This window comes from Leptodactylus fuscus, chromosome 6 (genome assembly GCF_031893055.1).
Source record: "Leptodactylus fuscus isolate aLepFus1 chromosome 6, aLepFus1.hap2, whole genome shotgun sequence".
Classification (NCBI taxonomy): domain Eukaryota; kingdom Metazoa; phylum Chordata; class Amphibia; order Anura; family Leptodactylidae; genus Leptodactylus; species Leptodactylus fuscus.
Genome location: NC_134270.1, coordinates 137,274,500 through 137,418,678, shown reverse-complemented (window position 1 = coordinate 137,418,678; position 144,179 = coordinate 137,274,500). Strand labels below are relative to the sequence as shown.

Below are 144,179 nucleotides of genomic sequence, written 5' to 3'. Positions count from 1 at the left end.
GGGGATGGGCGGTGAAGCCCTGATACACACTGGCACTGGCACTAAAGGAGCCTTAGGTCTCAGACTTGTACATCTTAGGCTGTGTTCACACTGCTCAGATAGGCTACTGATTTCATATTTGTAGGTGGAAAATTTACAATACCAGCAAAGTGGCTGAGATTGTATTAGCTGTAATCCACACTCTGCAGAAATGGGTTGAAATCTTCTGTGGAAAGATAGCACCCGTTAGAGGTACGTTTACATTAGGCAGAATATTTTGCAATTAATCTGCATGTAGATTTCTCGTGGATTTGCTACAACAACAATTCACTGAAATCCGTTCAAAGGGTGAAATTTGCGGTAAAAATTTGCAGCATAAATTGACATATTGCTAATTTAGGACCCATGCGCCCTGAAATTCTGCAATGTATATTAGCTACATTTCCCAGGCTGAATGTGGTGCAGAGATGGGGACTCCTTGCATCATAGTGAGCTATGATCCGAGGGTCCCTGCATTGCCATAGCACTGCTGTCCCGTACTGTGGACATGCCGGGACCCCCACAGATAAGTATGATGCAAGGAATAACTCGGCCAATGGCCATACTGGATTTTCTGACCCATATTCACCAGTGTTTAGGAGTCCCAAAAATCCAAACCAAGGTTCAGTTTATATTGCAGAATTTTTCTACCATGTGCAGATAAGATTTTTTAAATTAAATTTGTAACTTGTTTTTTCTACTTGTTGATTTTTTTTTTTAAAAAAAACTTTTTTTAATTTGTACAATTTTGACAAGAATTTTTTTTTTCATGTTCACCTATAGGGAATCTCATAAGGAAATGCCACCAAACACGCACTGTTTCTACTATGCTTTGCATTTCCTTATTCACTTACAGCTACCACTTGGTTGCAACATTTTTTGGGGGGAAAAAAAGGAAGAATCAATTAAAATATCTAGAAATGTTTTTTTTGTAACCAAATTTTATAGAGTTGCCTGTAATTAAAAAAAAAAGAATAGATAAACTTTATGATTGACTTTCATAAAATCTGGAAAGTCTCAACAGCTCCATATTGTGATGGCGTCTTGTTTATATCGGGCAATTAACAAAAATGTTATGTACTGTGAGTTAAAAATTGAACTTGTTTGTGTACCCATTGACTCCCATGTATGTTGGGAGTCAATGGGTAACAAAGCAAACTAACATAACAGAAGATAGCGTCAGTCATGTTGTTTACACTAGTGTCAAAGGGAATGGATATAAACTCAGTCTGTGTCCGTTTTCTGCCACCGTTGGGGCACATGCGGATTTATATACCGCTGGAAAGCCGACAGTGCTCTGAATTCAGCGCACTGTCTACTTTCACGATCTGGCCCCGGGTACAGAGCTATCGGTGCCGGCATTGTAGCTCTTCACCATCAGAAGGGCGTTCCTGACAGTCTGTCTGGTACGTCCTTCTTCTCAGCAGCGCCTATAGCCCTGTACTGTGAGAGCGGGGACGAACACCTACCTCCCCTCCTGATAATACTCGTCTATGGATGTGTACTGTGAGCAGAGGGAGGGGGCGTTCCTGCCCGGTCTCACAGTACAGCGATAGGCGCTGCTGTGCAGAAGGACGCTCCTGACAGACTGTCAAGAATGCCCTTCTGACGGTGAAGAGCTACGGTGCCGGCACTGATAGCTCTGTACCCAGGGCACAGATCGTGAAAGCAGACAGTGCGCTGAATTCAGTGCACTGTCGGCTTTCCTGCGGTATATAAAACCGCACGCGCCCCAACCCATGAAAGGTCCTGTTTAATGTCCGTGGCTGTCATCCTATGGCTGATAAGATAGGGGTCCTGACCCCATTTCTTGAGCTATGGATCCCAGAGGTGGAACCTGCATTTTTTAACACTTGCTGCATCTATGTTATAAATATCTGAGATAGGAAAACCTTTTAATTTTTATTTTGTTGGTTACTTCTGATCATTGACCTGTTCGTCTTCTGCTTTCAGCATAAACCTTTACTGGATGACAATAGATTTTTCATTCTCAATTGGTATAAAAATGGAAACATCTGATTATGGAACCAGAAAGGACTGGGGCAAGTCTAAGTCCAAGAAGATGCGAAGTTCAATGAAAGTCAAATCCAATGGCAGCGCAAATCTTACGTCTGATAACAAAAAGACGAAGGATCAGAAGGCAACACAAAAGCTCTCATGTAAAACAAAAGAAGCACAAAGTCGTCCGTCGCTAAGAAGTCAACAAAATGGCCAAACAAAGAAAACGTCAGTCAAGGCTAAAGGGAAAAAGGAGGTGGATAACTCTGATTGTGACCTTCAAGACCCGGCCATTGAAAAAACCAAACCCTATGCGTGTGCCATGTGTCAGAAGAGCTTTGCCCAGAAATCCAACCTTGTAACCCACTTCAGAGTCCACACCGGATCCAGACCCTATATGTGCATGGAGTGCGGGAAAAGCTTCAGTACCAGCTCCAACGCTGTGACCCATCAGAGGGTCCACACAGGAGAAAGACCGTACAGTTGTGAAGTGTGTGGGAAAAAATTTAGCATCAGCTCTAACTTGGTGACCCACCAGAGGGTTCATACAGGAGAAAGACCTTATGTCTGTACTGACTGTGGGAAAAGCTTCACTCACCGCTCAAATCTGGTCATTCATCAGAGGGCACACTCAGGGGAGAAGCCTTACGCCTGCAATATATGTGGAAAAACATTTACTCACAGCTCCCACCTTGTTGCCCATCAGAAAGTCCATATCTAGAGAATGACCAGACTTTGGTACTCTGTTGTCTTCTACCTGGTGGCCAACCTTAATATGACGGTCTCCGGCTTAAAGACTACTTACCGTATATACTCTCTGTGTATTATAAACCGTACAAATAACGTGCCAAGTAGCTCCACAACCTATTTTTAGTCCCATACAGGTGGACATTAAAGCCTGTACATAGATCTTTCAATACCGAGGGTTATGTTGTAGGTTCCACCACATCTGAAAAGTGAAGGCCATAGGAGCTTTCTAAAAAGACTTTCGCTACGTATATGACATCTAGCCATTAGTAATAGCAGTCACTTCAGCTCTTCCATAGAGGATATAAGCGTACACCACTGCATTGTGGACGGAACAGGGAATGGATCATGTAGACAATAGATAATGATATAAAGGTGAAGGCAAGGACTAGGTTGTGTGAGGTTGATTTGTATGGATGACATCCTTCATATGTAATTTGTACCCAAGAAATGTGACGGTCCCCACTTTTTGATTTATGCAATAAAATCAAACCGAGGCGTGAATGGGCAAATGAATATTTACTTATTAGTAAATTTGAGTCTTGTTTTTTTTTCTACATCTCCCAGAAGGTGGAAAAGAATGGATTTCATTAATAAACCATGAAAAATAGGACACATGGCGCCCAAAAAATGGACTTCAATGATAGATAGAAGTTAAAGGGGTTATATCAATTCTGCAGCTTATTACCTATCCACAGGATACGGTGGATCCATTCTGTAGGGGACCGGAGTACTGGGATTTTCATCAAAATGAGGGTCTGCTGTGTACCCATTTCAATGGGTTGGATGTAGCCAAGTGTTGTATAGTTTATTCCTTCATGACACTATAGTCATGGAATAATGCAAAGAGTAAAATGCTCTTGTTCATGAGTTCTGAATCAGTCACTTATTGAAAATTAAAGTAGAACGATTTGGCACTGTTGTGTGTTCTAAATGGAGTAGTTGTTCGATCTACACCCTGTAATGGATATAAATACTTGTTGGGTGGGGTTGAGTAACTCCGACAAGCACTTCCAACCTTCTTGACTTGAAGGATGTGATCTTCATGACTGGTATAATGTTCATCCTTCATTGAGAAGGGCGTGAATTCTGTTATTCATAACATGTGCAACTAAATAGTATGACGTCCTACCCCCACCCATCAGGACAGTGGCATTGGCAGGATATAAGGGTAAAGCACCACTACACTTTTAGACAAGGTGCGGCCTGTAGTAATGGGGTTAAAGTCTTTCTCAAGATCCATCTTTAAAGAGGACCTTTCACCATATCCGGGCACAGGCAGTGTTACATACTGCCGGAAAGCTGACATCTGTGCCCGGTGTGAAGAGCTTACGGTCCGGTACCGTAGCTCTTCTATGGTCAGAAGGGCGTTTCTGACCATTAGCCAGAGACGTCCTTCTGCCTCGCGGCGCCTATTGCGCTGTGCTGTGGAGCCGGGAGGAACGCCCCCTCCCTCTGCTCACACAGCTCGTCCATAGACGAGTATTATCAGGAGAGGGAGGGGGCGTTCCTCCCGGCTCCACAGCACAGCGTGATAGGCGCCGCGAGGCAGAAGGACATCTCTGGCTAATGGTCAGAAACGCCCTTCTGACCATAGAAGAGCTACGGTACCGGGCCGTAAGCTCTTCACACCGGGCACAGATCGGGAAAGCCGACAGTGCGCTGAACTCAGCGCACTGTCAGCTTTCCGGCAGTATATAACACTGCCTGTGCCCGGACATGGTGAAAGGTCCTCTTTAAAGAGGACCTGTCACCAAATAGAAAATGCTAAATTTCATACGCCATTTGATTCTTGCCTTTCCCCTGAACAATTTGGTGTTTTTCTCTTTAAAATCCGTCCACCCATTAAAAAGGTACGGCCTTTGGAAGATTGCATGTAAACTAGCTCTGATTCTCCGCGTGGGCGGGAACCTTTTATTGTCTGATACCGCCCACTTGGAGAATCAGAGCCATAACCTACCAGGGGCCACATCTTTTAAACAGGTGCACGTGTTTTAAAAAGAAAAACACCAAATTGACCAGTGGCACAGTGAGAATCAGATGAGATATGGTATTTAGGAATTTGTACTTGGTAACAGATCTTCTTTAACCCTTAAGTACTATCATGGTTTCTAGCATAATGATAGGTCTATGGTAGTGGTGTATGAGAGACTTCATGAGAGTACTTAAGGGTTAAATAGGCACTGTCCGTTCAACAACTTTGTAACATCTTATCAGAGAGAAATGACTTTCACTCTGAAAATCACTGTTGTGAAAGTCACATGGCTCATATTACTCATGCCTATAGAGAAGGGAGGTGGGAGAAGTAAGTCGGAAGTACATGAGATAATAGAAAAAAAATAGGCTTAGCCCCATGCTGGAGCTGTCTATTGCAACCAAAGCACTTTACTCACATCAGTACATCTCCATATATGTCCTGCATAGTCCTGAGGCTATTTCTGAGAGAGACAGGGTGAGTTCACACGTGAGTTTTTTTGGTCTGGAATTTGATGCAGAGGCCGCTTCCGATTCTGGACCAAATAATGGCTAGCCACCGGCATCCAGGTGCGGTATTCCACTCCAGATTAGGCCCAAATGAATGGGTCTAGTCGGGAGGGAGGTGTCGCGAGGTGTACGTCCGTGGCTGAATCAGCCGCGGAATCCGCCTGAAGAAAGGGCAGCTCGCTTCTTTTTTTCTTTGAGCAGGAACAAACCACTTGCAGAAAAAGGAAATGACTGGCTCCCATTGATTTGCCCATTGAACCTGGCTTTATAGAGTAGGCTCTCCTTTACTCACTGTGTGCAGTGCATGGCAGCTAGTCTTCAGCCACCAATTCAGAGAGGACTGCAAATGGGAAAACTGGTAAGTAATGTAAAATATGTCATATAATGACCAGAAATAGTGTTACCTGCTGGTCACACATTTAACCCACTAAGAGTGACCAAGAAGGATTCGGTGAGGTGAGTAATGTTACCTTTCTTTTTCTGACCACATTATGCGCCTATTTTCAAAATGTTTTCTCCAACAACTCCTATTCAGAGTAGTGCTCAAGGTTACCCCCGAAACGCGTAATCTTAATAAACGAACCATTTCCTCATTTCTTCCAATTAGACATTTGGCTATTTGAGTTGGGGGGAGTGCAATCCCTGTTTTCTGAAATCTGGAGGGCATAGCTTCCATCCATATATAGTACTCAAAGTTTGATATATGAAGTCACAAGTTATACTAAAATGTATCCCCCCCCACACACACTTATAGGGTAGGCAGTGCTTCAGTCTGATTTGTTGATATGGAATACAAGACAGAAGTGGCAAAAGTGTTTCTGTATTTCTTCTTAATATGTTTGCGCATATTGAACGGATCCTTGAAGTTCGGTCTGGTCCACTTTACTACGTTTACTTAGTTATGGAAACTGGTGACATCTAAGGCAAAATCTTGAATTGTTTTTCGTAAAAAAAATCATTACGTTGAATTTATGTAAAGTATAAAATTGCGCAGATTTCCATTTAAACATTTGTAACAGATTAAAGTTTTACTTGCATTGCTGCTTGATAATGTCTTTATTACCTTTTGGAATTTTTATGTTGGATTTTATTGGATTTATGGAATGTATTTTTAGATTTTTTTTTTCCCCCTAAGATCCTTTCATGCTTAAAGTTAAAGGGGTTGGCCACTTTCAGACCAATATTGACAAACAAATGTACAATAAAAGGATATACAATTACTTTTTGTATCAATTCTTTGCGGTTTTCTAGAGTTCGGCATGTTGTCATTCATTCTGTTACTTCTAGAGGATAAAAGTCTGACCATGGTCATGTGATTTACGGTCCATGGTCAACCCCTTTAACTACTATATATATATATATATATATATATATATATATATATATATATGGCTATTATTAGGAGGAAACGTATTTAAAAGGGGGGTTATTTACTGATCATGGGGACTACGATTTATAAGGACAGCTGCTATTTACGAGATGGGAGCTATTTATAAGGGAGCACGATTATTTATAGAGAGAACTATTAGAGATAAGGGGGGCTATTTTTTAAAGGAAGGACTATTACTGATATGGGGCACTAATATTTATAAGCAGGGAGGTGCTATAAGAGGGGTGCAAATATGTATTAGGTGGTCATTTGTATTGTGTTTGGGTTGTTTTATTACTGTTTTAAGGCAGAAAGGGGGGCATTATTAAAGGGGTTGCCGCTGGAATGCTGCAACTACCTTCTTTATGTACAGAATATGATGGTGTTGTTGGTATATCAGTATTTGGGGTCTCACTTTTAATTTTGCCCAGGGCCACACTTTGTCTAAAACCAGCGCCCCTGTTCATCGTCTTCTTGTAACACACAGCAGCCCCTCTCCCTCGGTGAAGAGTCTATGCAGCTGTATGAAGTAGACTGAGCAGAGGCTGCAGCAGAGAGCATGCTGGGATGTGCAGTCTTGGAGAATGAGATTCCTTGCCTGGGTAAAGAGCTCCTATCATCCCAGAATCCCCCTGTGAGGATGCTGGGCATGTGCAATGTGACCTAGTGGAGCCGATCTCCAGCCTGGGCTGTGTGGGTGGTAGGTGATGGCTCGGATTGTTCTTTCTATATATGACATGATGTAGCAGTGCACAACATGCGCTTATGTCACAGCTGGATCTTGCAGCACTGCAGAGCTATTATTACACTGCAGACACGTCCGGGTTCCCAGTAGTACATACACGCAGTCTGAATTGTGGGGCAGAGGTTCAGTCCTAAACCTGGAAACCGTAATCTGTGTCTGATGAGAGTGCGGGCTGCGACCAAGGATGAGCATCGCCTGAAGGGACTGTGCGCCTGAGAAGGTGAGTCTGATACACTTACTAATGGCTGGTTATTACATATGACATATATTGTGTGTCCTACAATCTAAGGGTGGCTAACATGTTATATTTAGTGGTGTCTTATTTCTCAGCGCGCTTTTTATTTTTTCGAGAAAAAGAAATTGATGCCATAGACGAGATATGTATTTATGTATTATACGTAGGTGCGAATATACACAGTATATAAAAAATACATCAAAGCACTAGGCTGGACAAGTCTCAATAGACAGACTACAACAGGTATATAGATATAGCCGTGCCTACTATATAAGGTCACACAACCCTCCAAAACTTCCAATGTAAACAACAAAGAGGTAGCGTGTGTATATGGCCAAAAAGCATGCACAAAATACCATTAAAAATATAATTAGAATGTAAAAGAACACGTTAAAAACATTAAAAAAAAAAACGTATCTATAGATAAGCATCCTCTAAGGTAAGGGGCATGTCCAGATATATTTTGACTAATCATAGAGCATTGCAATAAAATAATATATATGAAATATTCTAAATATCCACATACATAATATTCCATAGGGTCTGGTATACAGTACATACTTTGTATCGGCACTGTGCCTGATATGTATGTAGTCGTATGTTTATTAATATTATTTAATGTATATTATTTTATTCTTATACTCTGTCGGAGTATATCGGATAGCGATCTGAATGGCCATGCCCCATACCTTTAGGGCTGCTTATGTATTCATATATACATTTTTATGCGTCTGTGCGGCTTTGTTTAATAACGTATAATTATATTATTGTGGGATTTTGTGGATGAGTTTTGGCCATAAAAATATTCTACCTTATACCTATACTATTCCAGTTTACTTATGGGATGTGTTATCAAAAAGATTATCCACAATGGAAAACCCCTCAAACATCTCTACTTTAGTTCTATTTCTGGAACTTATTGTTCCTCAAAATAACTGGACCATACAGGACTGGTAAAACAGCGCCACACCTGTCCTTTGGTTGCGTCTGGAAGTGCAGAGAATGGGGATGAGCTGTGATACTACTCAACAGCAACTGTAGGCAGATGAAATGCTGTTTTTGAAAGAAGGCGGCTATATCCAATTGTGTGTTTGATTTATAAAATATGGGCTAGGTCATCAATTGAAGATTAGAGAGGGGATGATGCTTGGGACCCATGCAGATCAGCTGAGCACGGCTTCTCCTTCACAGGCCATGTGACGTCATGGTCATCGGTCACATTGCCTGTTTGCAGCTCAGTCACATTAAAGTGACGTGAATGGAGCGGAGTTGCATTCTCAAGCACAGCTGCTATACATATATACGGCACTGTATATACAGTACAGTACAGTATATACAGTACTGTGAAAAGGTCGCAGAACTCGCCCAAGCACTGGAGTCTTTCCAAGCTGACTGGTTGGGTCATCCATTAATAAACCAGGAAAACTTTAGGCTAAGGTTCCACGTTGCAGAATCACAATGTTTTTTGTTGCAGATTTTGCTGCCTTTTTTTGTTTTCCATTCCTTTTCAAGCCGCTCCTGACTTTGGCTCAAAAAACCGCAGCAAAATCTGCAACATATAATGCTGCGTTTCTACAGCGTGGGGCCTTAGCTTTAAAGGGGGGTTATCCGATTTCTAAGATTGATGGCCTATACTTAGGGTAGGCCATCAAAAATAGATTTGCCCCCAACACTGTACCAAGGCAGTGTGGCTGCTGTAGTTTAAGTGTAGATACTACAGTGTATGTATATATATATATATATATATATATTTATATATACACACACACACACTCACCGTTATAGTTTGTGAAGCGAGGCAGCAGTGTCTCTCCCGCAATGCTTTGGTACAGGTGATCTGTGTGGCGTACCGGGTGTCAGACTCCTGCAGATCTAATATTGATGGCCTATTCCAACCTTAAAGACTAGATAACCCCTTTAATAATATTAAACATGTAACCATAAAGATTTGCTTTTCCTTACAGCCTTCATCTCTGGTCACAATGGGCTGCCAGGAGGTGCACGCAGTGACTTTATTTGCTTTTGTATGTGGGACAGCCTCCATAGCCGGTCTCTTTGCTGCAACTCTTCTACCACAATGGAGGCTGATGAAACTCTACACATTTAACAGGAATGAGAAGAACCTGACGGTCAGCATGGGGCTATGGGTGAAGTGCACCCGACTAGAATGGAGCAGGGACTGTATGATCTATGACACGGAGTGGTACGCCACCGTGGACCAGTTGGACATCCGTGTCTTGCAGTTTGCTCTTCCCTTCAGTATCCTGACAGGGGCCGCCGCCCTTATCCTGTGTCTAACTGGGATATGTAACACCACATTCAGCAATAACATGCCAAGTCTGAAGCTGGCTAAGTGTCTGGTCAACAGTGCTGGCTGCCATCTTGTGGCGGGCATGTTATTTTGTTTAGCGGGTGCCATGAGTATCACCCCATCTGCCTGGGTCATATTTTACAATAATATCTTAAACAGCAAATATGGGCCATACTTCACCTATGACATTGCTGTCTTTGTGGCCATTGGCAGCGCTGGGGGGATGTTCTTCACCGCAGGATTGTTGTTTGTGTGGTATTGTAACTGTAAGTCTCTGTCCTCTTCTTATTGGCAGCCCCTCTACTCACATATCCCAAATATGCAGAATTACATCCCCCCCTCATATTCCTCTCAGTCCCACCTGTCAGCCATCGACATAGACTTTCCTATCACCTACACGGTTTAGTGACACCGAGGATTTATTCCAGGTCCGATGCTCTACACTGCTGGGTGATAGGGATCACTATGCTTCATATTTTATAGGTTTATCCAGATATTGCCTCCAAATGTGTTTTTCCTAAACACAGCCATTTTACAAGAAAATAGGCAACGCCAGATTGTTAAATATAACTCCAACCCCGTATCCCTTTATGTGACAAGCAAAGCTCTCAGGAGTTCTTCTGGTCTCCTTCCTCCAGTCCATGATACCCCATCCATAGTCACCTCTTTATTTGCATCTATACTAAAATAGAGGAGATCATGGGAAAAGGGGGTCTCGCAAACCCATAGCCAGAACCCGCATCTATCAAACATATATAGCATATGCTGTGGATATGGCATAAATGTTTGAGATGGGAACCCTATAAGGTCTTTGGGTATGAAGCTTTACTTCTGGTGCCACTTTCTACACTACAGAGCTATATGTTAAAGGGGTTACCTGGTTTCAGTGTTAGATCTGTGGGGGTCCTACAATCGGGACTGCTGCATTTCTCCTACACCGAGACAACGCAGCTCTCAGTAATGTTTACATACCATGAGCCATGCTGCTTGCTCACCATAAACTGTAGTGGCTGGTTTAGGTACTGCAGGGTTGTCCCATCGAAGTCTACACCCACCTACCCTAAGGATAGACCATCGATACCAGAAACCACAAGGAAAACGTATTCCCCAAAGCTGCTCCTTTGACATCCTTCAAAGGGAACTTGTCACATTGAAAATGGAGGAGGATGTTATAGAGCAGGAGGACGTGTGATGTGTCAATGCCCCCCTACTGGACTCCTAAGCATAGATAAAGCAGAGATTTAGAGTAATACATAACAAGTTCTACTAAATCTTTTCCCATAATCCTTTATATCAATCTGCTCCGCTCCCCCTGCTCTATAACATGCTGCGTGCACACAAGACTGCATTGTTAATGTGTCAAGTTCCCTATAATGCAGATATCCTATCTGAGGGCAGAATATGATAGGAATATAGCTGTCTCTCATATGATTCAGTATATTAACCTCTATCCTGCGTTAAGTTCTTCCATACATACGACTGTTATTACTATTTTCTTGTATACGGCTTTTAGTATTCATAAGCAATAGACGTCTCGCTGCCTCTGAGACAAGCTATGATATAATCTGCTGCAGAGATACGTACCTAAAATATCTACTATGTATCTTGTATTATATAGTCACACCATATTTTTCCATTGTGTAACTTTTATCTAAGCCCCCACAATGCATTGCACTCTGGTAACAGGAAGCTAACAAATTTACAAACTCAAAATTAAGAAAAATGAAAGAAAGTATTTAAAGTTTTGGAATTTTGTTTTTGTCAGTGTGAAATGTTGTAAATAATTGTTAAATGTGGCGATTTTCTTTAAAAATTCTACATAGAGTCTTCTCCATTCTAAATCTTTACAGCATTTGTACAGACTAGATGTGTCAGATGTAGAAGATGTACAGAAATATTTGATATTCTAAGTGACTTGTATTATTTCTTAGGTTTGTATTTTGCAGATTACTTTACTGGATTTGTTACATGGAAATGTCTCAGATGTATTTTAATATACCGTTATGTCTGTTGTATGTGGTATTACCTGTAACAACATTCATCCTCAAATAAAGTTCTTCATGTTGTAGCAGAAATTCAGTGCTCTCCTATATAGTTTATATGACTTCTGTCCTGACTACGACAGTGCTCTCCTATATAGTTTATATGACTTCTGTCCTGACTACGACAGGGCTCTCCTATATAATTTATATGACTTCTGTCCTGACTACGACAGTGCTCTCCTATATAATTTATATGATTTCTGTCCTGACTACGACAGTGCTCTCCTATATAGTTTATATGACTTCTGTCCTGACTACGACAGTGCTCTCCTATATAGTTTATATGACTTCTGTCCTGACTACGACAGTGCTCTCCTATATAATTTATATGATTTCTGTCCTGACTACGACAGTGCTCTCCTATATAGTTTATATGACTTCTGTCCTGACTACGACAGTGCTCTCCTATATAGTTTATATGACTTCTGTCCTGACTACGACAGTGCTCTCCTATATAATTTATATGATTTCTGTCCTGACTACGACAGTGCTCTCCTATATAGTTTATATGACTTCTGTCCTGACTACGACAGGGCTCTCCTATATAATTTATATGATTTCTGTCCTGACTACGACAGTGCTCTCCTATATAGTTTATATGACTTCTGTCCTGACTACGACAGGGCTCTCCTATATAGTTTATATGACTTCTGTCCGGACTACGACAGTGCTCTCCTATATAGTTTATATGACTTCTGTCCTGACTACGACAGTGCTCTCCTATATAGTTTATATGACTTCTGTCCTGACTACGACAGTGCTCTCCTATATAGTTTATATGACTTCTGTCCTGACTACGACAGTGCTCTCCTATATAGTTTATATGACTTCTGTCCTGACTACGACAGGGCTCTCCTATATAATTTATACGACTTCTGTCCGGACTACGACAGTGCTCTCCTATATAGTTTATATGACTTCTGTCCTGACTACGACAGGGCTCTCCTATATAATTTATATGATTTCTGTCCTGACTACGACAGTGCTCTCCTATATAGTTTATATGACTTCTGTCCGGACTACGACAGTGCTCTCCTATATAATTTATACGACTTCTGTCCTGACTACGACAGTGCTCTCCTATATAGTTTATATGACTTCTGTCCTGACTACGACAGTGCTCTCCTATATAGTTTATATGACTTCTGTCCTGACTACGACAGTGCTCTCCTATATAGTTTATATGACTTCTGTCCTGACTACGACAGGGCTCTCCTATATAATTTATACGACTTCTGTCCGGACTACGACAGTGCTCTCCTATATAGTTTATACGACTTCTGTCCTGACTACGACAGGGCTCTCCTATATAATTTATATGATTTCTGTCCTGACTACGACAGTGCTCTCCTATATAGTTTATATGACTTCTGTCCGGACTACGACAGTGCTCTCCTATATAATTTATACGACTTCTGTCCTGACTACGACAGTGCTCTCCTATATAGTTTATACGACTTCTGTCCTGACTACGACAGTGCTCTCCTATATAGTTTATATGACTTCTGTCCTGACTACGACAGTGCTCTCCTATATAATTTATATGATTTCTGTCCTGACTACGACAGTGGTCTCCTATATAATTTATACGACTTCTGTCCGGACTACGACAGTGCTCTCCTATATAATTTATACGACTTCTGTCCGGACTACGACAGTGCTCTCCTATATAATTTATACGACTTCTGTCCTGACTACGACAGTGCTCTCCTATATAGTTTATACGACTTCTGTCCTGACTACGACAGTGCTCTCCTATATAATTTATATGATTTCTGTCCTGACTACGACAGTGCTCTCCTATATAGTTTATACGACTTCTGTCCTGACTACGACAGTGGTCTCCTATATAATTTATACGACTTCTGTCCTGACTACGACAGTGCTCTCCTATATAGTTTATACGACTTCTGTCCTGACTACGACAGTGCTCTCCTATATAATTTATACGACTTCTGTCCTGACTACGACAGTGCTCTCCTATATAATTTATACGATTTCTGTCCTGACTACGACAGTGCTCTCCTATATAATTTATATGATTTCTGTCCTGACTACGACAGTGCTCTCCTATATAATTTATATGATTTCTGTCCTGACTACGACAGGGCTCTCCTATATAGTTTATACGACTTCTGTCCTGACTACGACAGGGCTCTCCTATATAATTTATACGACTTCTGTCCTGACTACGACAGTGCTCTCCTATATAGTTTATACGATTTCTGTCCTGACTACGACAGGGCTCTCCTATATAGTTTATACGATTTCTGTCCTGACTACGACAGGGCTCTCCTATATAATTTATACGACTTCTGTCCTGACTACGACAGGGCTCTCCTATATAATTTATACGACTTCTGTCCTGACTACGACAGGGCTCTCCTATATAATTTATACGATTTCTGTCCTGACTACGACAGTGCTCTCCTATATAATTTATACGATTTCTGTCCTGACTACGACAGTGCTCTCCTATATAATTTATACGATTTCTGTCCTGACTACGACAGGGCTCTCCTATATAGTTTATACGACTTCTGTCCTGACTACGACAGGGCTCTCCTATATAATTTATACGACTTCTGTCCTGACTACGACAGTGCTCTCCTATATAGTTTATACGATTTCTGTCCTGACTACGACAGTGCTCTCCTATATAGTTTATACGATTTCTGTCCTGACTACGACAGGGCTCTCCTATATAATTTATACGACTTCTGTCCTGACTACGACAGGGCTCTCCTATATAATTTATACGACTTCTGTCCTGACTACGACAGGGCTCTCCTATATAATTTATATGATTTCTGTCCTGACTACGACAGTGCTCTCCTATATAATTTATATGATTTCTGTCCTGACTACGACAGGGCTCTCCTATATAGTTTATACGACTTCTGTCCTGACTACAACAGTGCTCTCCTATATAATTTATATGATTTCTGTCCTGACTACGACAGGGCTCTCCTATATAATTTATACGACTTCTGTCCTGACTACGACAGTGCTCTCCTATATAATTTATACGATTTCTGTCCTGACTACGACAGTGCTCTCCTATATAATTTATACGATTTCTGTCCTGACTACGACAGGGCTCTCCTATATAGTTTATACGACTTCTGTCCTGACTACGACAGTGCTCTCCTATATAATTTATATGATTTCTGTCCTGACTACGACAGTGGTCTCCTATATAATTTATATGACTTCTGTCCTGACTACTACAGTGGTCTCCTATATAATTTATATGACTTCTGTCCTGACTACTACAGTGGTCTCCTATATAATTTATATGACTTCTGTCATGACTACTACAGTGGTCTCCTATATAATTTATATGACTTCTGTCATGACTACTACAGTGGTCTCCTATATAATTTACTAGCAGTTACCCGCGACTTCGTCTGCAGGTTGGCGGTGAACTGCTTATATTTCTTGTCCCCCATCTCTTCCTCCAGTTTCTTGTCTCCCATCTCTTCCTTCAGTTTCTTGTCCACATCTCTGCCCCCAGTATGTCCCCCCATCTCTGCCCCCAGTTTCTTGTTCCTCCCTTCATCTGCTCCCAGTTTCTTGTCCCCCCCTTCATCTGCCCCTAGTTTCTTGTCCCCCCTTCATCTGCCCCCAGTTTCTTGTCCCCCCATCTCTGGCACCAGTTTCTTGTCCCCCCATCTCTGGCACCAGGGTACTGGGTGTGATCCAACTTGTGACACAGTCCACCAAAAGTGTTGGCCCATTTTTCTGGTGTAAAAAAAGCCAAAAATAAGAGGTGTAAAGTTACACAAGACAGTCTAAGGGTGCATTCACACTACGGATACGGTGACTGATTGTGAACATTAAAACACATTCAGAATCAGCGCATATAACGCACATCCCATTCATTTCAATAGGAGCCGGCATACGAGCGCTCCCCATTGAAATAAATGGGCTGCTTTTTACTCTACGAGCGCTCCCATTGAAGTGAATGGGATGTGCTTTATATGCGCTGATTCTGAACGTGTTTTAACCGTATCCGTAGTGTGAATGCACCCTAAGGCTGGGTTCACATCTGTGCCAAAGTCTGTGTCAAAGTCTCTGTAGACAGTCTTTGTAGTCTCTGTAGACAGCAGATACAGTAATGCCACAGTCATGTGTTGGAACATTTCTGCACCCAATAACCAGCACTGCAAACATATCAATACCGAAGAACAGAAGAGCTCAATAATATCTAAAAATCAGACCCTCAATTTTACAGCAGGTAGTCTGACATCAGCAAGATGTTTCATTGACTATAGTTGTAAAGGTATGGTGTGAATGCATAGATGATTTTTTTTTTTACTACTTTGCTATCACTGGCCAATCCAGTTCTGTCTGCTAGCCAGGTAGCTTACCTCTAGCAACCAGTCTGTCTTACAATACCCAGGACTTCCAGATGTCAGATTGTCTGGGATGATGATACGGAGATCCACTTCCCCTTCACAGGCCACATGGCCATGCTGCAGCTCAGCCCCATTCAAATGAATGGGACTTTGCTGTAATAGCAGGCAAAGCTGATGGCCAATACAATGATCTCAGACATCCTATTAACCAGGTACATATGAGGAACCTCCACTACATCAGGCTTCATATTGCTTCTGGACCTGAATACCAGACTTGAATACAATCGCCCACAGGTTTAGAATATTAATAATAAAAGTACCGCACAAAATATTCATTTTTTTTCCAATTTAATTGGAAAAAATGTAAGTGATGTAAGTAAATGAAAATGTAATTCTGCCACGGCACAATAAATAATGAAAAAGGTTATCATACACAGCACCCTTTTAGAAATAATGAAAGCGGCTTCATTGTAAAAACTGATCTAGCTTCTTCTGGATGTTGTCAAAGGAATACTTTCCCATGTAATCGATATGTCCTTCTTCCCACTTCCTGCGTTCTTCCTCCCTTCTCAGCGCTTCTTCAGCTTCTTGGATGGATAATTCCGAAACAGATTTGGAGAGATGAGGCTGAATAATAAAACCAATAGTCATTATATAAGAAATCGAAGTATATTGGAGAAAAAGAGGAAATTATTTAAAGGGATGGTCCAAATGGTACAATTTGATCTTGTTGGGAGATCTCACTGTCAAGCGTTTTGGGAGTTGCTATGTGGTTTTCCTGAGAAAGAGAATAACAAGGCATCTGATGGTTTCTAAGTGAGTCTTCCTGCTCTCTGACGCTCATGTGCGGAGAAAAAAAAAGCGTCATAAGTTTTCTTCAGGTGGATTCTAGGAATAGATAACCCGTCAGATCATCTATTATCAGTAGTGGATGCAATGAAGGGTCAATAGTGTTATAGAGGTGTTATCTTCTGTTGTCTGTGATGTAAATGAACTGTTACAAAGGAAACCCCTACAGAATTGGAAAGTGTCAGTATATTATTAGGCTTGGTAGCCAGGGTGAAGATATATAAATATTTTTTTAAATATTCATAGCAGCATAGAAAAAAATAAATAAATATATATATAGAAAATCTGTTGTCTCTCTCCAAAACACATCCTCTCTATCTGATATTACATATCCACTCTATTAAAGAATAATATTCTATCATTGTCAATCATCTGATACAACTGATCGATACACATTGTTCTTCAGCACTATAATAAATCACTGAAAGAAATGATTAATTAAAAACTAATTAAACTTCTTTCTTAAAGGGGATGTACAATACTGTATACTGTTATAGTACTTTTGAGTACACAGATCCATACGACCCTGTATGTATGTAAATATATAAATACCCTGGTTGTGTTGCCTATAGCAATCAACCACAGTGCAGATTTAAAGGGGTTCTCCAGCCCCAAAAGCGTTTTTTATAGTGATGAACTATCCACGATAGGCCATTAGCATATGATCAGGAGGGGTACAACACCCAGACCCTGCACCGATTCGGCTCCTGTAGATGGGGTTGAGACAGCTCAGCTGCTATTCTGGTAATCGGTGTAGAGCTGCAGCCCCCTCCACTCTAGTGGTGGGACCAGGGTACTGCAACTCTGCACCTAATACTCCAGAATAGGGGCTTCCGGCCTCATCCATAGCACTACCTTCTAGCTCCGCTGATCTGTGAAGGATCCAGGTGTCGAACCCTCACTAATCAGATACCTATGGCCTATCCTGTGGATATATCATCAGTATCAAAAATGCTGTTGGGGCTGGAAAACCCCTTTAATTTTGTAAAAATAAATAGTGAGCTCTGATTGGTTGAAAAGGGGGCATGAAGTAACGCGGCACTGATTCTTGCACGCTAACTCGCGTAAGAATCAGCGCTGCAAAACAGAATCCCATTGACGTCAATGGCTTCCGTTTAATGTGCGTAACACATTGAAGTCAATGGGATTTTGTTTTGCAGCGCTGATTCTTACGCGAGTTAGCGTGCAAGAATCAGTGCCGCATTACTCTGTGTGAATGCCCCCTAATGCAGTAAATGCATTAACCTAAGTGATTGGTATATTCTAAAATTAGACATCCCCTTTAAGAGCTACAAAGGCATGCAGTACTAGCCAATAACACCACGAAATATAACATATTTATGTACCACAACATCAGCATTTGGTCTGTAGGTTTGTAAAATGTTACATACAGACTGATGGGTTACAATAAAGGGTCTCATGAAACCATGCAGCCAATAACCGACCGCAAAACTGTGACGGACTGTCGTAAAACTACATTTGCTTTTCAAATGCATTTTTTTAGTGTAGCTATTAACTGCATCATGTGAACATACCCCAACACAGCTCCAATAACCAGAACTATGATGCAGCTGGCCGAACCCAACAGGTGGCCGGGAGTTCTGACATTCTCGAGAAATCCCGAAAAGTTCAGAATGGTATGGCACATCCTACTGATATATAAATCTGACATTTTAGCCTGGGAATGTCAACATAAAGATATTTTATTCTATGGTGTTACTGCATAAAGTAAAAGATTACAATGGATAAAGCAGCCCGATTATATGGAAAGAAAAGTCTTCATTTCTATGTCATTGTGGAAGCAAAGGAAATTAAAATGATATCTAGGACGAGCGCAGAAGAAGCAGGTGATGATAGAGCAGAGCCAATGGAAATACCATATGGAAGGAGTCTTCAGTTACAGGCTGAGTGTTGTGTTGGGAGGGGAGAAGGTCTTGACCTTGAAGACTGTCATCAAGAGCGCACGGCTCAGAGCTACTACTGGGGTGCTAGAAAGACAGCAGTTAGACGCATAACCCAGTTCCCCAAGTTACCTTTAGGGTGCATTCAGACTACGTAACGCCGGGCGTGTATGAGAGCCGTACACGCCGGCATTACGGCAGACTGCCGAACACTTCTCATTCACTTCAATGGGAGCGCTCGTAAACGCCGCTGTTACGAGCGCTCCCATTGAAGTGAATGGGAAGTGTTCGGCAGTCTGCCGTAATGCCGGCGTGTACGGCTCTCATACACGCCCGGCGTTACGTAGTCTGAATGCACCCTTACACTGTATTACATACATGACGTTACGGTTTGTCTAAGATAAAAGGGTCTGCTTTTTTTTAGAAACAGTGTCACCTTTGTTCATGGACTGGATCTGATATTGTAGCTTGGCCTCATGCTCTTGACAGGAGCAGAGCTGCAATACCTGACACAGAGCATGAACAGGAGTGGCACTGTTTTAGATCCTTTACTCTTACTTTAGGGCCCATTTACACGGAGGAATACCCTTAAAGGATATGCCAGAAGATTGTACAAAAAGGCTACATTCACATCTGTACCACAGTCTCCGCTACAGTGTCCATCTTCTAATGAGGAAGAAAGGCGGCCTACACGGAGAACTTTTTCCTCAGCTGGTTTCGGTTTTAAAATTTAATGCCATCTTACAAGATTACATAAGTAATAATATTGCACAACTATATACACAGCACACCGCACCTTTATGTCCCTTTTCTGGCTCATTTCATAAATGTATGCCATTGTAATAAAAGAGTAAATTGAGATGAGAAAAAAATTGCCCAGGTGATAAAATAATAATAGTTTATTTATATAGCACCATTAACTCCATGGTGCTTTACATTTGAATAATAAAAGTAATGTCCTTTATTGAGCACCTGCTCCAGTCATTCTCGCCAGTCTCTGTTTACTTGGCTGCAGTGTTGCCACTGCTTTATACCAATGATTCCTGAGGTTACAGAGACACTTTTTTTTTTACTGATTATATTGACTCCTCAATAGTATAGTTGTTTGCTCACAGTTTCCTTATCCTGCCTTTCACCTTCTTCAATAAGTGATCACAGTTAACATGATCACAGGGTGACCTCTTTTTTTTCTAGCATGGATTGCTATGCAAACAGCTACCATCAGCCTCAGATTCAGCTTCCTGTCTCCTTTTCTTCTGTCCTACATCTTATGTCAAAATGCCCCCCTGCCTCACATAATTTGCTCTTTACAACCCCCCACATACTGTCATAGTTACCCCCTCTCTCAGAGTCAAGTCACCATGCCCCCATTACCCTCCCCAGTAGTATTAGCAGCAGTTGGTGCAGCTATCAGGTCTTATGGTGACAACACAGTCTAAGGTCTTGGCAGGTAAATAGTATTAGGGTAAGTTCACACAGTGTTTTTTGGTCTTGAACCTGAGGCGTTTAAGACCAAAATACGGGTAGCTGCAGCTGGATGCTGGTGCAGTGCTCTGGCATCCAGTCGCACACTCCGTTCCGGATTAGGCCAAAATGAATGGGCCTAGTCAGGAGGAGGGACTGTCTTCAGGTGGATGCCGTGAGGCGAATCTGCCTGAAGAATGAGCATGTAACAGCTCCTGGAAAAAAGAACTGATCAGCTCTCATTGATTTCAATGGGAGACATCTTTTTGGTCAGGATTTTGAGATGGATACGGCCTCAAAATCCTGACCAAAACTTGTGTGAACTTACCCTTAGCAGCTCTGCAGTATTTTGCATAAATAGACATGGGTAAAGCATCAGCAATAGCAGAGTTTGAGTCTACTTCTATGACATGACTACCTTGCACAGCTAAAAAATAAAATACACTAAAGTGTCGCTTTAACCTCTGACCTCAGAGGTGCACTGAGAATGGTGGGGAGCAGTGGAGTGGCAGCAATGCAATGATGGGACACTAAACATGCGGGTAATTCTTCTGTTATTATTTTTGCACATTTTCCCCCATGGGCAATTTTTGCCTCACTTCAAAAGCTTCTTTAAGGCTATGTTCGCCGAAAATCAGCACAGGAAGAAGTCCTGCGAGGTGGACTTTTTTAGTTTCAAAACGGCGGACCCTGTTTTAGTCAATACAGTCTGCCATGCTCTGTGTGTAACTGCTGTTTTGGCAATCTACTTCTCTGTTATTTGGTTCCTTTGATGGACCAGAAAAAATAGAAAGACAGCACTAATGTGATCCTAGGGTAACCCTGCTTCTACGTGTGGTATAGGACGGATATTTGACAGAAAGCACCAAGTTCTCAAGGAAGAATTTTCTGTAAGATATTACTAACAAGACATTAGATGAACTTTCATTACAGCTATCCCAATTGTATACCAATATACAGACTCAGCTAATAAATTATAAATACAAAAGTATGAACTCACAGTGTTCCCAGGATTGTCTGAATGAGCTTCCATGGAGCAGTCGGAGGATGGATTCTCACTTTTCATCTGAAGTTCCATTCTTCCAAACTGATGCTGTAGAATGATAATGGTGCAAATCACCAAAGAACAAGTCACCATGACATTGTAGCCTAAACTGCCGGCAGCATGTTATAGAACGGGAGAGGCTGAGCAGAGTGATATATAATCTTGTGGGAAAACGTTCAGTAGAACTCGTATTTCATTCATTTATATACTTGCCCTTTCGATGCTTAGGAGTCCACTGGATGGACCTACTTTTGACTGAAAGCCGTCCATATATGATTTCAAGTTATACTGAATTTTTTCCCATAACACTATATATTACCTGTCTCCTCTGGCTCTAACATGCTACCTGCAGATTGGACTTACAGGTGCGGGTCCCACTTTAGAGACCTGCTCTTATATTAAGAATATGGGTTCCTTGACCCACATCTAGCAACAACTGTGAATAAAGAGGTGGCTTCTTGGGCGCAGTTCTCTCCATTGACTACTTTGAGAGTTCCAAAAGCGTTAAGCGTGCTTACTGGGCTATTATTAGAACAACCATAGAAATTAATGGAAAGTGTTGAATGTGTATGGCCACATCTCCATTCACTGTGGCCCTAGTTTCGGCCCCAAATCCCTTGAAAGGGTTAATCTTCTCATTTTATATTATATTTTATTCTACATTGATAGGTCACAGATAAAAACAACCCGACAAGATAAAACATGACCTACTGATGGCTTTATCTTACCTCTGTGCTATTAAGCTCATCTTGTTCCGTTAATAAAGGTAAAATGTCAGAAATGTAAATCTCCCACCAGTGGACAAGGAATAAAAGGTGCTGTTCTCCATTTAGAGGCTCCTCCTCGGCAACCCATTTAGTTTGTGGGTTATATTTACAATTCCAAGGCTTTGGTGTACCTATAAAATGAACCACCTTTGCCTCTGACCCAAATCTGTAATACAGAAATTTACAATATTAGTTTAATCTCTCATAGAGATGAGTGAGTACTGTTCGGATCAGCTGATCCGCACAGCACGCTCGCATAGAAATGAATGGACATAGCCGGCACGTGGGGGGTTAAGCGGCCGGCCGGCGTCAAAGCGGAAGTACCAGGTGCATCCATTCATTTCTATGGAGTGTGCTGTTCGGATCGGCTGATCCGAACAGTACTCGCTCATCTCTATTATCTATCATCTCATATCTATCTATCTATCTATCTATCTATCTATCTATCTATCTATCTATCTATCTATCGTATCTATCTATCTATCTATCTATCTATCTATCTATCTATCTATCTATCTATCTATCTATCTATCTATCTATCAGATCTATCCATCTATCTATCTCTCAGATCTATCTATCTATCTATCTATCTATCTATCTATCTCCTATCATCTATCTATCTTTCTATCTCATAACTATCTATCTATCTAATATCTATCTATCTATCCTTCTATCTATCTATCTATCTATCTATCTAATATCTATCTATCTCATATCTATCTATCTATCTATCTAATATCTATCTATCTATCTATCTATCTATCTCATATCTATCTATCTATCTCATATCTATCTATCTATCTATCTCATATCTATCTATCTAATATCTAACTATCTATTTATTTATTTATCTATCTAATATCTATCTATCTATCTATCTATCTATCTAATATCTATCTAATATCTATCTCATATCAATCTATCTATCTATCTATCTATCTATCTATCTATCTATCTATCTATCTATCTATCTCCTATCTATCTATCTATCTATCTCATATCTATCTATCTATCTATCTATCTATCTAATATCTATCTCATATCTATCTAATATCTATCTCATATCAATCTATCTATCTATCTATCTATCTATCTATCTATCTATCTAATATCTATCTCATATCTATCTATCTATCTATCTATCTATCTATCTATCTATCTATCTATCTATCTCTTTCTCATATACCATATCTATATATTCAGCTTTCCCATTCGCAGTGAAATTTAAAAGATAAATATGGTTGGTCCATGTTGGGCTTGTTACTCTAGTTGTCCATTGGTAACATTTTCTAATGGATGCTAACAACAGTAATGTGAACGCCTCCTTAGTGAATTTGCTGTGTGGGACCAAGACGTAAAGACTTGTGGTGACTAGGGAAGCATAGAGATGAAGTATCACTTCTTTTGTTCTTGTATGACCATCTTTTGTTGCCATAGGCTTTATTGGCCAGGCAGCCATTTTAACATTTAAAATGAGAAAACCCAAAAACAACAAATAGAGAGGCCACTATGACAGACTAAGCTCTGCTACATCTAATAAACTAGACTCCAGTGTCATCCTATTGAATCAGTGATACTTACTGTTTAAAGGCTGGTATATAAGTGTAAACAGAACTTATGCTCAAGTTATAGATGAAAGGCAAATGTTTGCTGATGTCTGCTGTCGCCCAGTTACTAAAGAAACTGTTCAGCAGACCCTGGTCACCGCCTGCAAAACAGTATTGTAAAAAACATAAAAATCTAAATCAGGTAGACAAAACATTATCTCTCAATGTAAAAAGGCTTTTGGTGGGTGGGCTATCTTATAAGCCAAGAATATAGGGGTTTCTAAGACTTATTAATTGATGACCAATTCTTAGGATAGGTCATCGATTATATATCAGCAGGAGTCTGACACTAGGGCCCCAACCAAACAGTTGTCTGAAAAGGCTGGCATACAAGGAATAGAATACTTTATTGATCCTCAATGGACAATGGAGAGTTTCAGCAACTCCAAGATGGGGTACAACATCAAAGGGAAAACAAAGATGATATTAACAAGGCATTGCATGGTCCACAGTGTGGGGTAAGCGATGCTTCGGTAGGAATATGGTGTGCACCTGTTCCTGGCTCCTAGTGTGGTGTGGTGGGGGCAGCCATACAACAGCGTGCTGGGGTGGGGGGAATGAGTGTCTCTTAGGTTAGTGTGTGTTGATAAATGAGATAAACAACCACCGTGGTAATGCATACCCTTTCTCCCAGGTAGCAGTACCTGGACAATAAGGTTCCCCACATTACCTGGCAGTATCTGCAAAAAGAAAGCATACCCCCATTGACTAGAGGAGGAAATGCACAATATTCATGATGACGCGCTGTATTGAATAAAGGCTTACCATCAAAGCTGCCATTGTCTTCTGCATATTTTAGAAGGCGTCTATAGGTGTCGATTGAAGGTCTAAAGACAAACACTCCACTGTTAAAACAGTCAGGCCAACCGGAATCAGGAGCAGCCGAAAATTCTTCCCGATCAAATAATTCATCAATATTACGAAGAGCCTGTTATACAAAAATAGACTATAATGTTGTCACACGTTGTCTCAAGCTCATCAGCAATATTATAATTTATACAAGAGTTCAGGTCTAGTGAGTCATCTATGGCTAGACTTATACATGAACACAATTCCAGGTAGTGAAAGTATGCTTACGATTGTGTCCGCATCCATGTACACACACTTAGTATACTGTGTGAGGGACCAGCACTGAATTTTGGTAAAGGTCACTCCAAGCTCTGGACGTTTGAGTAATGACAATCGTGCCAAATCTGCGCTGTCTAGAATGTCCACCTCCAAAACTTCATCAAAAACTTTACCAAGAATTGTCCTGGAAAGAGAAAAAGATGGGATGCCATGAGTGTATCAAACCAAACTCATATTGTTATGGCTCGTGCTGGGCCTAAGGGGGTCAAAGATTCTTTTTTATGTGATGCCTCGTCCCTCACGCTTTTATATATTCTACCTAAAATGCTTCTTTAAATGGTCAATGTTTTTTCAACTAAGGCTAGGTTCACATCTGTGCATGGGCCTCTGTTATTTGGGTCCACCATAGATTATAATGGGGTAAGTACATGTGCCAGTCCACCACTGCACACCGTTTCCCCAAAAAAAAAGACCTACCGTGATTATAAGCCCTAGCATGATTTTTCTGCATTTTTGGAATATGCTTTAAATATAAGCCGTACTTCTAAAATAATCCCTAGTTGCAGTTCATTAAAAATAGTGTCCAGGCAGCTATACATGTAACAATGTAAATAGAATACAACATGACAGATACGGAGAGCCCTTCATCAAGGAAAGCGGACACCCCCCAAAATAATCAAACATTCAGCTTAAGGGAGCTATGTGTACAAGCTGGCACTACGGAGATAGTTATCCAAAACAATAAGGATTGGCTACCGGTAGCGCCGGGCTCTCACATATGGATCAGGTAGTCCCTCTTCTAACACTCTACTCCTGAGCCCAAGCTTTGTGGCTGCTTTCGGTCACCAGGGGGAGCCAACTGCTACGCATGTCTGCAGTGGAAAGCTGCTACAAGGGCAAGGACCCTGACAGTGAGACGGCATTGAGAAGAATGGCATAGATCTGTGTATAAGAGCCCGTCCACCATTGGTACTGGAAGACTCTAATTGTTTTGGGTGTAAGGTGGTCTGGTGAGTGGATTGTTGATCATGGAAAAAAATAGGAAATCCCCTGAAAATAAGCCCTAACTCATCTATCTGAGCCAAAATAATATAAGACTGTACAATTTAATAATATATAATTACATTATGTATAGTAATACAAGACCTTATTTTCAGAGCAACACAGTATCTATGGCATCACATATGTGGGGACTGTCAGCCTATGCAGCAGAGCTTCCCGGTATACACAAGTGTTCAGTTGAAGTAAAGACGTATTTTCGTAAGAAATATAATGGATATAGTCCTAACATAACTCTGTATATCTATATTGAGACTTACCTCATACGACCGGAGACTTGAGATGTGATCATTACCACCAGCTTGCGGGATGTTTCATGATTCTTTAATGACTTCCCCAAAACCAAGGCTCCTTGACAGTATATGTCATTTGTGCAAAGGGTGACGAATGCTTGGTCTGTGACTGGAAACCATGAAACAATCACATTGTAAGGATCACACACTTATGAACTCATGTAATGATAAAATAAAGAAGTGCTAATGTTTTTATCCACCTCCTATTCATTTCAATGGGCCTTGCAAGATGGAATCCACCTGAAAGAATCTGCAAGGGAAAAATCTGTGTGACTCCCATCAAAAGGAAGGGGAGAATTGGGAGACATTTTTTTAGGTGGATCCTGCCATAGAAATCTGCGTGCAAAAATCTGCCAGTGTGTACTTACCCTTATACTGTTAACGTATTTATGTGTACTGTATATTTGCACCTATAAATTCCTATTTCTCTTCTTTAATTGATGGATGGAATCAAAGGCTCAGACACGGTTAATGTAGTATCTGGGTGAATTGTCCCACAACACACATTTACTAATCACCTACCCAGTACAAATGAGTGACCGCCAATGCCTGGGAACCCCAATGACCGCTAGAAGAAGAGTCCTGAGTCCCCTGTTCCTCCTCACTGACTGACTGCAGCAGTAGTCAAGCATATGACATGCTACTCCATTCAATGTTTATGGGGCTGATGCTGTACTCAGCTGTCTTTGTCAGTCCCATAGACTCTGAATGTTCAAAATCTGCATGACTGCAGTGCAGAGAAAAGGGGTCTCAGCAACCCCGCTCTAGTGATGAGTGGAGGTCCCAGCAGTGGCCCTCCAGCGATAAGACAATTCAAGCACCATCAGGGACAGCACTGCAGAATATTATATACTGAGCCTAATGTATAAATGATAGTTCAGACAAACACTGAGCAGTTGGCTGCGTGTGCTAGAGCATTGGTTTTTGCTTGTGGTTGGCACACACAGGGATTTGTCAGTCTTTATGTTAGTATGCAGTGCTGGGTGGCAATGACTGGAGGAAACAGGTGCTCTGGCAGATATCTGGCAGATATCTGGGTACACAAACAACTCAATTGCATATGGATTAAATATGGATTTTCTCAGCTGCAAGATTGCACTTTGACACAAAAAGAGATATGTTCATCTATGCAATAAATGCAATAATACAATAGTGGTTTAGAAATTATTTTTAGAAAAGTTGTATTCACAGAAAGAAGGCTGATGCCTTGTACAGGACCCGAAGATGCAGTGCAGAGACTATCTGTGAATCCTGGCATCTAACTCCGCCCCCTTGGCTCCTGTTCTAAGCACAAATTGAATCCTGGTGTCAAGTCCCACCCCCTTGGATCCTGATCTAAGCCCAGAGTGAATCCCTGTGTCATGCCCCAACTCCTTGGCACCTGCTTTAAGCAGAGTGAATCCCTGTATCATGCCCCAACTCCTTGGCATCTGCTCTAATACCAGAATTGAATCCCTGTATCATGCCCCAACTCCTTGGCTCATGCTCTAAGACCAGAGTGAACCTGTATGTTATGCCCCACCCCCATGGCACCTGCTCTAAGCACAGAGTGAATTCTTGTGTCATGCCCCGCCCCCATGGCACCTGCTCTAAGCAGAGTGAATCCCGGTGTTATGACCCACCCACTTGGCACCTGCTCTAAGCACAGAGTGAATTCTTGTGTCATGCCCCGCCCCCTGCTCTAAGACCAGAGTGAATCTGTATGTTATGCCCCGCCCCCATGGCACCTGCTCTAAGCACAGAGTGAATACCCTGCCCTTCAGACCATACTCCAGACATTACATGGTATCAGTTTTCCTGGACTGTCCCTTTAATGAACATTGCTCTGTCCAAGGATTTATTTTTTCTATGTTGGGGTAAGTTTGTTTTCTGTAAACACTCTTCTTATCCTAGTAACCTATCTGGAGTATAAATGTCTCCCTAATGAATAATCAGGATGACCGTGTGACTTGTGCCAAGATCTGCACGTGCACACCCATCCCTCCTCACTGCCACACAGACACATCACACCGCACTACACAGCACAGGACACTTACCAGGCATGCTGAGATGTCTATAGATCAGTGTCTGCAGAAATATATCCCACCAAGTAACATACAGGACATCAATCAAGTGCCTAAAACAATAAAAAGAAATGGTTATAGCAGGGTTAATAGCATATTAATGATTGATGGGGTATTCAGTCACAAGGTCACATGACCGTTTTCAACTTTTCTATGCGTCCATGAAATTCCATTCTGTAAATCAGTAACAGGTAGCGAGTGGAGATTGGAGGCGGACACCAGGATGCATGGAGTGTGGCAGAACCTGAGTTACCTAAGTGTTATTTTGGGGTGCTGCAATGACGCTGTGCCATGCTTAGTATACATATCTATATGCTAGTCATGGACAAGCAGCGTGTATATGTGCACAATGGTGTAGGGTGCAGTAGAGGTTGGTCATATGCTTGGAGCAGAAGATATCCTACAGTCAGGGAAGTCTGGCACCCCACAGGACACCCTGGATTTCTAGTACTGTGTCCCTGATTTACCTTGTCCACTGCACACCTCTTCTCTATTGAGGTCAATGACTTCCAGGATGGCAGAGATCAGTAAAAATGATCAGTCCGTCTCTGCACAATAATAATGCCACCAGCTAGGACTAAAATTGTCCCGTTCAAAAGGAGCCCTAGTGACCAGACTATAACCCAATGTGTCCTATTAACATGTCATAAAACACTTCAATGGGGAAAGAGGAACATGTATGACACCTATATGTTATGATCTGTTGCTGTAATGTATGAATGTCCACATAGGATGTAAAGCTGCAGAAATACTGTCAAAATTTGCAATGTGCTCTGCATTGCAAAGGGAAAAAACTAAACTCCACCCCACAGGACGATATGCATTTTTCTGCAGCATGTGGATGTGTTGTGTTACAATCTCATCTAATTTGCTTTGCTGCTATAAGGGTATGTTCACACAACGAAATCTGCAAAAAAAAAGAAAGGATCTGGCTATGGATTAAATGGCTGATTCAGACGCAGAACCTGCAAAGCGAGATAGTCCCCAACATACTTGCTACATGTGAATATATCCTTAGGGTAAGTTCAAACGGGTTTTTTGGTCCGGAACCAGTCGCGCACTCCACTCCAGATTAGACCCAAATGAATGGGCCTAGTCGGGAGGAGGCAGAGTCTTCAGGCGGATGTCGCAAGGCAAATCCGCCTGAAGAATGAGCATGTCAGTTCTTTTTTTCCGGGAGCCATTTGTTCCAGCTCCCGGAAAAAAAGAACTGACCGGCTCCCATTGATTTCAATGGGAGACGTCTATTTGGTCAGGATTTTGAGGCGAATACAGCCTCAAAATCTTGACCAAAAAACCCTGTGTGAACTTACCCTTAGATGCTCAATGCTTTCTCCTTAGATGCCCACATCTCCACTTGCTGCTCATTGATTCTAGGTGGCTCACTTTCCTATGGGATAAAAACCAGGTTATATAGTGAATCCTGGTGTTATGACGCTCCCGCTTGGCACCTGCTCTAAGCACAAAGAGAATCCTTGAGTCATACCTCGCCCCCCAGGGGGTGCAGAGGCAAAAAATACATCAGGGCCCTAACTCCTAAGGCAGAACACAGGCCAGATAACAACTAGTCCTTTGCAGTGATGATAAGATGTTGCGTACAGCACTCAGCTATCTTCAAGAGTCCCATAGAGATGAATGGTCAACCACTACTCCATTTATCAATGGGGGAACCCTTTTTTTGTGATCAAACCCTTACACCAAGACGTCACAAGTTTTGGATACAGATGACCTATCCACAGGATAGATCATCAGTACCTGCTCATTGGGGGGCGTAACACCTGGACCATACACTGTAGTGGTGATGTCGGGGAACTGCAGCTCTGCTCCTATTCACTTGAGCTGCTTCCAGATGGCAAATCCCCTGGTCAGTGAGGAGGGTCCTGGAATTGAACCCCTTACAATCAGATACTGATGAACTAACCAGAGCCGTGAAGCCAGAATCGGGACCAATTTTTGATGTAGTTGGGAAAAAAAGTTATTGATTTCACATTCAGCTTCAAAATAAACGGATTATTTTAATTATATTATACAATTTTAATATTGTATAATTAATTAGATACATAATTTGTTACATATTTACTTTTATAGGAATTCAATCACTAAATTTGTAATGACTTGGGAGGTCTTTACTGCTTATGAGTGTCTTCATGACTGTCGGCCATTTATGAAGGAGTTACAGGAGTTGGAGTCAGATTGTGAAAAAACACAGCCCTTGATGTCACCTGTGGATAGGTCATCAGTATCCAAAACACTTGGGGTCTTGGCCAACCCCTTTACCTTCTTTCTGCGGAGAGGATATAAATTGTACAATCCCTTTAAATCACTGATCTTTCTATGTTTAGGAGTCCAGTGGGCAGTCCTATTTTGTGATTGACAGCCTCGCCTGTATGACAGTGCAAAATGAATTAAGTTAGCTGTCATTCACTAAATAGGACCTCCCACTGGACTCCTAAGCACAGAAAGAGCAGAAATTTAGATCAAAGTTCTACTGAATCTTTTCTCACAAAACTAAACATTAATCTGCTCAGCTCCTCTGACTCTATATCATGCTGCCTGCAGGTAAGATAGCATGTACAATGTGGCAGGACCCCTTAATCTTATGTAAGCACCCCACTTGGCTGACTTGTCCTACGCCTTACAAAGTAAGAAATCATGCAAATATTTGTGCATGTGCCAGGTCCGTGGTAAAAGGGCACAAGCAGAACATAGAGGATATCAGTGTCCCGCCTGTGCCTCCAGGGACCTATTAATTTCCTTCAGCCCCGGCCACAAATTGGATAGGTATAAGACCTGTCCTGAGTCTTACCCCGGGGCTCGTGGCCCAATAATAATACATAGGCTTGTTTATGGAGCTATAGTACATAATAAATCAGTGTGCATGGAGCCTTAACTGTGAACCTTGATCCGGATCTGCTATTTAGATTAGCAGGGCTGCAAGTAAGAAAACATGTCTTTCTCTTAACGTGAACCTTTCACCACTACCTCCAATTCTTAGCATCTGTTAATAACTGCTGTTCCACTGATTCCAGCACAGTTGGAATTTTCTCTCTAGCCCTCACCAGTCCTGAGCAATCAGTGCAGGTAGTATTGGTGCCTGATATACTATTTAATATCTGTACTGTCAGATGCGCAATGTCAGGCAGGGGGTGGGATTCAGATGTCCAATCAGAGGCAGAGCTCAAAATCACACCCCTTGTCTGCTCCTGCCTGACACCGCCCTCCTGACAGTACAGAGCCTAAATAGTTTATCAAGCACCAAAACTAACAGCACTGATTGCTCCGTAATGGTGAGGACTAGAGAAAAAATTCCAACTGTGTCAGAATCAGCAGAGCAGCAGTAATTAAAAGATTGATGTAAAGAGCTGGAGTTGTTGAAAGGTCCTCTTTAACCCTTAAGTACTATCATGTGTGTATGATAGATGCCATGATAGTACTTAAGGGTTAAATGGTACCCAAATGGTAGTCTGGGAAGATACTCTGTGAGTGCAGGGGCACCCTTCATTGTAGGAAGTATGTGCAAAGCCCTAAATGAAAGGGGCCTGTCCTATGTACCCCCTGCTATTCTGTTACATAGGGGGGATTCTCTGAATATAGGTCTACTCCCAGTATATAGGTCTACTCCCAGTATATAGGGTTGCTCCCTGTTGACTTATGAAATGCAACGTCACATAGGGATAGGGCTACACGTCGACTTTGGTCTTGACTCCCATCGCCCTGCAACTCCTTCATTAATGTAAGTGAATGTCGATGCGCTGTGATCTAATGGATGTTGCAGTTGTGACTTTTCGCCAAGAAAAAATTAAAATTGGAGGATTGTCAATTTTATTTTGTCACAACAATAGGTCGCGGGGTGACCCCATTTACTTACATTAGTAAAGGAGACGTAGGGTGAGACTAAAGTCGCCCTGTAGTCCTAAACTAAGCAATACATAGATGAAGAGTTAGGATGGCAGTGACGTGATTTACAGCAATCCTCCATAATGCCCTGTGTGTACTATGCCAAAAAAGAAACAAATAATAATAATCCCATGCATTGGGGTGAAATATAGTGGGAATCCTCCTGTGGCCATCTACATGACTAGACTGGGAAGTTGCCTTTTGCAGCATCCACCCCCTGACACTACAGCACCGTATAGAGGACCCTATAGAATACAGGCTATAGTCATGCTATATAATCCCCCTTCTATCGGGGGGCTGAGGGGACACGGCGCCATTAGCCCGGAGACCTTGTCAGTGAGGAGTCCTCCAGGTGCCCTTGTCGTCATGGAGGGGACAGCACAGGCGGCGCTCACACTGCTCTCTCCCCGGTGCTCTGACGTCTCCAGCAGGGAGGGAAGAGTCAGGGAAGACGGACAGGCGGGAGGCGGGAGCAGAGGCCGGGGAGGGAGGGAGCCGACACACCGCCCACTTAAAGGAGCCTTCCTCCTATACTGCCATGTACACTCTGCTTAGACGAAGCTTTGCACGACTGGCGCAGTTCTCCTTGGCAACTATTCAGCGTCCAGTTATCAAAGGTCCACACTTGGTTGCTAAGCTTTTTCCCCCTTGCATCCTAAGTCCCAGTGTGATCTCAGATATTACATAGAGACCTAGATGGAGAGTACAGGGGGCTGGTGCTGTGAGGAGGGACATTGTTTGGGCTATGGGTATATCGAAGGCCAGACACAGTAATGTGGTCAAAAACAGAGGCATCTTAAAAATAAGTAAAAAAAACAATACAATCATTTATCTAATGTGAGAAAGTGAGATGTCGCAAGTGGCTGCATCATGGCCGGTCTTACGGCTGTCACAGACTTGGAGGGGCGGGGGGTTGTAATGCCAGCCCTGAGCAAGATGTACTGATTCATTGATCCCCAATTTATGTGCAAAGTGTCAAGTGGGGCGCAGAAGGGACAACATGGTGTAGCTGCAACAACACGCTATCCACAAATGGTCATAGATGGGTTAGTAAATGTCCCCCAAAGTCTCTGTAGTTCAGTGTCATTTTCAGGTCCGGTTCACATTTGCGTTCGGGCCATTCTGTTCCCTTAGGCTGGGTTCACACGGGGATTTTTGCCGCAGAATCCGAAACCAATAAAAAAAAAAAAAAACTCCCATTGACTTCAGTGGGAGCCGTTCACTTCTTTTCTCCGCTAGCAGTTTTGTGTCACTTGCGGAAAAAAGAATCGCCCTGCCCTTTCTTGCCGCGGATTCCACGGCGGAATCACACCTCCCTCCCGATTAGGCCTATTTATTTGCCAGAGAGGTATGCCGCGACTTGAAGCTGGCACACTGCAGTCACGGCTAGCCGTTTTTTGGATCAGATTCTGAGGCGGCCTCCACGTCAAAATCCTGTCCAAAAATCCCTGTGTGGACCCAGCCTAATCCTCATGAAATACACAGAGAGAAAAGTCCTGCATGCTGTACTTTTCTCTCCACATTTTTCATGCGGAAACCATACAGATCCCATTATAGTCTATTGGGTCCGCCAGTTTCCTTAGGTAACTGCTTATTTTTATGCATATAGGTTTCCATTCGGGGGGTCCCCAAGCAGACTTCCTGAACAGAACCCCGAATGCAGATGTGAACCGGGCCCTGCAGCTCTGCATCCCATCCTGACTTCGGGACTACTCGACTGAACTTCTAAGACATTGATCTATGAGTTCAGGCCAGTAGACCCATAATATGGATGCACAAATATGGAGACAGTTGTCAGAATTAAGACTGGCACAATGTACGCCAGTCTAAATTCTAAGTTGTGCCTGAATTATTACGAGGCTCCATATCTGGACATTCTTACACTTTAATACAAGTTATATTTGTTTTATCCTATTTGTGCAAATCTATGCTTTTTTTGCCACAACCTGTTAGTGTCACCCCTATGTGTTATTGTTGTCATCCTTCTGTTTTCTTCAGGAACTAGAACAGATTTCCTATATAACTCACTCCAGTTTCCTGGCATGAGTTATAGTATATTTCTTGAGCCAAGGCGTCTTCTCCATGGCCCTCCTTGGTCTCTGTCCCCTTTTGTAAATGAAGAAGGCATGAGGCAATGATGCTGGCACTGCAGAAAGAGAGAGGGGGAGGGGGTCTGGATCCTGCCAGACCAAACTGCTTCTTTTCATCCTGGCCTAAGAAACTTTCCTCATTCACTGAAGACGTGTAGCTCTTAACAAGGAGCACAACATTTGGAAGAACACCTTCTTCATGACATGAATCTCAAAGTATTGCTCTGGGGCCTGGAACTGCCTCGTCTGATGTCAAGATATATCAGTACCATAAGTACCGCAACACCATTGTGTTTATTATAGAAATAGTTTCTGGTTCACTCATCCAAAAACATCATTACAAGATAAAGAGACTGAAAACTTAGGACATGAAGCCAAGTGGCAGCGGTCAGTGACTGCTGGTGGGTAAGAATCATGGTGCGGCAGTTTGTTGAGGGCATCTGGTGTAAGCATCAGGGCCCATTTATGAAGACTGGCATCTTTTAACCCCTTAGATGGCAGAGGGTGCACCTCATAATAAGGTGCATCCTCCACCTTTCTGTGCACTGGAGGGGAAATGATGATAAAATCTGGTGGGGAGATTAAACCAGTCACAAATCTTTGCACAAAATCTTTTTATGCCTTGTATATAGTCTTACTACACAGCCGGACTGGCGCAGGGAACTGGAGACTTGTAACGTGTTTGCAGTCCCTTCATCAATCCTTCGGCTGTCCTGGGAACGCCACAGATATCCACAACAGGTAGGGTCTGCTGTAGATTTCCATCCTTACGCCAGAAAGCTTGAGTGAGTTCAATATAACCAGTAGGGCAAAGGCATCCCCACCATACTCTGCTTACATTCACAGAATATCGTGGGTGAGGCGTGGATTGTGGCTCAGGGCCTTGCGCCATATGTGCACCTCAATATCATCCCCCAACACCATAAAACTGACAAAGGGAATGATAATTCCCCCCCCCCATTGTAATTTGTGATGTAGATGTTGGTCAACACTTTCACCCACTGAGACACCAGATAAGTGACTTACCTCAAAGTCAGTATTGGATTTTGCCATATAAACAGGACCTGATTTTGGCCAATATCTATGATGGTGGACTATGTCTGACCTGAAATGCTGTATGTTATGATGGTGACTTTATATACTACAGTCAAATTGTGACTTTGCATACAACCTTGCCAAATTCACAACATGACCGGACCACTATGTAATGTGTAAACCTCTCCAGAGATGATGCCAGGGGAAAATAATTGGAAAAGTTGAATTTTGGCACAAGATTCTGGAGATGAACAGTGCACAGAGCTTCAATGTCTTCAATGAAAATGAGACGCTTATCACACAGCTACATTAAATTCACTACATGTGAATGTGTTCGATACTCCGATCAGGGGGTCCCCATGCGGACCCCCCGAATGGATTAGCAAACGCAGATGTGAACCAAGGGTAAGGAGTGTTGGGAAGACTGGTTTCTGATGTGTGTGTCCAACCATTACACTTGGCTCACATCTGCATTCGGTAGTCCGTTCGGGGGGTCCCCATGTGGCCCCCCACCCTGAACGGATTACCAATGCAGATATGAACGAGGCCTTAGACCAGTTCTTTCAAAGTACTCACCCTGACAAGTGTAACTAACAGATTGTTACGCCCGGTTTAGGATATTTGGTCCACAGATTATGTTTTCTACTACTGAATCCATAATTCTTATAGGTATGGTGTGAAATATATTATAAAGGTTAGCAGGGGGTGGTGCCATATATAATAAAAGGGTTAACAGGGGACAGTACAAAATATAATATAATATAAGGGGTAAATGGGATGCTGTCAAATGGAATATAGAGGAAAATACAATACAGGCTAAAAATGTAGTTACAGTATATCAAGAAGATGTTCACACGTTCAGTATTTGGTATAAGAAAGCACATTTTGTTATTTTGTAACAATTTTTTTTCTGCATGTGAATGTGGAATGAAATATCCCATTATCTTGCATTTGATGTGGAAGGTCAGGCGATTTTATGAAGATTTAGGCATTGAATCAGAGCCTAAATCTTTGTCCAATCCTGGCCTAGCCTAAACATATGCGTTATGTGCTATTATGGGGTAGAAGAGGTTTGTATATGCAGATTTTACAATTATTTCATCACCTTATTAAGGCGAAGACCCCATGTGGCATCCCGCAGCAAAAAAGCACTATGGGAAAAACCACAGTGGCAACGTAGTGCCGTTTTTACAAGTATGCTTACCTAAAGAAAACCCGCGGACCCCATAGTCTATAATAATGGGGTCCGTGTGGTTTCCACACAAAACATGCAGAGAGAAAAGTGCCACTTTTTAATGTGTATCAGTTTCCATTCAGGGGGTCCCTAAGTGGACTCCCCAAACGGAAACCCGAATGCAGATGTGAATAGGGCTTTAGCCAAAGTCAGAAATGGATGCAGAAGGAAGTTCTTCCTCTAAGATGTCCCATTCTTTTTGATTCCTCTTTTGGCTTTGGCTTAAAATACTACATCAAAAACTGCAATGGCTTTTTCACAAAAATCACCGCATGTTAAATGACCCCTATGGTTAAATGCACACAAACCGTGTACATTGTCAGTCGTGTTTCTCACAACTAGCACACTGATCCCTATACACAATATGTGTATACTCATGGGGGGTGTGGGACTGTATTGTGGCCCGGGCTCACTTAAGGAAATTCATTGGACTGTGGGTGCTGCATAGATATTATCCGTGTGCTGTTTTACCATGTAACCGGCATATGCACATGTTCGTCTGCACGTAGCATAAAGTAGTATTTTGGGAGTCACATATCAATGTCCTATCCCTAAGTTAGATCATCAGCATCTCAAAAACCCAAGACCTTCACAGATCAGCTGTGACTGTAGCATTCAGGTGAGTGCAGAGGCCTCTTCACTGCATTGTACCATACGCTCCACAGCAGCTGCGCTTGGTATTGTAGCTCAGCTCTCTTCAACTGAATGTGACATCACTGACTTGTAATACACTCACTAGAGTACTGCTGCAAGCAGCTGATCTGTGGAGGTCCGTCCCAGGCATCAAATTCCCATTGATCACATATTGACCATTGCCAAAGATACCTCATTTACTCATGTAACTTCAAGAAAACTCATTTTTTTAGGTTTATAAAATTGATATCACTATTTCCAACACGTCCATGCAGTCCCCTCCACCAACACTAGTTACAATCATAGCCCATGCAAGCTCCGTCACAGCAGATACATCTCTTCTAAATGCCCACCATAGTGGGGCCCCAGGAAACGCTTCTCCCAACACAAATAAAACAAACGGTTCTTAATGTTCTTTAATTTAAAGCTAGAATATCAAGACAGTCATACAAAATAAGAAAACAATAATATACACAATTTACAGAAAAATGCTCAAAAAAACAATTCGTATTTTTGTTTTTAATTGTGCCAAAATCGGAATCATCCATAAAATCAAAAGCTTCTAAATGGCGTCTGTTTAATGGAAGGGAATAGTCATCTGGTTCTAGGATTCAGGGCTTGTGCAATTGCAGGCACTGGCTGCGTGTACAGGCAACACATTGCACCATTGGGTCCACCACTCAAAGGGGGCTCTCTATTGGGATCAACAATCCCTTTAATTGGAATCAATGTGGGCCTGTGCAAGTAGCCAAAGCGCGATACACAAATCTGTAAATCTGTATGAATAGAATAATGTTCTCTATACCAGTTAGTTGAACTATACTTTGTGCCAAAGGGGTAGAATTTTTAGAATTCTGATGTAGATATCCAAATTCAGGAAAAAAAAAAAAAAAGTCTTTTTCCACTTAAGATTTTATTGGTAGAACTCCTGGAAGGGGAAATCCAGGCAAAACTGTGTTTTATACCATGTTAAAGATGTGAGGAGATCACATTGGTAGAAAATTGGACCTCTGTGATCCCCTCAAAGGCAGCTATGACCTATCATAAGAACATTTTGTCTGAATTTTATTTTTTTTTAAAGGGGTTGTCTGGTGGAAAAATTGTCTAAAATAATGATTAACAGGTCGGAAGAATATAGATACTCAAAGATCCTGTCCAGCTAGTTCTGACGCTGCCCACGTAGCCACTGCTCTGTTTCCTAGCTCGCCTAGACACACGAGAAATGGGTCTCTGCTGTGGGCAGTGATAGGGTTAACAGGAATTTTTAGGCATTACTAGTATGTCTAGACAAAGTAGTAAAGAGCGGCAAGTACCTGAACAGTGCCAGAACAGAACAAGAACAAAAATTGGTGAGGTGAGTATCTCTCAATTATTTTCTTATGCCATGCGGATTACTTAAAGGGACACGGTCACCAGATATCAGCATATAAACCAAGCACCTGGATAGGTAATTTAGGGTCACCTGAATCAAAAATAGTTTTCCCCTTGTGAATCGGAGCCTCCGTTGCCAAGATATAGCTCTTAAGAAATAATTTGCATATTGACAAAAACAGCTATATCTGGGCAACAAAGGCTTCGATTCATAAGGAGAGAACACTTTTTGTTTCAGGTGACCATAACCTATCTATCTGCAGGCTCGGTTAATACGTTGGATTCTGGTGAAAGATTCCCTTTAAGACACTTTTGCCCCAGACAAGCCCTTTAAACTGATTTATAAATAAAGTTTATTGAAACAAGCACAGGAAGTGGTCTCAGTTTGCATTTGAGCTCTCAATTTATCTCGATACTGAAAATCAGATTCGGTACGTCAAACCAAGGCCATAAAAAGCGAACTTGTCCATAGAGACCTTAGTCCCCATGATATACTCTACTCATAGCAATGGAGGTAAAACAAAGCTAGAACAACTTCCTGTACGCTTTTCAACAAACTTTATTTACAGAAACACGTTCTATTTGACTTGACTTCTAGTAACCTATCTAAGCAGCAGTGTAACCTTACACAGCATATTCTTTGTCATTTCTCATCGGCTGACGTATTAGAAAGGCAATGGCCCAACTTGTATTACTTCAAACATTGAAAACAGCACTCAAAATATAGATGAATAATTTTAAAGAGGAAACCCAGACCCGCTGAGCCCATTATTATAATTATTTTACAAAACCCTACTTTACAAATATTACCATGTTTTTTTTTTCAGCATATTCTAAACTTTCCATAGCACAACGAAAATCAATTTCCTACGTAATGTTTCATATATATCTTTTAATAAGAACAAAAAAATTATAAAAACTCATTTGGAAATACCAATTTTTTTTTGTTATAACGTACTCAAATGATTTCTAATCTAGACTATAAAGAGTTTTTCCTTTTACATCTATGCTTAAAAGTATTAGCCTCCCCCTCAAAAAAAAAAAAAAAAAGTTTAAAGCTATGGTCCCACGTTGCGGAAATGCAGCTTTTTTTGTTGCGGTTTTTTTGAGCCAAATGGAATCGGAAATATATAGGAAGTTCTTATACTGGTAACTTCTGCTCAATCTAATCATGGCTTTGGCTAAAAAAAAAACACAACACAACACAAAACAAATCTGCATTTCCGCAACGTGGGGGCCTCAGCCTAAAAGAGGATTTCTTGCTTTTACACATTGAAGGCATCCATTTTATGGCCAAGTTACTTGTGAGGAACACGGCCGAGGCACTGCCTCTCTGAAGCAGAGTGTACGTTGTTAAAGGGGTGGTCCACCAGGAAAAGAAAAATATTGCATTGTGCCCGAAATGTAAAGGGATGTATTAAAATATATATTACATAAGCACCCACACATTATTGATCAAAGGTCCACTGAGCTCATGTGGTCGACCCCTCTTACCTGGCACCTCTGCTTTGGCTTGAGTCTCAACACAGGAGAAAGCTTCATCTCTATGTACGCGAAGTGCCGAAAGGAGGTTTGCTGTCCCTGAATTTAGCATGACTGGGGTAATGAGCCAACCAGCCCCATACAAGTACATTACTAATATAGAGAGGGGAGAGGAAACTCTCTCCTGTGTCAAAGCTCAATCCAGAAGTGGAAGTGTCGAGACCCAGAACCAGGGATGACAGCGGATCGGTGAACCTCTGAACAATAGGGGGCATTCACATGGAGTAAAGTGGCGCTGATTCTGCCATGATAACTCGCAGCAGAATCAGCGCTGATAAAATGACTCCCATTGAGTTCAATGTGTTCCGCGCGGAAGACAGAACCCATTGAACTCAATGGGGGTCTTTTTATCAGCGCTGATTCTGCCGCGAGTTATCGTGATAGAATCAGCGCCACTTTACTCCGTGTGAATGCCCCCATTAGTACATTAGTAAGTCAGATATAGCTGAACAGATTTTAATTCCTGTTGGACAACACCTTTAAGGTTCTATTCAGAGCATGATCATAACGGATGTAAAAAACAGAAGGCATCTGTTTATAGAGACATCAATGTTACAAAAAAGAAAAATCAATTTTTTATTTAATTTTTTAAAAACATTGATGTCTATGGACACAAAAATGTAGTATACCATACTTTTGTGTCCGTCCAACAATTTTTTTTTTTTTTTTTTTTAAATTAACACGTATGTACAGTAAATGGATGGCCACTTGTTTATGTCCATTTTTTGCACCCGTTAAATGGATGTAAAAAACGTGATCTGAATGGAACCTAGTCCCTGATCCTAATACTAAGTCTTGGTTCACACCCGTGCCTGGTGTCCACCTGAGGATTCCGTTCACCATTCTGCTTTAAGAATGCGGAGAGAAAAGTCCTACAAGCAGCGCTTTTCCGTCCGCATTTTCTGCCCTTTTCGGGTAGAAGGTAACCCATTTAAGCGGATTGGGTCCCCCTGAACGGAAACCGGAATGCAAGTGTGATCCTAGCGTAAACTAAAGGTATACGATGACCATTATGGAGGTAACACCTCTTACACACTTATCTAGGGGGAAATTATAGAAATTACCGGTAATCTAATTTTAATCCTAAAGTACTGCTAACAATTTAATGCCAATGGTAGACTACTACTTGATATTTTACAAATCGATAGGGTACTTTCCCATTAATACTAGTATAGTTCCAAAAATGGCTGCTTCTGCTGTGTGCATATCAGAGATCCACTTTAACTTACAGTAGACACAATATTTTTTTTCTCCCCCCCCCCATTTTAACTTTTTTTTTTTTTGTTAAGTACAATCTTATCAAGCTTAATGCAAAAAAAAATCAAAAAAAAAAAATCAGACAATATAACCAAGCACCCAAAATGCCTCTGAACCCAAAATTAAAACAAGTAGTACAGAAAACCTTCCCTACGCGGACATTCTTAAAGGGAAAGTCATAAAATTATTTACAATTAACATAAAAGACCACAAAAATTTAAGACACAAAATATATATTTTTAAAGCAAAATTTCAAGACGATTTAACAAAGTACAAATATATAAATGTCAATTGACAGGAAAATCGATACAAGCGGTTTTTTTGTTTTTTTTAAAGATTTTTTTTTTTCTTCCACAGTTGCGTTAAATTGTGCAGGGTATGTATAAAGCTTTTGAAACAAAGCAGAATGACTGACAGGCAACTGCCGAAATTGGTTAGCCTTTCCTATAAATAGGGTTGCCATATTCCAAATGGTAATGGTACTCGTCTATGATGGCATCAGAAGAAAAAATAAGAATTGAAAAAAAAAAAGTCGGCCAGGCTACGATATAATCCCAGGTCTCTACATGTTACCGTGCAACATATTTAGAGGTGGCGGAAATATATTGCTGCTTCTTAAGGAGTCAGGATCAAATTGTGAATCCGTAGGAAGTAAAAGGCTCTAAGGGTTTATATAGGTCAGTAGGCCGATGCTATATATACACATTTTTCTTCCTTCATTGCCTCCAAACTGAACTTTGTCATTGACAGCCCAGGCAACAATATGACCCTCTTAAAAGGGTTAGCAACCATCGAAATTTCCAAGCAGTGCCCATAAACCAAATAAAAATTTATAGTATAGTATAGTATATTCAGCTATAGACATGTACTATTATTCATTATGGATTCCCAATGTGTCTGTAAAAATATTAGCTGTCTGATTTTGGGGGACATTAAAAATTAAAAAAAAAAAAAAAAAAATCAAGTTGGCCCTGCCTCTTAAAGGGAACCCATCAATGTGATAATGCTATTCAATATACCAGCACCATATTCAATAACAGAAAGAGATTTAGGGAAAGCTTCAGTATAACTTGTCATTTACTGACATATCCCTCTACTTTCTATTAGGAGTCCAGTGGGCGGTCTGACACTCTGCAAGTACATACAGGGAAGGCTGTTGATAATTGAGACTGCCCGCTGGACTCCTAAGGGATTTCAATCAGTGACAAGTAATATTGAATCTTTTCCCATAAATCTATATATCAATCTTCTCTATAACATGCTGCTGGCAAGTTGTATCTGTAATAGCTGCAGTCACGATGGTAGTACTTAAAGTGTACCTCCAGGTATAAACATCTTTTCACAAATGAATCTGGCATGTGAATATAAGAAACTTTGTAATATATCTTATTAAGAATTTCTGTTTCCTTTGCCACTTAAATGTCTTCCTCCTTATCTTTAATCTGACTGCTTGTTTACATTCGAGTCATCTCCATTATCAGCCTCACACACACAGAGCTCTACGGAGAAGGGAGGGGTGGAGTGGAAGCCCTTGCTGGTTTAGTAATTGATTTATTGCCTCATTCTGTGCACTGGTAGCCTCTGATGTACAACCTAGAATTCAGAATACCAGATTGTAGCAGCAATTATTTGAGTGTCTTTTCTACACCCCTCCCCTTTTTACAGACTAATATGTAGAACGTAACTATACCTGAACAGTGGAGAAGAAAACATATACAGAGTTTCTCAATCACCTGTACTATTCATTTATGAAAAGCAGTTTATAACTGGAGGTACACTTTAATGCTAACAATAAGATCAATGTATCTCAAATTTTAACTCTGTATATACCTATCTATGAAGAATATCAAATAAAAGAGTTCCTGTAGATGGGTTTTGTTCCCCAAAACGGCTCTGCACTTGGCCATTACTCCTACAGTAAAGAGCGCAGCTAAAATAACACTGAGATGGGATTTGCAGGTATTACGTGAAATAATAAATTGTATATGAAATATTTTTGTAGTTACCAGTTATGACCAGTAGGTTCAACTTTGTACAATACAGACTGGTACTTGATGCCACCGTGCCATCTCTTCTGTCTAATAACTTAACTCTTGCTGAATTTCGACTACGTTCTGACCTGTTCAACAGTCACTTATTTCTCAGCACTAAACAGTCTTCAGCCAAGTAGATTAAAGCTCCCATTGTACATACACCTACCGCTACAAAGCTAGAAATAACTTAAACCAAGTGGCACAGCACATTGTCTGAACAGTCTTCTATCATTTTATTCAGTCTAGCCATTGTATGGCACCGCCAACATGGCATGAGTACAAGGTTCATTGGTAAAGGTGGTATTCTCTATATATCTAATAGCCGAAAAAGCAAGCCATGTTCTAATAGCTTGTCTGGAGTTAACAGTACATATAACCCTCTTCTATGCCCATTGCCACAAAGGTGTAAATGGACACTAGGGTTGAATTCTACAATGTCACAGCCCATAGATACACAATGAGTATTACACTGTGTACAAGCCAATGGGAACTCTGGACAGCACCACTATGTGTCACCACCCCACTCGGCTACAGGTAGCCTAGAGATCACTAAAAGTAGTCAGCCTGTTCATTAAATAAGGATAAAGTAACTCTTAAATAAATAATTCTGCTTTAATGTGTTGCATATCTGTACAAAGAAAAATTGGCTATGCACTGTCCTACCCATATTTCTGAAAGCAACCAAGTTTGTAGGTATCCCAGTCCAAATGTAATGGTGGAATCCAACTTTTGGGCAGTTATTTTCCTTAAAGTGGTTTTCCAGGATAGTATCATTGATGACCTATCCTTAGGACAGGTCAACAATACCAGATCATCAAGGGTCCAACAACCAGGACCCCTACTGATCAGCTGTTTGAAGAGACTGCAGTGTTGGGGTTAGCGTGATGTCAAAGGACTGAGAAGTGGAACCAGCACTCACCCAAGCGTTGCTGCCACTTTGATCAGCTGATCTGTAGGAGTCCATAGGTAACTAACCCACACCAGAAATTAATAACCTTTACTAAGCATAGGTCGTCAATACTTAACTGCCAGAAAACCCCTTAAAATAACTACATTGTGAATAAGCATGAAAAATACAGTCCTGTATCAGGACAGAAAAACTGGACAAGTCCTTAAAGGTCCCCCATACACCTTGAATAGTTATTGGTCAAACACACATTTGACCAACAATTTCCCCTTACATACACGCACACTCGGCTGACAAAATTGGGTAGGGGGTCTCAAGGAAAAGAGACATGGAGAGTCAACATCCATTCTGCCCTTGACATAATCTTTGGGGGAATACTGGAAGGTCCCATATACTTTAGATTATCAGCCAGTCCAGCCCAAAGATGACCTTTCTCTAATGTGTATGGGGGTCTCAAATGCTGGCATGCCCTAAAATTTGCTATGTATTCCTTTGTATAAAATCGGGGCTGTAAAAGAGTAAAAAAAAATGAGACTAAAACAACATAATTTATATGGGTGGCGATAGCCTAAAGGAGACGCGTAAGGTCAAGCACCGACAAACCGCTCTACCTGGGTCAAGGCACTTTGCCATAACAAGCTTTGGCCTTAAACTAGAAACTGATCCAAAGCGAAATAAATCATCTAAAATACATAGCACTAAAAAAAGCACACTAAAAATAAAATGATTCTGGTAGATATGTAGGTACAGACGGAGAGTGAACAGAACCCTGCAAAATGGCAGCCGATGACAAGAACAACTGTAACTCAAAGGTTCCCATCCTATCAAGTCTTTAGAATAGTAAGAAAAATATCGTCTCTTTAACCGAAGCAAAGTTAGGGGCGTACGAGGCGACCTGCCTCACTGGATCTGCGGGGCTGATCTATCATTGCTGATTGTTTTTCTAAGCCTCACTCCGCGTCTTATCATTGAGAGCATATCGTCCTGGTGTCCGACCGCCTCATTATTGCTGATGGGTTCTGCTTGGCTTGTGCTTGGAGCAGGGGTGGTGGGTGTCGGTGTGCTATCTACTGGTCCTACGCTGCTTGCAAACGCTTTCTGTGGGCTTGTAGGCAGCGGATTGATTCCTTGAGAATAGGAAAAGGATTGCTTGGGTATAAAGGCACAATATGTTGTTTGTATGGCATTGAGGCTTTGAGCCGAGGAATACATCCCTGGCTTTGCTTGGGTAAGATCTGATCCGTGGTTATAAGGGTAATCTTCGCTGTTCGTCCTCTCGCCAAAGGGGCTAATGGGAACATCTGGTAAAGTTGGGGTCTTAACCGGCACCACGGGAGTTCGGATGGGTATAGGAACGCCGCTAATGGTGCCTCTTCTTAGTGTTGGCTTGTTGGAAGGCTTCCTCTTTATCGTGGCCACGTAAGGTGAACGGACGAGGGGGTCAGGCTCAGCTAGAAGACTGACGGTTGACGCAGGCCTCTTGGCTTGAAACATTCTTCTGTAATTCTGACTTATGTCGCTGTTCCTGGGAATGGTAGATGACTTGTCGAAATCCAATTGATCGGTTTCCTCTTGTTCTCCGTGCAGTGAGATATAGTCATAGTCTGCAACTGAAGATGCAAAGGATATTAAACACAGAAAAGTGGAATAGCGAAATGAAAGAACACATTACAGCTATAAATAAAATCACTTCATATTGATGCAAGAAGTACGGCACTTCTTAAAGGGCCTCTCTACCCAAACCAAACGTTACATGCACTCAGGAATGTTCCAGTAATATATACCGTACGTGTGATCTAATGGATCTGGAAGCAATGGAGAACTCTCTCAATCTTTCAGACAAACTTTTCCAAGATCTCTGTCCTCCAAGTTAATCTGTCTTCTGTATGTTACTCCCTTCACCACACTGCTATTGTATAAGAAAGAAGGAAAGTCCACGTTCTAGTCCACATGCACACTGGGACTAGGGTCGCAAACTCTCTCAATTTGGGTTTCCATGGACTCTCAACGGAAATAAACACTCAGAAATGGAGTCGTGGGTGGATGTTATAAGTAGGTCAAGAGGGATAATGTAGCTCATGTATATGGCCAGGTTAATGGGGTCATCCCACCTTGCCACTAACACATGCCATCACTTTATAGTATGTGAGGGTCCGACCTCTGGGACCCACGGGTCCAGAGAATGAAGGGGCCTGCGCTGCCATTTTTTGTCTTTCTCTGCATATTGGTTCCCAGCCATCCTACGTGCAGGGGAATGGCAGTAGAGCTTGATTCAAGAGAATGGGGTTGTGCTGTCGTTCATGTAAAGCGGCCATATACAGGGAACCGCAGCACCACTCCAGGACAGCGAAGGGGCTGTAGCAATGGATCAGCACTGACTGCTGCAACTGCTTCATTCTCAGAATCAATGGGGGACTCCAAGGTCAGAATCGCCACTGAGTCTACAAAGATATACCGCACCCATAAGACAAGAAGGAAAATCCCCTTAAGGCTGTATTCACACAGAGTAACGCCAGGCGTTTTTTGTTTGTTTTTTGCACTTAGCGCCGCGTTAACGCCGTGTATACGCCGCGCTATTTTGCGGTGGCGTTGCCCGGCGTTAACGCGGCGCTAAGTGCAAAAAACACACAAAAAACGCCTGGCGTTACTCTGTGTGAATACAGCCTAAGTTCTACCGTGCCATATGGTGACCTATGGATAGGATAATAGTAGCCATACATGTTTAGAGCAAATCTGTGGAAGCAAAATGTCAGATAAACGTGCTCTTCTATTTTATCCATAGCCCAAGCCTAAAACACAGAAATGAAGACATGCTGCAGATTTAGGCAACACCACATGGAATGGGTCATAATACTAGTAAAATCTAGTATTGATAAAGGCACGACACAGGGAGAATACCAGATTCACAAACAGCAGTTTCCACAGTCAACGTTTGGAGACAGAAAACTGCATCAGAAGAAAGGGATCAACCAAAAAGACATGTGTACACTGCTGTGGACTAGAAAGATGACCCCCAATTAACACTTTCAGTACCAAACACCAGATGCAATGGTGATTATACATCTGCTTAGAGAGTCCACCAGTGGCACTGAAGGTGTTAAACGACAAACTATCACCGAGCGAGAAGAAACAGCCGCGTCCCTATAACATAGAGCTGGACTGGGAGAAGTATGGGGAGGAAGGGGCCAAACACAACGTTGTAGCACATGACAGGCACAACACCACGATATAGGATCGGAGCAGCCCACTTCCATCTAATGAAAAAACAGATTCTTACCAAAAAGAGAGGGGTCCTTCTTTAAGGCTGTGGAAAGAATGCACATATGTTGGTTGACAGACCAAGGAACGTGAGATGCTTACAACATGCTACGTGCCAAGCTTCTCCCACTAACCAACCATAAAGCAAGTCACTTTTAAGGGGTTTTTAATCCCCTATTACAAAGCTAACCTTCTGCGACTTAAACACTGACAACTAGAGATGAGCGAACATTGTTCGAAACAGCCGTTCCGAACAGCACGCTCCCATAGAAATGAATGGAAGCGGCCGGCACGCGGGGGGGTTAAGTGGCCGGCCGCCGGCAAAGTCTGCATGCTTTCATTCATTTCTATGGGATCGTGCTGTTCGGATTGGCTGATCCGAACAGTGTTCGCTCATCTCTACTGACAACCCATCCTTGGCATACGTCATCGGAATCAGATTGGTGGTGGTCTGACACCCGTATCCTTTCAGATCAGCTGTTCGAATGAAGTGAACGGAACTAAACTGCAATACCAAGCACCGGTGTGACAAAGTATTATGCAAGTAGATGGGAATCAGAACACTGATCAGTTCTCGGGATCCCCACCAATGAACTAAGGCTGGGTTCACAAGTGTGCTGGGGTCTCAGAATATGCAGTAGTTCCTTCACCCACAAAGTATGCTATTTTCATGAGAACCAATATGGCTGAAAGGGTTGTCTGAGACCCAAGTGTACATCACTGAAAGCTATATATACACAGTGTATGTAGACATACTGTACATTGTAGTGTTGGCACCAGAGAAATGTCGTTCTGCTCCCATTCACTTGAAAAGAAACAGAACTGCTTCTGGCAGCCAAATCAGCTGATCGGTGCGGGGTCTGATCCTCCATGATCAGATACTGATGACCTAGTATCCACTGCCCTTTGGTCTTGACCAACCCCTTTAATATGGATTTTTCAAACCGCGATACCAAACTACATTCATACCGTAGAAGTGTAAGGTCTATCTATACAGCCAAGCACAGGAGATACGTTACATTACGTGAACAACTTACCATGAGAGGGAATGGTGTCATCGGAGCACGAAGGGGTAGTTGTCTGTGTGCTGTACCCACTGGAGCAGTGCAAAGAATCACGGCTAAGTTGTATTTCTGTGTTGAGGCCTTGACTTAAAGCCAAAGCTAAGTGATCGCGTGCAAGTTTTGGCTGCAATATTAAGAGCATAATATTAATATCAATAACCAAAAATAAAAACAATATCATATGAATTACAGTATTATCTCCACCTGTGGTTATTACAATGCAAAAAGCAAAAATAAGTAAATAATCTCCTTTGATCCTGTTTTGTCTCCAATTACAAATAAAATTAAGAAGCATACAATGATATTTTCTGTGTGCCTCAGACATTTCCCCATCCTCCTCTTCACTGTGTCTACCTGTAAGGCAAGTGACTGCAGCAGGAGCCTCCCCCCATGTCAATGGTAAGACATAAAAAATGTTAAGCCACATCCCTTGACTAAACCCCATCCTCTTAGTGTATAGTTACAAATTGAACAGATCAACAGGAAATTGACCTCCCCCAGGTTATCAGCTTGATTCCTACAGGACTACAATGACAAATAGGGGAGAAGGCCAACCCCTGCTTATTTTTCTCATTCACTTCTAGGATTCAGATTTCTAACACAGGTAATGTACCAAAACTAAAGCGCGATTAAAGGGATATTCCAGGGTGGCCATTTTTGATACTGGTGACCTGTCTTCAGGAAAGGCCATTACTATTAGATCAGACACCCAGACCTAACAGCACTTAGTGGTTCGGGGTAGTCCTAGTGCTGGAACCAATATAGAGGGCTGATGCAGGGAACGGAGTTGGAAGCCTAAGGCTCTGGCTACTGTATAGCAGACATGCTGGATTGCTTTGCTTCTATTCACTTGAAGAAAGACAGGTCATCAGTATCAAAAATGGAAAATCCCTTTAATAAAGATGATAGAAAGACTTAAATGCCACAGAAAACATAACCATCAGGAATACTAACACCACGTGTCAGATCTTGTAATACATTTTTTTTGGTAGATTGTGAGCCCCGCATAGAGCTCACAATGTACATTTTTCCCTATCAGTATGTCTTTGGAATATGGGATGGAAATCCATGCAAACACGGGGAGAACATACAAACTCCTTGCAGATGGTTTATGCCCTTGGCGGGATTTGAACACCAGGACTTCAGCGCTGCAAGGCTGCAGTGCTAACCACTGAGCCACCGTGTGGCCCCTTCTTGTAATACATTTTTCATTCATTAATATTCGACAAGACGCACCCCAATTAACACCCCTATGATGAGTGCCCGCTGATGATATTATTGGTTTGTAATACATCTATGTCATTATGTAATGTTAACTAGTGAAACCTGCCTTAGCCATAACTTGAGGCGGTGGAGCCTTGAATCCATCATTGGTCAGGTTTGATCTCAATGTGCCGTTCTCCCCACTGGGTCCGCTAATAGGAGATACCTGTTGACCGCTGTTCATCATTTTGGGATCCTGTAAGCAGAAGAAGAAACCATCAACTACAATGACTACATATTCAAAATGGTCACACCTTTTACACCAGGTTTTTCATTGTGTACAGCAATACTGACTGTCCTATATAGAACTTTATAGACTAACCAAATCATTTGCATAGCTCCACCCACTGGTCTAAAATTAAGAGAAAACACCTTTTTTTTTTTTCTTTTTTTTTTTTTGTTGGGGGGGGGGGGGGGGATTTCTGATAATGCTGACAAACAAATCCAGTGTCTTACAAAAGGCCATGGCATACATTTGGCCTTCATTGTTCTCATAACTCCATAACCTTAACCACCAATGTCACCATAACCGTGCTGATTACAGAAAATCAATAAGCCAAAATTACATTCAGAAACATCACAGGATTAGATTCCTCCACAACATATCTATTCATTCAACCATCTGTACTTTGCTTCTTTAGAGTGAAGTGTATGTATTTAACATCCAGAAGCAGTACAACCATTATAGGTAACAGGAAAGTCTTTATTTCAAGGACCAAATGTCAAGAGGGGCTTCAGTCTGAAGGACTTCCTCTACCGCTCGGTTTTCCTTCTGACAGAAAAAGCGTGGGTAGGCAGCTACTGGCGTAGCAAAAGGAGGTTTATGTGGTCAAGTACCATCGAGGGCACTTCAATAAGTGAATGGAGAGATTAATTTCTGAAGAGTGCCCCCAGTTCAATATCAATGTATGTATGGGCCGGATGTGTGTCCCACTACAAAGAGCAGACGGAACAAAAGTTGGTATGACCTATGAATGACCGATACCAAATAATGCAAAATAAAAAACAGCACCGCGCACGCACCTAGTGCATTATCCTCAACATGCACTTTTGGAATGTCTAAGTGATGTGCTCACCGTATAGGGTTGTGAAGGTCACAACTCCCTAAACCGTATACACCAATATGATGTGATCCTCCTTCCAGGGTATTCGCAGGATACCGTAACCATCCCCAAGATGTGATATAATATGATACAAATGGACCAAAATTCACTATGGTATGACCAATAAATATCCACGCTTACCAGAGGTACTTGAAAAATGATCCTTTAATAATAGTCACTACGCGACTATTACTTGGCAAATAAATGTTATAGAAGTTGTACAATTTTCTAATATACTATCTGTACCACTATCTTATGGTTTTCTACAACTTTGCTCACTGTCCTTCATTGTTTACAGCTAGTGGAAAAAAAATTAGTCCATGGTCATGTGATGTGCAGTCCGTGGTCATGTGATGTACAGTCCATGGTCATGTGATATGCAGTCCATGGTCATGTGATATACAGTCCAGGGGGCCATGTGATGACACACAGGTGCACAGCTCGTTACAAGACAGAGCTCTGATTACTCTGATTGTAAGGAATCACGCACCTGTGTGTCCATCACATGACCATGGACTGTATATCACATGACCATTAGGACAAAGGAATCAGAGCATTCATTGAAGTTTTTCAGCCCATTCACAGATAAACCCAGCAGCCATGGCAGAGTATGGCTGAGCTGAAGTATTAGGCACAATCACATTTGCTTGGATGTTGCTGTGTAGTGTAGATGTTGCTGTGTTGAACGCAGTGAAGTGGCCATGGTCCTTTAATGGGCGCAGCGGCACCTTAGGTCTGCTGATCAGTGGGCTCATTTTCTATGGATGGAGCTACTCATGGATAGGTCATCAATGCAGAATCTCAGAAAACCCATATAGGATGGGTGATAACTGTCTGATCGGTGGAGGTTGAACCATTAGAACATGGCTCCAATGCCCCCCCCCCCCTCCATTTCCATGTGAATGGAGCCATGGATATCCATATGTGATGTGTGGGGGTCCCAAACCCCACAAAGATCAGCTTTTGTAGCAGTCTCTGGGTATCAGAAGCTGCTATCGGAAGTAATAAGATTAACTCAGAATCCCCATCCACTGCGGTGGAATTGGAGAACTGCAGCACAGCTCCTATTTCTTGAATAGAAGCGGTGTAACAAGTGCTGTCAATCCACTTGCAACTTTCGGGATCTGTGTAAGGTCAGTGTGTTGGACTCCCACAGATCAAATACTGATGAGTGTGAATAGGTCATCAGTACCAAAAATCAATTTGGAGCTGGAAAACCCATTTAGATAGTGCAGATGGTTGACAGCTACTTTATACAAATGGGTGGAAACAGGACTACAGGTCTCATGAGTGATAGTCCCATCAGTCGAAGCATAATGCTCCTTTCACTCTGGCAGTCAGTGGAGGGGGTTGCCACTTCTAAGCCCCCAATATTGCCGCCATCTTGTCAGAAAATAAAAAGTGAACATTAGGTTACCTGAAACATAGTCTCCAGCATTATGGTGGAAGGTGGACGAATGTGAAGGGTTTCCATTGAGCTTGAGATTGAGTCCATAGACGGGACATGCCTCATTGATCCATGTAGGTAATTACTGTTGAGAAATGCAAGAATAAAAGTCACTCCACTGTTGGATTCGGCCATTGCAAGTTACATTTCACCGTTGTGTGGACTCTACGCTGACCATGAGAAGACAGGCCTTATTACATGGTCTATATACTAGAGTGCTTAATGGTCCTTGGTGGTTTAAGTCTATGCAACTTTCTATTACATTGGCTCCAGTGATGTCTAAAACCTGCCTAGACAATGTTTGACTAGTCCTTACAGCAGAGTATGAACAGTCACATACATCAAGCACAAGCCAGTCTGGTGTAAACCTTGGACAATGCAGTCAGACTAATACATTCCTAACAAGAAGCCTTTTATGTGAGCAAGTCCCGGTAGACTGATCCCCTTGGTCACAAGAGATTATTATTTCACCCAGTCAAACACCTTTCTATTGGAATGTAAAAGTAGACGGCACCTGGGAATGGGAGACATCCGATAGCCCAGCAGGCTACACACCGTGCTGACCTACGGTAACCTTAATAAGGATTGTGGAATCCAAGCTCCCCCTGATAAAGAGGCTGGGGGATTCTGGCTAGGGATTAAGATATTGATGGCCGGCTAAAGTTACAAAACGTTCGAAAGAAGAGTCTACACTGCCAATGTGTAAAAGGCTTTGCTGATGTCATTCTATTCAGTGACAGGAGCTGCTGACAAGACACAATAGCCGATCATGCCAGAAACGTTCCAGTTCACTAGTCTGAGCAGGGTGATCACTCCATCTGACCACTAGATGGCGCTCTCATCCTATTCTCCAGACTCTACAGCATGTATGTGGGAAACCTATGGTTCCCCAGCTTTAGCGGAGCTACAAGTCCTGGTGTCTCTGACAGTGACTCGGTAGTAGAACAAATTTCTTGTTATAATTCCTGGAGAATAAGACATTGCCAAAAGATTGTGGACAGAAACAACTGCACTGCAATGACGGGTATCTATGATAACTATGATATGATAACTCGGAAGAGATTAATATATTAATGGGTCATCATCACATACAGATTTAGTTCGAAACAGATGCATATTCCGATATACATAGTACAAAAGTGGTGGAACCATGGGGAACGGTTTGTCTCCATATGTAATACAAAGATATCTTCCCTAGGCTCACAGCCCTGTAATATAGCTCAATGGAGGAGGCCACGTCACTGTCAGATTCATATGGAATCAGTAAAAAAACGTTACACCTTATCAACTCTATACAGCTCATAGGTTGTACAGAATGTAAAATAGTCATGTGCAAGAGGTTGTGTGTGTGTGTATATATATATATATATATATATATATATATATATATATATATATATATATATGTGCATTAGAACAGCAGCAAATGAAACAATATTAGGTCTGGCAACTCCAGAGTCCTTCTTTGTAAGTGCCATCATGGCTGTCACTTGGTCACTCGGCACAAGAGTACTACAAACACCTATTGGTTTTGGTAAAGCAGTGGTCACAGACAGTATGCTTGTAGACAAAGAGGACTGCCCAAGTGTCAGCAATATATCTGTGAAGGATCATAGGGGGTAATATTGGTTTTATCACATTTGCCGCTAACAGGATAACCCCTTTATCATCTATTCCACTCACTTAAGCAAATATCATCCATGTTACATTTTGGTTACAGATTGCCAGTGACACTTCTAGTAGACAAACCAATGCCAACGACCCCTTACATAGTGTCTAATGGGTGGTGCTAATCCTAAATGCACATGACAGGCAGTAAAATTGCACTCTAAAATACCGGAGTATCTTCAATGCAACAGCAAGTTGCAGACAAATCGTATATTTTCTTTTGGTTGCACACACAAAGTCATCATATAGCCCTAAGCTTTTAGGTAAACTTTGACAGCTACATTTTTACCTTTACATTAGGTAGTGTGAAGGTTATCATCATGTAATGTATGAAAAACATCGTTATCCTTAAAAGCTGAATGTTAGATATAGTTGCTTATGCTTGAAACTGGTATAATGTTATATGATAAGATGGCGCCTGCATCCAGGATAGGTGTAAGAAAAACAAATGCTTGTCTTGCTGCCAGAAGACAGCTCCCCAAGGTTACCACGCAGGACCAGGAGTAGCTGGCTATATATGGCACTGCTTAAACTTTTTCTGTTTGATTGAGGTGTACCATACCAATCAGGAATGAATATAAAAACTTGCGTTGTTGTTATATCACTTCCTATCTCTGCTACTGTTTAACCCCCGTTGTTTTAATAAAAAGTGCGTTGGCACACATTCCTTAGCTGAGAGAGGAACGAATACCAACATATCGAGTGGTGTGACGACTTTACCGTCTGGCACTCAGCCTAATTTATTAGGATGACGACAGTTACCCAGGGTTATAAGTCAATTAGTCATAAACACGGCTTATTCTTTCTACTCTATAGCAATATGGAGAAGATTTCTTCAGCAGCAACCTGCTTCTCAGCTAGAGATCGAGTATTATAACCCCCCATCCCCTTTTCAGAAACATACTGTACACATGTTCTAGCAGGGGTCTTGGAGAAGATAAAACTAATGTGAAATGTTACCTTTCTTACAATATGACACAGACCAGGATGACGCAAGAACCAGAGAATGGTGTGTTTATTAGCTGTAAAACTTTTCGACAGACCTCTACCCAATGTGACTTTCCAGAAACGTGGTCCACAACACATTTTTCTTCTTGAGTAATCTCCTGGTAGCCTGCCTTTCCTTACTGTACTGAGAGGCCCTTAGAAGTCTGAGAACATTCATCCTTTATAAACAGCCTGTAGGTTTCTTCACTAATCCTAACCGCAAGAAGGAGAAAATCTCCTCTGCCAAACACGGCAGTGCTGGAGGATCCTTACATGGCCATATAGAAAGAGGACACTATAATCTAATAACTAAAACATCTTCAGGGAAGAATCTCCTACATGTTCCTACATGGCTCGGGAATCTCAGCTTGGCTCATTGGAAAAGTTCACCTGTTTATAAACTGCGGATATTTGTTGTCATGGGAAATAAAGGTCTATAATCCGAAAATGAAAAATATTCCTTTTTCCAGTAAAGAATAGGAATTGTCTTTTGGGCTGCCAAAAGTTTGATAATCAGCCATGTTACCAGAAAGACTACAAGTCCCTGTATGTGTGGCCAAGATTTAGATGGCTTTACATTAAAGTACCCTTTAGAAGACCTTGTCCACCATTAATATTGAGATAAATTTGGGCCGATTGAATGCCAATGATGCAACAACCCACCGGTGAAGATCAGAGAGGTGACCACAGGTTGGACATCCAATGATAGCCAATGCCAAGTATAGGCCATTAAGATAGAATTGTGCAGAAAACCCTTAAAGGGGAGGGGGGGGGGTCTACTGTTTCATAAAAGGTCTCATGTGCCATACTGCTTGAAGTTCTGATCAGTGGGAGTCCAGGTGCCAAGACCCTCAACCACTGGTAAATTAAAGGAGCAAAAAGTGATCTGCCCGACGCTGCTTGGAGAGTGAACTGAGCATGTAAGGGCTTGCAGTAGGCCTATAAGTACATACATAACTAAGCTGAGATCTGAAGGGCCACAGTGCCCCCCTGAGTGCTACGGCCCCTCTGATAAATGGGGTGTCAGCACCCACACCCCAATGGACCAACTTCTGATATGCCACTGTAATGTGTGAAAAATGTTCTGAAATCAAAGTAACACTTTAAATTTACTGGATTACTTAAACTAGAAATATTCTTATTACGGAGAGCAACATGTACTGTAACGTGCAATAGTTTTAGGCAGGAGTAAAAAAAAAAAAAGCTTTAAAAAAAAAGAAGGGTTATAATTTATTTTTGTCAATTAACAAAATGAAATGAAGGAAGAAAAGTGAAATCTAAACCCCATCAATATTTGGTGTAACCATCTTTTGCCTTCCATCAATTCTTCTTGGTACTTGCAGACAGGTTTTGAAGGAATTCGGCAGGGAGGTTGTTCTCACCATCTTGGAGAACATAGCCCAGATCTTCTGTGGATGTAGGCCTGCTCCAATCCTTCTGTCTCATGTCATCCCAGACAGACTGGATGTGGGTGTCATATTGTCACTTCCAGAATTCCTCCTCCAAAGGATAAAGGTCACACCAAATATTGATGGGACTTAGATTTCTATTTTCTTCATTCACTTCTATTTTTTGGAAGCAATCTTACTTTTTAGCATTTTTTTCCCACCCCAGCCTAAAACTTTTTCACATTACTGTATGGTATCATTTTACAAACAGTAGGGGATTGATAACAAGTTTGTATGTATTCCTTATATCCTTTAGCATGTAAATTCCCTTTGTACCCCCTCAATATGAGGAATTGCTATTTCTGCAATTCTCTAAGCGCAGCTCGAAACTTTTCCATCCGCGTCCGCAATATCCGTTCCTAAACCTAAACACAACTGGCTATGCATTAAGTACTGAGATTATTTTTGCATGCTAAGCAGCGAACATCTTGACCTCCCCCCTTCCCATTCTGCGATGAGCTTCTAGCCTTTGACAAAAGGGTCAGATGCTATTTTTAACAGCTGCTAAAAACCGAAAAAACGCCTTTCCATTTGCTCTGCTGCTTTCCAACATCTGTTAAATCTCTTCCTCTCGCAGAGGTCCCCGGCTAATTGGCAGCCTGTCAGAGCGCGCTGCCATGTGCCTGCGTCTGTGGGCTCCTATCCCAACAAAAATACAAAAAAACAACACACACACACAACAAAAACAAAGCGACAGAATCCAGAAGCTGAGAGAAGGACAGGGGGGATGAAAGCTATGCCCTTTGTTCTGGAGGGAGGGTGAATGACAAAGGCTGCAGCGCTCCCGGGTCTTCATATAGGGGCAGGGGCAGAAATAAAACCAGTTTATTAACGTTTCCCACAAATGACAGTGCGGCAGTATACAATATGTGTAACCTGACACAGTCGCCGATACAGATGAATGTGCAAACAAATATTTTACAATAGCTTATTAGATGCCATATAGATATATACACACAACTGTAAAGTTATATGCACAGATAAAGCCAAAAATTCAATACTTTGCCTAGGCAGAGCCATGTCCAAAGTGTCATAGCGCCTGCACTGTGCCAAATAGTGTCCACTGAGTGCAATATTTGCCAAACAGGGCCTATATTTTGCCAGAGGGTGCCTAGAAGCTTCCATACACAACCAGTGCTACGGTGCAAGAGTAGGCCATGCTTTATACACATAAAAACAAACACAAAAAAACATACGCCCTTAACTTTCTTGCAATGTGTTAATGAAACTAGTAATACCTCATTGATATTACAAGTTATTATACACAACGGATGTCTATAATTTTAATGAACGGATCCATTTAATGATCTGTGTTCGTTAACATTTTACTAACATCAACAACAGAAAATCTGTTTTTAGAGTAAGGCCTGGTTCACACGGGGCAAGGGGGGCGTATTTTGGTCCTGATTTTGACAAGGGAAGCAGCGTCAGAATAGGACCAAAATACGCCTGCCGTGACGCGTACTTCTACTGGTAGTTTTTCCCCTGCGGACAGCTGCTACAGAATAGATTTTACCTTTAAATTATAGGAAGCACAAATTATATGGTATTATAGACTAAAGCACTGCAAGGAATGGCAGATTCAGCGTATTTCAGTGTCAGAAACACAAGAGGATAAGATTAAGCCAGGGTGTGTGCAGCACAGAAATAATTCCCCCTGGCTACACTGCAGCACACATACTGGAATCCTCTGTATAGTACCTGTTGGTGCTGGCCTTTCGTGATAAGGTTCCACTTGGTGAAGCGGGCGGGGTCTGATAAATGAAATTGTAATCGGAGTTCTTCAGATCGAGTATCACCTGCAAAGGAAAGTGAGAGTTGTGAGCCAATGTGCTCTATCATCGGTCAGGATAAAGCGGCACTATTGTTAATATTCAATGCATGGAAAAGTATGTTGATAATACGCAGCGTAATATCTTCACAGTTAAAGTGCACCGGCTTTGTAAAAGGGTTGTCAGCTCTAGAAAATCCTCTCTTATACACCCTATTAGGAAGCCGATTGTCTGTTCAGGATCCTAGCAGGCTGTTACAAAGAGTGTCTCTCTTTCTGGAGGACCTATTCTGTTCTGTACCGTTCAATCAATGGGTGTAATGCTTAAATTCACCTATGGTGTCACTGCAGGGAAACTGGACATGTCCTGCTAGATGTAAGCACAGCTGATCAGTACAGGTCCAGCCAGTATGAGGCGAAGGGGGTGATGACAAACAGAGACTATCCTAAATGCATAAACCCTTGATAAAGTAAAGTTAACCATTCTGTGTGTTAAATGAGTGGAGGTGAGAACCAAGAACGTGTTTCCTGTGGGTGCTTGTTCGCAGCGCACTCGCCATTCTGTACCCACAGAATGGAAAGTCAAATCTTAAAATATTGTTGCCAACAAGGAACAGCGGGAATTTTAAACAATTGTAAAGGAAACCTCCAAAGACATTTCCTTTAAGATGCAGACTAGTAGTGAGCAACAGGATACAGTCTGCATTAAACTAGCGGAAACAATACACCGAGCTACAGCGGGTCACAGTAAAGTTAAACAAGGAATCTTAAAGTGATGACACTGGGCTGTAAGGTCTGCCCTTCCGACAGTGAAGGTATGTCAGTGCCAAAATTATCAAGCACCAATACCGCCGGCACCCGGGCGCATACTAGCAAAAGCTGACAGTATATACCACCAAAAGATCTTCTTTAACAGAGTTTTATGGGACTCTGGTATTGATTGCTGTCGCCTCTTTCCTACTTAAGGACCAGTTCACATGGGGCACACATGGAGGAAAATGGTCAGGATTTTGAGGCGGAATCTGCCTCCTCATAATAGAGTCCTATGGGAAGCTGCTAGCGTTTTTTTCCGCTAGCAGAAAAAAGAAACAACATGACCTTTCTTCAGGCGGAGTCTATGGGAGGAGGAAAAACCGCGTTGCGATTTTGGATGCGGTTTCTGGCAAAAACCGCAATGTGGTTTTTTTTCAAGGTCCATTCACTGTGCTGGAGGAAAAAACCTGAAACTAAAAACGTCTCATGTCAAAAAAAGCTCCAAAAACCTCATGTAAAAAAAACAAACAAAAAAAACCGCTTCCTAATTCCTGAAGCGGATTTTTTCCTGCCCAAATTCCTCGACCACCTAACAACGTGTGAACTAGCACCATGCATTGTATAGTAGCTGTGCTTGGTATTACAGCTCAACCCCATTCATCTGAGTGGGTCTGCGCTGCAGCATGGCCATGTGACAGATAGATAAGTGTGATGTCACTGGGCTGAGAAGCGGAAGTGGAGATCAGCAGAGTACTGCAGGATCCTAAACAACTGATCGATGGGGGTCCCAGGTTTTGGACTTTACTGATAGCTTTTCCTAAGGAGAGAGGATCAATATCATATAGCTGTAGTGAATACATATATATGTATCACACACAAACATATACATACATACTGTATATGTCTACAATGACCTCATCCCAATAAAACTTCCCTGAACATATGGCTCATACATTATAGAATGGATCAGTAGATTTTCATAGGACGGCTTTTATTTTAGGTTAAGAGATAATTCCCGAGTATTCCATGTGAGGATGGTGTCCTGTGAAATGTCTGCAGATTACAATGTGCAACAGCTAGGAAACCGGTCAGAGGAAGGAACTAGGAGTGAGTTCATAGTCTGACAATACAAAGGACTCTTGCAAGCCAGTTCTGTTCATATTCCCTGGGCACCACGTGTATATCTGCAGTGATAGCCTCCCAATTCCTGCTATGAATGAACCTGGTCAGCCATGATTACAGTTCTGCAGAGACTACTGACAAGCACACAAGGGACCATTGATAGAGAAGACCTACCTTAATGGAGACAATGCTCAGAACTACCAATTACTTCTACTTTTATCTGGCATTGTGCCTGGCACTGCTAGATATGGGCTGCAGTATAACATTCTTCATGTTCACTATATGTACACATTTGGACGTAATAATCCGAGGATTTATAGTCTTCAGGCATTCTCTAAGTTATTTTTGTTTCATTCATTTATATAGCACTGACATATTCTGCAGCACTGTACACACACTAGCATCATTCGTCTTAGCCCCTTCCCCATTAGGGGCTCGCAATCTGAATTCCAAACCTAGGAATGAGGGAGGATACCAGAGAACCCAGTAGAAACCCATGCAAATCTATGGAGAAAATAGAAAGTTGATGCAGATGTTGTCCTTGGTCAAAATCCAATCCAGTACTCAAGTGCTGCCAATGGCTGAACCCTATGCTGACGTCAATGGTTACTCTGCCCTATGTCAGAACATCATAATAGGGACGAGGTGACTAAGCATTGTGGCGGCTCCCAACCTTCTCCATTCACTTCCATGGGAGTTCCTAGAACAGCAGAGCAAGTATGCATGCTGGGAGTTGTAGTTTTACAACAGCTGGCGTGCCATAGGTTGCCTACACCTGCTATAGACAGTATATAAGTGGAGATGCAGGGAGGCATGTACTCTCACCATCATAGATTACTATGGTGTCAAGAGTCTGAGCCTCCAGACCAGATTCAGCCCAAGATATGTGGGATATTTCAGATCTTACTTGCGCATATGCAGGAGGCCTACACTGCCAAAGGAAGTCTGGTAGAAAATAAGAAATCTGCTGCTCCCATCATTCAGCCAAACTAGAATTCGGCCTTAATTTTCACCAACAAATGTGGTAAACGTGCTTGGCCCCACATTTATGATGTGTTTTAAACATTTCTTGCGCCTGCTGTGACAACTGGGTGTGGGTCAACAGAAAACACGCGTTTTACCAGTGATAAAACACAGTCCAGTCATATTAATGTGACCAGCGCCTACTTTTGACGTCAATGTCTACCAGCAGGACAATGCGACGTGTCATAAAGCTTGCAGTGTACGTGCATGGTTCGAGGAGCACCAGGATGAGTTTACCGTACTCCCTTGGCCAGCAAATATCCCGGACTTGAACCCAATCGAGAATCTGTGGGACCACCTCGATTGGGTTGTTCGCGCCATGGATGCTCAACCGCGTAACCTAGCGCAGCTGGCCACAGCAATGGAGTCGGCATGGCGCAACATCCCAGTGAACATCATCACAACATCCCCTCTCTTCCTGCACGTCTCGCAGCGGTCCGCTCTGCCAAAGGTGGTTATTCTGGATTTGACAGGTGGTCACATTAATGTGACTGGACTATGTAGATTCTATTCACACAGGGCATAAGAATAAAATAATGGAATATTTTATAGAGGTGACCGTGACTGGTGCACCAAGCCTAAAACATATAAGGCAGGCACCATGGTACGTTGTACATGAAACTACCCCCTCACTTCGTGAGAATAAGCCATACCTGCTCGCTCAAGGGGGGCAGTTTATTTGGTTCCGCAGTCAAATTTGTCAGATCTTCTAGAATGGTTTGTAAGTGAGTTATTTCTCCCAGCATGCCAATCTCCTCATCCTATAATAAAAAAAGAGAATATTAACACATTAAACTAAACCCAAACTCTCTTTGTAGGTTGGCATTATTTCACACTCCAACATACAACACAAAGAGATGTATTCCCTATCCAAAGGAAAAGAGGACTTGAAAGCTGGACTTACTGCTCCATGTAAATGGACTGGTGTTGTTCATGCCTAGCCAACTCCTCACTCACATTCTTTGGGGCTGATGAAAGTCATCATCTTGGCTGCCCCATAGAAGTGTATGGAGCGGCGGTCATGTACGCAAACCATTGAGAACTTAGGCTACTTTCACAAAACTAAGTTTCAACGTTAAAACTCATTCCACAGGGGGATAATCTCCTACCATGTATGTTACCTAGGAGTCCCTGTCCCGTAGAGATTACAGTACAAGACAGTATTTCGTGGGGAGGCAGGGCCTAGTATCATAGATGACTATAAGGTTAGTAGTCCTTCTCCCAACATGATGTTCAGTCGTGTAAATCCGCTCACACATGGACAATGTTTCATGGCCAAGCTTGGTAGTGTGAAAGCAGCCTTCGTGAAGGCCCTTGTTCTCCTCAACTCTTGGGGCCCCCCCGATTGGACCCCCAGGTAACAAACACTTATTCGCTATCTTTTATAGGGGATAAGTGTATTCGGTCGAAAATCCCCCATTAAACTTTAACTTTCAGCATTCTCTTACGGGACTTACCAAAACCGGCTTCAGAAAAGACACGAACATACAGAAGCGTCCTCGTTCTTCCACTAAAGCTCGATACACAGCTCTCTTCTCGGTTTCTTCTAGAAGCATGTACTTGTCATTGACATCCTGTAGGACACTGTCCAGCTGTACGCGAGCATCGTCTTTGCCTATGGGAAAAACAACAGATTGACCTTGTAGATGTGACCCTAACAGACAGGGATCTGGTGCACTCATATGTTACCACTGACTGAACATCTTATCTGTAGTTTACATATTAGAAAGAAGCCACCCACTAGTGTCATATACAGAGCAGCCATCCTAATACGTAAGCAGCATAAGACTACAAGATATAAACACGTAACATCACTACATATAAAGTGGCATTAAATCGGAATCTAGGACTAGAATATCATCCGATTCATTATTAAATAATTAAGCAATATTATGCTAATTCATCAATATGATTTTTGAACATGATGCAGCACCTCCTTTGACCTCCAGATGTCGCTCTAAAAGACTCATTTGCTGAAACTATATAAAGTATGGAGGCTTCAGTGGAAAGAATGATGCAGTATCGCACCTCCGGGCTGTAAATTCTAACGATTTATGATCAAATTAAGTTGTCGTCATAGCCTTACAGGTATTCACTACAATTAGTCTCCACCTAGAACTAATACAAGAAGTTTTTCTCAAACACAATGAACTTAACCATATAAGGCTGGATTAATGCTTCATAGTTATCTGCAAAATGTGAAGTTGATCATGGGAATCATTTAAAGGGTCAGAACAATCCAAACCATCATAATGATCAGACATATTGGGAATGCGTCCTATAGATTCCGCCAAATTGGGACTGAACGGTGTCAGTAAAACGCCTCGAATAAAGCTTTCTTAATAGTATTATGAGCATTATTTATATTTTAGTCTTAAAACCCTTAAAGAGTAGAAGTGCAAATGCCGCTAAAGAATGCGAAAGAACAAATGGCCGCAATGACAGGCTTCCTGAATGCCGCTCACACAGCTGACATGCAGCAGCTGTACGGTCATATGTTCTACACAGCATTACTCAACAGTAAAAATACTCCGCAGGAGTCACACCGTGACCCATGTGAATGGAGCATTGGGGCTTGTTCACACGGAGCATGGTGGTTTTCCGGTGGCATTTGACCCCAGTGAGAAGAAGGCTTCATGCATGAAATTCTACATGGGAAGATGACCGTGATTCCTATATAAAATGGAGCAAATGGTAAAGCAGAATCATATGACCGCTCTATGGCAGTACATGCCTCAAATTTAAAGGGGTTGTCCGACTAAACTATTTAGAAAAGGCTTACAATGGTGTAAAAAAATATTAAAATTATAGATTGTATATATATTTTATTTATTTATTAATATTGGAATATATTGATCTCTACTTTCATGTCTGTCTTGACACATAGGAAGTGACCTATCGGTCAACCACTGACTAGTCTCTGCCAAGAAGTAGAAACCTGTAAGGGGGACCCAAGACATATTGGGATGGGAGCAGCGGAGGATTAGTGATTTTATTTTTTTTTTATTCTAACATACTAGCATGACTTTTACACCTCTATCGGCAAAAATATCAGTGTTTTCGGTATACAGCCCGTGGCCATTAGTTACTCTGAAGAATCACGACTTGAGACGTGTCTGGAGTTGCTAGAGAGACTTCAGGTAAGTTAATTAAATCTCCACAGGGAACGCAAAAATGTGCATCCCGAAAAGGAACGATCATGGCTTTCCTAAAGATTATGTCAAGGGTATAGATGAAGCGTTCTCGGCCTCTGAACCCGCACACAATGCACAATGCGTTACTCTGTAGTCCGGAGTGGATTCTATTACAATACTGCCACACACAAAGCAACAAACAGTCAGACGTTGCCCCTTGAGGTATAACGCATGCATGCCCTCCTTTACCTAGAGAAGTCTCCTCCTAATACCCCCTCCATTATCTTTCAAGGATATGCCAAGCCAGTCACATTTGTACGTTAAATACATCTTCAGATACAGATTTTGAAAGAAGTTTTGGTAATCTTGTTTATAATTTTCCAAGTTATTCTCTATATTCAAAATAAATCCTAAAGAAAATTCCCACAAATCTTGGAGTTAGTGACAGGGATGACATGTGTGACCGAAATGGAAAGGAAACCACCATATAATATTTTGCCATTTAGACCCACCCTCTTACCACCCATAGCCCCATGATGTGACGACCTGCACTTCTTACTATAAGAATTTTCCGCCAGCTCTGCATGTTATTAAAGGGTTATAATAGTATATTAAGGAGTTGCGTCTCGGGTATATTCCTGGAAACATTGAATGTTCAATTCATTGAATTCAATGTTTCCAGGAATATACCCGAGACGCAACTCCTTAATATACTATTATAACCCTTTAATAACATGCAGAGCTGGCGGAAAATTCTTATAGTAAGAAGTGCAGGTCGTCACATCATGGGGCTATGGGTGGTAAGAGGGTGGGTCTAAATGGCAAAATATTATATCACGGGAGTACCATGGTCACTGTGTGATGGCCTTATTAGTTATTTACTAAAAAAATTTCCAAACAGGTTTTCCTGATCTGGTATGAACGGTTATGCCGACTCTATGGCCTTTCTTTATGAGGGAGCTACAAGAAGCCTACATTTTTGCTGCTTTTTCAGAAAGCTAAAGTCTCCACAACACTATTCAAAAATACGCATATACATACAGTATATATCACATGTATACCACATACATATACAATATAATCCTTACGACCATAACTGGGGAGGCTACAATTGCTGAGATCATGATGTCATGATGTATTCTATTGTCCACTTTGCAAAAGAATGCAAGACAAGACTCGAGAGTCGCCCCAATGGATAAATAATCTCACCATACACTTTGGAACGCTGTCATCCAAAAGTTTCGCCAATAGAGATGAGCGAACACTGTTCGGATCAGCCGTTCCGAAGAGCACGCTCCCATAGAAATGAATGGAAGCACCTGGCACGTACACTTTGCCGGCGGCCGGTCGCCGTGCCAGGTGCTTCCATTCATTTTTATGGGAGCATGCTCATCTCTATTTGCCAACAACTATTGCATGCTGAAATCCAAATTCTTATCGATCAAGAGTCATAAGGCATCATCCCCACCGAAATCATCACATTAGATCAACATAAGACACATCAGATGGCTACAAGTATGAAGCTGGCCAAAGACAGTGGCCAATGATCTAATGTGTATGGGGGCTTTCAGAAGTTGGGTGAAGATAAAAATTGGGCTATTGGATTATAATATTATCCTTCTGCTTTCTGGGAGAGAAGACTCCTCTGGAAGCAGCATTCTCCCAACTCACCATTAAAACACATACCAAGCTGAGTGTGCATGTGCATAGGGAGGGTTTGGAGAACATGTCTGATCATTGTGTAGGTCCTAGTAGTTGGCCGCCCACCAATTTCCATCCTGTTTAAAGTCAGAATACTTCCTTAAGTACAGATAGAGAATGCTTTTTGGCTTGTGTTTGACTAAGAGTGGGTGCCAAGTTGTCCCCCACCCATGCTATATAGCATAAAAGATTAGGAAGCCCTGCCTTTCAGTGTTTATGCTGCATGCCTATTCTACATAGCCTTACAGGAAGGCTCTCTTATGTATTCACAGCATGTCTGCAAATGTGAACTTTGGATATGTTGGATTCGAGTCTGATTTAAGTTCAAGAATGTGCCTTAAATCTGTTCTGGAACATTTCATAACCATATGACCAATGTGAGCATTTTTCACTACAATCTCCAAGCAAACCAATAAAAATAAAATGCCATTTTTATCTTTCTTGTCTTCTCAGCTATTTTCTTTGAGCCGGACGGTTAGGATGTAATAGTACAGGATTGTAAGGCTGCGCAGGTGCAGAGTTTATGTGTACTATACGTTTCCAGAACAAGACATAATACAAATATATGTTCTAAGACAGGTTATAAATAATGAAACGTACTGCCAAGTTACATACCGAACAGCACGCATCTGCTTCGTGCAACTACATGAGCCTGTGATACAGATAGTTCATCAGAAAGGAGCCCTCATCCAAAATGAGTGAATACTGAGACCCTTTCTACCCACCTGTAACCCTGTCAGTGAGGGTTCATTCAAAAGATCAGGTTTTTGAATGCAGTTTTTGAAGCATATAGAGAGAAAAACTACAAGCACTTGTCATTTATACCCCCACCCCCTCCCCATTATAATCCAGACCTGCTTCTGGCCTCATAAACTGAATGCAAAAATTTGAGCATGTGATTCTGGACCAAAACGTACCACTAGGTCTCACGCTTCTATCTAACTTGCAATTCACTCCCTGTTACTAGCCAAAGTCTGTCCATAGATGCATTAGATAAGCAAGACAGGATCACAGTAAGGTAAAGTGGAGGTTCTGTCCTGTGGATATAGGGGGGGGGGGGGGGTGATTCTCCTCAGAGATTCTACAAAGGAATGAACATTCTGCAAACCTCATAGCTTACTATGTAAGAAAAAAAAGGTCTATATACTTTTATCTACTTCTGTGATAACATATGGAATATTATTCCTGGACAGTAAACAGCTTTACTGATAGTCCAGTGTTCCTGGACCTCCTATAATAAGTTCACTAGGGCCTTTCTCTGCTGTTTGCTATTGTACAGTTACTCCTGTAAGAATGGCAGAACAGTATCAGTAATGGATATAGGGAAGGGGGGAGGGCTGCTTTTTATTTTACATACCCACAGCCTCAGAGACAAAAACAAAATGCACTGCAACCTTGTGATTATTAGCAGAAGAAACACTGATCATATATGAAGGCTTATATTGTCATAGAACTGACTGATCAGCAAGACCATCCACAACAGTGCTACTGTTCTCCATGTGTCGAGTCTGGCGTTGCAACTTACCCATATTTAAATGCACGGATGTACCTAATCCATTCCAATTGTGTCAGCTTCTCTTGACTGCTTTGCACATTGGCAATACTGGCAATACTTATAAATGTGCTGAAAACTGCACTATGAGCAAACTAATATACTGCTGTACAGCCATCAGTGCTGTTGTTCTCCACTAAACAGCGCCACCCTGCCTATTAAAACAGCTCTTTGGTTCCAATATGGCTGCTGATGGATGGGCATGAGAAGAGATACAACCATTAGCAGCCTCCATTGAGTAACTCCTTGTTGGATATATGCACATCTGTTGAGACTTGGCAGCAGTGATTTGTGCCAGTACTTGTGCCACGCTCAGGGATGAGGAAGTGATCATTTCTCTTCTATGGCATGTTTGCACTGCCAGACATCCAGGGATAACAGTCGTACTACAAGGACAAACGTTTATGCCAACTCAAGAACAGGAAGACATCCTCACTTGGGTCACATTGAGACCACTGTAATAAGTTCTCAGATTGCAAGTGTGTCCATTTTTTAATATTATTTTTTTAAAAATACAATGCATTTGGGAATTGTTCAAATCCTTTCACATTTACACATTATATGTTCTACCCTTGTGCAAACAAAAAAACAAACCCCTAGCCATTTTCAGGTCTCTCCTCAGCTGGGCACTCAAGAACATTCTCAGAGTTGTCCCTAAGCCTGTGTTGTCTTGGCTATGTACTTAGGGTCATTGCGTTGTTTGAAGGATCTTTTGCCCACTATGGGGTCCAGAGCACACAGGATAGGTCATCAGTTAAAGATCGGTAGGGATCCAGCATCCAGGCCTCCGGCCCATTAGCTAGTTTGAAGAGGCTGCACGCTGTCACTGGTATCGCAGCTTAGCCCATTCACTTGAATGGGACTGATTTGCAGTCAGGCCATGTAACTGATGACAGTGATGGCACAGGAGCATGCTGGGTCTTTCCATATTGCATATTTAGTTGATTCATCTGCTCTGAAGCTCAGCCCATTTGACTATTTTACATCTCTGTTCCGCTTACCTGCCCCGGAATGATTGCATTATCAACAAATATTCCACTTTGTCTTCACTCAATTTGGGGCTCTCGATCCCTCTACCAGTGGTCTCATCTCTGACATCTACAGGCTCCTATCATCTCCAGAGGGACAACCCCTTTAGACTCATAAATATAAGGTTAAGTGGGCTGAGGTTTTCAATAAGCAGATCTCACCCGGGCAGCTATATGGTCCCTCCCATCCTGTGTTATTTTTGGGGAATGTCCTCTAATCCGTCATTTTTGGACAAAAGTTAAACTCCTCACTGATGCTCTCTTTATACAGGGTATTCCTTTGGAGACTCTCACCTACCTGCTCAACTTATCTCCTAGACATTTGGGTAAAGACATCCAAGTTGTTCCTCTATTTGTGCACAGCTGCAAAAACTCTTAGTGCCTTCCAATGGTAGAAGGTACTCACCCCTACGGGGTCTAAATTGCATGAATGAAAGATGTTCATAGTCTGGAAGTCTTGACTGCCATTCTTAATAATACTATGGCAGCCTTTGAGGCCATCTCCTTTCATTGGGACACCAACTGTGTCCTATGTGGTCTTTGATTCCTACCTTGCCTTCTCTTTTTCCCTTCTTTTTCTGTTGTCTCTCCTATTTCCCATTTGTTGTACCCTTATTTCTTGCACTCCTGTCTGTGTTCAGCTCAGTTGAGCCATATTGACACACGTTATGGCGTAATTTCTCCTTTTTTTGTTGTATATTTTATTATAAAAATCTTCAATAAAAATGACAGTTTATAAAGAAAGTGACGGCACATGGCCTATGAAGCGCGAACTGTGCTTGGTACCCACACGGAGCTTCAATTGATGACCTATCAAACTGACAAGTCTCAGAAAATTCCTTTAGGAATATCTGTGTACTTTGTTCAATTCAGTTTTCCCTCTACACTGAGGGAATCATGTCATCATGGTGCCCACTGAGCCACATGCAGCCACTTGGGGCCCATGCACACAACCAAGTGTGTATCTGAGTTTTGGGCAGAGTTTATCATGGAAGGCAGACGGATAACACTTGGAGTGACATCCGAGTTTTATCCCTAGTGCATACTGTGGTGCATTCACACGTATGGGGGTTCTGGATCCATTTTGTTCCATTTTAGAATGGAATAGGTCCAGAAGCTTCAGAGATGTGAACGCATCAAGGAATGAACATGAATGTCACTCTGAGTGTCATACGACTGCATTCCTTGATAGTCTCGGCCACAAACTCTGATGCAAACTCGATCATGTGCATGGGTCCTTAGCAAATCTCTGCTAGCAATATCTGTTAGATCCAAAAAGTAATTGCTGCAGATTTCGCCCTATGCAGTGCACAAAGGGGGAATTTGTGGCGACAACCTACAGCACAAATAGCCGAACTTACTTCCAATAAGAAGGGCATGCAAGCAAAAACACTTGAATTCCTTCCTTACATAGCAAGAGTTGCTTTTCATGGGAGTAACATTTTCTTCAGGGAAGCCCAATCCTAGGTTTACATCTTAGTTAGGGAAGTGTATATCATATGAGCTCACTCAGGATGGCAGCGCTCCTCGGTCACCTCAAGTATGTGGCAGAGACCAGAGTAGGAAAATGCCTTGTGGCGGAGTAGGACTCCTCGTGAATTAACAGGCCGTATATTCATGCAAATGGAAATGCACATAGGAAAAGCGGCAACGTTGACAATGTGGTTTTTAGTGACACAAACTGGGTGGTTACCAGGGGGGATTATTTTTTTTTTCCAGTGAGAAACACATCAATCCTTATACATATACTGAGGAACATCTTTGTGTTCTTGATCTGACCAGCACTTGTGCCAAGAATAATCCACCATAGTGACAAAACTCCCTTTCAGGAGAGAAGTCGTGAAGTAATTCCTTAGGATGGCTGTGGAAACACACACACTCCTGGGCCAAGAAACGTACAAATACAAGGAGTAGTGGGCAGACTGAAGACCACTAAGATGGAGGCCGAAGCATTCAATGAGGCTAAATAATGTATACAGACACACACATATACATACGTGCGTTGTGTGTGTGTGTATGTGTATATATATATATATATATATATATATATATATATATATATATATATATATATATATATATATTACAGAGTACATATATCATATTATATTGTGTACAGACTGAAGGCGTGGACATAGACATGTACGAGGAGCTTTCAGCATTTCACTGAAGGAGAAGAATGAGAACTTCTATTCTTTCTCCCCATAGAGGTCTCTGAAAGGCCCACCATTTCCTGTCTTTCCTATTTCCTCTGTCAGACTTCCTTCCCCACATAACAACTCCATTAATCTAGCTTGTATTTACAGCAGGAAGTTTCGCTTCGAGCCATAAATCCTGTGAATTATCGTCAGCTGAGATCTGTGGTGCTAAGCCTTCGCATTTCTAACATACTTCTATAAGGAACCATGCAAGAGGCGGTAAAATGCTGAATAATACCTAAGACAGCGCAACGTAAACCAGGCTGCATAGAGATGATACGCTGGTTCTTCTTTTTCTGCATTTCTCAAGAAGCAGTTTCCTTCCTTCATTGGTAATTGCAATTCATTTAAGAAAGGACCCCCCCCCCCCATATCACCAATATGGGCTCATGTGGAACCCAATGTTACATTACCTTTCTTCACTTTCTTCTGCAACTTTATTGTATCTGAGGATTTCTTCTTAATCTCGGCCCGGGCCTTCTTATACTCTGAAAGAGACGCAGAACAGAGGCGAATTAGTCAAAAGATGACAGAATAGACAGTCTTGTAGAGAACAGGCCCTTAGGAAGGAAAAAACTGCTGGAACAAATACCATTTGATGCCTATAGCAACTTATCAGATTTGTCCCGATTGATCTCTGGCATTAAGTTCTCATCTGCCATTTTTAGTTATCTACCGTGAAGTCTATTTTTCTGTCTCATTCCTAAAATGTAAATCAACCTGTCAAATTTTTCTGAAGTACAAAATAAAAGCCAAGTGACAACCTGCGATGTAGCACAGATTGCAGAACTTCTATTCAGTAGGATTAACCCTCTGCGTCATGGCGAGTGTTCCACAATTGAGAATTGATGGCAAACTGATGTCATGTTATGGACATGGGGGATGGCACAGTGAAGAGTTTTACCAAGAGTAATCTGGATTTTCGTATTTGATCACAACTGATCAGTCCATGAGGTCTTTAACCAAGCACACAATGAAGGTCATTGACAGCATCCATGGATCGTAACGTTGCATTCAATATCTCAAAGCAGTTTTCTGGGCTAATGATATTGACTTCCTGTCCTAGGACAAGTAATCAATACCATATTGGTAGGGGGGTTCATCACCAAGCACCCCCACCGATCAGCTGTTCTCAGCAACTGATACACAGAGAATGGAGCAGAAAACAGACCGTTCAATGGTCCGCCTAGTGGATGAACAGAGTGACTGCAGTTCAATTCGACTGTAGTGAAATAACCACTACACAGAGGCCATAAAGGTCTGTTTTCTGTTTCACTGTCTGAATCAGCTGTGGAGAACAGATGGCTATGGTACCCTCCAAATATCAAACTTAAGACTTCATAAGGACCCATGCACACAACAGTGTGTTTCCGATGTGGAGCTGAGTTTGCCACAGAATGCAGTCGGGTGACGCTCCGAGAGACAACCAAGTGTATTCCATGATGCATTCACGTCTATGGATGCGTCCAATTCATTCCAATGACACGCAGTAGGATCGGACCAGCCCTATAATCATACGTGTCATTGAAACAGAACCGATAGGAAGTCCCCATAGGGAGCTCAGATGAACCATTCTGAAACTCCACATGTGCATAAATAGCAATTCCTTAAAATCTTCTAACCATTGCCAACTGGAAGCAGGCAGAAAGTTCTGTAGGGAATTTATAGTGTATAATAAAATGATATAACATAAGAGGCAGCTCCCATACTGTAAAGACATACTGATAGGGAATGTAGATTGTGAGCCCTATATGGCAGAGCGACTGACTGTTGGTGTTATACAAATAAGAAAAATATTGAAAATGGAAATCCTTCATGGCCTGTAAGAACTAACTGTGTTGTACCAATGGGAGTTACTGGAGCGAGCTGGTATTTCTCGCGTTAACTCCTTCAAATTTTGCATTGTTACTTTGCAGACAAGTACAGTCCCATACCCAGTACAAAGTCAGCCATGTACATAGAATACAGGGCGAAATACAAAGCACTACAGAATATACAGCATAGCATTGTATTAGGCTACAACTACACAAAACTTAGAGGGCCATGGCTCAGAATTTTTGTGAATTTAGTACAACTGAGCTGGGAGTCTGGAGGAGGGTTTGACATATAACTAGACACAGGGCCAAATCTGTCTTTATTTTACTTTTGCAACTCAGCAAATATTTAGAGAACAGCTCAAGCAAACAGAACGTCCAGGTTTCCATGCAGCGGTATTTTATTAACCAGTATTTGAGATACGGCAGGGTCGACAACGACGGGACATCAAGAACTGGTCACTGTCACTTTACTGACTCCTCTAGAACAAAAGCTTTGTTGCTTATTGGCCAATCTATCAAAAAACAAATGTTGCTATGTCCCTTTTCTTAGCTAAGGGTACTATTACACTGCCCCACATATGGGGAACGAACTGCACCTATCAACGGGTCCATCAGTACTTGTTTGCACCGACCTGGCCAGAGCAAAACAACCGGTACTGCTATTGGTACGCCTGTTGTGATTATCGGCAGCATATACCTTTACAACAGTCAAGGCATATGGTTAGGATATCAGGGATGTGGAGTCGGTAGACTAAACTACTGACAAAGACTTCTCATTTTTTCCCCATAGCCCGACTACGACATCTACTCTAACTCCTGCAAAAATGGCTGATAGCCAGGGTCAGACAGAAGCAGTAAATCTCTTCTAATTCACAATAAAGCTAGTAATGGGATCCTAAGAAAAGAAATAAGTAGAAAATGATGGATTTAATTGACTATACAGTATAATACAATTAAAAATAATCTGATTTATTTGGAATCCAGCTTCAGATTTGGTAACTTTTTATGTCTCCACAGCCCTGTAGGATATGACTTCACTTGTGAATTGGTGGGGAACCTGAGAATGAAAAGGCTTAGGGCTAGTTCACACGGGGCAGGGAATGACGTATTTTGGTCCTGATTCTGATGCGGGAAGCCGGCGGAAGCACCAAAGAGATCAGGGAGTTGTGCCTGAGTCCAGGGAAGGTGAGTAACATTGTTTATATTTGATCACCTCTCCTGGGCCTCTGCTTATTATACCCTGGGGTCTGAAGAGACCTGAGAGTATAATAGCAGCTTGTGAGTGGCGAACCCCAAAAATCGGGGACTGCACATGTACTTTCATTGCTTCTAATGAAAAAGTACATGTGCGTCCTAGGAAATAGCAGTAAACGCATGCACCTGAAGCATCTGGTGGCAGCACTTCTGTGTTATGCTTTGTGCTATATGACTTTAGTCTAGCCTTACAATTATTGCGGCCGCAAAATAATGTGGTGTATACGATCCAAACTCCCATTGAAATCAATGGGAGCGTTTACGGCGCGCAAACTCTCACATGCTGTATACGTGCCACATCACGCAGCACGTTACATCGTGTGAACGCACCCTTACTGACAGCGATGTGCAGAAAACAGCAGAACAGAATGGCTCCCAGATTACTGCCCATGCCTGTGAATCATCCTCTTCACTTCTGTAGCGTGAGAGGGGTGGAGGAGCTACCAGTATGTGCTCCCAATAACCCAATGCATCTGTCCACCGCTGCAGGACTGTGGCGGAGGCCATAACCAACAGGAATCCCATACAGACACAAAACTACCAGGGGTTATTAAATCCTGAACGATGGAGAACAGAAGAATTTAAATATTCATAACTATGCATAAGGGACGGGCTGAAGATAATTTAGTAATACCACCATAAGGAATCAAAACCTTCACAAAACTATACAAGTAAATGATCTCAAAGTAAACCTGTGACATAGGCAAATAGGAGGATATCACGCACACCCACAACATATCTACAGGGGCCAAATATTGTGACATTTTCCGAAATGTGAAATTGAGCTTTCCTACCTTTAGCGTGGTCCTTGTCGAGTTGGCTTGCAATTTTTTTCCACTCCTCAATTTTTCCTTCTAGGGGGTTTATTAAGCTGTCACTCAGGGCTCTGCAGAGAAGAGAAAGATCATTAAAAGAAAGTCAAAGAGCAAGAGGAGTCAACACTAAGCAGTGAGGCAGACTAGCCATTATCCAATTCTCAATTGGAAACCCCCGGGACACCAAAGTCACCAAAATCGTACCAGCTGAAAAGTTCACTAAAATCAGACAAAATGTGAAGTCATTCTGGACAACGGGATCATAGGAACCTTTCAATGGTCTGTGGGCAAGTCATTCATTAAAATAATCCTATCACGTTGTAAGCAGTATGTGAAGCTTTATATTTTACAATAAACACTTACCTATGCATGGGAACAGTATTGCATGCAACAAAATCCAACAAGTTAAAGGGGTTTTCAGGCTTATAAATTGATAACCTATACAAACAATAGGTCATCAATGAAAGATCGTCAAGGCCTGACATGCAAGTCCTCTAATGTCTGTACGGACGTCAGTGTTCCAGTGAGGGCTGCAGTCTCTTTAATACGCCATACATTTGTACTGCATCTGTGCTTGGTATTGCAGCTTGGCTCATAAACCTGACTGCAAATAGGACTGTGCATGGGACTGCACTGCGATTAGGCCATGTGACTAATGAACAGGAGGTCACATGGCCAGTGAAGCTTAAGCGCCGCTGCAGTTTCAAACAGCTGATCTGCAGATGTCCCACTCTCAAGAATCTTCAATTGATAGTCCATCCAAAAAATGCGTGCCCACCTCTGTGGTCGATCAGCGCTTGTTGTAGGCAGGCCATCTGCCTTTGAGTCGCTTTAGTGCAAAAAATAAAAATAAAAAATTTCCCCAACTGTGACGTGTGAAACAAGGCCTAGAGTTTTTTGTGCCGCACCCCCCAATCATATTTTTCAGCACGATCTAATATTTTGTATCCTCTCTTGTTCCCCAGACAGGACGTAAATCTTGTTAGCGATTATATTTGACCAGGGGCTCTTGAGTAAGATGACACTTACTATATTTGCTTAGAGCGGCTGGTTTGTACGACGACGTGTTGTAACAGACCCTTGAAAGTTGCCATCTCATCGCTGCACAGAATGAATAGGCACAGACACAAATACAACCATGACACTACAAGACATCACATTGCAACGTATAAAGAAAGAAATACTGTAAATAGCCAAGACGTTTTTAAGCGGCAATTTCCTCGAGGTCAGTCGACGCCAGAAGACTCCAAACAATTACTGGAGGACATGACATGAGGAGAACGTCTTTTAAGTGGGTAGAAACCGAAAGATTTATTGTGAGCTCAGAACGCTGCTCTTTACTGCCTCATCTATAAATAGCTGGAAGAACCTTATATATAAACTGCAGGGTTTGGAATTCTCTTTATAGGCCCTTTTACCATGAGATTTGTGTGGGGATGAAACATGGCCGTAATTGAGTTGGCCACCACAGCATACTATGCCCTTGCCCTACAGCAATAAAGCCACTTTCCATCGCTTTGTAGATTCATGGGAGGTCAGTTTATTTTATTTTATTTTTTTTTTAACAGACCCCATAGTTTCAACAAATTTTGCATAAATTACCGTATATACTCGAATATAAGCCGAGGCCCCTAATTTTACCACAAAAAACTGGCAAAACTTATTGACTCGAGTATAAGCCAAGGGGGGAAATGCAGCAGCTACTAGAAAATTTCAAAAATTAAAATGGTTGGAGTTTTTGGGTGCAGTAGTTGCTGGGTGCTGGGGAAGGGGAGGGGGTGTTTTGGTTGTCTGTCTGCCCCTTCCCTGAGCTTGAGGACTGGGTTTTTTCCCACTTGGAATTCAGCCTGGCTGAGTATAGGGGATCTGCAGTGCTCCTATTAACCCCTTCGTGACGGAACAGGAGCACTGCAGATACCCTATATTCAGTAGATATACATGTCTTGAATGGTTCTGGGGCAGTGTGGAAGAGAGTTTTACAGCAGATTCTCCTGCACTAACTGTGAGCATTGTACGGCAACTAGTTTCTACCCACCAACAGAGAGAGAAGCAAATCTAAAGAAATGAAATGATATTGGCATAGCGGAGGTCTCCTGAAACTATCAGTGGAATCCCACCCTGGGTATAACGTAGTCACTTGTGACAGACTAAGACTACAAAACATGGACCGAGACTTCATGGCATAGAACTAAAATATGCATTAACATACTGCAGGAAACCTTATATTTCCACTAGGCAGATTAGTCACTGAAGGGTTATTCTCTAAGACAGATTTCTTGTGGTTTGAGGCCATGACTGGACTGCCGGTGCTGAATGACGTGCAGACACTGACATCTTCTGTGCCTACTAATCATATGACAGTAGTCTCACATCATCATTGCCTTGTGAAGAGAGCTTATCTGGAATGTCATGACATCATCCAGACGTGGAGAAAACCACAACATTAACATGGAAACCTAAATGTACAGGCTTAAGGCGTCAAATAATTACCATTTATAACACATCAAAGGATATTTTCTATTGTGTCATTTCTGCTGCTCCGAAAGCACAATGCAGGCTGCTGTAAATGGTGGATTGCAATATGCAGATTTCACTTCCCCCAGCTGAACCAAAAATGCATGCACCTACACCAATTACGCTAGATTTACTCCTGCGCCAAGATCTCAGTCGTTTGGGTCTGCCAGGGGACGTGGACAACAAAGAGTGGGACCACTGTTTTAGTGTTTACACATGCACACTGGCGGACTCCATTGACTATAAAGGGGTCCACCAACTCAAAACATAGAGGTGGAAACAAATGTAGGTTTCCAAGTCGGGGTCTCCACAGCACAGATGTGAATTTGGTCTTCAACTGCAAGTTTGCTGGCAGCTAACGTGGCGATTTACAGTTGTAGCACAGTGGATTGGATTGAATAAATCCCACTTTGAACCTGCTGAACGTCATTTATTTCTGCAGATTTCAACTTTTGCCATGCAGGTGGGCTGCTGAGAAAAGTTTTTGCTGTGTGTGACCTTACCCTAAAGAGGTATGGGATGGGATGCTTATGCAGGTCATTCCTCTGTTGCTTAGGCCCAGATGGATGGGTCTGATCACCAGGGAGTCTCAAGCCATAGCAGGACACTTATTTTCCCACATCCTGCTGCAATCTCTTCCTTCCATTGAAAACAATGGTGGTATATATAGTGGATTCGCAAATGAAATCCTCCCCGAAATCCATGGCAAATTCTGCTATGTGAGCATACCCTTACTCTTAGGATAGGACACCAATATCATATTGGTGGGGTCTGACACCTGGGACCACCACAGATTCCCCAGGCCATGTGATCACTTCCTTCGGTGAAATAGTGAATGGAGTGGAGCTGCAATACCAATCTGGTATGACACCGTGCTTGGTAAGTGGCCAAGAGGTTGTAACACTTATCCTCATGCTGTGGTCTCTTCAAACACTTGTCACCTGATACAGATTGTCTATCTAATATTTTAGTCCTGAAAAACCTAGACAACTCCTGGACAGGTGTGGTCCGGTGTCTAGAAGAAAACACTTTTCTTCTAACCCTGTACAAACATTTAATACAGTTTTATTGCAGTTAGCACAAGCCATCATCCATCGTGTGATGTGTCTTCATGTTATCAAGATTACACACCCAAGAAATGATCAACATTTACTCACCTCACGCACTAAAAGTCAGTCTATCCAAGATAACAATCCAGACAAGGAAGGTTCCAGAAACTCTATAGGTGTGTATGTTGCATGAGAGATTGATACTGGAAACACCAATCTAATAATAGCATGTAGTGTCCCTACTTACTAATAGTGCATCTCCAGCCAAGGCCCGAAAACTAGTCACCGCCCTTAAAGTATTTACTATGCTAAAAATACTCATCGTATTCACGGATGTCTGTTCAATATTCTCAATATACAACTAAGGTTACGTTCACTCAGTTGTAGAGTCTGCTGAAAATCATCGGAGTACAAAGTCCTGCACAATCACATCTGCATCGGAAACCCGTTAGTTCTCAGACATAGTAACGGAATTGTAATGGACCTAGTAATACGTGAAATGGGTCAGACAGACACAGACTGTAGTATCGGTCATGTAATAGATACAGCACTTGGCGGTTCTGCTACAATGACAGCAGAGCAATGAAAACGACAAACCTAAGTGTGAACAGGGACTGTCTCTCCTGACTAAACCCCTTTCCAAATGCGGCTTGCAGTATCTAGATCTCATTGAAATGAATGGCAGTAATACGTAATACCATGTATACAATGTTGACTTGATGTCCTCCTCTATGATGTCCACTATTACATTGGTGGGTCCAGGAAACTAGGACCAAGGGCATAGCTATAGGGAGTGAAGTGGCAGCAGTTGTTACTAGGCCTTGGACCTTGAGGGGCTCCTAAAGGTCCCTCTGCCACATAAAATATGCCACTATTCTAAGTGCCGCAGAGAAGGAAGGGGCCCATTAAAGAGTCTGTATTGGAGCCTTCATGTTACGTCTCTGGCTGGGACACTCAACCCTTCTTGGTGAATGGGCAGACCTCTTCTACTCTATGAAGTCCAAGCTGAAGGCCAGCTCCTTCCCACTGCTCATGTCTTCTTCATTTACAATCAGGACTACATTCTAACTTCTGTTGGTTGCTTATTAGAAACCATCTACAACTCTTTGCTCCTTAACAAGAGTGCCAAGAATACTCAAAGTACAAAGAGAACTAGGAGAAGGCTTTTATGAGACGTGAGGTCCAGATACCTGAAAACTTTTAAACATTTTAGGACAAAAAGTTTTCAATTCTAGTTTTTCACAGACTTTATGGCACAGCAGGGTTCACTTACAGCTTCCTGAACTTTCTTCAACTTAAAGTTCTTAAGTCACAGGATATCTCATGTTTAGCAAGAGAATCCAGGCCTCCCGAATAACCCTCAGTGTGAATGCTATGTAAAGAAATGAGGACGCCAAGATCCACAAGAAAGGCTACTTGCTTAGCATTCTGTAGACATATGGAGGCAAGCATATAGACACTTGCATTGCTAAGTTTATATCCATACTAATTAAATGAATAAAGAGCCTATAAAATAAGAAACAGCTAACACAACATCAACGTGGGCAATAAAATTATATGTAAGGAATAAATAAATTCACCCAAGTAGCTGACTACAACTATTCAGGAGAAGCAGATGAACTCTCAGTCGCAGGGCTCCTGCGCTCCAGCACATGTGTGCACAACAGGGTAACACGATAGATAAGTAAGTAGAAAACAAGAGTACATTGGCATCTCGTAGATATAGGGCACTTACACTGTTAGGTGCTTCAGCCGAGACTCAATGTTCCTGTGTCTCATACACATCCTGGTCAATGCAGAACCTATTTCTTTTGTAGCTCCTGGAAGAAAGAAGAAAAATAATCAAGTTTTCCAAAGTTCTAGACCGGATAGGCAAATATATGAATCTTATCATACACTTACTGAATGTATATGTACCTAGAATTGTGTATTACAAAAAATAATTCCTTCCAATTGTTTTCTAGCTTTTGGTTTCCCAAGGAGGGCCCTATGGAACGGTCACTTTTACAGTAGAGATGGCAGTATGATCTATAGTACTCAACAAGAATTATGGAATGCTTTGGTGGTGCTTCTTAACCAAGATTAAGTTTTAATATGGATAGAGGTTACCACACTGCTGATTGACAGACTTATCCCTATGCACAGTACTGGGGAATAAACTGTCAACCTGCAGCCACTACCAAACATACAACTCTCACATTGCAACCGATTCGATCACATTTCCACATTGGTATGTCCACCACTACTTCATGTTATCCTCAGAGAGGCCACCACCAAGTTGGTGACAAATAAGGTTTAGGAGAGCTGTGGAGGGAGATGCAACAAAACTGGAGCAAAGAGGAGTAGTGATTAACGGCAACTAAAATGGCAGCAAAAGAGATGAAAACCTGATGGAAACGTCAAAGACTGACACCACAGAAAGACCACACATGCCATCTAATCTTATATTATTACTATTTTATCTTAGGACAGGCATGTGTTTATCCCCAGAATCCACTTACTGTAGATTTCCTAACTACATCTGCTGGAAATATGTTCCCAAACTCAGCTACTCTTTCTGATCTTTCCCCCAATAATTTTCCGATTGTGGTCCTTATTCTTGTGTTTGGATACCAGAAAATCGAAAGTTTTCCTAAAGTTTAGTTACTCTTTAATGGTTTCCATCATGGCCCCCCTTTCCCTTCTTTCTTTAAAGCCTCCCCAATTCCTCCACCATTTTTGTAGTCCTCCTTCCATCCCCCCTTCTTTTTTTATCTATGTATCTTTGTAGGTGAGGTCTCCAGAATTGGACACAGTATTCCAGATGTGGTATCACCAGCACCTGCCACGGGCAACTATTAGATTTCTACATCTCATCGAATGTACCAAATTGGGTTACTACTGATTCTGTATCTAGAAGATGTAATAAAGATCATTCCCAGAATTCTTTTCTAGATAAACCAGACTTTCTAGTAGTGACAATGCAAAGTTACACTGCGCCTATAGTGTATTGTATACTCGTATGACTTAACTTTAGCTATCATATGATAAATAACAGCATCCATCTTATACTAGATGAACTGGATTGGCAAGTTTAGTAGCTAAGGAGGAATGGGAATCTTTCCAGAGTCTCCTCAGCTGGTACCCTATATGTTAAAACCCCAATCATCTACCAGCAAACATTCCCATAGTCCGACATATAAAACACTGAGAAGATACACAATGGGGTTTTGTGCCTAGAAGCCTTCATGTAAAATAGCCTAAAATAAAAGCAGGCCACGATGAGCAAACAAACAATATAACAAATGGCTTGGCAGGGCAGCCCATAGTCAAATAGCCTGGGCGAGGGCCCAAACTCTGTCTGTTATTGTAATCTACCTGGGTGCATTGCACAACCAAATGAGAGTGTATGAGGAGCCATCCAAAATAAAGAGCACTTAATCCAGAAATCAATTTCATGTGCTGGCTAAATAAATCCCAGCAGAGACAGAGGTCAGAGCCTCACAATGTGCTCATTTGTCTTATGGATGGGATGGAGACTGGAGATCTCTAACCATGGGAACGGCGATGGTACCAACCACATGCTCTAACCTTCAGAGGATTACGTGGTCAGTGCGAAAAGAAGGATCAGAACTCTGGACTACAAGGCTTTAGAATAGAAAAAGAACCCGAGAGACTTCTAGATCCTAGGAATTCTGATAGAATCTAATAAAAGGTAATGTCTACTGCATCAGCCTCACAGTCCAAGATGTCTGTCGGTGCCGCTAGAGCCAAGTATACACATGAAAACTAATAACTTCCAGACATTGATTGCTCTATATTTATCCTACGTATGACTAGCTTTATATGGTCTGGAGGCCACGTGACATCTGCTGTTCATCATACATTACAGAGCTATAGCAGGAGGCCTCAGATTGCAACATAGATGGAGAATTGCTTACTGATGAAGGAGATTTTAAACTATGTCTCCCCACGATCCCTTGGATTGCTACACTCTCCAATATGGGAGGAACACAAAAATCTTTGTTCATCCAGATCTTACTAGTTCAGGCATAAAAAGGAAGCTAGGATAGTCAAACGAAGATTCCACCTAAAATTGAAAAGTCCTGCATGGAGAACTTCAATTTCAGTATAAAACCAGCAGAAATCTGACGGACCTCATAATAGTCTATGAGATGGGGTAGACGCTTTTTAAGTGGACTGGCTCTCAGTCGTTCAGGTCCCCATGCAGAACCAAACCTGGTATGAACCTAGTGTAAGACACACCAGCAAAGTAAAAGACCATATGTATACGACCTTGGTTTTGCCATTAAAGAGGAGGTCTGCAAAGTTCAGACCCTTGGCGAGGAAAGATCATCATGGGAAAGATGTGCCTGTAACCAGTTCTGAAATGGCCAATGACATATCTCATCTGGTGCGATCACTCTGAGCATTTTGATGTTCTGTTTATCCAAACCCGTTTAGCTATTCCAAAGATATAAGCCCTTGTAGTGTTGACGCAAATTAGGTTATACTACCAATGTTCGCAGTAACACTAGACGACATACAACACACAGAGACCCCAACCCAGATAGTCACAGTGTTACTGCCCACTTGGCTTCTATATCCTAATTGGCATTAACTCTATAAGGGCTTATATCTTTGGAATGGCTGAACGGATTTGGATAAACAAAATACAAAACTTCTCAAATGATATATGTCATTGGGCTTTTCAGACCTGGTGACTGGTTCTCAGTACATGAATGGCTATCTGTAATGTACATACAGGCAGTGTCCACCACCACCAAAATGATATGGTGTTTTACCAATGGAGCTCACCAAGATGTCCACAGAACCTGCAGTAACTGTTTCCCTAGGCACATCCAGAGGCTGGTACGTCCATACAACCCTCTGTGTGGATGATCATATATAAACAGCAGCGGTACAAGATATCTCAGCCAAGAACTGAATATCAGAACTTACTGGATTTTTTTTTATCGGATCATGGCTCAACTTTCTATGCAGAGTTCAGTTAAAATTGGTTTAAAAATTTAAATTTTTAAGTGACTTTTTGGGCAGCAGAAGTAATCCGAGAGGTGTTTGCGAGGAGTCACTGCTTCTTACAGCATCCTCCTTACAACTATTCCGTTAAACAGTTATTCAGGTACAAATAAAACAGGCTCTGTGTGTGAATCACGCTCAACCGCCAACATTTCCATGAATAAATAGAGGGAAATTCCAGTCTGGTATATTCTGTTCCGAGTATTACTGAAGTTATGTTTTTGAGCTGCGTGCACACGTTCCAGGTCTACAAGCTATTTTTATAGTGAAAATTAGAGAAACAGGGAGATCCTACAGGATGTATATATGTATACATAGAAACATAGGCAAGCGCTGGATATCCATCTACACCACCATTATTATTGACAAGATCTGTAAAGCACTATGGAATATGATGGCGATAAATAAAAAAAAAAAATTCTATAATATTTTTATATGACATAGAGAACATGAATAACAATGAGTATATGGAGACTAAATTTACCTATATGCCAATTTTCTGTATGTGTACGAGTGCAATCTTTAACCCAACTACCCCACCTCCTCTTCAGCAGGGGGTTAACCTGGATATTCTGCGAAATTTATACAAGACCGTTTGTTCAGGATCATGTAGATAATATTGCAGACCGAGAACCAGTAGCGGCAACTATGGTATATAAGATCTTTGGAGGAACGAGGGAGTTGCCATTGTTTCAAAGAGCGATTTTGCAAATATACAAAAACAGCAATATTTTGGCAACGTAGGCACAAAGGGAAAAACACTATTCGATTCAGGTGACCCTACCCCAGGGGTAGGGAACCTTGGCTCTCCAGCTGTTGCAAAACTACAACTCCCAGCATGCATACTTGCTCTGCTGTTCTTGGAACTCCCATGGAAGTGAATGAAGCATGCTGGGAGTTGTAGTTTTACAGCAGCTGGAGTGCCGAAGGTTCCCTACCCCTGACTTCATCTATGTGCAGGGTCTAAACCTAGAAGAGAATGATAAAACGTAAACAAGAGATATAGTTGCCCATTGATACGCAGTCTGCATAAACGGTCTTGTATAAATCCTGCACAGAATGTGATTTATCTTCCTGTTGATACGTTCCAGTAGGCGGCAAAGATTTGTGATTTATTTCGTCCTAAAGTAGACACGGGAGGCTCCTGCTACAGCCAGTCCTCTTACACCCATACATGGGAAAGCGAGAAGAAGAGGAGAGGGACATAAAAAGAATATTTCTTAAAAAAAAAAAAAAAAATTATGGGAGGGATATGCAAATCTGTCTTCCATGATGTAATTAGGAAGACAGTGCCTCAGTCATACAGTCCAATAGAGGGCGCTCCCTTAGGATATGCAAATCTGTCTTCCATGGTGGAATTAGGAAGACAGAGCCTCAGTCATGCAGCCCAATAGAGGGCGCTCCCTTTAACATCATGCCTGACCTTCCCAGAGGCCTTTGCTGCAATGATGTGTTATTTTACCAAGTACAGTCTCTCAGCCGAGGACAGCTGTTTCGATCTGATTGGATCTCTTCAGCCCGGCGCAGAGAAGACTGACTTAGCAGAGGTGAGAGGCTTCTAGACAGGGTTAGGGTGCATTCACACTGAGTAAACGCTAGCTTATTTTGTAGAGTAAAATCACACTTGTAAATTTTGCTATCCCATTGACTTCAATGACATTTTACAGGCGTATTTTTACAGGCGTATTTTTTACAGGTGTATTTTTTACAGGCGTATTTTTACACTTGTAAAAAAATATCATTGAAGTCAATGGGATAGCAAAATTTACAAGTGTAATTTTACTCTACAAAATAAACTAGCGTTTACTCAGTGTGAATGCACCCTTCAGGTGATATCGTCACTCCTTAGGAAGAGACCACCATTTAGGTGTGTGGAGTCTTATTAAGCCATTTTGCGTTCCACTGTGCAAAGGAACATGGGAAGAATATGCAAATCTGTCTTCCATGATGTAATTAGGAAGATAGTGACTCAGTCATTAACTATATATATATATATATATATATATATATATATATATATATATATACATACACACACACATACATATATATATATTTTTTTTTTACTTTTTTAAGTGTAATATGAGACAATATAGGAACGGAGAGGAAGTGCTGGGATATTTTTGTGCATTTTCAATGTTTAGTGAACCTTTACGTACACTGCTTCATTGTGACAGATACAATATCCCACCAGGTACAGCCAGTAACAACCTTCTTCGCTACCGAATAAGCTATACCCGACAGAGAACAGGTTGCAAGATTTCAGCTGTAAATCAAAGCTCTAACCAGGATATTGCATAATAAATGACTCCATAGTCCACAAAAGGTACTTATATCACAGGCTTACTCATCTGCCAGGCCTGCAGAACCTGCCGGGACTTGTACAATTCATGACTGGTCTTTTTCAAGATAACACAGGTAGATTGACATCATTTGCCTGCACATTCACAATAGGTGATCCTTATATTTCTCAAAGAAATTCTTAAAGAGAACCTGTCACCACATCTATATCTATATCAATAAATATTATAATTTCCCATGGAATGACTATTCCGCAGTATCTCACTGTTGTACCATTCACCGGCTATTCCTAGAATTAGACAACTGGGTGTTACCACTACCCTTGACAAAGGGGTGTGTCCCTAGAAAGTCAACCACTGATTGGACAGATTGAGATTGTGCAGGGACACAACCTCGCTGGAATTATAAAACATCAATTTATTCATCCACGAATAAGAGAGGAACGTCAGAATGCAGAGTTCTAAGAAAAGACGTTCCGGGGTTCTTATTTGGAGTATATTCTCCGTTGTAGACTGACAGCAGGAATGAGTGCTATGTGCTGGCCGTACACACGTTACTGGAGAGGATGTTACACACTTCTCTCTCTGTAAATATTTCACTAGCCTGTTAATCCTGACACTAGGATGGAAGAACGTTGAGTAGGTGTAAAATAAGACAAGTCCTTCACAGACATAGCACATCTTCTACTGTGCTGGTCTAGTACACAATGTCTTACTGGGACCAAAACAGTTCTTAATGGATATAAATTGTATAAGTGTTAAACTCCTAAAACCGCATCTGCATCATAATACAGACACAGGAGGAGATCAATGAGATCCTAGCATCTGCATATTCTATTTTATCTGTCACCATTGCAATGTATATATATTTGTATATATATTGCATCACACATTCTGAATGATGTCACCTTTAACCCGCCAGCCACACCTCCAGCTACTGTATTACGTACAACATCTTACTTTTCCAGCTGATGGGTTACTCACAGTCTTTGCTGTGCTCTTCATTCTGGCTGCCCCAGATCTCTGCTTCCTCTTCCTGTGCATGGCCTTAGGGTATGGGCACACTCTCTAGCAGTCTCTTAAACATCCAGCCTGTGCACCTGTCTACAGTGCCCTAGCCAAGCCCCAACATAGGAAGTCATCTGTGCAATAGGTTCCTAGCTTTCTAGTTCCTGAGAAGATGTACTTGTTCCAGTGTCCTTTTTTACCTGTGTTTGACCTCTCCTTGTTACCCAAAACCGGCCTTGTTGTGCCTTGTCCCCTGATTGAAATGCCATACTATTCTGCGCCGCCAACCCTGACATCTGTCTGGATAACGGTTACGCACAAACTCTGCCTGCCATGACCTTGAACATCTATTGGCCATCTCTCTGCCTCTTCATTCATTGTTATGGGCACTGGTGCCTTCTCTCTCCTTGGTTTTTTAACAGTGACTACTTCTAAGAGATCCCCCTTCAGCAAAGACCTGACTCCAGCCCTCTAGAAGACTAAGCATAGCTGCGGTTTTACTCCCTGACTAGCCTTGGATGAATGGGACTGATCAGCAGTATGTCTTGCTTAGTGGGTTCTGCGTCTGAATCAGCAGCCAGATGGAACAGGGTGGAATTTGGAGCAGATTTTGAGACAAAATGTAACAATTCACATCCGCCTGGTTATCACATTCATTACAATTGTCTATAACTTATGCTCATGACATGACTATTATACAACACTTTTTTTGTTACTTTGCCCCACTGATTCGGGCTGAAAGGTCGTACACATGGGTGTATTACGGAGTCCTTTATTTTCCGCCTTACTCTGGAGCGCTGCCTCAATCTTCATTACATGTATCCATAGATATAGACACGTAGATACATTTTTTTACTAGATAGGAAATGAGCAATTGCCTGATGCTTGAGGGCATGTGACTTATCTTTACTTCCACTCACCACAAAAGATAATACACTTAAAGCATATTTCTGACTATTTATTAAAAGGACCTTGTAGAGACTTGTCTTGGTGTGCACGTCCTTCCATATTATATCTGGAACATATACCAGATGGAGGGAGGAAAGGGCAAAGAGCAAGGAAGTTTGTGGATAGACCTATTTATAGGAAACTGCCTAAATCCCATTCACTGCACTGACACTGTACAATACAGTGTGTTAGCTGGTGCCACGCAGTATGCAGTGTACGAATGGTTATTGCTATGAACCATATACACACCCAATTGCTGAAGATCCCACAGTGGTGCCCCTGTAATCTGATTATGGGGAACCAGTCTAATAAAGAGGCGTTGTACGAAGCAGACAATCCCTTTAACCCAGGCTGAGATGTGGCCTTTCACATCACATGATAATAAAATTTGATGTTATCATAGTAACAGATGCAGAAATGATTAAAAACAGATACAAGACGGTGTTTATTCCGAGCATCAGTCCGCACATGTAGAAGGAGGACACTTCCGGGATGCTTTGCTGGCCAGACTCACCGCAATGGAAACCGTCCATTTTAATACTGAAGAAAATCTCTCTGCACTTTTTAGTGATGCTTTTCCACCATGACAAACTAGACAAATATTTTCTTACTAGTTTGGCTTCGGCCACAAGTCAGATTATCTTGACTAAGTTTGCACTATATAATTGTATGGAAATATTCCGTTTTACGCTGAAGGGAGGGAAGAAATCTAAAAAGTTATTTATATAACAAGCTAAGGCTTCATTCAGACCACATTTAGCAGATCCGTTTAATGGATGGAATAAATGGAGGCAAAAAACGGATGCAAATGAATGGCTGTTTGCATAGAGCGCAACGTTAAAAAGAAAAACTGGGGAGTCTGTCCATTTTTGTGGACGGAAAAAAAAAAAAATGCTACATTTTTGTGTCCGTCCATAAAAAAACGGACAGAAACAGAAGTAAAACAATGGGCAAACTTTTGTATTGGTGTTCTTTCCTCTTTTTTTTTTTTTTGCATCTGTTTTCTTCTATCCATCAAATAAATCTGCTAAACGTGATCCAAATGGAATACGTTTTTTTACACCGGTTTAACGGACGTAAAAATGGATACAAACAGATGGCTGTTTGTTTATGTTAGACATCAATGGTTAAAAAAAACAAATCCGTTGCTGTATGTCCCAAAAAATAGGCAGGAACAGATTTTGGTTTTTTTACAGTGTGGACAACCATCAGTTTGCGTTCACTTTTGCATCCATTAAATGGATGCAAAAAACGTGATCTGAAAATAGCAATAAAAGGGATCTCCGCTTTGGACAACTATTTTTTCAGAAGGGTCTCCCATATGATGTCCTAATGAAATGTAAAGTAGTCTCCACACCACAAGTCTGGATCCAGCAATATTAAATCATAGAGGACATGGTCTTCCCGCTGCAATATTTCGTGGATTTATTAAGCTGTCCGATACCAGACGGGCAGGTAGTTCTCTTCAGGCCTGTGACCGGTTTTTAAGACTTCAGAAAGTATGCTCAGAATCCAAAAAACATCATATGCAAGTCACATGCAGGAATGCTATCATGTTAAAAGTCAAACATCACAGCCCCTTTGCTCCAGTAAAGCTAATAAGTAACACGCAGGCAGGTCATATGCACATAACTGAGCTTCTGGAGCAATAAATCACACAGAAAGCGGCCTCCTCCAGAATTTCATTGTGGGTGGATTCATGCTTTTAACCTGGAGCATCAACAGTTTAACACCTGGGATTAAAGGGGTTTGTCAGAGATCAATGGCGGTTTCACCTACGGACCCTCACTGATCGGCACGATGAAGCAGCCCCAGAGCATGATGAGAGCTGCATCCTCTTCATAATGGCTTGTGTGCTTGTCTTGCACCATGGATCATCCCTTTTACTGAAACGGAAGTTTTGTGTGACATCTATTCCACCAAAACTGTATAATAAACGCACGAAATGGAGTCGTCTTCCTCTGTCAAGTGGTAAAATTTATTTTCTGACATACAGGGTTTAAATCACACTATCCTACCCTGCTGATAAATTCAGGTTTGGCATACCCAGTGCCCGCTAGTTTGTCCACCACTGAGCAACACAGGTCCGAGTCGATGGGTAGGTAAAGAAGGTGGTACCTATGGATCCACTGGAAAGGGAATGGTCTATATAAAATGATCGCTATGATGCTGGAATTAAAAGGGTTATAGACTTGGTAATATTGATGGCCTATCCTGGAAGTCTATGACACAGTGTTGTAGTACATAAAGCCACTGCTATACTGTATGGCCAATGTGACTCTCAGCATGTAAACATTACTGGAGGACCATGAAGTATGATCCTCACAAGTCTAATATTAATGGTCTCTCCTAAGGGTAGGCCATTGATATTAAAGATTGGATAACCCCTTTTAAAGAGAACAAATGTCTGACCACTGGAAGAACGTGAGCCCTTGAGTGCCTCAAGTGAATAGAACAATGGTGCTCAGTCATCACTCCATTCAATTCTATAGGGAGTCCAACATTACTCCATTCACAAAGGGGCTCATGTGAATAGGGAGAAAGCATCATGCTTAAGGCATCAAGAGCACTTGACCCACCCAAGACACCTTAAAGACGCCACTCTTTAAAGTGCACCTGTCTCAAAATTCTAGAATGCAGAGTGATAAAATAAACTTGTCCAAAATAGGAAATCATGCTAATAAAAGCAGGGCCGTCCTGAAACATCTTGGTTATAGATCTAGCCTGCAGCATATAAAAACATCAGGAGCCGGGTGTCATACGTTGCAGTGGTGCACCTTAACAAATAGCCCGAGTGTCCCGTATTAAATGAATGGCTGTGTTTGAATTACAGGGTCAGATCTCTTAGTCACCTTTTACCGCTCGGAAGGGCTTGGAATGATAAACAGATGACTAGGCCCCTTGTGCTATAAATTGCCACGTGTTGTGAATTCTAGAAGAACAGAAAATACATGGAAACAGAATGCGGTGGGACACCCATACCAAATTTCATATGCTGCATTCCTTGGAAAAAAGACATTTTGTACATTTCCTAAGACAAGTGAACGGCTCCAAGAAAAAGCACATTTATATGCAGACTGGTTGTGATGCCTGAACTTCAGAGAATGTGCTGGAGTGATTACATATGGGGGCAGGGGGTCAGTCTCGCCACCTGCCTACTAATTTTAGGTCCTAAACACACAGTGCTTATGGGTGAGAAAAACGGCCATCATTGGCTCTTATGGAAAGGCCACAGTTAATGCGGGTTTGGATACTAAGGGAAACATTCTTCTCCTCGGCAGATGTTAGGCCACAATTCTTGAACTGGCCTTCCGCTCCGTGTTATTGCACATTATTTACCAGGGCAATCTGAGAACGGGAGGCCTAAACCTCAAAGGAAAACCAAAGCCACCCATTAACCAATAGACCAAACAAAAAAATTGGGTTCTCTGTAAGGGCTATGAAAACCAAACAAGGGCTGAAAAAAACATTCACAAAATGTGCTAAGCCATGCTTTTACCAGTCACTGTTGCCAATGTGCCAAACTTCTGGGGACTCACAAAGTTCCCATTAGATCATGAAATGTGACATTACTATAAATGCAAAAAATAACAGCAAATATATACCGTCGTTTTTTGGTTTTTTTATACATGCGCATCCCATGCCTAATACCTCCGTCTCAGGGGCTGTACGATCTACTATTTTTTCACAGCTCGACTCAGACCCCAAATACAGCTCAGACTCCTACATAAAAGCCTGACTGCTATGGTTAGACCGAAGCAGCAAAGATAGTGATTGTGATACTGAAGCGAACAGTATACAAAACATAGAGGCTTCAATGCACCGAGACAAAAAAAATCCACACAAAATCCTCAGATGACATCCAATAACTGTATAATATTCAATAAGAAATCCCTTTAATTTGAGTCGGGATCTTTTTTTTTTTTACATCAGGGCGCCAATAATGGTAGTGGCCATATGCGATAGACAGCTTTATCATCACTGCAGTGTTGGCATCTCTGCATCGATGACATATTGACCATAAGGCTTCATGCATGTATGTGTAACGTGTAAAGATGAAGTATATCGATCTGCTCCGCTCCCCCTACTCTATATAACATGCTGCGACTATCAGACCGTGACCGGTTCCCTTTAAACAATCTTGTACGTTGCACTGGGTACACGTGCAATGACTGATTGCTATGGGCAACCTCTTCACTTACATACACGAGGCCTAGTAACTTCAGCGTCCCATGACAGCAGTAGCTAATAAAATGTTGCGCTCAGTCACGAGGCGCTGGAAATGGTAAAGAAACAGATGCGAGGAGTCATCTTGCGTAATCTGCCTTTACCCTAAACACATGGTTCTTGAAAAGACGCCTCAGCTATTTTCTGACTGGATTAAAAAAAAAATACTGACTGGATGAAAACCAGTAGTCACACATTACTCTGCTACATGTCAGGAGATAAGCGCTAACATGTCCATCACTGCTCGACAAATGTATGGACTGGGTTTCCAGAACAACATTATTCTAGCTTATTTATAAACCGCCACATTACTCGCCAGCTCTGTATAATATATTGTATTCTGACGCGTGCGCTGGTCACGTAGGAGACGCAATCTATCTGGGCATCAAACTGATGTATACAAAAAGCTATATAGGTAGGAAATAGTTAAAGGGCTTCTTCCCCCTAGGAATAAGAGGGATGGATGGAACTCCCAATAGTTATTACAAAACGGAGTCTCGCGTTCCGATTTGATAGTTGTATGAGGCTAAAGCACAATACAATGTGAATGAGGTTTAACAAAACCCAATACATACACTGAAGAAAAAGTAGGGATGGATTTGAGGACAACGTGCACATGCAAAGTTGTGGATGTTTTCTGCAGGTTACGCTAGGCTCACACCAACGTTGGGGTTTCTGTTCTTTGGGACCACCGGCAACCCAAAAAATAAAAAAAAAAACTCAACCTGCTTCGAAGTCCCCGAACTCTGCAAAAGTATATTCTGCGCCTAGCATCCGGCTGAAAAGGAAATAATTTGGCAGACCATTATCTCCACCCACACGTCCTTTTCAGTTAGATGCTATAAAAGGGACGCTACCCCAAACACGCTGGTTTTGGGAGCAGTAAAGTGGGCACCCTCTGTGGGTATCTCATAGATGACCTTACTAATTTATCACACGACTTTAGGCGTCAGGTTATTTGTTACTAACACTACCCAGCAGCACCAACCAACTATGATTAAATGTTTCATTGAAAATATTCGTAACCACAACTTAAATAGGATTTAACAGATTTTCGGGTGGCATGAGCCCACACAAAGTAACCAAAGCAACCATGTATTATGAAAACACTGCTATTACATAGGAACCACAGCGGGGATCGTCGCTCACCGGGCTCCACCACATCCTGCTGTGCAGTATGTGTCATCTTCAAGAATCTGTCATTGTGTCAGGCGAAGATAATACTTTCTAACCCAACTTTACAAAGGACTCTGTCCTCGCTACCTGGCAACTAGACGCTTGTTTTTAATAGGTTGGCTAGCTAAAACGGACCGTGGAAGCGGGACTTTCTGCCATGCAGTGTTTTAGTATCAAGAAGGGGATTTATCATCACTAATTTCACTACTAAACCCCTTCAATGCTGTTGTAGGGGGTCGATCCTCGCATTTTGCAAACCCACCTTTTTTTTTTTTCAAAGTGCATACTTGTTGTAGAAAAAGTCTAGCTTGGTGCGCCATGGGTGAGACTGCGTCTGCCAGAGCACCTATTTATGCCGCACATCTAGGTCTGTTGATCTTCTTTTGTCAGGGAGTCGCTGACCACATTTGAAAATGGGTGCTTTGGCAGGAGTATCCACGCCTCGAGTGCACTGAACACCTGTATATCAATTAAAAGGGGATTTTCTCGGCAGCAAAGCTGCAGCTTGTCTCAAAATATATTCTTATTATCTCACCAACAGCATTCATGTGTATTAGAAGTTATGTTGGTGGTGGTAGACTCATGTTGCGGTTTATGGGTTTTTCGTGCACGACAAAAAAGCCACAAAGAAAAAAAAGTAAGACTGCTTTCAGAAATAGAAATGATAATAGATTATGTTTTCAATTAACAAAATAAAGTGAATGAAAAAACGAGAAATCTAATCCCATCAATATTTGGTGTGACCTTTGCCCTTTGGAAGGAGAGTCCAGTAAGTGCTGATATGGCCCCCACAAAGTCCTAATTTCAAAATCATCCAGTCTGTCTGGGATTACACAAAGAGACAGATGGATTGGAGCAAGCCTATAAACCTGTGCGTAGTTCTCAAAGGTGTCCGGAACAACTTCCCTGCCGAGTTTCTACAAAAACTTCCTGCAAGTGTACCAAGAAGTAGTGATGGAAGGGAAAGAGCAAAAATCACATCAAATACTTATGGGATTTAGATCCCCCACATTTTCTTAATTTTGTTCATTGACAAAAATAAACTATTAATTAACTATTTCTCAAAGCATTCTCACTTTGCAGGGTTTTTCACATACATGCGTAAAACATATGCACGACACAATATTAGCAGACATATGGGACTGTTGCCATTTGTTTTGCACAATTGTATCAACTTTTGATTTCTGTTGAGATCAAAGGGACCAATATCTTATTGGTCATAGCACAGGTACAGTCCAAAGGTACAATTCACATTATCTTGAGCTTTGCTCGCTTTACTGGAAATGGTCATATTAATATGTAATAATAAACCCAACCATGAGAACCAAGAGACTCTTCAGAGATGACCGCATCTTATAAAGGAGATGGCATAGATATCACAGCAGCAAGACAGCCAGAGGAAGTTATTAGCCATAGCCTGGAGCATGTGATTTTATCCATCCAGATAGAGGGTCACCTCACTTCCCCTTTAAGTGTTCATAGGGTTATCCACTTTCTAATATTGATGGCCTATCATTAGAATTGGTCAACAATATCAGACCTGGGAGGGCCTAACATCTTAACAGATCAGCTGCTCCAGGACTGCGGCTCCCAGTAATGTTTACATGCTGAGAACTACAGTCATGGCCAAAAGTTTTGAGAATGACACAAATCTTATATTTTCACATGATCTACTGCCCTCTGGTTTTTATGTGTGTTTGTCAGATGTTTTTAATCACATACAGAAATAGAATAGAGTAACAAAAGCTTATATTGACAGTTAGAATGAGTTAATGCAGCGTTGCAATATTTGCAGTGTTGACCCTTCTTCTTCAGGACCTCTGCAATTCTCCCTGGCATGCTCTCAATCAACTGCTGGACCAAATCCTGACTGATAGCAGTCCATTCTTGCACAATCAATGCTTGCATTTTGTCAGAATTTGTAGGTTTTTGTTTGTCCACCCGTCTCTTGATGATTGACCACAAGTTCTCAATGGGATTAAGATCTGGGGAGTTTCCAGGCCATGGACCCAAAATCTCTATGTTTTGTTCCCTGAGCCATTTCGTTATCACCTTTGCTTTATGGCAAGGTGCTCCATCATGCTGGAAAAGGCATTGTTGATGGCCAAACTGCTCTTGGACGGTTGGGAGAAGTTGATCTTGGAGGACATTCTGGTACCATTCTTTATTCATGGCTGTGTTTTTAGGCAAGACTGTGAGAGAGCCGATTCCCTTGGCTGAGAAGCAACCCCACACATGAATGGTTTCAGGATGCTTTACAGTTGGCATGAGACAAGACTGGTGGTAGCGCTCACCTCGTCTTCTCCGAATAAGCTGTTTTCCAGATGTCCCAAACAATCGAAAAGGGGATTCATCAGAGAAAATGACTTTACCCCAGTCCTCAGCAGTCCACTCCCTGTTTTGCAGAATATCAGTCTGTCCCTGATGTTTTTTCTGGAGAGAAGTGGCTTCTTTGCTGCCCTCCTTGAGGCCAGGCCTTGCTCCTAGAGTCTACGCCTCACAGTGCGTGCAGATGCACTCACACCTGCCTGCTGCCATTCCTCAGCAAGCTCTGCACTGCTGGTAGCCGATCCCGCAGCTGAAACACTTTTAAGAGACGGTCCTGGTGCTTGCTGGTCTTCCTTGGGCGCCCTGGAGCCTTTTTGCCAACAATGGAACCTCTCTCCTTGAAGTTCTTGATGATGCGATAAATTGTTGACTGAGGTGCAATCTTTCTAGCTGCGATACTCTTCCCTGTTAGGCCATTTTTGTGCAGTGCAATGATGACTGCATGTGTTTCTTTAGAGATAACCATGGTTAACAGAAGAGAAACAATGATGCCAAACATCAGCCTCCTTTTAACCCCTTAAGGACCCGGCCATTTTTTGGTTTCGCATTTTCGTTTTTCCCTCCTCACATTTCAAGAGCCATAACTTTTTCATTTTTCAGTTCACAGAGTCACATGATGGCTTATTGTTTGCGGGACAAATTGTACTTTGTAATGGCATCATTCAATATGCTGTGCAATGTACTGGGAAGCTGGAAAAAAATTCAGAATGAGGTGCAATTGGAGAAAAAATGCATTTGCGCCATTTTCTTATGGGTTTAATTTTTACAGCGTTCACTGTTTGGTACAAATGACATGTTACCTGTGTTCTACGTGTCAGTACGAACGCGGTGATACCAAATTTATATAGTATTTGAAATGTTTTGATACTTTTAAAAAAATTATAAACGTTGCAAAATAGAAAAAAATTTTTGTGTCATCATGTTCTAACACCTGTAACTTTTTCATATTTCCATGTATGGAGCTGGTTGTGGTGTATTTTTATGCGGGACAAGATGACGTTTCTATTGATACCATTTGGGGAAAGATCTGATGGTTTGATCACTTTTTATTCAATTTTTTATAGGAGGCAAAGTGTTGAAAAAAACGCTTTTTGGCTGTTTTTATTTTTTTTGCCGCTACGCCGTTCGCAGTACGGGATAAATGTTTTAATATTCTAATAGTTCGGGCATTTTGGAGCGCGGGGATACCTAATATGTTTATGTTTAATGTTCTTTAATTACTTTTATAGCTAATCTAGGGAAAGGGGGGGTGATTTGAACTTTTATATTTTTTTTATTTTTTTAATACTTTTAAAAACTTTTTTTTTTCTTCTGTTACATTTATGATCAGACCCCTTAGGTACCTTGAAACCTAGGGGGTCTGATCGCTCATACTATTCACTGCAATACTACAGTATTGCAGTGAATAGGAAAATCGCAGGACTTCTATTAGACGATGCCTCTGGCATCGTCTAATAGATCTAGTGCAGAGACAAGCCTGGAAGCCTTCAATAGGCTTCCGGCTGTCATAGCAACCAATCACCGCCCTCATGTGACGTTCAGGAGGGCGGCGATCGGCGAAACATGGCGGCGCCCATGCCGCCGGCGCCGTTTACACACTGCGGTCACGTTTGACCGCAGTGTGTAAAGGGTTAACAGCAGCGATCGGCTCGGGCACCGACCGCTGCTGTTATTGGCAGGTCCTGGCTGTATGATACAGCCGGCATCTGCCGTGTATGGAGCGAGCTCAGCGTGTGAGCTCGCTCCATACATCCCCATGCGACCCATGACGTACAGTTACGTCAAGGGTCGCTAAGGGGTTAAAGTGTCCAGTGGTGTCATTCTTACTTAATCATGGCAGATTGATCTCCAGCCCTGTCCTCATCAACACCCACACCTGTGTTAATGAAGCAATCACTGAAACAATGTTAGCTGGTCCTTTTAAGGCAGGGCTGCAATGATGTTGAAATGTGTTTTGGGGATAAAGTTAGTTTTCTAGGCAAATATTGACTTTGCAAATAATTGCTGTTAAGCTGACCACTCTTTATAACACTCTGGAGTATATGCAAATTGCCATTAGAAAAACTGAAGCAGTAGACTTTGTAAAAATTAATATTTGTATCATTCTCAAAACTTTTGGCCATGACTGTACACTGCTCACTTGCAATACTAAATGTAGTTGCAAAGGGTTTAAGTATTGCAGCACTGCTCCATAGGCTTCAATTGGGCAGCAGTGCAGTACCTAAAGCTGCCACTACACTCTGCACAGCTTCTGACACATACACATAACTTTGCATCGCTTTGTCTGCTGTTCTGGTACCTTGAAGAACATGCAGACGGCTAAAACACTGGAGACCAATGGTGCTCGACAAACCCCATTGACCATAATGGGATCAAATGGATGTCCGTTCTGTTAAAGTGAAACCTCCAGACGAAAAAGTCAGACCCATAGCGCTTTTTCATCCAGAGATTCTTGGAGGCACTGTGTGATGGGGACTCCAATGCAGATGTGAACGTAGAGTGAAATAGGTTACACTGCAATACCAAACGCAAACAATGAACTGGTTTTTGGAAAAACAAAAGGAAAATTCCTATAAGGATGCATAGTAAAGGATCCATAGTAAACAACCTGTTCTCCATTAGGTGTGTCCTGCATTGGTACAAGACACATCAAAGAGGACTGAAATGTTTACGTCAACCACATCAATGAAGTAGCCGAAGAACTTTGTTGTTTCTTGTCAGACTTAATGGGATGTAGATATATGGAGACAATACCAACATTGCTTGTTTTTTGCTGCTTGTAAGTAAACAATAAGAAATAATAAACCAATGGAGAGTGGTATGAACTTTATATAAGTTGATTGTTAGTCCTTCTTGAGTGGAAACCGAATGGAAACCTCATGGACCCCTTTATAGTCTATGGGGTCCACGGGTTTCCTAAGGTAACCACTTTTTTATGCGGATTAGTTTTTCATTCAGCGGGGTTCCCAAGTGCACCCCCTGAATGGAAACCCAAACACAGATGTGAACCTAGCCTAAATTAGCTAATAGTGACGGCCTCCGCCCCATTTACGTCATTACACGTTGCTGCTCATTGTTATGGGATCTAAGCTGCACCCCTAAAAATCGCATGACTTTATTTGTGGTAAACTACCCAGAAACACGTTGTATCTGCATGCAAGTAATACAGTAAAATATTTACCTCTGGTATTTATAGCCATATCTGCTATTTTCTGAAAAGCGTCCAAAAATGATCCAGTTACAATGGTCGTAGTCCTGAAATACATATAAAAAAAGAAGAAGGCAGCAGTCAGTATGTGCAAGAAATTATAAAGCAGACTGAATTCAAGAACTGGGCCAAGGAAGCAAAGGAAGGCCAAGATGAAACTTTCTGGCAAGGAAATGGACATTGCTTAATTTTCCAGAGACACAACAGAAAAATACATCTGGCTCGGAGCCACCTGGTTAAAATGACAGAGTTGCAAAGCGTTATATTGTAGGTTACAGACATTATCTGGAGGAATGTAATAGTTATTCCCATATCAGAAGCGATATATATATATATACATACATACATACACGCCATACATAACCCTGTACGTCTAGTAGCAGGTGACCAGATCTGAAGAAGATCACCTATTCTGCTAACATATCTGGAGAGAAGAAAAAAGGGTATGTTCACACTTCGTTAAATGAAATGGAAATTTCTCTTCATTTTCCGCCGCTGGAATTTTCGCACGGTCTAGCCACAACGGGATGCCGATGCAGGCCATCAGCGTTCCATCGCGGCATCCTGCTCCTGATCAGGCCTGGATGAATGGGCTTAATCAGGAGGTTGTCTTGAGCCGTGGATCCCGCAGCCGAATCAGCCACGGAATCCATAATAAGATCGAGTAGGACACGTCTTTTTTCCACATCCTGATGCGATCTCTGCCTCCCACTGAAAACAATGGAAGGCGGATTCCAGGAGGAATCCTCTCCGGATTCGGGGGCGGAATCCGCTCCTAAATCCAAGGCAAATTCCTCCATGTGAACTAACCCTTAGGGTCCATTCACACAGAGGAAGTTAGCGCTGATTCTGGCGCGGAATCTGCATCAGAATCAGCGCTGAAAAAAAAAAAGTCTCCCATTGATTTCAATGGGGTCCACGCAGAAAATGGAATCTACTGAAGTCAATGGAAGGCTCTTTTTTTTTTTCAGCGCTAATTCGCACGCTGATACCACGCCAGAATCAGCGCTAACTCCTCCGTGTGAATGGACCCTTAGAATCAGTTTATACAGAGTTTTTTGGATGCTGAAAAAAAAAATCTGCTTCAGAAATTGGGAAACAGTTTTTTCTTCCAGAACACCATTTCGGGGATGGAAAAATCTGCTCAAAAAAAAAGCTAGTTTTTTTTTTTTTTTTTTTTAAAAACAAACAAACAAACAAACAAAACAAAAAAAAACACATCCAAAAACTGCATCACGTTTTTTTTTCCCACCGCCCATTCATCTCTATGGGGTTTGCAAGGCGGAACACTTCCTGAAGACAGGTCATGATGATACATTAATGATACAATACATTAACTATGTGTGTATTTTTTTATTTTTTTTAATTTTGAGAATGGATTCCATTTATAGTAAACCTTATATTGGAATATTGGGACACAACCCTTGAGTAGACAGAGTGGGCGCACTTTTTTTTTTCCATACAGCTGAATATAAGGAAGACCATGACACTATCACATATAAATGTTACAGACTGTTTACTTTTCGAGTACTGTAGTTAAAATTTCTGGGCTGATCCCCAAAACTGGTGCAGTGACTCTTTAGAAATAAAATAAATATATGCACCCACTCATGTCCGTGTGTTATACTGGCTAGCACACTGGTAACGCGTGGGAGGTGTCACCCCATAAAAACGCAATGACATCCATGCTCTGAAATGTTCCAGTTAGGAGACAAACAAGTCCCCAGTCCTGCACCAAGTATGTCCTAACTGTCCAATCATTTACAGGGAAAGCATCTGGTCTTTCTCTGGGCCCGAGATTATAAGAATGTCACGGCGGGTGATAACGTTCTTAAAAAGTGATATATCAGTCACTACATGATATTACCATGGTGCTGCCAGATATACAAATATTACCGAAAATCAGTAAAACCAAAAACAGTCATTTATAGAAGTAGTAACACCAAGCAAAAAAACAAACCACATTTACATGGCAACAAGTCCTGATTTGGAATATACGGTATATCAGATTTTTTTTTTTTTACATAACCGCTCTACTTCTGACAGTCAGTTATGAGGTTTGTGTAAGAACCAAAAATGTGAGTAATTTCCCTTCATTCACTAAAAACTTTGTAACACATCGGATTTCACAGTCATATCTGCCATAGATCACATACTAATAAAGGGAACCTGTCATCAGGCTTGTTGCTCAACCACAGCCAGCGTGAAAACCCAACAAGGTCCCTCGAGACGGAACGCCATGTTTACTAGAAAACACAGTAACAGAATAGTCAGCCCAGTAAAGCATACTTCTGTCGAGAGGGAGACCGTCAGGATTTCATTCCACCCCAACTTTATGACAGGTTCCCTTTAGGGACAAACCTCATCATGGAGGTGTATTCTATATTTAACGGTTGATGTGCCAGAACTAATGCAGACCATACACACAACATAGCGGCCAACCAGCTATATTACCTGTGCATGGCTAGGGTTGGCAGTATTAAAGGGGGCCCCACAAATGCCAAATTCGCCCCTGTCTAAACATGACAACTCATTTGAGAACGCAAAGTGACCTAAAATTTAGGCTATGGGTATATGACGACTTATTCTGTACCATGTACTGCAAGAGAAGAACGTTCTCTTTAAGGGTAATTCCTTTTGTATAACAAAGTATCAAAATTGTAGATCCCTATATGGGGCTCACAATTGTATTGCATTGGAGAAAAAGTTGCGCAAGTTGATCAAGCAGTATGTATACGATGCTGATCTAGCGGTATGTATACGATGCTGATCTAGTCGTATGTATACGATGCAATGGTACATCTGTGCTGCGGGTTGACAAGGCACATACAGTGGTTGTCTAGGTCCACCCTTCTTTTACATAAATGTATACGTGAGCGGTGAAAGTCTGCGGTGATAGGAAGTTGTTCCCATGACAATATCTGCTGTTTATCCAATCGCCACTTCATCAAACAGTACATATACAATAGTCGCTTCAAAGAGTGATCCTCTCCAGGACACACACAGTCAGATAAAATAGATAAAACCAAGTCTTCCTCCCTCCGCCCTGTGCATTGAGAAAAGACATGCAATTTCTCAACCTAGGGTATGTTCACACTGCTGGAAAAAAACTTCCAAAATCAGCGTGTTATCCCCACTGTGTTTTAACTCAGATGTTAAATTCAGCAGCTTTTTGGGACTCAATGCTGATTTTTTCCTGTGCCAACTAGCTTTAAAAAGTTAGGGACCAATCACACTGAGCCACTGTGTTAAAAGGCACATTATTCCCCCCTCCCGCCTTTTAACAAAGGAACTTGCAACACGGAAAACCCAAATACTCCAATCTGCAGGCAGCATGTCTGAGTAGCTCAATGTATGGGTTTGTGGCAAAAGATTCAATATACCGTATATACTCGAGTATAAGCCGAGTTTTTCAGCACAGTTTTTGTACTGAAAAAGCTCCCCTCGGCTTATACTGGAGTCAGCAAAAAAAAAAAATAAATAAAATTTTGACCAGCCACAATATCAATGTATAGAATCTCCCATAAAATAGTGGGGGGAAAAAAAGAAGCTTTAGAAAAAAAAAGAAAAAAAAAAAAAGTTCTAAATCCCTCCTTTCCCTAGAATACATATAAAAGTAGAATATTACTGTGAAACACATACACATTAGGTATCCCTGTGTCTGAAAGTGCCTGGTCTACTGAATATAGGGGATCTGCAGTGCTCCTGTTCCGTCAGGAAGGGGTTAATAGGAGCACTGCAGATACCCTATATTCAGCCAGACTGAATTCCAAGTGGGGGGGGGGAAAAAACCCAGTCCTCAAGCTCAGGGCAGAGAGACAACCAAAACACCCCCTCCCCTTTCCCAGCACCCAGCATCTACTGCACCCAAAAACTCCGACCATTTTAATTTTTGAAATTTTCCAGTAGCTGCTGCATTTCCCCCCCTCGGCTTATACTCGAGTCAATAAGTTTTCCCAGTTTTTTGTGGTAAAATTACGGGCCTCGGCTTATATTCAGGTTGGCTTATACTCGAGTATATACGGTAATCTGTCATTTACCCATTTATTTTTTTTTTTGTTACAAAGTCTAGGAGGCGGACCTATCAGTGATTGACTGCCTCCTCTCTACGACTGCGCATACAGAGATAACGCAATCATTGATAGGACCGCCTCCTAGACTTATCAACATAGAAATAAATTGATAAATGGAAGGTTATACTGAATCTTTTCCCACATTCTCATATATCAATCTGTTCAGCTTCTCGTGCTCTATCACATGCTACCTACAGACTGAACTGTATTTTTCATGTGACAAGTTCCCTTTAAGCATTGTTCAAAAATGCTGAGGAATCTGATATAGATATTAACATATTGATATACATTGTCTAAGGTTTAACTGGTACAAATCTCAATATGCTGATAAAACTCTACTTAGGACCGCCCACTGGACACTTAAGCCCACGATGAAGATTAAATTAAATACAAACAATACTAAATCTATCCCCAAATGGGGAACATATTCGTGAGCAGGTATCACTTTTTTCACTAAAGCAATCCACTACTTGATGTCTGATTAATCCAACTAATTTTTGACAATTTTTAGTTTGGTTTCAGTGCTGTTTATTCGTGTGCACCATACTGTATACACCTACATTCAGGCAGAGGTATGGTGTAAATATTTGGAGGACAGAATTGGAGGCTGCGCCTCTTATGTGCAACCATGCGGATGTGACTACTGATACATGCAGGTGTATGGTGGAGAGGTTCAGAGGTAAAGGCACTGGCCCAATTTAGTTATCAGACAATGTATGGCCGCCTAAACTCCGTAATAAATTCCTACATGTCTATAATAAAAGCACGCCTTCTTCCCGAAATCCTGATTTCAATACATCACCAAGCCAACCGGCTTGCGAAGTCTTTGCTGAAATGTAAAAATAGATTTATATGTAAAAGATGAAAAACATTATACACAATGCCTGGACGAGATATTCCATTCATTCTGAGATTCAAAGAAAATGTGGTTAGAAACTCCACGAAAAGAGATAAATATTCTGCAAGGTCTCTAATCGTTTTTCCATCTCTGAGCTAATCCTAGTCAAGACGCTGAAGGCTGCGGGCTGTCATGGGATTCCTGTTTTGGCGGACGGTGAATGACTTTCCGCCTGACCCACTTAATACAGTGCCTGTATCCAATAAACACAGCTAACTTTGTTAAACCATTAGTATTGTGGCGACGCTGGTTCGTAAACATTTAGGAGGACGTAAAAACAATGCGGCTCGCCCACTTGGTACCAAACCGCCTCATAGGCCGATGCTGAACTGCTTTACCCCCAGTAGACCGAAGTTACACACTGTTACATCAAAGAGACTCAGACAGCTTTCCACACAGTCAGACAGTTGCCAACAGTCCTGATTTTTGCAGGACTAGACCACAAAAAAGGGACCGGAATGCAAATTTACTTGAAAAGGGGAAGTTTTGTAGTATTCTGAGTGCCGCTGAAAAAGTCCAGCAAGTTCCTTTTCAAATGGTAGTAAAAGGGTTTCTAGTAGAGCACTCAAGGACAAGCTGTCCGCCAGCTGCCACAGAAACCACTACAGCTTAAAGGGATTCTACCACTAAACCAACATTTTTTCTAATTGTCACGTCGGAATAGCCTTCAGAAAGGCTATCCGTCTCCTACCTTGCTCAGTCGCCTCCGGCCCGCTGTTCCGTAAAAATACCGGTTTTTACCGGTATGCAAAAGAGTTCTCTCGCAGCAATGGGGGCGGGCCCCAGTGCTCAAACGGCAATAGGGGTGACACCATTGCTGCCAGAGAACTGTCTCCAGCGACAACTCCATCTTCAGCTGCAACCGCCTCTTCTGTCTTCCATCTGGGTCAAACTGCGACGTCTGCGCAGTTGGCTCTGCCAGTGAGACACCAGAAGAGCCGAGTGCGCATGTCAGCCGGTAGACATTTTTGGGAGTCCGCTCCTTTATTGAACTACAAGAGCAAGAGCGGCCTCCCAAATATGGCTGCCGGCCGGCATGCGCAGTCGGCTCTACTTGGTTCTCACTGGTAGAGCAGACTGTGCAGGCGTCGGAGTTGACCCAGACAGAAGACAACGAGAGAAGGGGAGGGTGCAGCTGCCGTTTGAGCGCTGGGGCCCGCCCCCATTGCTGCGAGATAACTCATTTGTATACCGGTAAAAACCGGTATTTCTACGGAACAGCAGACCGGAGGCGACTGAGCAAGGTAGGAGACGGATAGCCTTTCTTAAGGCTATTCTGACGTGGTAATTAGAAAAAATGTTGGTTTAGTGGTAGAATCCCTTTAAAGGCAATGTTAAACATATTTTTTCAAGAATCTTCGGTGTAGTTTTTAAAATGTTTCCGTATTATCTAAATTTAAAAAAAAAAATTAATCCTGCAGTTCTGGAACTCTCCACTAGGCCTTCCAGTCTTCTGTAGGAAATTTCTTTGCAACAGCACCTCACTTAACAGCACACTGGAGATCACAGTTATCATGTATATATACCGTAAATAAGACACCAGTCACAATAGGCAAGAGGTATGGGATGAAACCTGGGGAGGGAGGGGATTTATTTTAGAAATAGGTTTCCCAGTGGTGAGACCCACACCTATCAGACATTTATCATATAAATGATTTTTGCAGGAGAACCAAAAACAACCAAAAGGATCTGTAAAATCTGACTTGGAAACCTTTATTGGGCAAGATCTAGGAGCCCCCAATGTTTAGATATTGCTCTAAAAAGTTTTGCATGGTCATGTCCCTTTTACAAAATGCCCAGGGGTTCTTTGTCCTTGTCCCATAGACTATACTTGCTAATCATTCCAATTTTGCCAGGACACCATTTTGTGGGTGTGCAAACCCCTTTTTGGGATGTTATACCCCCACTTTTGTGACGTGGATACAAAATGTGGCAGTCGTGCCCCTTTTTTGTGACATGGCCGGCACATAAGGTGCTAATGTCACGTATAATATGTCTGGGAGGCCGGGGGACACAGGAGCGTTCTGCAAGACTTGAAAATTCGCCCAGTTTTTTCCCCCAATTTTGGAGCTTCTCCTAGACATTTCAGGAGCGTAGGTAAGTATGCTAAAAACTAAGAGGTGGAATGTTATTGGTTGCCAAAGGAAAGCCCAATTGGTCACTTTATTTTTCATGGGTCCTTTTAGCCGTTATGGGCAACTACTCCACTTTTCCTCTGCCCTATTTATTATAAAACTCCCCGAATGACTTGTATTTGAGAAAATTGTTGTTGACTGCACAGCAGAATCTAAAAATGTAGAATATAGCCTGCAGACTGGTTTAGGGAAGTAAAAAGCAGCTGTCAAATACAGACGGGAACGCCATGCAAATTCAGATGGTAAGAAAACACAGGCCAGGTCTTGTGTGCACAGAGTGAGAAAACATTAGGATGTTTGTGCTTTTGGTCACAGTTTGGCCTGTGGATGAAGCGGCCAAAAATCCAAGAATCTCGTAGTTGTTTAAGAATAATCAACTATGATGATTTTTACCCAAGACCATAAGAATTACAGAGTGCCAAGGAGCGGAGTGTCAGAACTAAGCGAACCCATACTATATATGAACATGTACCCTACTCTGGCTTGGTGCGTGAGTAGCACCGATGCCATGCTGCCTTAAAGGAGCTGCTTGGGATTTTTCTGTTTTAAGACTAGGGCTATACAGCACATCTTTGACCGGCTTTACTGTACAGACTTGGTGCAGCCAAGAAATAGACGTCCAATGAACATTATATGCGACAGCTAGTGTTCTGACCTAAGAACGGTTGCAGTGTGCTCACACTACTGTTATTTAACGTCCTCAACGACCAGAGAGTAAGAGCGACTGCCATTAAAACACAGATGAAGAGAGCGCCCTCATCAGGTGTCCAGCTGCATCCAAGAGGTTTTCATAGACTGGAAGGAAATGACACATGAATACAGAATATGACCAGAAAGTGGTATAGTAAAAAACAATGTGATACAGTAAAGTTTTAAATAATAGAGACTCTTACTTTGACTTTGGTCTGGGAGACAGAACATGAGTTATGTGGATCTGCTACACGGAGTAGAACACAAACCATAATTCTAGTGTCAGAGGAATTCCCTGCCTTTTACTGGCTGACCACTAGTCTAATTAGGGAGCCTAGGCATACATCAGAGCGAAAACCGGCCGAAAATAGCAAGGTTCAAATCCCCGGAATGCCTGCGTCAGGGTAAATGCAAGACACTGGATCTTTTCCGGTGAATGATTTTTTTTTTTTTTCTCTCCCACATATATTTTGAGATCTTTGTCTTGCATACATATGATATTTATATTGGAGGAGGGGACACCATCGCTATCCACAATACAGAGAACTACAGTAAGGCTTTCTGCACACGACTGAGCATACAGGCCAAGTGGGTGCCAATTTCTTTTTTAAAGCAGGCACACGGATCCCACTCAGAGGACATCCAAGTGTCATCTAAGTGCCTTCCCTGCTACATTCATTTCTATAGATTCTGATTTCACGGAGCAAGATAGCACGGGCTCTACAATTATCGGAATGGAGCATCGGAGCCACCTCTTGGATAGAAGACTCGTCATGTGCATGTCCAAAAAGACATAGGGGGGAGGGGAGGGGGGGGGAAATGTTCATTGTGAGCCCCATGTGGGGCTCACAATGTACAAAAAAAAAAAAAAAAAGTTTGCAGCTGGCTGCATTTGGACTAGACTCAGAGTGACATCCTTGTACATTCCGTGATGCATTCATGTCTATAGGGGCTTCCAATCCGTTTTGGTGATAGGGAGCAAGATTAGACCTTCTCTATCCTGCGCTGTGTCATTGAAATGGAATGGATCAGATGCCCCCATAGATGTGAAAGCACTTGGATGTCGTTCCTAGCGTCACCCGACTTCTTTCCGATGCAAACTCAGCCTCGCATCAGATGCAGATTCTGTCATGTGACGGGTGTCTAAATGGGGGGCACAGGACTCACATTCAGTGAGGGGCCCAACAGCCCCCTGTAGATCCTGTGGATAAGCAATAACTGTTATTTGCTAGCCAACCATTTTAATCTGGCATACTAAAATGTAGGGTGTTTTTTTTAAAGATTTTATTTTATTTTTTAAACAAACAAAAACTACATTCTTCCAAGTACCGCCACAATTCTTCATATCTGCTTCAGTCTGAGAACGCCCTAGCTACTGTAACGTATTCTGTATTAACCACTATCTACATATATATAAAAGAACAGTGTGACATTTTAAGAAGAGATAAGTAAATCACGATGTGCGCGGTTACGTCCAAGAAGCTGCGAGACGGGAACAAGTTCCAGGAACCTGACTGCCTTAATTTTTTATCAACCTGTGACAAGATCTCTCACGTTGAAGGTCTTACATCATCTCCTGCTGAGGTTGTTATGGGTATTCTCCACAACACAGGAACTAACCGCACACCTCAAGCAGCTGGTTATAGCAGGGTGGAGATGTAATGACGGTATTATAAAAGAAGATTACTTCCTAAACAGCCGGCCTGATGCCTGTAACACAACTTTATGTGCCCTGGATAGCCCCTTCCCAAAATTCATCACTAAATAAACTGCGCAACTAACAATGACAACAGAAAAGTACAATACACCGAATATTAGGACGCCGTTCCATATAACATACATGACCAATCGCATGCTCACCTTAGCTGGGACTGTAACTTTATAGCCTTGCTGATGAAGTCCTCCCATGTTGGATAACTGGCCTAAAAATAAAGAAAAATACACATGAGCATTCAAGGTTTCTCCAGGAGCTTAACATGTATGAATGAAAGGTAACCGTACACCGTGCACGTGAGGTAAGGAAATACTTGTTATTCTGTATTGGCTGCCGCTTTGTTGCGTCTACTGTTTACAATGCCCAGTAGCCCATGGTGGGAGGGGATACAGATCACAGCACTATTGACTGCTCCATTATGTGACGCCCTGTGCTGAAAGATCGGACTACACAGACATGAGTGTTGTACTATGCAAATGCTAAGGAGTAGTGATCTACCTACATAGCAAGTATAGGATACACACAGCCGTGACAACATAAAGGAATACACAAGGATCTACACCTGGGTGAGGCCTACTCCAGACCTGACTTGGACTGCACATAGGTCAGAAACCTATATAATGCAAGAAGGTAATAGGCAGAGTGCAGTTTACCAAATCTTGGATCAGGCCTTATTCACACATCAGTGATTGTGAGCCAGGACTGGTAATGGAGACTCCAGAGATAAGACACAATGGAGAGATTTGCACCTGTTCTGTGTTTTCCAACCACTCCTGGTTTTGGCTTGCAATCACTGATGCAAATCACTCATATGTGAATATGGTCTAACTCCCAAAAGATTTTTTGATAGCTACAATTATGAATATTTTTGGTCACTACATAGCTTAGAGTTTTCCTACAAGGCACATGATCGTCTCCACCCTGCTCACACACATCACTGTCAATAAGTTTCATAAGAATTTTCTCAGAAAATTGAAATAGCTGTTGCTTAATTTGCAAAATTCTTAACAAAATGCAAGGCCAAGATGGGCAGTGGTGTCATATAGTCACATGAACCTACCCAAACAGCTGATACCAGCTGCCATCCAGCCCTTTAGGTGATGGTACTATAATTGCTGGGAGTCTCCTTCATAGATTGATCTTATTAATAGTTTTAATAAGAATTTTAAATTAACTCATTAGGATTAGATAATTATTAATGAAACCATTACCGCCATATACCGGAGCAGCCTTAGCCCAGAGGGTGTCCTGTGCACAACCTTCGGTCGGCTCTTGTAATTTATGGTGTACAATATGGGATCCACATTATACAATGTACAAATACCCAAACCTTACAGAACCCAAATTACTTGGCTAAATGATACTGCAGTATGGCCTCGTGCACTCCACTGGGCACAAAGATCACACTCAGATGATATCCCAGTGCCTTCAGTTCTTGATTCATTCCTATTGGGAATAGAGGCCTAGAGCCTCAAAAGCTTGCAATCTGTCATCATTTTAGTTAGCCATTAAAGACGGTATCAACTACTGAAGACTTTTTACAGTCAATGGGAACGGACACAGACATATTGAGCGCAGTCTGTATCCATAAGGCCCCATGCACTTGATCAATTGTGATATGGGGCCACGTTTGCAGCTGAATACACTTGGATGACACTCTTGGAGTGACATCTGAGTGCATTCATGTCTATGGGAGCTTCCGATTCATTCTGTTCTGATGACACGGACTAAGATAGGACCTATTTTATAATCATCCATGTCACCGGAACAGAATGGATCACAAGCCCCCATAAAAAAGAATGTCATCCAAATGCACTTTGCTGCAAACTCAGCCCCACATGGGAAGCACACGCCGTCATGTGTATGGGGGCCCTACTCTACTGCCTTTAATGTCATATAATGAATGACCGCAACAGCCTGTAATAATGGTAATGTGAACATAGCATTGCTTTAGAAAGGAACTTTTCTGGTCACAAACAGTAGTGTACATATACAGTAGTATTATATACATATGGATAGACTCCATATGAAAGTAAAAAATTCATACAATATGCATACACACTGAGGAGCAATGGTGCAGACCCAATCAGTAAGAGACAGACACAATATCTGGTGCAAACAAGTTTATTTTGGGGAAAAAAAACAGCAAAATAAACAAACCTTCACTTCAGGAATAAAATAAGCAAAATAAAATACAGCCTTAACTTCAGGCAAAACATCAAATAAAACGCTGCTCGTCCGAGCACTAACTAAACAGTATAAAGCTAATGATACGTGTGGCTTAATACCAATACCACACGAACAATCAAAACAGCACAGTAGGGTTTCACCAACTCTCAGTATTTCAGGACAGACCCGGGAGCCTCCTCAGGGTCCCAGGATCTGTCCTGAAGTGCAGGCTCTGCAGCCTTTTATGGCTCAGTAAGGAGCCTAGGACCCACACCTGGCCTGAGGCCTACTCAAGACCACACATAGGTCAGAAACCTGTGGGAGATATACCGTGATTCCAGCACTCTACATGTCACCTTATCGCAACACACACACTGATATACACAGTGTGAGAGATCCAATAAGCGAAATGTACCAATATTTCGGTGTAATTTGAGACAAACACCTCTTGTACCACTCTTAAGTATTTTAGAAACTCTTATGGCTTGTATGCATGGATGTAAGAGCCTGACTTCCGGAAAAGAGGGCTACAACAGCGGACGCCAAAAACTGCACCAAAATTTGGTGTATTTTTCTGGCACAATCTAAGCCAACTAATCGGTGGTATAAAGTCAGACTAGACAGTATAATAATGTGACAATTTATCATCACCCATTTGACGCCATGATAAATCTGGCGCACTTTAAGGCTGTCTAGTCTAACTTTACATCAGAACTTTTAGATTGCATTAGTAAATCTGCTTCCGAGTTGCAGTGATTCAACAATTTCTCTCCCTATATATAGACAGACACCATAAGGAAGCCCAATTTCACACTCTGAAACATGTCCGAGTCTATGCGTGTGAAGGTGCATTTTACACAGCATGTGCACGACATGGGACCGCTATAAAAGCCCCAAACATCACTAACTCGTCTCACAAATTCTTTCATCAGTTTCGAGGAATGTGCAACAAAGAGCGCATACAAGTCATAAAGGAAGAGGGCACGGCGCAGGCAAACAAGCAGTTAACCCAGCGGTTCCAGTACATCATAAGACAATAAAAAGCTTGAGTCGGTGGTACATTCCATCCTATAACCCAGAGTATACAGTACAGCGGCCAGCAGACATCTGCAGCTGCACTACATTCCAGTATGGATGAAAAAAAAAAAAAATGAAAAAAAAAAGTTTTCCAACTGTCATTTCCTCTTTCTAATGAAGACCTAACGCCGTTCTAAAAATGGAAACGGGGATTTGTTTTCGAGCCCTCAGAACCAGAAATCCCAATAGCTAACCCCAGGCTCGCTCGCAGCTGCAGCGTATGGAATTAACTTCTCATGGACCTTTCGGGAGTGCAGAGAAATTGTTCATTTCCACAAAACTGGAAGCGATAACCCAAAGTTCAAAGAACGCTTCCTAGGTCTACACATGTAACTAATCGCCGACAACTGGCTTAAGTAGGACCCCGTGCACATTGGCATCAAAGGCATACGCTCCAGCATATGATTATCATATACAGATCAATGGACATTACACAAGGGATAGAAGCAAAGTATGTAACCCGTCCACATCAGCACTTTTATGTTCTAGCAACTTAAAGGCAATGTCTCATCAAAAGAAAAATGCCTATTTTTAAGCCAAATTTTAAAAGTTCATTTTTTAATTAATTTTTGATGATTTTATTTTTAAATTTTCCATGTCGCCACCTAGGTTTCTCAAAGAATACTATTTCCTACAATTTTCACTCTGGCCACTAAGCCTAAGAATATACTACTAACACTTGCCATTTCCGTAAGGGTTTTCTTTACAGCAGTTACCTCATTTTCATCACATGTAGGATTATAATAGAAGATAACATCTATATAGATAATACCACTGAGTCATCATTACATACAGTATAGACCAGGGACCTTCGGCTCTCCAGCTGCTGTGAAACTACAACTCCCAGCATGCTCCATTCACTTACACGGGAGTTCCAAGAACAGCAGAGCAAGTATGCATGCTGGGAGTTGTAGTTTTGCAACAGCTGGAGAGCCGTACGTTCCCTACCCCTGGTATAGACAATAGGTGACGTCACAGTTTATCTATCCCCCCTCCCTACATACTGCATCTCTAGAAAACTCTCCAAAGATCTCAATGAGTTGGTGCCAATCTATTTCTGCCTATGGCCACGACTATGCTGTAAAGCATATGACTAAGTGTGTTAACAGGGCAGAGCTCCGGCAAGATGGCCGCCACTATAATCATATACAGAAAAGAAAAACAAATGAGAAAAAAAAGTGATTTATTTCACAACCTGGTTTTAATAAATAAATAAAGAAAACTGGTGACCCATTGTTGACCATACTGTACCACATACGGCATCACGCTAGTGTATACAACGGGAAAGCGCCCAAGATATTTATGCCAACCATATGCACAGGGCTACAATCACTGTACGATGCCAAATAAAATTGTCAACATAAGTTTTTTGCTACATAGAGCAGTACGTTACATTATCCGATATAGAGGCATCCTGCAAAAAATGGGATATGTCACTGTACACACATGAAACCATGTAGCGTGCCATGATAATACCACATCAAACCACTAAGAAGAATTATTGCTGCGTCTGCTGTAACGAAATACCGGTCTGCTTTGCGGCCGTAGGCAATAGGTTAGAATTTTTCCATTTTAATACATTCACCTTGGAGTTCACGGAGCAGTAAAGGAATGAAAACCACAAGATTGATGGGTGCGTCTCATTCCTCCGTCCACCGCATAACACTATGCTACATCAGATAGCGCAGGTATTATGTGAGCAAATGCAATAATATACTCCGACCGCTGCCAAAGTCTGCAAGTGATATCATCTCCACATTACTAAAGTGTGGTTTATAGAAAGAAAGAGCAAAGTGTAGATCAGAACCCGACAGGCGCTCTCTGGTTAGGCTGACCAATGTGCAGTGCTTGGGTAGCGGCATACCGGCACTGGAGGGCAAAGGGCAATGGGAGATGGGACCCCAATGTGCCGCAGGTCAATGAAATTTGGATGAGAAGACAGAAGTTTGGGGAGGGAGTATAACAAGTACGGGGCAAAGACACTGTGATGGAAAATAAATTTGGGGCACGTGAATTAGGGGAAAGTGGGAAATGTAGCCCAAAGGGGTCATGAACAACATGACTGATGGTGAAGGTCACAGTTTAGTTGTAAATAAAGCTCCCATACCACCCACGTATGAAGAAAGGGGTATATACATACACAAAGACCCTTGAAAATATCATGGAGGGTAGAACATGAACTATGGACAACAGCTGGTCAAGAGGGCCCAGGGGTTGAACATTGGTGTTGTGGATGCAATTGTGGGATATGCCCAGGACACCCCATGGATTAATGTTATTGGAGATCCAGGGAATGAAGCCGCAGGTGCCTATTTGTGGGAAATGTCTTCCGGGAGAACACTGCGAACGCAAGGTCATGGACGCCCCATGTTCTTACAACCCTAAAGGTGGAATCAAGAGTGTATAGGTAAACTAAAATTCCCTTGGCATGCTAAAACCATGTACCTACACCCGACATGCACAAACAATGGCACACCAGGAGCAAGAGCACTATGAGTGAACTATGGAACACCCACACTATGCGGGTTACACAAACAACGGCACGCCAACAAGAAGCCTCGTAGACTCGTAAAACATAAGAATATTCATGTTATATCTCGGGAACCGAATATTTACATTGCCACAGCTACGATATGAAGTCTGCAACAGGGTGATAAAACATATCAGACTTATTAAAAAGCAATGATTCACAGGCCGAGCCTGACATGTGTAACAGATAACCTCCCACTCACACACTGCACCCAATGTAGGGAGGATCCGGGCAGACGCCTTGTTCAGGTCTTGGAGTTAAGTTTGGAGATACACCTTCCAATGCAGTCCTACGGCATTCCTCTAAAGCAAAGTACAATAACAGAAAGTCAATGAAGATAAAAACAGACTCCTATTTGCATACCGATTGACAAACGCCTTCTGCATCAGTGCACTTATGTAATGGTCATGTAAGCACACAAAAAAAATAAAAAAAATAGAGACATTAAAAATATAGAAGGAAACCATTATTGCTACAAAAACAACCAAGACAGTCCAAAGAATGGGAAGGATAAAGGCCTTAGGGTAAGTACAAGGGGTGCATTATGTGGCAGGACCCCAGCAGCAGAAAGATTTAGTACTCACGTTCACTTCAATCTCCCGGACCACCGAGAAGGTCCGCAAGCCATTGAAATGAATGGAAGGTGTAATTTTTGGGATGGAGATCTTCTTACTGATGCGAGTGCTTTTGGATTAAAATCATGATCTCCATCAATGTCCATATCCTTATTGGCCCTTAGGGTTGGCCACCAATATTAGATCTGCAAAGGTCCGACAACCAGGACCTCTGCAGTTCAGATGCTCTGATACGTTGCAGCTCCTAGTAAGGTTTACATTCCCCACTGAAGTCTATGGACGCTGCTGAAGGACCTAAAGCTGCTGCTACATTTTGTACAGCATAGGAGCAGCATCGTTCTCAGAATGCAAACATTACCAGGAGCCGTGCTGTTCTGCAGCAGCTGATATGCGGGTTCCTGGATAGAGAATCCTAACAAATCTAAAGTGGATAACCCCTGTAAAAAAAAAAAAAAAAAAAAAAAAGCATAGCATTTGGGTGGTAGGACAAGGAAGCCTGCATCAAATATATATTATTCCTTCTTACTGTGCCAGTTCACTGAAAGTTTATAAGTAAACACAAGATTAAAATCAAGAATCACCCAGATGAAATTGCCCTACCTAGTTCCTTCTTTTCAGTAAAATTACCCCCAGCTTCTCAGACGACTTTAAGCACGCTATGCTTTGACAGTCGGAGACACTCAACCGTCCCGTAGACACCCTTCTCTGTGATCAGTGGAGGGTCCAAGCAGTCAGACCCCTATGTAATCAGAAAGCTTCCCATAGGGGATAACTTTCATTTGGCTTGGGTTTTCTTTAAGTGTTAGTAGATTCTGAATATTGATGGATTTACAAGTGTACCCATATGAGAATTCCTAGGGACAATGCTGACCGGGCAGAGATGAGGGCCTAAATCATGGTCGTCAAACCTCTAAAGAAAGCAACTCTTCCACAAGAAATCTGGATCTTCAACATTACGTCCTCCTGAATGAGGTTTAGATTGGGAGAACATTCCAAAGTGGCTTTAAGAAACATCTAAAAGGAAAAGAAGGGACTGAATCAGGGTCTGTTTCATCCCAAGCTCAGTGACCCTTAGGCAGTCCAGAGCACGGCGAGCTACAAGAACATTCAGCTTGATACAACCATCTCTAAAACACCATAATTAAATGAGTCAGAACACACAATAATAAGTTCTGCAAACAGGAATATCCTCCGGAGCACGAATATGCCCTCAGCATAACAAGCGCCTTGTTCTTCTAAAATGTAGGGAAAACGTCTTCTGCCTTATATAATACTACAAAGCCCACAGACACGCACTAACTTAATAAGGCTGGAAAAGGGATCGTAGACATTAATAGCCCACTCATCTACGAAGTATTACAAACAGTATAAAATACGGTGCAAAATTTTTCCTAGGTAGCGCAGCCCACAGGCATTATGACGGCTGCCCAAACCAATTATAAGGGGTGACCACTGAAAAACTCAATCTGCGGAAAATCTCAATGTCATGGTAGTAGCAGGTCCGTACAAAATAAACCCCATCCCCTATACTCTTCTATTACTCTATTTTGGTTCATGGCACAAATGTGAACCCCATAGCGGTGCCTAATGTGTTCTATATGTAGCCATTTGCTGTCCAAACAAACAAAAAGTAAAACGCAACATGAATCTTGGAGGAGCCTAAACTTCAAATGATTCTTAAGGTTCAGATTTCTTTTGTAGCTTAAGTGATGAATGTGAACTAAATTAAAAAAAGGTTTCCTTCCTCAGGAAAACCAAATCGCGAGACATGATGTGAACATGAATTCCGTCATCTGGAATCAGATTTAACCAGTAGCACAGGCCTGTTCTGTACATCAGGCAAACACAACATTTAGGGAATATTAAATAACCAGTCAATGGGAAATCTCCCCGAGACGAATGAAAAATTCATTCACCTCCAGAAATGAATCCCCGGAGATCGAAGTGCTGCATAATCTGTTATGTAAGAGAAAAACGTACATAAATACTGTAATAGAAACTGTGGTCTATAGATTAAGTGGAGAGGAGTATACATGTGCTGCTCTATGAACCAGAATTACAATGTGCCCAACATTAGCAGACTAAGGGCCATATTACAGCACAGTTGAATACAATTATAATGTAGCACCAAAAGAAATCCATTGAGCTATGTATATCTATATACCTTCAATTCCATATTCCATATACCTTCAATTGCATATTTTTTACCCAGAATGCCTGGCGGAGCAAGAATGACTTGTAAGTATCCGTACACCTATGTAGACACACACTCTCCCTAATGTGTACAATTATCCCCTGACCCTGGTCTATAATCTCTCACTCTGCCAAATCAGTATCCCTGCGCTATGCTGATGAGGTCCAAAAGACCAAAACAGCGCTGTCCATAGCTGGGAATCTGTTCCTTTTGGAATAGAAATACTAATTTGGCAATAAACCCCGCATCATGTCAGTAGGCTTATTAACTTAGTCATGCATGATGTTAAGGAGGCTGCCCTCTAGAGGGCAGCATACAGAGGCACTGTTCTCCTAATTACATCCTGGAGAATAGATTTGCATATTTTTTACCTTCAATTTCATATGGAGGTCAGAATACTGGCCTAGTCAATATGCTTCTTTACATATACTATATTACGGGGTTGTGGAGTTGGAGGACCAAACCAACTCTGATTCCTCTATTTTTCCATAGCCAGCCTCAGACATGGCTGACAGCCATGGTCAGACAGAAGTATCTTATTAAATATTGATAATTTTAGAATATAAATTATTTTATTTTGAAGGCGGAGTTGGTGACTTTTTTCCGAAACCGGTCCTTACTCCACAGCCCTTCTATATTAATAGACGTCCAATATCTGAGCATGTAAAAGTCATACCGTTTCTCAAGTGGATTAGGAAGCTTGCATCAATAGATTCTTTTAGATAACTTTCACAATATCCATGTATGAAATAGAGCTTACAAGACATAAAGAAGCGTTTCATCCCGACTCAACGCGAATTATAGCATCGCTCCCTTAGAAGAGGCCGATGCCACATGATTTTTACACAGGGTGGAGAACATTTTTTTCTGCCACATGATTCACTGTTATCTATGAGCAAACATCAGACAGTACAGTACAGTTTTCTGAGTCACATTTAGGAACCCATGATCCATATATGAGTAAGCCAAGATTAATGTCAAAATTATGAGCCCGTTGCTTTAGCAATTGTGTCAACATTACTATGGATTCCCCGCCAATATAGCTCACTCTTGTCAAAAAAAGAAGTTGAAAAGTTTATATGGCTTCTGCAGTATGTGCTACTGGTATTAGGAATTCCCAAATCTCTGGCACACTGGTCTGCACTATTGTCTTGAAGCCCTGGAGCCATGGATGACATTCCCATCAGGAAATGTGAGGATTTTTGGTTCATTTTTGCACATATTTTCTGAAGTCAGTCTCGTCTGCAGTCAATAACTGATACAAAAGGCACACAAATAATGTACAAAAGTGTATAAAATACGTAGAAAAGGTGGCCATAGAAATTAGATTGAAGTCACCAAAACCTGAAAATTTTATGGTTCTGGGAGCCCTGACTTTTACCCAGGCAGCAGATCTCAGGGGAGAAAGGGATCAGATTGTTGAATGTCAACATGCCCGATCTTTTTGTTCTCAGGGTGGATAAGCCACCATCAGAGACTTTTGGCAACAGCTATACTTCCCTCGTTCCCCACTCACATGCATGTCCAACAGAGCCAGTGTAAGTGGAAAGTGTTTTACTGTATTAGTCCAAACCTTGGCACCCCAAAAAACACATGAATGGGGGATCCGCACGCTCCCTTGAGTGCCAATGTACCAGTAAATGGAGTGATATGTGCATGAATAGCCACCTTTCTTCTGTCAGAGACTGGTTTCACAGCAGCCCCCGAGAAGTGAATGGAGTGGTGGCCACTTGTGCACACCACCAAGGCTCTCACATTAACTTGTAGGTCCACATTCTTCATGATCGTTGAGGGTCCAACCACCAATGAGGTACTTATACCCGATAACACACGATAAGGGTTAGGTGTCTGTAATAGCAGAGTCCCTTTAACCATGGCATGTGAGGCAATGCCAGCACAATTAGGCTAAGGCCCCATGTTGCAGAAACGCAACCAGTGTTGCAGTTTTTTGAGCCAAAGCCAAGAACGGTTACAAAAGGAATGGGAAATATAAAGAAAGTTCATATACTTCCACCTTCTGCTTAATCCACTCTTGACTTTGGCTCAAAAAACCGCAACAAAATCTGCAACAACAAAAAAAATCTGCTTTCCCGCAACGTGGGGTCTTAGCCTAAACCAGACTATAAGTTCTTCTACCATACACACAAACACATTCAATTGACCTGTCACTTGTCAGAGACTACTCACACTGAAGTGCTTTCATCCCACTCACTCACACTTCTTTTTGGCAGGCTAATGGATAAAAGATGGAACATTTTACAGAAGTGATTTGTGTGGAAATACATTGGGGCAGAGCATGTATCAGTCATCCCAGCAGGGAAGTAATGGTGGAAAGTAAAACACGCTTCAATACACCAACAAACGGAAAGAAAAGTTTTCAAAATAGACATTTCCTTTAATGAGTCATTTACTGCCTTCCATTCAATGGCACCTTAACCACGGCTGCCCATTGCAGCGGATGTAACGCCATGTGTGCTGCTCCATGAATGATAGATGTGACTGGACACCAATGAACACAATTATACCGGTGTATAATATGGATGGAACTAGATCCTCACCCAATGTCATCTACTCAACTCCTGACGCAACACCGTTTCATTTCTATGCTTAGGGTAATTTAATGTATCAGAAGACTATGTAAGGTGGAGGTCACATGTTGCAGAAAAGCTGCATTTTTCACCGGAGAGTTTACAGAATTTTTTTTTTGAGCCAAAGCCAAGAGTGGATTTAGCAGAAGAGAGAAGTCTTTCTTTTCTATTTCCTACTTCCTTTGAAGCCACTCTTGGCTTTGGTTCAGAAAGGCCAAAAATCTGCAAAAAAAAAAAATTGTAGGTTAAATCCATATCCATAAGAACAGTGGGCTAGAAACAGCTACAGTACAGAGGACCAAACATGGTAGGACCATGTCCCTCTATAACCAAACCAAGTATGGGGTATGGGGTGGGGGTATCATGGGAGGGTTTGATCATCTACTGTTCTTGGCATAAAACCTGGTTGGAATCTGCGTTTGGTTTTCCGTTCAGGGAGTCCGCTTGGGGACCCCCCCAAATGCAATACCGAACTCATTGACAAGCGGTGAGCTTATGAAAGCACACGGACCCCATACACTACAATGGGGTCTGAGTGTTTTGTGCTTGCTGTCCGCACGATTCATGTAGAGAAAGGAACATCATGAACTACTTTGCTCTCCACACGACTCCTGCGGACAGTGTGCGGAAAACACATGAACCCATTATAGTCTATGGGGTCCGTGTGCTTTCATAAGCTCACCGCTTGTCAATGCGTTCGGTTGTCCGTTCAGTGGGTCTCCAAGTGGACTCCCCGAATGGAATACCGAATGCAGATGTGAAACAGGCCTAACCCCTTTAGGTTACGGAAACGCCAGGAATGGATCGATCAGAAAGTAGAAGTAAAAGATTTTCCTTTATATTTTCCATTCTGATTCAAGCAACTCTTGACTTTTTGCCAAAAAAACACAGCAAAATCTGCAACAGCAAATGCAGCATTTCTGCAACGTGGTGCCCAAGTCTTAATGTAGGTTGTAGGAATCCATGAGCAGGTCGGTCTCCAAAACCAAACCTACTTAGACAAAAGAAATGGATTTCCAGACAGATATTTCTGCAACAAAACCTGCTGTGTGAACAAACACTTAGAAGTGAGGATGAACTTCTCAATTCAAGGCTAGAGGAGTTATGGACATCTAGCAAAGGAAAGTGTTCATGTATACAATATCCTGGTATCTGACCTGACAAGATACTGAATATAGTAGCCTAATAAGGACACTCCATGGCACCTTGCTTGCTGCGGCTCAACCTTTGTCCAGCTGGGATTGTTTTGTGAGATCAGACCCAGCCCCCGGCAACCCCAGCTGATCCCTCATACAGTATCCGTAATGTTACCAGCCTATCAGCGCAGCCACAAGGGTTTCTTTTCTTGGAGCAGGGTACACGCCTGCATTGTTCATGAAGAAAAGGAAGTGAACCATAGTCTGGATCCCGGCCAAGTAAAATGAAACTACAATGTGCAAATATTTTAAAGCTGACTTTTATGGTTGATGTTGAAATCATCTGTTGCCTGCTCTCTGCCATCTTTGGTCACTGATGCCACCTACAATGATTTCCAGCTCACAAAAATGACTGGCACATGGAGCCATCTCTGTACAGGGTTACAACAACATACTGGATAAGTTAAGGTCCAAAGAACCTGGAAGCAATACAAATGGTGAAAAAAACCAAAGCGTCAATTTCACTCATTTCAAGATTTTCTTGAATGGAAGCAATTTTGTTTAAAGGGTACGTGAATTTTCATGAAGAGTTGAAATGTGTGCAGGGTCTTACTGGGGCAGTCTGTTCTTTGACTTCATACATTATGTTTTATCAGTTTTTCTGCTTTTAATAATCACATTATGACTGCAGTACATTTTACATTGGTCTCTGAGGCTCTGGACGTGTACAATGCATTACTACTGATACTGGGTTTTTTACATGTAATTGTGGCAGGAGTAACTGTGCAATAGCAAACACATAACTTAGCTAAGATAAGCCCAAGTGAGCATAATATAGGAACATCCAGGAACCCTGAAGTGCAAAAATGTAAGCAGCTAAAAAAAAAGGTGCCAGGTACAAGAAAAGAGCAATTTATGAGCAGTTATTAAATTTGCTTACTGTCTGTGAATAAAATTCCACCTGAAATCACAAAGCCAGAAGAAGATACAAGTGCATAGAAGACTTTTCTTAATTTGTAAGCTGTGAAATTTGCAGAATGTTTAGTCCAGTGCACAGAGAAAGCAGTTTGCAAATGTGTGTGGAGTCTGAGGAAAACAGCCCATCCCCTCTGCATTCACTGTGAGAATAGACCAATTCCACCTCTTCTGCTCACTTTGAAGCCATCTTGCTTTTTAATGGTATCTATAACCAGATTTCCGGTGCTGGTTAGGCCCAGAAGAAGAGGCCTAGTCAGCAGGGAATCGCGAGCCGCAAGATCAAGTAGGACGCTTATTTTTGGTTCTCAATGGGAGGCAGAATTTGGGCGTTACACGTTGCAAATTTCTCCATGTCAATTTACCCTTACAGTACATTTATTTCCCCCTCTTTTAACATGACTATGGGTAATTGTTGTCACTGTATGGAATCCATCAAACCAATATGCCATGAGGTTTTCATGATATCACAGCATCAGTCATGGCACCTGTTTAACCACTACATGATTGGACATATTTTTGGGACAATTCATACGGTACATGTGGTTTTTGAGGACGATAACATTTTTTCCCATTCAGGTTACTGAAGAAATGTTTGGATTTTTTGGACCATTTTTGTTCAATTGAACAGAAGCGGAGCTGCAGTACTCAAGAGGATGGACCCTTCTAATTCAGACTCTGGCATGGTGGTTGTCTGGTACAGTTGATCATTGGGGGTCTGGTGGTCGGGCCACCACCGAACTGATATTTATAACCTTTCTTGAGGAACCCTTTCTAGCCATACCAATTTTTCAAGAGTGGACCGAGGGTTTTTGCTCCAACAATCCAAAAAAAAAAAAAAAAAAGTTCCATATCCAGAATTCTAGAACCCATTTCCCCACAATACATTAGAAAGTTACCAAGCTTTAATTATACAGTTATTAAGCTTGATTTAGCATTATTACTTAGGAATACTCATCCTATGAATTGGAACTTTTACCAACAAAGACATTGAGTTTGTGACAACTCCGCGAGCTCTGATTATTTCCCCAGACGCAGAAAATAAGCGAGCGCTTGGTAAAGTGCACAAAGACAAATTGTTTTTCCAGAGTGTGTGGCTGGAGACAGTTGACTTGTGTGTGGGCTAATAGACAATCGACATAGGCAACCGGCCATTATTAGGCCGCTGTAGTGTTGTGCAATATGGTGAAAGTGACTTTCAAGACTCTTGAAATACCTGGTTTGTTCCAATGTGATATGTAATTTTCTCTTTACAAATCTCTAGCGACTTGACAGCAACTTTATGTTGATGTATTAGATGACTGTAGAATAGCAATTTTATTACATATCCCAAATTAATAGTCTTAGAAGACCAGGCTTGGTTATTGGAGCCAATTATAACAGAGTCATTTACATAGATGTCCTGTTCTGGGTTTTCAGCCATCTACGACAAGCAACCAAAAACATTTACCATACTACAATTTACTTCATTGATCAGTTACAGTGTTAGATGCCTCTAGAAACATTTGAGAAGGATAATATAAAATTATTTTTATATCTCATTTTTTTGATCGCCTCCAAAAGGATATTTGTGAGGCCAGTCCCTAATGTTGTACGACGAGAGGGCCTGGCTCACAATCTCTGTTCTTCCCAAAGGTGTTGTATGGGGGTGGAGGGCCAGTCATGTGATTCCACTCCAAACTCAACCATGCCTTTATAAACTTTGTTTTATGCACTGGGACACAGCCATGCTGGAATAGTAAAGGGCGTTCCCCAAACTGTTCCTTTGAAATTGGAAGCATACAATTGTCTAAAATGTCTTGGTATTCTAGGGCATTAAAAAGGACCTTTCATGGATTTGGGCACATGCGGTGTTATATACCGCTGGAAAGCCGACAGTGCGCTGAATTCAGCGCACTGTCGGCTTTCACATTCTGTGCCCCGGGTGAAGAGCTATCAGTGCCAGTACCGTAGCTCTGCACCGTCACAAGGGCGTTTCTAACAGTCTGTCAGGAACGTCCTTCTGCACAGCAGTGCCTATAGCGCTGTACTGTGTGAGCGGGGAGGAACGCTTCCTCCCCTCCCGATAATAATAGTCTATGGACGAGCACTGTGAGCAGAGGGAGGGGGCGTTCCTCCCCGCTCTCACAGCACTGCGCTATAGGCGCTGCTGTGCAGAAGGACGTTCCTGAGAGACTGTCAGAAACGCCCTTCTGACTGGGAAGAGCTACGGTAACGGGACTGATAGCGCTTTACCAGGGGCACAGATCGGGAAAGCCGACAGCGCACTGTCGGCTTTCCAGTGGTATATAACACTGCATGTGCCCAAATCCATGAAAGGTCCTCTTTAAAGGGAGTCTATCGTTGCTATTTTACATTTGTAAATTTTCTAATATGCAAATTAATCTTCTTGGAGCACGGGGGATGTTATCCCAGTGCTCCGAGCTCCCCCACATGATCATCCAGGAGTCCCATTCTTTAAAATCGCATGTGCGAGATTTCATTTGCGCAGACAGGAAAGGCTGCTGATAAAAGCAGTTAAGAGGAGGAGAAGGAGGGGTCCTGATTTTAAGAAGGGGGCGGTGTACAACGCTCCTGGATGATGACGTGGGGATGCTCGGAGTACAGGTGTAACGCTCCTTGTGCACCAGGAAGATTCATTTGTATATCAGAAAAATCAATTTTGGGAGAAAACGGATGAACGGATCTATTCAGTACAGTTATGCCTAGACTAACCTTTCTAAAGGCTATATAATGATGGGCTTATTTATAACTGTAAAATGCCAATGATAGACTCCCTTTAAGATTTGCCTTTACTGAAACCACGGGACCTAGGCCAATTCCATACCATTATGCTTCCTATACCAAACCTTACAGTGAGTACAAGGAAGTCAGACAGGTAATGTTCTCCTGGTATTTGCCAGACTCGCCCATAATACCGCCAGATAAGATGTGTGAGCGCACAAAACACGTATGCACTGCTCCAGATGCGGTGGCGGGGAGCATTACACCACTCTATCAGATACTTAGTGATGTAAGGCTTACGTGCAACTGCTCAACCATGGAATCCCATACCATCAAGCTCTGTGTAGATATTAGTGTCAGAAGAGGTTTGGACTCTGCGGTTATTGAGTCAGTAGAGCATTGGCGACTTTTTTGAAGCTCTGTAATTTTACGTGATCTATCCGCACTTGGTGGCTAAGTTTGGGTAGTTCCTAAAAGCTTCTACTTTTCAATAATACTACTTACTGTTGATGGTGGAATATCTGTAACGGACTTGATACAATAGGGGCATACTGTTACAGTATCATGCCGGAATTCAGCGAGATCTCTTGAATACCCCATTCTTTCACAAAGGTTTGTAAAGGCGACTACATGGCTACATGCTGGCAGAATACACCTAGAAAAATAAGACTGAATCACTGAATTCAGGTATTTCATTAAGACTTATGGCCCAATACTTTGCCCATGTAATATAAGTCTCTTGACCACATGGGCTCAATTTGGCCAAACGTACATCATTATTTCAGTAGAGAAATTGGGATAAATTGCTTCAGATAGGTTCCCAAAAGAATGAAATCCAACATGCCCATTCCTTCTGATCAGTCGGACTGCTCCTACATGCATTAAACTGGCGGTAGATCCAGACACTAGATGTCCTACATATATATCCAATCAATAAAAGCTCAGCCGGGCATCATCTGATTCATTCAGTTTAGATCCCAATATAAGCTTAACCAGTTGCAACCAACAACACGGGCCAAAAACATATAAAAAATAAGTTATTCTAACTTCTAGCCCCAACATCCGCTCTCAGTACATCACATGCTCCGTCCATGAGCAGAAATTCCATCTCGCTATCTTTAGGCCTTCATTTTGGCCAATAATTATTTTTGTAAAGTCAGCAGAGGACGTCCATAACCCTAAACCAATCCAAGGGTTCACGCAAACAAACTTAGCAAACGGTGGTACATTGACCCGACGGAGAGCACGCTAGCTCCAAATACTTATAAAGGTCCTCACGAAAGAACGTTTACCAGTGACCCCATTAAACAACTGAGGGAGTCCTTAAAATCTGACAGTGGAATTTTTTTTTCCGCTACAGAGGAACTCTGGCTGTTTCCATTCTTTTGCAAGGGAAGAAAAATGCCAAAGAGCCAGTTGTAAAATTTCACTTTGTAAGATTGCTAGGAGGGAAATATTTTAAGAATGCAACCTTTCCTGAGGGTAAAGTCCGCCTGTCTTCACAGACTGAGGAGAGGAGAGGCCAAGGACTTTTGGGACAGTTGATAAGAAAACAGTGTCAATAAGAATACCAAAAATGATATTTGCCCGTTCTATGATCTTTGTATGTCAATATTGGGATGTGCCATAAAATTGGATTTGGCAAAAAAAATTATATGTATGTAAACTAAAACCTGTAAAGCAAAAAAAGTGATTTTTATTTTTTTTTGTTACTTTGCAAGCATCATCTGAGCATGAAGGTGGCACAGTGATCAGCACTGCAGTCCTGGGTTCGAATCCAACCAAGGACAACATCTGCAAGGAATTCCTCCCACCCTCCAAATACATAATGAGAGGGAAAAAAAATTAAAAATCTACTGCATAGTCATGAAACACCCAGATGGGTTTTGCACAGATCGGGGGGCGCTATCAAATAAACTCTTCAAGACACCATATGGAAATGCAGGACTGCATGTAGGCCCAGTTATCAGACAAGTAGAGCAGTGGCTGTATGGCAAGAGTATGCCTAATACACTGGGCACCTATAATCTGCTGCTGTATAGTCTTAACCTGTGGACAAAAATTTCAATATTTTGCCCAATAGACATTTAGCAATGATATGTGGTAGCCTGCGATGGCCGCCGTGTGAGCTGTCCTGGTTGGATTTTGTTCTCCTAGTGTCAGCAGAAAATGCAAGTGTACAGAATGATTGAGAAAATGGTTAATCATTCACCAGACTGCGCAAGCCCACTCGCTTGTACGAGCCATGCAATGAATGACTGATCGGCCACAGTCTGGCTGACAGTAAGGCCTCATGCACACGACGAGTGTGCAGGCCGAGGTGTTATCCTGCTCCATTCCAATCTCACGGAGAAGGATAGAACCTGCTGTATGATTATCGGAACAGAGCCCGCTCCTTTATGAGATGAGTCACCAGAACCAGAAGGATCCAAAGTTAGAAAAGGAGGACTGTAGTAGTCTGCCATTACTTAAAGGGGTCGTTCAGAACTAAAATACTAAGCACCACTTCCTCTTCTCAGGAAATTACATGACATCCATTGGTCACATGGCAATGTTACAGCTTAGTCCCATTATTTAAGGAGCTCAGTATCTTTGCCCTGGATAAACCCTTTAAAAAGCCAAACTTCACATGCTTTATGTCAAGGGCTGAGATCTGCAGTAAAATCTGTATATTAAAGGAAGTTTACGATAGAGCACCCATTGTGGATGCCACTCAGTACCAACCCAACAAAGATTTATAGGTACAAATACACGTACTACTGAAGATCGCGCCAGTCCCCAGCTGCACCAAACAGTCCATTTGCGTATAGTTTAAGGGTCCATATACAAAAAATTCCTCTTCAATTTCCATTCGCCAGCTCCCCTGGTGGAATTTCGATGCAGAGCAAGTTACGTAATTTAAAAGGAATGTCTTCCAATTTTTTTAATGTAATTTTTTTTTAGATTAAAACCTGATGAAATATTGAAATCACTTTTTTTTTTTTTTTACAAATTTTTCTTTATTCTTTTATTGTAGTTTTTTAAATTTTATTCTGTATGTGATTATGGGGGCTGCCATGTTGCCGAAGCCTTTCCACTGCTCAGTTAACAGCCTTTACTGTAGTGATATGCTTTACAGAATAGTCATGACCATAGGCAACAACAGTCTGGAGCAGACTCATTGAGCTCTATGGGAGAGTTGTTCTCTGCAGGGAGGGGGGAGTAGATAAGCCATGACGTCATCTATTTTCAGTAGTGGGTCAGTGGTGTTGTCTTCTATTGTCTTCCTGTATGTGATGTAAATGTGGTAACTGATGCAAAGAAAACCCCTACAGAAATGGCAAGTGTCAGCCTATTAATAGGCTTAGTGGCCTTAGTGAAAATTGCAGAATTTTAATTTATTTATTTTTTTTAAAAAAAATTAGAGACAGTAACATGGAAAAATCTTGAAAAAAAAAATCTATCAAATATTCTTTAACATATATAATAGATATCCAACATAGAAAAAAACTTGTTTAGATGCAGCACATTTTCTTTAAGGCTTCCTGCATTCCAAGTCACCAAAGGGCTCCGTCGCTAATCCCGGCTATTAGATAGGACACACAGGAGCTCAGGTCCAGTCATTTATTTGCTCCGCTGATGTGTCTTTAGAACAAATAAATCCATTTACAAAGGGAGGATGCTGCATTTACAACAAACCACCACCCTTCTACCTGCCCTCTATCATTCCCGCGTGTCAACCTCAAATATCAAGTAAACAAGGTAAAGGCCTGAGCAGGTTGTGCAAGTCAAAGTGTGGCCGAAAGTGACGTTACCTAATGCTCCGCGTTAACATCCATGGTAAACACGTCAATGGAGGGTTTGTATGTTAAAAGAGAATACCTCTCGATTTTTGTATCGATCATTAAGCTTGATTCCATGTCACAGGTAAAGTATCTTAGGTCTGATATTTGTGAGTCAACTGAACACACTCCCAATTTTACTGCTCTATTAACAAATTATTGTCTTTTTATATCATTCGAGTGCAAATTCCAGTTTATCAGGTCTTGGTTTAACCCCTGACTCTGGGTAAAATGACTGTCTCGTATATGTATATATGTATATATATATATATATATATATATATATATATATATATATATATATATCAAATATGGGCCCAGGGGACCGATAAAACAATATTGGATTATTGACTTACGCTGGGCACACAAAGCGGTCTAGACGTAGCATATGACCTAAAAATCACCCATAATTAACTCATGAGAAGTCACTTGAATCAGTACCAGACTCTGTGATAACTGGGGTCAGGAGATGACCATTTATATCTGGTCCATGATGTTCTAACCTGTTCTTGGCTGGCACATTACATTACTCTTGGCCCATAGAGAACATGTAGTTCCACTGACCACATAAGACTTTATTTGTTGGAGATGGCCTATGACACCTTACATACAGATTACCTGAAGTGGCTATTATCCAGGAAGCCACTGATCACAGATGAAACTCCAAAACAAATCTAACCTTGGATGACTTTCTCTAGAGGTCCATGTTCACTTTCAGGGGGTAGGGGGTTACTTTTGGAGCCCAATAAGCTAACTAGACACTCTAGTGTCAAATGGGTGGAGTCAGGAAGGAGCAGACAAGGGGGTGTAACTCAGGGGCTTCACTTAGATGCAGAGTGTGATGCTGCCCTTGCCTGACACCACCCACTTGACAATAAAGAGTTTAATTAGCATATCAAAAACCAAAAACAACATAGATTGGGGGCAAGAGAAAAAATTCCAATTGTGTCACAACCAGTAGAGCAGTACCTAGCAAAAAGGGGTTTCCAACGCCAAATTAAGTTTTCCTACTTATAACCTATCCCCAGGATAGATTATTGACATGTGACCTGTTGGGGTCCAACACCCAAAATCCGCAGAGATTAGCTATCCTAGCAGCCTTGGGTGTTGGAAGCTGTTATTCATATTACTTGAATAAGAGCAATACTGCATGTGCCATTCATCCACTCAGAGGATGCAGAACAGATGATCTGTGCAGGGTCTGGGTATCAGACCCCATACTGATGTCCTACCCATGTAGATAGGTCATTGGCATGAAAACTCAATTTGGGGGCTGGAAAACCCCTTTAAAGGATAAAAAGAGCTCAAGTTGCTGGATGTAAGAATAGTTCAGTCATTTCCATATAGAAATATTGGATCTTGAGTTGCAATGTCCAATCTGCAGGCCGCTGAGCTGAAATATTCCAGTATTCCCTGCTGTTCTCTAACAATATATAATGTAGGATTATAATCTGATGGGAGACTTTAAAAAATGAACCAACCCGTAAAAATGCATAAAAGGGTAAAATAATTAAAAACACCACGAGATCTGCAAAAAACACAAATATTGCTTAACATCCCAAATGTCCTCACAGGCACACCCAAGTGACAAGTCCGCTTACACAGCTTTGCATTTGCAACCGGCATGAGCTATATAAAGCTCAGAAAAGACCATGTAAAAATTACAAACTACCCAAACAAGAAATTTATACTTAAGCCATAAAGTTGGGTGTACACAGGTCAAGGGTACGAGACGCCATGTCTTGACCAACATTTCAGTATTATTTACTATTGCCATAGACTAGAACATAGCATTATATACATAATAACCACAATTCCTAATAATACATGGCAACATTGTGAACAATTCCCATCAGTCTATGGGCAACGTCTGTGCTGGAAAATGTTCTTTAGTTCAGAGTCATTTGCAAAACATCTGCAATTTCCACGTTCTTACCAAAGTCGCTGCTATAGGATGGGCAATGGCCTAGGAGAGGGGTCTGCATCCCCCCAGGTTTGTACAGCTGTCACAACCAAAAGGACTTCTATGTTTACTGTCGAGAAAAACTTCCCACTTACTGGACGTGTTAAACAGATTTCCAGACTCCAACAACGTGTTATTCTAACCAACCACTTTTTTATATAACGGAAAAAAAAAACTAGAAAAGAAAAACACTGTGTATCCGAATAGATGAGAGAAGCCTGAGGAGCCCATACTATCATGCACACAGTGATTCTCAAGCTATGCAGAATACACTCACTTATTGCACACTCATGCAAGCCGAAGTCCAACATCCTATATTCACACGATGGTGAAAATCGGGCACGTGACCGGACGTTGTGCCTGATTTATGGCACATTTTACGCCAGTACAAGTGACATGAAGACCCGACAGTTTTCAAAAATCTCCTTGAATATATTTTTTTGGTTCCACTGAAATCTATAGGATCAACAAACTTCAGATGAGTGTAGTTAGCAGCTTTAAGGTGCCGGAAGTTGCACATTAGGAAATTACTTGTATATACTTGTATAGCAGTGATGCTGCACACGCTCCTCGTCTATTAGCAGTTTCCTGAACCTAGAGGCTGCTGTCATAGCTGATCTGTGCAGGGGCCAGGTAGCAGACCATGATAACTCACATCAATCTAGATAACCAATGGGATTTTGCGCACGTTGGCCATTTCAGTTCTGTTATTACAGTATTTGCGGAAATGATATCTGGGGTCTGAAGAGAATAAAATAATAATAATAATACTTACATATAATAGTTAGCGCAGACCCAGGGGAATAAGAATAAGGGTATGTTCACACAGAGGAAAAGGTGGCGGAAACCTTTTCCACCTTGTGACCATTCCGCGCGGCTAGCCGCGATGGGATACCGATGCACCATTGGCATTCTGCTCCTGATTAGGCACGAACAAATGGGACTAAACAGGAGCACATCTTGAGCCGCTGAATCCACAGCAAGATAGGTCATGTCACTTCTTTTTTCCGCTACTACCTAACGGAAAAAAAAACAAAACAAGTGGCTCCCGATGGGAGCCGTTTTTGCAGGTGGATTTTGAGGCGGATTTTGAGTCAAAGCCCACCTGTAAAAAACTCAGTGTCAACATACCCTAAAAAAATGTGTTACTCACCTCTCCTAAGTGCCAACATTAGTCTGCATCCTGTTATGGGCTCCTGAATAAAGTCAGGGACCGCTGATGCAAAGACGCCAGCGTGACAAAGTCAGTCACACGACGTGTGTGTCACAACATCATGTCCCTGACGTCACTCAGGAGACCTGAAGAGTACCAGAAAATGCGTTGGAGCCCAGGGGAGGTGAGTAACACTTTTTTTTTTAATGCATGCTCTCCTCTCTTGGGACTCTGCTAATTAAACTCTAATAGAAATTTAGATTTGGACAATTTTGGTCTGAACTAAACTACCGTGCAAAGTTTCGCCCCAACACACACTCTAAAGGAGGTGTGGCCTAAATAATCATAATCAAGGTAAATTGCTGATTAATCATCACTATGCCATGGCATCCCAACCAGGGACATGGCGTCTGTAACTCAGACCAAAGAGAATGGCTGGGGCTGTATCCAATCACATAATACTAGTACCGCTAGACAAAATCCATACAACACAATAAACTAATAACTTGCACTGGCTGCGATAGAACGGTGTCAATATAGGTCAATTACACCCTACTTGGCAGGAAAAGAGAAGACTGAATACCTTCACAGCATGGCTTGTGGCACATTGTAAGCTTTTCACCTTGGGGAGGTGGAATGTAGCTGGCATATGCCTTTTATGAAGCAGCTAACCCCTACAGATATCTTAGAATTGCTCTTAATTAGGTTGTGAATCCCGGCCTGTTTACTTAATATAGCCAGCTACTCCCTTCTGTGGGATGTGTGCATGTTCAGCAAGGCAAACACACCACCCTTCATGAAAGAGAACGACTGTACAAACGGATCCTATGGAAAAAGTCATTTGGATTTACAGTCTAGAAATATGAAGAGTAAAGAATTTCCAAAGTAACAACACAGGAGATATTGACTTCTGACACTTCCACGCACATGCACACTCGGCTAAGTGTGTTGATATTGGGAAGTGAACAGACAAGGCCAAAATGGCCAACCCTTCTCAATCTCTCAACGATTGTCGGGGAGAGACAAGAGGCACCTGATACACACCGATTTTGCCTACAGAAGCCAAAGTTACTCCAGTATTTCCAATGCAGTGGGCATGTAATGCACTGGCTGGACAGGTCTGCCAGGGTGGAGCTGTTCTTAAGATAGTCATACACATGAATACTGGTGGAGCCTCGCCACAGAAGGAGCTTGAATCAGAACCCCCACTAAGAGATTCATATGTCTTTACAAGGATTTGGGTTGTCCTTGATACAATCCCTTTAAATTTTCTGCCATCCAAATATCAAGGTCTATGAGATAAGCCATTCCTCATGATTGGTAATAAGACAATAAGAAACTAGAGCAGATGCCATCCTTGTACGAACGCCTGCAAGTCTTTCAGCAAAGCAGATTCCTCCTTCACGAAGGTTAAGAGGCAGATTTAGGAATTCACACATCATATCTTTAGTGTAGGAGCCTCTCCGTTCTGAGGGTGTTTTATCTAGCAGACAGTACAAGGGCACAGCGGAGAGGTCACTCACCGGCTACTTCTGAGAGTGCCGACTGGAAATCCAGATCCTTGTGGTGTTCAAAGCAGAAAGACATCTCAAAGACATGCCGAGCAGATCCTTATCACCCATCAGAGGGAAGAGCGACATCACCAGCATACTAAAATAAAGTGCCATATTCTGTACAATGTACAAGCATGAAATAATAAGAAATACCATGTCTGCTTAAAGTGGTCTAAAACCATCGGCCAAAGGTTTAGACAACCAGAGATGGACTGTCATGCCAAAATTGACAAATCCACCAATATCAGTAGTATAGTCCAACTATCTATGTGCATGGAGGCCTCCCTGGACGTTACATACCCGGTGAATAAAAGGATTGGACAGTTGGATTTCAATATTCCTTGTTGTCCTAAAGGAAGAGAAGTTACCGCCGGAGGTGTCTGGTTGTAGTTTTTTCTCTTCCTGTAGAAGATATATATGTATGTATGTATGTATGTATGTATGAGCAAACAAACACACGGCCTACAACGAAGGCCTCCTGGTTTTCCTTCAAAAGTGGTCTTCATAAACCTTGCATGGTGGCACTTGGATACCTTATCAGTCCGTATCCTTTCTATGCCAGTCTAAGTAACCCTTAAGTACTATCATGGTGTCTATCATAATGATATGTGTATGATAGTGGTATATGACAGACAACATGATAGTACTTAAGGGTTAAGAGGCTTCGGCCTTTTAGTAAATCCCTCGTGCCAGAATTGTAACCTACGCCAGTCAAAAACTGGTGGAGATTTCAGGTAGAACTCACATTGGCTTTCTGAGGAGCATTATAATAAATTTGTAGGGCAAAGGAGTCCCCGCCTCAGCCAATTTTAGCAAAAAGTAGAGAGCAAGGACCAGAATGAACCATGTGGAGCAAAAAGGGCCATGCACCAAAGAAGTGCCACGTAGAAGTGCCACCCAAGTACACCAGACGGCAAGCGTAGATGGGTTAATAAATTGAACCCTATGTACACCGCTATATGGTACCTCTGATGAGATATCTCAGCAACCTGGCATCTGATAGAAGATGTATATTACATTAAAATCAGCTTGCTTCTGCAATAAGTCAGAGGCACAGGGTTACATGTGGAACGCTAGGGTCCATGTGCTGTGTCTGTTTCCTACAAAACTGACAATAGGGTGCTTGGACACTTTAAGGACCAAGGTGAGTACATTCTCCGTAGAATGATGCCAAATAAGTTACAAAGCCGAACTAAAACAGCCTAAAATGTGACACTAACAAAAAAAAACACAAAAGGAAGAAAGATTCTGTCACCCTAGGGAAAATCTGAGTGTCAGACGAGGACACAGGAACACTGCGGCTGTTGTATTAGATGCCACGGAGTCCATATTGGGGGCTCCGTCTAATAGTTACTGTGTGCCTCTGTCTGTGCCAGCTTATGGAGAACCTACCTGGTTTACCCCAAACTAATGGAAACAATAGGTGTGTGCGTGCAAGTGTACTAGCTATATTCATGAGTATGCAAATAACATGCAAGTGATCATAGTATATGTAGGAGAAGATTACAGATTCCACTGCCTTTCATTTTGCACACTAATCTATAATATACTTGTGATAGACCGAGAATTTTACATATGTATTCTGCATGTGGCAGATAAAGCAACCTATATAGCCATCTAATATACAGTGGGGAGATTTACATTATTTTGCACTAATTTATCAAGTACTTGGACACATTTACGATTTGTATGAAAAGGGGCCTCATTATCACATGAAGAGGCTCATCGGGAAGTGGACAAAGTCAACACCGTGACATTATTTGCCAAACTTTTGCCATATTTGTCTTGTGTAATGTAGGTCAACTAATAGAAGGAGTAATGTCAGACTAGACTACATCCAGCATCAGGTACTGTGATAAATCGGGCACAGTTTATGACTGTCTAGTCTAACTTTGCACCATCTAACAATCAGACAGCATTAGAGTATGTTCACACACCATAATTTAGCGCTGATTTTTGAGGCGGATTGCAAACTCTGCCCTGAAACTGCCTCTCGAAGAAGGTTGCTGAAAAAAATAAGCGCCCTGCCCAATTTTGTTGTGGACGATCCAGTCCAATGATTAGGACTAGAGATGAGCAAATAGTATTCGATTGAATACTACTACTCGATCAAATACTCGTATCAGTCGATTACCACGCAGGAAAATTCCATTGAATTCAATGCAAAAACCTCCTCGTCCTGCTACTTCCTGAACTTGGAGGATCCAACATTCCCGTTTTCTCCCATAGACTATAACGGTATTCGATATTTGATCGAATACTACTCGCTCATCTCTAGTTAGGACCTTATATCCGACCCAAACCAGCAAGTGAAAGTCACAGCGGGAAGTCAAAAAGAATTTGAGACGAAAATCAGACGCAAATTTGTTTTCAATTTTTGCCCTTAAAGGGGTTGTCCAGGAACCTCAGTACTTAGGCAGGAGATCGGGGAAGGTGAAACGTAAAAAGAATATATATATCATGAGTATGTATGATACTCACCTGTCCCGGCTTGTGCCTTTGGAAGTCCTCATTGCACGTGACCACTGAGGCCAATTTTGGCCTCAGGAAAGGAACTAGTGACGTATGCGAGTGTCATCATCGCATCCTTTCCCGTGACCGCTTAGGCCACCGATTGGCCTCAGCTGTCACAGCACAAGCCCGGTTGTGCTTAATCGGACAGCAGCAGCGAACACCAGAGATATTGTCTTTATTACAAATATATTAGATGGGAAGAATATGCAAATCTGACTTCCATGATGTAATTAGGAAGACAGAGTCTCAGTCAAGCTAAACCTATAGAGGGCGCTCCCTTTAACATCATGCCGACCTTCTCAGAGGCCTTTGTTTGCAATGATGTTGGGATTTTACCAGATACAGTCTTCTCAGCCAAGGACAGCTGGTTCGATGTACTTGCATCTCATCAGCTTGGCGCAGACAGGACTGATCTGGCAGAGGTGAGAGGCTTAGACAGGGTTGAGGGGATATCGTCACTCCATAGGGAGAGACCACCATTTAGGCGTGTGTGGAGTCTTATTAAGCCATGAGCGCTTCACTGCAAAGGAACATGGAAGACAGATCTGCATATTCTTCTCATGTTCCTTTGCAGTGGGGCGCTCATGGCTTAATAAGATGCCACACACCTAAATGGTGGTCTCTCCCTATGGAGTGACGATATTCCCTCAAATATATTAGATGACAGTGATGTCATTTTAACACGATTTAAAGCCAACACTACAACACGATTTTGGCTAGATATTCCATGAGTTCTAGCAATGAGACCCTAAACACGAATACACAGAAGGAGAGTGGAAGCGGAGAGGCGAGACATTCCCATGCCTGGATTAATATCCACATCTGGCATATCATCACACGAGAGACCTTACCCCTAACAGGATGCAACAAATCCTGTGTCTGTCACCTGCCTCCCTCTGCCTGCAGGCTCCCGGAGAGATACGCAGAACTGGATAAACAAGTTTCCAATTTTTTTTTTTTTTTTTAAATATCTGACGCAGACAAAACCCAAGTCCTGAGATGGGAGCGAAACAACCCTCAAGGACTCTTCAAGTAATGCAAAGTAAAAACCCCTCTTCGGAGACAAAATAACCCATTTAAGAGTCCTTATCATTGGTTTATTTGCATTTCTTCTTGAGAACATATTAACAAGCACAATCCAGAAAGGCTCCATAGACAGCAGGGATCTGTGCCACAAACTACTATCATTATCCAACCATAAATCAGTCTTATCTCGCCCGCCTTGCAGTTTCATTTTCTATCCAATTATTTCTCACTAGCTGTTCTGTTAACCCCAAACAAGGCCAGGAAAAGAGCAAACACCAAACAAGCAGATAATGTCTCCAAGAGATATGGCCTACCATGAACCAGGACCATCACAGATATTATCTACTTGGTTGGGTATACACCTTCATAAACAAGTCCACACGGACTATAGCTGACCATAAACATGGCAGTATTACAGATACATATGGTGTTATATATGGGAACCATAGACTTCTACGGGCTCGTACTGCACCTCAGTCATATGATCCAAGAACTGACACATGTTGGAATTCTCTGCTACAAACATACAAGGCACCATAACATATAACGTACCCACTGGGTCCTTAAAGAGGCTAGGAAATGTAATAAAACAACAAAATAAGCTACTCAACCTTATAATCCTTCACCGTTCCACCACTACAGCCTTGGTCCTCCCTGACAAGTTCGTTTACCTGGCTGTGGTGATGACTTGCCCGTATATATCCCTTGTCACTACTGTAGCCAACAAAGAGCTTCATTGGTGTACAGCACAAGATTGACTGCGCCAGTCATGTGGGTATAAACGGGCACGTGCCCAAGGATACAAAGACAATCAGGGAGGACCGGCGTGAGGGCAATAGAGTGCCAGGGGATTACATATAGCTTCTTTTATCACATTTCCTGGCTTTTGCTACCCTTACCCCATTAATCTAAGGATAGGCCATCAGTGGAATAGGATGAGGCCCCACGTTGCGGAAATGCAGCTTGCTTTTTTTTTTTTAAATGCAGATTGTGAGCCCCATATCACAATGTACATTTTTTTTTCCCTATCAGTATGTCTTTGTAGAATGGTAGGAAATCCACGCAAACATGGGGAGAACATACAAACTCCTTGCAGATGTTGTTCCTGGCGGGATTCAAACCCAGGACTCCAATGCTGCAGTGCTAACCACTGAGCCACCGTGTTGCCCCAAATGCCGCTTTTTTTTGTTGCAGATTTTGTTGTGGTATTTTGTGCCAAAGTCAACAAATGGTTACAAAAGGAATGGGAAATATAAAGAAAGTTATTATACATTTCCCTTCTGCTCAATCCACTCCTGGCTTTGGCTCAAAAAAATGCAACAACAAAAAAAGCTGCCTTTCTGCCTCTTTTAGGCTGAGGCCCCACGTTGCAAAAATACAGCTTTTTTTGTTGCAGATTTTGTTGCGTTTTTTTTAAGCCAAAGTCAGGAGTGGATTGAGCAGAAGGGAGAAGTCTGAAAACTTCCAATACATTTCCCATTCCTCTTGCAGCCATTTTTGGCTTTGGCTCAAAAAAACACAGCAAAATCAGCAACAACAAAAAGCTGCGTTTCCGCAACGTGGGGCCTTAACCGTAAACTGGAAGAATTTCCAGACACATAAACTGAACATTTACACCAAACACAGTGCAGACAGATCCCACTGCTTTTAATCTTACTTGTAAGGATGCCGATAGCCAGAGGTCACATATGATGGGACCTTCTTCTCAAAATCGGATATTTTTGACTCACTGACAACATTTACAGACCGTAAAATACTGTTTCTATCCATTCAAAATGATCATTCACCATAAAAGCAAAAAAAAAGGGAATAGGCCATAAATACCATCTTCATGTACTACGCCTACTTTTCGCCAACAAGTAAACTGGTGGAAATTCTCAAATATTCATCATGAATCTTGTGTGTCTTCGATATTCTACAGTTTTCTCCAATTGCTGGAAGTTTACAGGTTCTATGACGGACAAAGGTTACATGTCTCGCAACCCGGATTTGACACAACCAGCAATTTGTTGACTTAAACCCTGATACATTTTATTACTTTGCTAAATCAAGCAAATTCTTCCTTACCTGTCTCTATAACCGCACCCAATAAACTAGCTGATGCTAGCAAATAGACTGGAATGTATTCTCAGGTCTGAACTGAAGGAGTGCATGCCTTAAGGGCCAGTAAGCGGCCAGATTTTCAGGCGACAACATAGCAAATTCCTATCCAGTGGAGGAAGCACTTTCCTCATCAAACTGATCAATAATGGGTAGTAGAAAACATTCAACCGCCATTAGGTTCACCATAAAGTTCTATTGATAAAACAATAATGTGAACATATGCACTCAAACACTCGCGGTAATACTGACCGTGATATTGGTTACTTGTTGGTAACCTTATAAATCACAACGCATTACGAGCTAAAGACCAGCTTTATTCGACTGGGGGACTTTCTCAATATGTCTTCCCAATTGTGAAAAACACAACTATTTCGGAATCAAGGTGGCAATAGGTCTTGGCACAGAGCGCCCTTGGATTCACATGCTGTAGATGTTACCACAACAAAAGTCATCAGATGTAAAACTCTGCAAAAGTTCATCCAGCAGTCCCAACCTTGCAAAAGTCACAAGTAGGATTACAAAAACAGGAGCCAAATGACACCGTATAACAGCGCGTCTCTACTGAATACACCATATAACAGTGCGTCTACTGAATTGTGCGACTTTTATCTTACAGGACAGCCACAAAAACAAAGTGCACACATGTCTACCCAACAAATGTCCCAGACAGCTGTTCTCCGCGATCCTCCCCCAGTCATGTGTCATAACGTAACTACTTTACACAGCTGTTCTGCAAAGGACCCTTAAAAATCGGAAAAATGTCTTCAGACCATCATAACAGATTTGCCACCTACAATGAGTCTTGACCGACGTGTTCAGGTACTGGCACACAACACTGCATTTGTAAACCTGTAAAAGTGCACATCCGATAAATTTTATTGGAAATTGGAGGGACCGTCCTGTCTGGGATCCGCAAGGCTTCATGTGAAACACCCTGAGATAACTGATCCACATTTGTTATGGGTCTCAAATCGGTCCATGTAAGTAAAACGATCTAGTCACTTTATGAAATTTTTGAAGCCAAAACCAAGATCAGTTTAGAAGAAAGGGGCAGATGTACCAGCTGTCCTTCATAGGTTCTCACCCTGGTTGGCTTCACAAGCTGCATCAACAAAACCCAAACATGTAGTCTTACCCTAATAGGATACGTTGTATGTCACCACAAAAGCTCAGAAGCTGTTGGATCAGAGGAGTTACTTATTGGCACATGTCCATTTTTCATGGGAAAAAAAAAATGCATGACTGCAAATCAATAGGATATGAAGAGCATGGACAGCACATGTCCGTCACAAGCAGATGTCTGAATTAGGCAATAAAGGGACATTTCAGTTTAACAAAATGCATATGCCAAACTCAAACTATTCATTGTAAACTACTCAATGTTAACTAGATCTATTCTTTAATGGCCTACACCAGTGATGGCAAACCTTTTAGAGACCGAGTGCCCAAACGGCAACCCAAAATCCACTAAATCATCACAAAGTGCCAACATGGCAATTTACCCTTAATACTGTGCAGATCCGCAATTGCGGACAGTTATGGACCTGCAAAATATAGTCGTGTGAATGGGACTTTACAGAGCTTTCAATTAGACAAACAACTTTGTCCTGCATTTGGTATCATTTTGAACAATTAATGTGCACTATTTACGTCGTACAGATCTGTTTTATAGGTCCGTACAATGTTATTATGACCTGTAATATTATCACGTCTGCTATAAAACAGATACTGTGTGATATAAATAGTAAAGAATCCCCACTTAGTCCAATCTGCTCCACAGTGATCCCCCATACAGTACAATCTGCTCCACAGTGACCCCCACACAGTACAATCTGCTCCACAGTGGCTTCCACACAGTACAATCTACTCCACAGTGACCCCCACACAGTACAATCTGCTCCACAGTGGCTCTTACACAGTATAATCTGTTCCACAGTGACCCCCATACAGTACAATCTGCTCCACAGTGGCTCTTATACAGTATAATGTGTTCCACAGATGGGTGCCCACAGAGAGGGCTCCGAGTGCCACCTCTGGCACCCATGCCATAGGTTCGCCATCACGGGCCTACACTTTAGTAGTACCTCCAATCCACAGGATGGGGATAACATGCTAGTCAATGGAGGTCTGGCCTCGGAGACCCCTCAAAGATCACAAGATTGGACATCCTGTTCCCCTGTCCAATGGAGAAGCTGGCTGAGCCAAGCATACACACTGCCACTCCATAGAAGAATGAATGGAGACTGTCAAGGTGAATGCTTGGTCTGCTGCACCACTTGGACACAGAAATAGGTCCCTCGACCAGTGGAGGTCTTAGAGCCTGGACCCTCACCAATAACCAGGTTTTCCTCTATCCCATGGATTGGACATAATATTACCCCTTTAAAGTATCCACACACATTGGATGTAAGTTGTCAATTTCAGGGTGACCAGTTGACTAATGTGTATGGGCACCTGTAAACTTACCTATTAGGTCTCAGTAAATAAGTGAGGACCATCAGGACCAGTTTTCTTAAATCCATTCCTTATTTTAACTTTAAAAACATTACCAAAGGAGAATGAGTGGACGTACCCTTATCTGGTTTAACAAGCTTGTTCTTATATGTCCCCCTCCCAATAGTTAGGGGGCTTCTCTCTGAAAATCACAACTATTTTGGAATCAAGGTGGCAAAGAACACATTTGGGATCACAACAGAAGTCATCAGCTCTTGGGGACTAAACTTTGACAAGAACATAAAATTGTCCATTATATTAACCCTTTACTATCAAAAAGCAGATGACATTTCCACTACAAACATTACAAGTTTAGCACACGGCCGCATCACATGACATAAATATCTGACTGACGGAGGACCGACTTCTGTGCCCCCACTGACTCCAAGATTAGCGGTTCCTTGTCTGAAGACGAGACATGGTAGCACAACTACAAGTATGGCCCACGGAGTACATTCATTCAGTGTCGCCACCCCTTTATCGAGCATAGGCACCCCTAATCCTCAGCAGTCTGACCTACACCTATGAAACATTTATACGATACGCCATAAATATTTGTGGTGGGGAATCCCTTTAAATAGAAATGACCCTCCCATAAAAAATGTTTGCAGTCATAATGAAATCCACATATGTGGTTTCTAAGCAAATGTTCTGATTCAGTCGGTGGGATGGTGAGCACATCATTTCATCTACGGCCACCTTAACCCTTATATACCGCATGGCCATATTAGCAAGGAGGCTACAAGGCACTTGTTGATGTTCGGATTTTACTTAAAATAGTACAGAAAATCCTAAATTTAGTTTGATTATGTCATTTTGGCTGGCGGGTCCTCCCTGCAGCATTATCGTACTGTATACTGACAGCACGGCGCACACATGGAGCTCAGGAGAATTAGTTCATGGCTGAATCACAACACAGACTGTTTATCCAACAAGAGCGTGCGTGAAATCCAGACGTGTAGTATACAAGGAATAGGAGCGAAAAAACAACAATAGAAAGGAGAAAAATCAGCGACGGAGCACCCCGCCGAGCTATACGCTACAATTATCATGTGATCTAATTGCGACCACTTATAGCGACAATTGGAATGACTTGCATTGATCGTTGTACCGTCAGACAGGCCTTATTGTGCTGGTCTCTGCACATTTTTATAGGCTATGTTCACACGTGGCAGAAATGCCTGTACATCTATTTCATCTATCTGTATGGGATCATTTCTGCAGCATGTGACTGGAACAGTTGCAGAATTTTCTGCTGCATGTGAACATATCTTAAGTGCCAAAATAACATTAAGGTCCTACGTTGCGGAAACGCAGCTTTTTTTGTTGCAGTTTTTTGAGCCAAAGCCAAGAATGGCTACAAAAGGAATGGGGAACATATAGTAAATTCTTATATTCTACCTTCTGCTCAATCCGCTCTTGGATTTGGCTAAAAAAAACTGCAACAAAAAAGGCAGCTTTTCCGCAACACGGCGCCTTAGCCCAAGGCTATTTTCACACAGGACCTGTCCACCATTGATTGTCCATTGCAATGGTACTATACACAACGGATTAGCTGCCAGGAGGACCAATGTGTGGACATCTCATGTGGACATACATGTCAATGTCACTAATGTTATAAAGAACTCACTTCTATCCAATGGCGGTCACTGGATTGGACATCCGATCATACACTTGTCACATGTAAACACACAGTGATCTATGGACTGTCAGTGACCACTATCTTTAAAGCTGAAGGACGTGTCAGATCAATAAGTGATAGATTATCAGAATATTGTGTCCACTTCATTGTATAGGAAATTACAAGTGGCACATTCATTGTGACATCAAGATGGCGGAGCAGATCAAAAAATGCACAATATGGCCCAAACATACAAATGTCCCAATGTTTTTTGTTTTTTTTATTGGGACAACAACTAGGAAAGGACATACATGAGCAGATCTCTCATATCCCCATGGGAAATTGTTTATATGGATTGGAAATATTGTAGTATAAGTACAATTGCGCTTGCACGTGTGCCCACTTCTCTGAGACCCTCTTCTGTGAGATGGGTGGGTGTCCACCCAGCCATGTATTACATAGTCTATCCCAATTAACCCCTCCATTATGGTCATCCACCTTTCATGTGCCTTCATATAACCAATACATTAACCAAAATATTAAAACAAGTCAAATAAAATTTCCACCAAATATGCCGATCAGTTTAGGACCACAAACCGACTATGGTAAAATTAGTAGCCAAATTGTCATGAAAAAGAGCAGCTAATGCCCAATCAGTGCCCACATAAGATGGTCATAGATGTAGAAATATGTACCGCTGAGACGTCAGATACGCCACTATAGGATCGGCCACCAACCTGAAGATATTCAACAGGTTTTTGACAACCGCCATGAGTTGTGGGTGCCAGATGTCATCATATCACCACGAGCAGTACCAGGGACGTATACAGAATAATCCTATCATCAGCTGTCACATGTCAGTATATAACAACCTAAAGCAACAAGTAAGACAATATATATCCTGACATGACATGAACTTCTTGTGCAGGGGCAGACCAGTGGGCAATATTGTGGGTACACAGATCCGGGGTTGTTGGGTGGTGTTCACTGCTATTGGGGTCCATTTATGGGTTTAGTGGGCCAGTGACAACTGATCGCAGACCAATGTGAACAGGTACTTAAAAAATCAGTGGTGCCCACCAGTCATCTTGTATTGGCAATGCAATGTATAAGCTCAGCAGTGGTGCAGATGAGTGACTGGCATGCACATGATAGCTTGTCACCCTGCTGTGGTACATACATGTGACTGGACATACATGTGACTGCACATACACCCCCCAGGATGAACAGGTTGCCCGATGTGCGCCCTGCAGTATTGTCCCCTTTGTTATGGAAGTTTCCCCGGACACGCCTGGCAGACATTCTCACCTTCATATCGTTCATGATGGTTTGGAAGAGTCCTCCCAGCGCGCTGCATTCCTTCTCCATGCCCGCGTCCATGCTTCGTGCTCCTGCCCCGGGCAGAGCCCCGTCCGTCTCTCACAGCACGTATCCGGTGTGCGGGCTCCTGCCAGCAGCAGACGACAGACAACCACTGATAATAAGACGAGCGCAGCGCTCACACTGATCTCATGCCGCTGTAATGCACTGGAGCGAGCGGGGAGGGGACGAAGACCTGGCTTCGGGAATACGCAGTTTACGCAACGGCATAGAGCCCCCTAGCGGCCACACACGGACACCTAGGACCTCCCCTACCAGTAGCCACGCCCCTCACCTTCCCATACTACCGTAAGCCACGCCCGCTGACACATTCCCTCCTCTATAGATTGTCTCCTAGGAACGAAAGGGAGGGCTATGGAGGGTGACGTCATGCTCCGGGGTGGGCGTGGCTTACCCAGCGACGTGGGCTTCTTTCTGTGCAAGTTGCCAACTCTCCTTGAGAACGAAGGGCGGGGCAGTGTCCTGT

General features: G+C 42.0%; 4 protein-coding genes across 7 annotated transcripts in view; 2 read left to right on the top strand and 2 right to left on the bottom strand.

Annotated features, from left to right (window-relative positions):
- Positions 1 to 3,478, top strand: part of LOC142208682 (uncharacterized) — a 3,720-nt gene extending 242 nt beyond the window's left edge. The window contains exon 2 of the mRNA XM_075277328.1: positions 1,972 to 3,478. Coding sequence (XP_075133429.1) covers positions 1,988 to 2,737 — 750 coding nt within the window. The 5' untranslated portion in view covers positions 1,972 to 1,987 and the 3' untranslated portion in view covers positions 2,738 to 3,478. The remainder of the gene's footprint in view (positions 1 to 1,971) is intronic.
- Positions 3,479 to 7,227: 3,749 nt separating this feature from the next.
- Positions 7,228 to 11,974, top strand: LOC142208673 (claudin-12-like). 2 transcript variants are annotated; one of them, XM_075277312.1, is made up of 2 exons: positions 7,228 to 7,581; positions 9,561 to 11,974. In XM_075277312.1, exon 2 carries the CDS (start codon positions 9,579 to 9,581, stop codon positions 10,311 to 10,313), a length of 735 nt encoding a protein of 244 aa, XP_075133413.1. In that variant the 5' UTR covers positions 7,228 to 7,581; positions 9,561 to 9,578; the 3' UTR covers positions 10,314 to 11,974. The 2 variants fall into 2 exon arrangements, with proteins under 2 accessions (XP_075133413.1, XP_075133414.1); XM_075277313.1 differs by having other exon boundaries at positions 7,229 to 7,316.
- A 4,681-nt stretch (positions 11,975 to 16,655) lies between these two features.
- On the bottom strand, positions 16,656 to 32,760 carry LOC142208678 (glycogenin-1-like). 3 transcript variants are annotated; one of them, XM_075277321.1, is made up of 11 exons: positions 32,653 to 32,746; positions 29,740 to 29,816; positions 28,400 to 28,479; positions 26,331 to 26,472; positions 25,021 to 25,195; positions 24,709 to 24,871; positions 23,918 to 24,044; positions 22,298 to 22,502; positions 21,525 to 21,617; positions 19,037 to 19,147; positions 16,656 to 16,937 (listed from the first exon to the last, which is right to left on the bottom strand). In XM_075277321.1, the coding sequence occupies exons 3-11, from the start codon at positions 28,404 to 28,406 to the stop codon at positions 16,776 to 16,778; spliced, it is 1,185 nt and encodes a 394-aa protein (XP_075133422.1). In that variant the 5' UTR covers positions 28,407 to 28,479; positions 29,740 to 29,816; positions 32,653 to 32,746; the 3' UTR covers positions 16,656 to 16,775. The 3 variants fall into 3 exon arrangements, with proteins under 3 accessions (XP_075133422.1, XP_075133421.1, XP_075133423.1); XM_075277320.1 differs by lacking the exon at positions 29,740 to 29,816 and having other exon boundaries at positions 32,653 to 32,760; XM_075277322.1 differs by lacking the exons at positions 19,037 to 19,147; positions 29,740 to 29,816 and having other exon boundaries at positions 16,657 to 16,937; positions 32,653 to 32,760.
- Positions 32,761 to 40,525: 7,765 nt separating this feature from the next.
- LOC142208686 (protein MTSS 1-like) lies at positions 40,526 to 143,865 on the bottom strand. The gene is made up of 14 exons (XM_075277334.1): positions 143,642 to 143,865; positions 108,265 to 108,326; positions 98,582 to 98,655; positions 80,130 to 80,214; positions 74,811 to 74,902; positions 71,359 to 71,433; positions 62,790 to 62,947; positions 61,986 to 62,093; positions 58,365 to 58,462; positions 52,531 to 52,645; positions 50,078 to 50,206; positions 48,721 to 48,871; positions 47,703 to 47,729; positions 40,526 to 46,035 (listed from the first exon to the last, which is right to left on the bottom strand). Exons 1-14 carry the CDS (start codon positions 143,711 to 143,713, stop codon positions 45,326 to 45,328), a joined length of 1,956 nt encoding a protein of 651 aa, XP_075133435.1. The 5' UTR covers positions 143,714 to 143,865; the 3' UTR covers positions 40,526 to 45,325.
- Between the last annotated feature and the right edge of the window lie 314 nt (positions 143,866 to 144,179).

What these genes read in the sequence shown, in the direction of transcription:
- LOC142208678 (XM_075277320.1), bottom strand. An exon ending in ATGAGCTTAATAGCACAGAG is followed by an intron (nt 21,618 to 22,297) that starts GTAAGATAAAGC and finishes ATCATTCTACAG; the next exon opens with CATCAGTTTGGAAGAATGGA. An exon ending in CAGACAATCCTGGGAACACT is followed by an intron (nt 19,148 to 21,524) that starts GTGAGTTCATAC and finishes CTGTCTTTCTAG; the next exon opens with CACCCCAGTAGTAGCTCTGA.
- LOC142208686 (XM_075277334.1), bottom strand. Translation starts at nt 143,713, where the DNA reads ATGGACGCGGGCATGGAGAAGGAATGCAGCGCGCTGGGAGGACTCTTC. An exon ending in CCATCATGAACGATATGAAG is followed by an intron (nt 108,327 to 143,641) that starts GTGAGAATGTCT and finishes CTTTATTTTTAG; the next exon opens with GCCAGTTATCCAACATGGGA. An exon ending in TGCTGGAGACTATGTTTCAG is followed by an intron (nt 50,207 to 52,530) that starts GTAACCTAATGT and finishes TTCTGCTTACAG; the next exon opens with GATCCCAAAATGATGAACAG.
- LOC142208673 (XM_075277312.1), top strand. Translation starts at nt 9,579, where the DNA reads ATGGGCTGCCAGGAGGTGCACGCAGTGACTTTATTTGCTTTTGTATGT.